Source organism: Gavia stellata, chromosome 31 (assembly GCF_030936135.1).
Source record: "Gavia stellata isolate bGavSte3 chromosome 31, bGavSte3.hap2, whole genome shotgun sequence".
NCBI classification, from domain to species: domain Eukaryota; kingdom Metazoa; phylum Chordata; class Aves; order Gaviiformes; family Gaviidae; genus Gavia; species Gavia stellata.
The window spans coordinates 5,982,633-6,120,287 of NC_082624.1; the positions used below are offsets into that span (position 1 = coordinate 5,982,633).

The 137,655-nt window shown below is 53.4% G+C and overlaps 7 protein-coding genes and 1 pseudogene across 7 annotated transcripts; 7 read left to right on the forward strand and 1 right to left on the reverse strand.

The window, feature by feature from the left end:
- Positions 1–3,802: 3,802 nt before the first annotated feature.
- Positions 3,803–19,062, forward strand: PLEKHA2 (pleckstrin homology domain containing A2). The gene is made up of 11 exons (XM_059831523.1): positions 3,803–3,943; positions 4,943–4,999; positions 7,127–7,175; positions 8,439–8,536; positions 12,420–12,566; positions 15,658–15,804; positions 15,991–16,059; positions 16,234–16,304; positions 17,267–17,330; positions 18,216–18,293; positions 18,717–19,062. The coding sequence occupies exons 1-11, from the start codon at positions 3,803–3,805 to the stop codon at positions 19,059–19,061; spliced, it is 1,266 nt and encodes a 421-aa protein (XP_059687506.1). The 3' UTR covers position 19,062.
- Positions 19,063–24,394: 5,332 nt separating this feature from the next.
- On the reverse strand, positions 24,395–25,984 carry TM2D2 (TM2 domain containing 2). Its single transcript, XM_059831549.1, has 4 exons — positions 25,779–25,984; positions 25,610–25,697; positions 25,403–25,518; positions 24,395–25,203 (listed from the first exon to the last, which is right to left on the reverse strand). The coding sequence occupies exons 1-4, from the start codon at positions 25,982–25,984 to the stop codon at positions 24,990–24,992; spliced, it is 624 nt and encodes a 207-aa protein (XP_059687532.1). The 3' UTR covers positions 24,395–24,989.
- A 5,916-nt stretch (positions 25,985–31,900) lies between these two features.
- On the forward strand, positions 31,901–61,768 carry ADAM9 (ADAM metallopeptidase domain 9; the record flags this gene model as incomplete). Its single annotated transcript, XM_059831424.1, has 22 exons — positions 31,901–31,961; positions 41,759–41,856; positions 43,284–43,348; positions 44,436–44,514; positions 46,459–46,535; positions 47,328–47,517; positions 48,313–48,378; positions 48,825–48,896; positions 49,626–49,795; positions 51,069–51,150; positions 51,808–51,941; positions 52,156–52,327; positions 52,449–52,541; positions 52,775–52,970; positions 53,499–53,604; positions 54,363–54,546; positions 55,220–55,300; positions 56,238–56,343; positions 57,331–57,469; positions 57,959–58,061; positions 58,677–58,804; positions 59,560–61,768. Coding segments are annotated over 22 exons (2,517 nt in total), but the record flags the coding sequence as incomplete, so codon positions are not given.
- Positions 61,769–61,860: 92 nt separating this feature from the next.
- On the forward strand, positions 61,861–71,263 carry LOC132319771 (disintegrin and metalloproteinase domain-containing protein 32-like). Its single transcript, XM_059831410.1, has 20 exons — positions 61,861–61,897; positions 62,010–62,074; positions 62,353–62,414; positions 62,857–62,935; positions 63,087–63,163; positions 63,350–63,504; positions 63,903–63,970; positions 64,222–64,293; positions 65,320–65,486; positions 65,981–66,062; positions 66,220–66,356; positions 66,880–67,066; positions 67,366–67,455; positions 67,806–68,004; positions 68,790–68,898; positions 69,214–69,397; positions 69,722–69,802; positions 70,484–70,601; positions 70,705–70,861; positions 71,134–71,263. The coding sequence occupies exons 1-20, from the start codon at positions 61,861–61,863 to the stop codon at positions 71,261–71,263; spliced, it is 2,256 nt and encodes a 751-aa protein (XP_059687393.1).
- A 72-nt stretch (positions 71,264–71,335) lies between these two features.
- LOC132319772 (disintegrin and metalloproteinase domain-containing protein 18-like) lies at positions 71,336–82,743 on the forward strand (annotated as a pseudogene).
- An 81-nt stretch (positions 82,744–82,824) lies between these two features.
- Positions 82,825–92,379, forward strand: LOC132319773 (disintegrin and metalloproteinase domain-containing protein 2-like). Its single transcript, XM_059831411.1, has 19 exons — positions 82,825–82,926; positions 83,017–83,078; positions 83,220–83,298; positions 83,997–84,073; positions 84,190–84,355; positions 85,108–85,173; positions 85,419–85,490; positions 85,632–85,798; positions 85,886–85,967; positions 86,281–86,417; positions 86,714–86,894; positions 87,828–87,917; positions 88,888–89,086; positions 90,112–90,217; positions 90,594–90,777; positions 91,067–91,147; positions 91,615–91,723; positions 91,901–92,045; positions 92,318–92,379. The coding sequence occupies exons 1-19, from the start codon at positions 82,825–82,827 to the stop codon at positions 92,367–92,369; spliced, it is 2,157 nt and encodes a 718-aa protein (XP_059687394.1). The 3' UTR covers positions 92,370–92,379.
- A 4,676-nt stretch (positions 92,380–97,055) lies between these two features.
- Positions 97,056–105,125, forward strand: LOC104253536 (indoleamine 2,3-dioxygenase 2). The gene is made up of 10 exons (XM_059831445.1): positions 97,056–97,184; positions 98,734–98,829; positions 99,460–99,579; positions 99,775–99,893; positions 100,332–100,346; positions 100,808–100,907; positions 101,165–101,282; positions 101,771–101,822; positions 103,709–103,857; positions 104,634–105,125. The coding sequence occupies exons 1-10, from the start codon at positions 97,056–97,058 to the stop codon at positions 105,002–105,004; spliced, it is 1,269 nt and encodes a 422-aa protein (XP_059687428.1). The 3' UTR covers positions 105,005–105,125.
- Positions 105,126–124,637: 19,512 nt separating this feature from the next.
- Positions 124,638–125,836, forward strand: TCIM (transcriptional and immune response regulator). The gene has a single exon (XM_009813093.2). It carries the CDS (start codon positions 124,674–124,676, stop codon positions 124,992–124,994), a length of 321 nt encoding a protein of 106 aa, XP_009811395.2. The 5' UTR covers positions 124,638–124,673; the 3' UTR covers positions 124,995–125,836.
- Positions 125,837–137,655: the final 11,819 nt, after the last annotated feature.

Below are 137,655 nucleotides of genomic sequence, written 5' to 3' on the forward strand. Positions count from 1 at the left end.
AACAGCACCAGGGCCGCTCGGACAGACAGGCGTGAGAGAGGAGGAGGAGGATGCTGTGGCTGCCTGCAGGTGCAATGGGCTGTGCTGTGGGGCGAGGTGGCTCTGGCCTGCACTGCTGCAATGCTCTGAATGTCAGGTCTCCTCTTGCCTTGGCGTTTTCCACTGCGGGTTTCCGTGGGTCGCGCTCCCGTGGCTGTAGCTGCGCCGGGAGCGCCGGGAGCAGGACAGCAGGGCATGGGCAGCCGTGATGGTGCGGTGAAGCGCTGGCGTCCTGGGGGTGCTTCCTGGAAACTCTGGCTGTGTGGCTGCACACGAGGCCTTTGAGCCAGCGGTGACTGCAGAGAAGGGCTTGGGTGCCATTTGGATGGTGCCCTGCATCTTCTGCCTCCTCCTGGGAAGCACTTACCTGTATCTCGGGAGGCAGGCGGGAGGGTGTTTTTGCTGTAAACCTTCTTCTGTAGCTCAGTTGCTCTTGTCATCTCATTAACTGAGACAGAAAAGGGTTGTCCTTTTTGGTGGGATATTATGTGGGAAGTCAGTTGCTTCAGAGGTAGGGAAGGGTCCTGGAAGTCTCCGATGTGCTTCACTACAAAATGGCATAAATTCATCAACGGGAGCTGGTAATGAGATCCTGAGGGCCTGATTCGGTGCCGTGCTCGGGAAGTTCAAGTCGTCGCTGGATGGCAGATTAGCCTCCGTGAATCAAGTGCGGGCATCATCCATAAATTGCAGTTTCCTGTGCCCAGTGCCAGCACGATGTCCATATCGTTTCCATAATGGATGTCATCTGAAGCTGTAAGGCCTTCAGGGACTCATCCACGCTTTTAAATGACACTGCTTTTCTGTGAGGTCCTTCTCACCTGCCGTCCCTCTTATTCTCCCCCTACAGATTTCATCTTCTGTCCTTCCTACCGCAAACACAGGTTTGGGTCTTGCATAAAAATATGACTTGGAGTTTATGAAGTGATGTATAAATAGTAAATGCTAGTGCAAACTGAGTGTTTTCTGGCCCTCCCGGACTTCCTGAGCAGGGGGGACCAAATACCCACATGCTGGTGGAGCTGGAGATGCTACTTTTATCCTTTTCCTATGGAAAAGTGCAGTTCTCAGTGGCTGCAGGGAGACAGACAGTTTGTGTCCTGCAGGCAGTGGGATGTGAGGGGATGGGAAGCCTGGCTGGCGGGGGGGAGCACGGTCTGGAGGGCAGAGTTTGGAGCAGCTGCAGTCTCCTCTGTCCAAAAGTTTTTGCCTATCCAAGTGCAATCCGAGGTCAGCTTGCACAGAAGGGTTGAGCTGGTTTGTGGGCTCTCAGCTGAGCCCATATTAATTAAGGATGGCAGGGGGGAACGTAGGGGGTCCCAGGGGGTGTCCCGCGGGTCCGGCGCTGCAGCCCCGAGGGGCTGGGGGCTCGTCCCTGCGCTGCCTGCGGCACACCTCGGCTCTTTCTCATCTCTCTCATAAGCAGAAATCTCTGGACTTTTATTAGCAGCAGGAGAAAGATAATTTGTGAGGTCTGGTCTGAACGTGTTGGTACGGTTGAAGGCGCTTGGGACTCTGCTTTCTGTGTGCTTCCCCCTGCCCACAAAAATAACCCCACAAAAAAGCAGTAAAATGTGAAGTGCCCACATAACTCTTGCATCAGGGCAAATATGTTGTTTTAAAACAATCTCTTCTACTGAAGCAGTACGCTTTCCCTCTTAGCAAAGCCCTGATACCCATCTCAGACGCTGGTGATAAACTCAGAGATCCTCGCAACAGGTTGACTTGTTTTCTGCCACCTCTACCTTTGCAGCTGCACCACAACTCTTGCACAACACTTGCCTCTCAGGGCCCCACTCCACTGCAGCTATTCAGCTCAAAAATAGTATTTCCTCCTTTTCTGCATGAGATCTTTTATTTGTGCAGCCTCTACTTCTGGCACCTGCGCGAGTCACCCCTCTTCTACCGGACAAACCACACCAGGTTCAGCCCGCGTTCTTTTGGTAACCGCTGCCTCCATCCCTGCCCGTCCACCTAAGCCGTGGTGAGGGGGCTCTGCCCGGGCGGAGGGATGTGCCCCGCCTGCCCGTGGCTCTCGGTGCTGCTTTCGCTCCCTGTGCGGGGCTAGAAGTGATGGTGCAGAGACCCAGTCCGCTGGGGCAGCCCCATTGCAGGGGGGCTGAGGGGCTCCCCTCCCCGCGGCTCTGCAGCCAGCTCTGCTGCGCAAGGTGGGTGGGAGCTGCTGCCAAATTAAAGCGGTGGCAACGTGCGCCCACTCCCGCTGACTCAAAGCGGCCGCTGCTCTGCGGGGTGACCGAGAGCGATGCTCGGGCTCCCCCACCTCTTGCACCCACGGGGGGACACAAACAAAGCCCATTTACGGGCACTGCGGCTGCCATGCTCTCCAGTCTGGCTGCTCAGGACCATTATACCCGGTGCCCATGGTGTGACTGGCTTGGCACGGGGTTTCTCCCTGCTTCTGCTGAGGGGGTTTGTGCAGCGGCTGCCTGGGAGGTTGGTGTTGCAGCCCAGCTCTGCTCCTCTGCAGCTCCTGCGGCCGAGGTGAGCTCGGAGGTGACCTCCCAGCTTGCCTCGGCTGCAGGGTAGCGCCGGGGAGGGTCCATGCCCACGGCAGACCTGGTGACACGGCTTGGCCCCGCAGAGATGGGTCATTGTTTTCCCTGCTGACTTGGCATCCTGGCTGCGCAGATTTTCTGCTGGAGTTGCAGATTGTTTTCCATTTCCTGGGAGTGTGCTCGGGCTCTCTCTAGTGCGCTGTCTGCTTCGGGATTATTTTTTGTTACGATTCCCAGGGACCTGGTGTCTAACGTCAAATCCTTTGTGGCTACTTTGTCCTCTGTCAGCGGGCTGAGCTGTGGCATGGGGCTGCCCCACGCTGCTGAGCTTTCCGGAGGGCAGCTCGGTGGGACATGGCTGCTGCTGTGACGGGACAGTTTGGGCCCCAGGGCTGCCACTCAGCATCAGTCTGTCACTGCCCCGGGACATCCCCGTGGCCATGGTGCTGCCCTCTGCCATGAGCGGTCTCAGAGCCGGGCTGGTGAGAGCTTGTTCAGCAGCGTGCGGTGACTGAGTCCATGTGCAGCTCCTGGGTTTCCAAAGTCCTGCAGTTCCTCGCTGAGCTATTTTGGTCCTGCTCAGTGGTCTGCTCTGCCCTGCACCGGGGGCTGGCACACTGGCACCCCTCTTGTCACAAAGGCGTGCTGGGTGACGTCTGTGTTTGGCAGCTTCCCCACGGTGCGAAAGCGCGGTGGTTGCAGTTTGACTTTGCTTTTTGTGCGTTAAGCCATGGGCTGTGGAGGCCTGGGAGAGGCAGCAGGAGGTTTGGGCAGGTTGGGAGGACGGACCTGCAGAAAGCTCGGCCACCAGCTGTGGGGCATGATACGGAGGGGGGAGCTGGGTGAGGAGCAAAGCCCCAGACCCTCCTTTGAGCCTTGTGCAGGCTTTCATGCCTTTTGAGCTCCCAGCCGCAGTGGGGTTGGTGGCTTTCGGGGCTGGGGAGCGACGTGCCCCTCCGCAGGGACGAACACATTTATGCAAATGCCTCGTTTTTCAGTGGGGGGGCGGGGGGCAGCCAACGTGCTCATTTGGGTCAGCCCTGGCAGGTTGTTCCTTCCCTCTTCCTCTTGTGAGCTCGGATGGAGGCTGAGCGACTGCGCTGGCATCATGGCACATCTGGCACTGATGGGCTGAGATGGATGTAGGTGCAGGAGCCGCTCCCTGGGGAGTTGGGGCTGCAGGAATAGAGCACCCACCTCTCCCTGCCTGTCCCCCCTCCGCAGGGTGATGCGAGAAGGAGCCCGGCATGCCGTACCTGGATCGACAGAACCGTATCTGCGGGTTCCTGGACATTGAAGAAAATGAGACCTGCGGCAAGTTTCTGCGGAGGTATTTCATCCTGGACACCCAGGCCAACTGCCTCCTGTGGTACATGGACAACCCCCAGGTAGGCTCCCACACTGCTTCACGCTGGGCACGTCCATGGAAGTTGTTAGCGAGTCTTCAGCTGCATCTCAGGCTCCCCGCTGGGTGCCCTGGTCGGGGCGTCTCCTCCGTGTCCCCGAAGGAGGATGCTGTCTGCTGCATCAGTTGTCTGTCGGGGTCTCCCGTGGCTGGGTGTGGCCATGACCAAGCTGCAGCAGAGCAGCCCCCCTGCCACTTCTATGGTTTTCAGGACTGCCCCAGCAGCAGCTCACACTGCCGGGAGCTGTTGATACCCTGGAGGAGCCTATAGAAATGCTGTGCTAATGTGAGGTGTTACATCTCCCTTGTGTCTTAGCGTAGAGACAGTGATAACAAGAAAGAGGAGAGGTTATCCTAGAAATACTTGTCATCTTGGAAGTGGTGTCACTCAGCAAAAGCACTTAGACCAGGAGCCGGGTGGCTGGGGGGATGGAGTCTGTGCATGTCACGCCCGATGCCTCTGGGAGCTGCCCCAGCACTTGCGGCCAAGCTCAAAAGAGCAAGAGCCAAAGCTGAGCTCTAGGAAGACCCTCCTGGAAACCCCACAGTACTTGAGCATGCTTGTAGGCTGGGGAGGCACCTGCCTTCCTGAAGAGCATCTCACAGCAGGTTCTTCACTGCCTTGTTAAAAGGGGAAGGGGAAGAGCCCCCCCGCAGCCTCCTGGCCGGTGTTGGCACAAACTCCTGCTCTCTGGGCCGTGCAAGGTGGGAGTCGGAGCCCGTCTTGCACCTGAGGTGCTGCGGCATGGGGCGGTGAGTGGGACCGAGGAGGACACGGCGCTCGGGTGCAGCACAGCGTGGCCAGCCCCAGCTGCTTGTAGGCTGCGAGATGAACCAGGTGCACAGAGCAGGGAAGCGGCCGAGGCCAGCAGCATGGCTGTTGCTTTTGCTGCCTGACCCCAATGACACTAAATGACAGCCAGACTCGCCTCTTTTGTGTTCTCCCTGTCACTTAACTCCCATTGCTCATTAAATTTTGCAGAACTTGGCCATCGGTGCGGGTGCCGTCGGATCTCTGCAGCTGACCTATATCTCCAAGGTAATGTCGGGGTGGGGTGGAGGGAAAATGAATGCTCCCTGTTGTCGCCTTATCTGTGCAGCTTTCCTGGGAGAGGCGATGGCTCACCCTGGCTGTACCCCAGGCGAGGTCCTGGTCCTGCCCCAGCCCGAGCCATCCTCCCTGGGACGGGAGCCTGAGCGGGTCTGTGGGAAGTGGGGAGCATCCCCGCAGCACGGCCAATCCCAGCGCTGGGACCGGTGTTCGCCTTCACCCGCGGACTGGCACGGGACAGGCTGCGAGGTCGGGGCGCGGGAGGAAGAGGAACTGCTCTGCCATGAGGAAGGATCCGGGGCGGCCGGGGCTGAGTGGGGACGGGAGCATGGTGTGGGTGTGAGCTGGACGCAGACCTGGCAATCAGCACAGTGCTGCTGCTCCAGCACTGGACTGAGCCAGGGTTTGTGCTCGTACCGTGGTGCCCCTCTCACTTTGGCACTCAGTCCCCATAACCCCGGCGCGGTGCCTCTCGCTGCGGGTCCTGCTGCAGCCCAAGGTCTGTGGGAGGGTGCTCGTCAGACCCAGTGAGGATGGGGAGGTAGAGATGGTGGCAAGGTCCCCCTCCCGATGGGTTCGGGGGGACCAGTAGCTCTTCCCTGTGCTTAGAGCGCAGTGCACTGAAGTATGAGACTTTCTGGAAGCTCAGTCTTCTTTGTGTCTTAATGGCATTATCCAGCTTCCACAGGAAGGTGAAAGCAGTGCAGTAAATGACAACTGTTGCAGGGCTCGTGACTGGAACGCGTGGAGCCGTGGCTGCGAGCGCAGCCGCGGGAAGCAGAGCTGCCACCATCCTCCTCCGTCGAGCTGCCCCTCGGCGGCTGCTGCTGGGGGGAGCGGGGGCTCGCGGCTGCTGGGCTCAGCTCCGTACTGAAGCCGGATAAAGAATTGGACAGATCTCTCTGTTCCTGCTGAATCATGATTTATAAATTAAGCACAGATGAAGCAACGCCAGGAGGTTGAGCCTTCCCCATTTCGGAAAGAGCCTCACTTATAAATTATATATGTTTTAGTCTTAAATGAAAATTGCTGTAGGACAGCATTTGGTCACAAACTGCAGGATTGGGTTATGCCAGCGGCTTTAACTACCAACTGTAAATATGCCAGAAAAATGGAGGTTTGCTTGAGAAAACATATTTAAAGCATTATAGAGTGGCTCCGAAGGAGGAAGCCTGTCAGAATAAATACTCCATGAATGCTGTGCTTGGAGCCCCGGGGAGTATTATTCTTATATAAATGATTCCCACTCTTTAGGGAGAAACCACTGCTATTTTCCCTCAATTTTCTTAATTGCTGACAAGAGCGACTGTGTTAGTCCAGCAGAAACTCGCGTTTCAAGGCCTTTGAAAGCTTTCCGTTCTTTGCTTTACAGTGCAGCCAGTGCCAGGGGGGACAGCGGGAGATGAAAGCCCCGTCTCTGCGCTGACCTTCCCCTGGGACCGCGCGTTCGTTGCTGCACGTGGTCTGCGTTACATCCGACGGGGGCCAGTTCCCGAGAGCTCGCGCAGCTGCGCTGCGGCTCCTGGGCTCGCGCCGTGCGTGTCGTCCCCGTGGGCATGGGATGTGCCAGTGCCCCGAGGGCCGCGCTGCCCGCCAGCCCAGCATCCACATCGCGGGGGTCCTGCCTGGCTGTTCCCGGGGGTGGCAGAGCCTGGGGCGGGAGCGGTGCCCCGGGGGCTCCCGCGGTGGCACACAACGGGGCTCCGACCCGGAGGTGCGTGGGGAAGACGTGCTAATTGGGCCCTGCCCACCAGCCGTGTTCGTTTTCCCCTGTCTCGAGCTGGCTGGCTCTCCTCCCCGTTTGCAGACGGGGTAATTGCGGGGCTGGGGAAGGGCAGGCGATGCCTCCCCTCTCCCCAGAGCGGCTGCTGGGCGCAGCATAACGAGGTGTGCGATGTGCCAGCGGCCGGGAGCTTGCTCCTCGGCTCTGTGCTCACACTGAAGTGTCGGTGCTGGACAGGGACTCGGATGAACCGGGAGCGTGGACTGGGTTGGAGCTTGGGGAACACCGGCTTCCCCTCCGTCATGGGTGTGTGAATGGAAACTTCCAGTTCTCGTGCATGCCATTAGTGTGTGCTTTATCTTTAATTTTTTCTTTAATTTGCTCTGTTGCAGGTTAGCATCGCCACCCCAAAACAGAAGCCGAAAACTCCGTTCTGCTTTGGTGAGTGAGGGGGACCCCGGGCCCCGGCGGGGCTCTGCCAGGGAGGACACCCCGCCACGGGAGGCTGTGGCTTAGGTGCCTCCCCTGTGAGCCCTCCCGGCTGCTGCCGGACAGACCTGCGGGACCTGCCTGCAGCATCCTTGCGGTCGGGGAGGGAAGGGGATGCTGCCAGCACCCGGCACGCCGTGCTGTAGGGCCAGCGCAGGGCCCCGTCCCCATGCAGTGGCCCTGTCGCTGTGACCCCCCACGCAAGATGCACGGGCAGAGCCTGGCTGAGGGAGGCAGGACCCTGTGGGTCCCCTCCGTGACGGTCCCCTTCTTTCGCTGCGCTCCTCAGTCCTTTCCGTGTGTCCCGTTGTGCTGCACTATGTTGTGCAATACAGGATTTTCTCCTTTTTAATGCCAGCATAAGCTTCTGTTCCTGTTGGTGCAAGGAAGGGGTGTTTCATATCCAATTCCCCCCACCCCAAATGGCCTCAGCCAGACCCACACTGCCTCAGTGCCTCGTGTGTGAGCCGTGAACTCGGGTTTAAAGCAACAGAAATGACAGCACAAGCACATGCTTGTCCCAAGGGAATGGTGTTGCCTTTGCAATACTTTACTACAAGGGATGTAGCCCAAGACAGACCAGAGCGCACGGCACATCCCCACGCAGGGACGGGGCTGCTCTGGAGGAGCCCAGTGCGGCAGAGCCCGGGGCGCAAGGCTGGTGGGAGTTTCAGCAAAGTCTTGTGCAGTTAAAAATTTCTCCAGCTTTTTGGTGCAGAAATCCTCCCAGAGTTTCCTCTGACCCCTCCGGCTGCTGGCCAGGAGGCAGCGCTCGCTGGGGAGTCTGCAAGGAGCGTGTCCCCGAGGAGCTTCCCAGACCCCGCTTAGGGTTTGCACCGATGTTTTGGCTGAGAGTTAAAACCCAAGTGCTGAGTGAAGGAAGTCCCAAGGGGCCCTCAAACGCCCCGTGCGAGGAGCTAACCTCAGCACTAGATTAAGTCCTGGTTTGGGCCATGCCACAGCCTTGGTTTAAGCCTGGCTTCAGCCCTGCCCTCCCTACACTCTGGTGCAAGGGTGCATCCAGCTGCCACGTCCCCCCTCCACGGCCCTCGGCCGCTTTTCCATGCGAGAGGTTATGAGACTGTTATCTGCAAATCGCTCTGGGACTGGGAGTTGAGAGATGCTGTCTTCTTGATTTATTGTTTAATTTGTTTTCATAATGCTAAGCACTGAATGGGGTTCCCTAACTCTTCTTCTCCTTCCCTTCTTTGATAGTTATCAATGCTTTATCTCAGCGCTATTTCTTACAAGCCAGCGATCAGAAGGACCTGCAGGACTGGGTGGAAGCGCTGAACCGGGCCAGTAAGATCACGGTAGGTTGCTTTATGCTCGTCTCTGGTGTTGCTGTGTCCTGCCTTCACGGGCCTCTCAATAAGCGCCTGGAAGAGCTGTGCTCTCCCTTCTTGCTGTGCTCTCCTCCTCCATTGCCTCCCTGGTCCCACCTGAGCAGCGGTGATGGTGGTGGCTGGGCTGTCCCCGGCCCGGGAGCAGGTCCGTGCCAAACTTGCCAGGCTTTCTTCTGGGTTAGTGCCGAGGCTGCACCGGGGAAGGAGGGAAGTGCAGCTCTCGGCTGGTGGCTGCAGCGTCTCGTCCTTCTGGAGCCAGCTCTGCTTCTGGTGCGTCCCTTGTTTTGCTGTTGAGTGAGCAGCTGTACTACAGGGCTGTAGCTCCCAAAAGCCCCTCGTTCCCAGGAGAGCGTGCCCTGGTCCCCGGACGGCCCCACGGGAGCAGGGCTCTTACACAGACACCCCGGGGCTGTGTGCGGTTCTGCTAGCGTGCGGGGCCAGGCTGGTTTGGATCTGAGGGGGAAGCGCTCCGAGCAGAGGAGGGACGTGCTGGCGATGCAGCCCTTTAGCGTGCAGGGCTGGAGGGCTTCGCTGTGTCCCTTTGCAGGGCCAGAGCTGCGTGGTGACCCCTCGCAGGCGTCTGGCTTCAGACAGGAGACGCTCCCTCCACTGTCCCCAGGGATTCTCCTGGTCAGGATTTACTTTGCTGCTGTTGGCTCGTGCATCTTCGCGCTCCCTGCCCAACTGCTGTAGGGGACGGCACTTGCACCCTGGGGAAGGTCCTGCGGGATCTGTCTCCATCCCCTCCTGCTCCGGGGATATTTCCCTCCTGTCGCTCCTGCTGGCTGGGATACCCGTAACCGAGTCGTCGCTGTGGCTGTCAAAGGGCATCTTTTCTTGCGCTTCGATAATTTATTTACTCGATTTTTATTCTTCCTGGAACATCGGGTCTTGTGACGAGGCGTAGCGAATGCCCTGCGCTGTAGGGCATCGCAGAGCGGGTTGTGCCTGGATCCGAGGGAGTTTGTCTGCCATCTCCTCTCATTTACTGTTGTGTTCATATAACCGTAAATTAATGGTCACTGACCCAGTAACTCGCGGAGTCTGTGCTCCTCCGCTGCCTGGTGCTCCTGGCGATGAGGGATGATGCTGCGCTCCCCCTCTCATGCAGCGGAATAGAAGCACCGTCTGCACGCTGTGTTGGATGCAGTGCCCGTGTGCCGGGGCTCCTGGGTTAGGTGTTCGCAGGACGGCTTCTTCCTGGGATGTGGGGGATCCCTGCAAAAGGGTCGGGGCACTGCAGGCTTCTGTGTAACCGCAGTTAGGGGTATTGCCAATGTTTAATGCTAGCAGGGTTTTACTAGACCATGTGCTGATGCCTGTCGTTCGTGGTTTGTGAACTAAATACAAGGAAAAATCGTGACGAACAGTTTAGGATTGGGTCCTATTGAATAACCTTTTTTCTTTGAGTTTTTTTGTTTAAAATCACTGGAGCGCTGTGTTGTCTCTGTGGGAAACTCATCTACAAGACTGGACCTGGCTTGTCTTTTCTTTTTTTATCTGCAAATACATTAAATGTGACAGCCTCTGCGCCTGAAGCCACCAAACTGACTGCACGGGCTCTGGCTTGTACCTTCTCTTTTATGGGTTTGGGCGATATTGGCCACAAAAAACCCACCTCCAGAACTGGGTAGGAGCTGTAACCAGAGCCTGCCAGCCTCATCTGTCTAGGTGTACCACCGGGGGAGTTTCCTCCGGGGTAGTTGCCTGCGGGCAGCCCGTGTTGCTGATCTGCCAGGCTGGCTGAGGTGGGAGCTGGTGCGACAGTAGGAAGAGACACATCTTCTGTTTCTGCAATAAACCACGGTGATTTTCATGCCCTGATGTTGGCCAGCCCTGCCCGACTCTGGCTGTGTTGCGGCTGGCCGACCGGCTCATCCAGCCCTGCAGGGAGGAGTTCTCACAGGCTGGCTGGGAAACACAGGGCTACCGGGGTGCGGGTGACGCTGCCGCTCTGCCCTGCGTGGGAAATCACTGTCCCCGCTCTGCAGCTTCCCATAGGTCTCCGTTTGTGCCTGGGTTTCCTTGGGCTGCTCCGAGTTGCAGTGGCTTCATCACCTTGGCACGGGTGGAGAGGCACAGAAGGGCCATGGGGACACGTTCTGCCTTTCGGCAGGGTTTTGACCCTTACCAGCCTCTGGCCTTTGAGTGGTCTCCCTCTTCCCCTGGGCTCTGCCGGGCTCCTGGGCGTGGGGAGCATCACTCCAAGTGCACTCATGTGTGCTGTATGTTTGGTGCACGCTGCCGCCGGCCGAGCCACTTGCCGCGGTGGGGCGGGAAGGATGGGGCAGTGGTGCGGGTATTGCTCCTGCTGCAGAGATCCAGGTTCAGCTTCCGCTTTTCATGGAGACTTCTCCTCTGCTCTTGGCAAATCGGTTCCTGTGTTTCCTCACCCTGCATGCTGTCTTTGTAGCCAGGGCCTTGGCGGCTGGAGGCGTGAGGCGTGCCGTGGGCTGGTGTGACCGTGACAAGGGACTCTGCTCAGTTCTGCACGACGCGGCTCGAGCTGGCGGCAGCGCTGCCCCATGCCAGGCACCGAGCCGCACCTTCCCCCCTGCGCTGCTGCCTGCAGAGAGATGCAGCTCCTCTCTGCCCCTGCCCTGCTGCCCGCACACGCAATGTCTCTGCATCTGTGTTGTGAAACCATTTCCTCCGGCCGGGCAGCTTGTGCTGGTCCCCCAGCTTCACCGCGCACCCGCCTCGTGCTCACCCGTGTAGCCGGGACAGGCAGCTGGTGCGTGCTGGTGCCCGCAGGCGCTGCTGCACGGGGCCGTGTCGCACAGGGACCCTGCCATGGTCTGGCCCCTCGCTCTCACGGCAGCAGCGTTTCCGAAACAGGAGGCGATGGCACCTGAACGTGCCGCTGCTGCCTGCCCCGTCAGCCAAGCCTGGCTGCTGGAGAGCACCTGGGGCTCTGCGCAGGCAGCGTGGCTGTGGGGTGACCGGCATCTCGTCCTTGGCCCTTCCTCCTCTCCTGCCAGACCTCTCCTGCCTGCGGGTTTGTGAGGCCTTAGCACAGACCGCTGCCCCCCAGGACTTAAGCCGGGTCTCAGTCCAGCCGCCTGCCTCGGGAGGGACTTTAGAGCAGCTGAGAGCTCTGCTCTGCCCAGCCCGCAGCCGATGCACGGCGCAATTTGCATGGAGAGGACTGTGTGTCGCTCCCTGTGCACTTCGGGGTGGAAGGCAGGAGGGTGGGTTGGAGCCAGAGACCCCCATTAATGGCATTAGAGAAGTGGAAGTGCAGACTCGGTAAGGAAAACTTGGAAACCCGCCTTTCTGTCCAAAGCCGGGTGTCGGAGGGAAGGAGCTGCGAGAGGGAAAGGGAGAACGCCGGCGCTGGGAGCCGGGTCCCCGCGGCGCAGCCTCTGCCTGGGGATGCAAGACCGCTCGCAGCAGAGACGCAGCCTGCCCGGCCGCATGTTGGTGCAGGACGTGCAGGCGTTAGGCGTGTAAAATAGCGCCCGTCCGTCTGCTGCGCCCCTGCAGACGTGCTGCAGCTCAGCCTTGTTAGGCAGATGAAAGCTCATCATTAATTCTAGCTGTAAGTAGAGCGGGGACAATTAAAGGAGCAAGTGTCCCACAAACGCATTGAGCTGCAGAGGCGAATCACAGACTCGTGAGGTGGTGCTTAATTATTCACCACCTCTCATCTCCCATCTCAGTGCCTCCTGCAAACCACCTGGGTGGGGCCCACACCCTCCTTAATTGGGGTGGCTTGTTCCTTTATTATTTTTTAAAGGGTCATTGCTGCATTTAGGCTGGGAGAACAGATATGATAGTGCCTGGTGTAGGCATGGAGCTGCCCGGCACGGTCAAGCCTGTGCGCTTCACCCCTTTGTTTCTCCCATAGGTGCCAAAGGGCGGCAGCGTCCCGCCAGCCACGGAGATCGCGAAGCCTCCGGTGGTGCCCCAGGCCCTGGAGAGGAAGCCGCAGGTGGCCTACAAAACCGAGATCATCGGGGGGGTGGTGGTCCACACGCCCATCTCCATCAACCAGGTGAGCTGGCAGGAGCTATGCACCGTCCCAAATCCTGGGGGTAAAATCCCTGCGACATCAGCACCCCACTTTGGTCTCTGTTCCCCGTGTTTTAAGAGCAGCTCCTAATGCGGATAAGGAGAAAAGGTGGCAGCTTTCTCCATGCATAGCTGGGCGAGAGCATTCCCACCACACCCCGCTTTGATGTTCCTGCACCTCATTGCCGGGGGCCCTTCGGTGCTTGAGCCAGGCTTTGAGGTGCGCGGGGTCCCTGCCCGCTGGGTTTTGTGTCTGGCTCCTGCTGCTGTCGTTGCCCTGCCAGCAAGGGTGTGCTGCCTTCCCAGTCGAGCGGAGGGAGGGTGGCTGGGTCTGCAAATCACCTGTTGAAACGATACTCAGATTTCTGCTTTAGGCAGGGAGAGCGCAGGGAAAGCGAGTGTCGGGGCATTGTTGCTGCTGTAGCATCCTGCTGTGCCCCGCCGGGATTGAGCAGCGCAGTGGGTGGAGAAATACTGTTAATACAGAGCAGCGATGGGCTCTGTTGTTCTCTAACCCCATGTCGGAGCAGCAGAGCTTGCGACGAGGGTCCCCCAGCATGGCGCTGGGCTGGGGCGCGGGGGTCCGGGGGTCTGGGGGAGCTCCGGGGGAGGTCCAGCCGTGTGGCTGGAGGCAGTTGCCGGTTTGGGCTGTTGGGGAGGCTGGTTTGCACTTTCATTTCTGGAAACCAGCTCTGTGCCTGCAAACCCTTCCCACTCAGGGGTGTATAAATAGCTGCACTTAGCACCCTGTAGCACCTCTCCTTTGTCTCTCTCTGAAGTGTGATGAGACGAGGGGGTGTGAGGAGGAGGAGGCTGCGAATCTCCTCGCCTGCCTGGCCATCCCACACCATCCACCCACCCGTCCTGGGTCCGAATTCCTCATGGAGGTGCCCGGGGCAGAGGGACCCCGTGTTGCTGCCCCCATCAAAGCAGCCAAAGGGTCTGACCTGTCCCGGAGGCGGTGGCTGGCACCGCTCGCCGTGGCTCTGCACTGCCCTTCCCTCGGCACGTGGCCGTCAGCGTCTCCCACCTTTGGGCACTCGTCCGGCTCTGGGTCTCACTTCAGCTCTTATCAGTGGCAGCACTAAAAATAGAGCAGAGAATTAGATCACTGCAGCGGTTTTTTGCTGGCAGGCGCTTTTAACGCTTCCCTGGCCGCAGGGTTTGTTGGGGAGTGGGGTGCGGAGGTGTGGGGGGTGTGGAGGCACATGGGATCGGTCAGGCTGGTAGCCGTCCCTTCCTGGGGCTGCTGCCCCGTGGGACACTGCGGGACCCTCAGCCCCGTACGTGGGGTGGGGAAGGGCCGGGAAGGCTGTGCCTTCCCCATGTGCCGTGCAGCCGGGGCAGCCTGGCCGCATGCTTGCAAACAAGCGGCAGCAGACAGCCCTGTGACTTTTCTTTTTTGTTTCAGTGAGCTAAAGCTGCTTTTCCCTCCTGACTCTTGAGTCTGGCTCCCTCTCCCCCCCTCCCACCACCTCCCGAAAGCCGTGAGCTCCATCCTCAGCCCTCGCCCGATTTCTTTCTTTCACAGAGGGGTTTTTTAAAGATGGTGCATCAGCTGCTGGACTCTTTTCTGCACTCTTGCTGCTTGCCCCGTGTGAAATGGCTATTTCTCCGCTGCGGCTTCCTGGGCGCGTCCGTGGTTTCCTGGCTCTGTCCCGGCTGGCTGGTGCTGCCCCGCAGCGGCTCTGGGACTGCAGGGGGGAACCCTGTGCTCTGGCTGCACCCCAGACCAGCCAGCAGCATCGCCCCGGCTCCTGGATGAAACGCTCCCTATTGCAGCAGCATCCCTGTCTCTGGTTTTGGACACGTACATCTGTAATGCTCAGCAGAGCCGGTGCAGCCCAGGCGAGGGGAGCAGGCGGCTTCCCCTTCCCAGCCAAGCGGGAGCTCTGCTCCGCTGCTCTCCGGAGGTGCTGGGCAGCAGTTGGGGGCCAGCCAAGTGGCTGCTTGTCTCTGTCCTGGAGAAACCAAAGCAGCCTCTCGAAGGTGCTGGAAGAAGCAGCGCGGGCAGGTCGCTGGTTAACCGCACCGGCAGTCGCGCTGGCGCGGGTGCCATATAAGGCTGGCGCCGCGAGAGCCACCCCGGCTGCCATGGCAATTCTCAAACCTCAGCGCGGAGCTGGAGGAAGGGGTTGGAGGGATGGGGGAAGGAGGTGAGCGCAGATGTTTCATCTCAACCATCCTCTGCGCTGCCGAGGGGGAAGGGAGGGCACAGCCGGGGTTCGGGGCGGCGCGGGGGAGAGAGGGGGGATGCTGGCAACGGGGCAGGGTCCGGCCCTTGGGATGCGCTGGGAAGTGCTCAGGGTGATCCAGGGGATGGGTGCTGGGCACACAGCCATGTGTGCAGCCCGTCCGCACTCACAGCAGCGAGCGTTGCGCTTGGGGAGAGGCAGCTCAGGGCCAGGGGAAGAGCGATTTTTCTACCTGAACTCCAAACATCACAGTTTCTTTTGGGAGAACTTCACCGTGAAAATGTGGAGCGGAGACTTCACGGCTTTCCTGAACAATTTATTCCCATGATATATTGCCTTCTCCAGTTGGAGAGAGTCCCTCCCTGCTTTCTAACTTGGGTTTGTCTGGCTCCAGCTTCCAGCTCATGGTTTTTGTTCTGCCTCCCTCTGCCAAATGAAAGAGCTCCTCGTACCTTGCGTTTCCCCCTGAGAAGGTCTGTGGTGCAGTCGAGTCACCGAGAGGTGATAAGCCAGGCAGATGAGGTCCTTTAACTCCCCCGCTGCAAGGGATTTTCTTCAGCCCTCAAAATGCTTCCCTGGCTTTTCTGTAGCCTTTCCAATTTCTTAACGTTGTTTTTAACATGTGGGCGCCAAAAGGGCGAATAGCACTCAGGCAGCAGTCTGAAAAGCTGTGTGCAGCAAGGTAAAATCAGCTCTTGACTCTGGTTCATTCCCCTGCTCGTGTCCAGGCATTGCAGTTAGCCCTTGGCATGCAGCGCTGCCATCGGGGCTTGCTTCGAGTAGCTTTTCCTTCCAGCTCAGGTGTCCCGCCTTCTAGCAGGGAATTCCCCTCCCTGCTCTCTCCGCGCTCCCCAGTAACTCTCTGCTCTCCCGTTGCAGAACGGGGGGGACGGAGGGGAAGGCAGCGACGTGGCCGCCCACCCGCTGCTGCGGCGCTCGCAGAGCTACATCCCCACCTCGGCCGCCAAGCCGCCCGCCGGGCCCCCCGTCCTCAAGAGTGGCTACTGCGTGAAGCAGGGGAACGTGGTGAGTGCCGGGGGTCCCCTGTGCCGGGGGTCCTCTGCGCTGCGGGCAGCAGGGCAGCTCAGCCGGGCGGGTGGCTGCTCCCCTGCGGGTCCGGGGTGCTCCGGGGATGCTCTGGATGCTGGACCGTGATGGCATGGGCAGAGCACTGGAGCCCAGCACCGAGCGGTTTCCTCCTCTCTTTTCCAGAGGAAGAGCTGGAAGCGCCGATACTTCGTTCTGGATGAATTTTCCATCAGTTACTACAAGTGTGAGCAGGTGAGCAGCCCCCGCCGCCCCCCTGGCCCCCACCTGGGACCGGCTGCTCCGGAGCAGAGGTCTGGGGCTGCTGCGCTCCCATGCCGGCACGGGGGGCTCTGTGGGAGGCACATCCCAGCGCTGCCAGCCCCGGGGGCCAGCCAAGCCCACCATCGTCTCCTCCTGTCTCCGCAGGACAAGGAGCCCTTACGTTCGATTCTCCTGAAGGATGTCTGCAAGACCCACGAGTGCCTGGTCAAGTCTGGGTAATGCTCCCGTCGTGTTTCCCTGCCGTAGCCCCGGGTTGTGCCGGGGCCGGAGCAGCTAACGGGAGCTCCGGCTGCTCCAGTTGCTGGTGGGAAGCAACTCCCCGAGGAGCTGAACTGGAGGAGGGCAGGAAGGAAACTCAGCTCCCTCCTTCGGGGAGCCCAGAGGGCCCCGAACAGCGGCTGCTGCTGCGAGCGGGGCCAGGCTGGGCTGTGCTGCCGCTCGCCTTTCTTTTACAACCCTGTAACCCAAATGTCGCCTCTTTGTTTTGCTTTTAAGAAATTTCTTCCCCTTCAGCTCCATGAGCAGGTCGGGGAAATGTGGCTGGATGCAGGATATTGTCCATCCTCTGTTCTTCTGGTGCTGATAGGCATCTCTGTTGGGCAGGCTTGCTCCTACAGCTCTCTTATCTCCATAGATTAAGGAGTATGGGGCCCTGCGCAGTAAATAGCATCATATGACAGAAGAACAAAGGTGTTCATAAAACTGCCGAAAGCTGTATATAGGCGTTTTCCTTAAACTAGCACAGGTCGCTACACAATGTCTTGGGAACTATTTATTGCAGCAGATGCTGATAAAATCAAAGTAACTTGAAGACTTGCAGTGGAAAATTAACTAAGAAAACAAACCTCTTTAGCTAAAGTAAAAATATGCTGTATTAATATATCTTTGAATTTTTGTTCTCAATAAGTGATAGAAAGTCCACATTTAAAATGAACTGTTATTGAGATGGATTACAGGTCTGGGGAGGGGCAGGGCTTTGCCTGCAGGCAGCAGAAGCTAGAGGGTTTGTAGCTGAAGGTCTCTGGGGAGCTGGAGTCTTCTCAAAATTCCGATGAGATCCAAGATTTGCCTTCAATACATTCCCCCCCCCCACTTTCTAGAGATGAGGGTGAATATGGATTTTTTTCCATCCGTGATGACTTCTGGGTAGTGACCGTCTCTTTCTCGCTGTTTCTAGTGACCTCCTGATGCGGGACAACCTCTTTGAAATCATAACAAGCTCCAGAACCTTCTACATCCAGGTGAGGCAGCTGAGGCGGGTTCGCTTTTCTGCCCAGTAAGTTTGGCTCTCGACAGCTCGTGCAAGCCACACTCCTGCGGACGGGCTGTTCCCCAGCAGCCTCGCGGCCAGCAAACACAAGCAGATGAGTCCGTAACAGCTTCACCCGGCGTCGGGGCACGGGCGGCGAGGGAGAACTGCTGGGCGGTTTCACTTCTCCCCTTGGGCTTATTTATAATATCGGCTATTTGTGTGAGCAGGAAAAAGCAGAGACAAAAGCACAGGGCGATCCGATGAGCATCCCGAGTGCACAGGGCTGTGTCTGCACCTCCTCTGCCCTGCAGATTTAGCCAGCCCTTCTCTGTCGTGGGGAGGGTTATGAAGTCGGTCTCCCCGTTGCTGGCTGAGCTGGGCGGGGGGAGGCAGCAGATGGGGGATGCTGTCCACGGTGCTCTTGGCATTTGCAGCACCCCTCGGCCCTTGCGAGTCCCCGAAGAGCAGCCAGCGTGCCGTGCCGTGGGTGCGCATCCCCACGCGCGCGGGCAAAAGCCCCGAACCCCACTGTCCGGAGAGCACAGCCCCGGGCGGGCTTGCGGCAAGATGCAGACCAGCAGCCTCTGCCAGTGCAGGGGCAGGGATGGCAACACCCCGACAATTTTTTTTTTCCTTAAATGCTGTATCTATTCCTGATATAAAAATGCTGCAATGTGCGGAGTGGCTCCCCTTCCTCGAGGGGAGATGGGGTGGTGCAGTGATTTTTAAGCAAATGTAAATCAGTAGCAAATACACCAGAACCGTGGTAGCCTGTCCATCTGCGTGTCCACGCTTCGCTGCGGCGGGGATCAACTCTGGCTGCAGCCGGGGCTTGCAGAAGGCAAAGTCTCATTCAGGCTGGTGTGTTTTGCAGGCAGACAGCCCCGAGGACATGTACAGCTGGATCCGAGTAATCACAGGGGCAGTCCAGGCCCTGAAAACCCGCCCGAGGGTAGGTCGTGTCCTTTCTGCTTCATATTCACTGTCAAATGAAGATCATGCCAATGTACAAGATATTTATTTAGAGGCTTGTGCAAGCGCTTGGTTAGCCGGTTTCCAGGATGAATTCCCTGCCCTCTCTGGGTTTCTTTGCCAGTTACTGGAAAACTTTCCATGAAAAAGATTGAAAAGTGAGATTCAGTCATCGAACTGGACCTGTGTGAACCCTGCTCTGCTCCGAGGCACAAGCGAGAGCCTGACCGGTGGCAAAGGGCCATGTAATTCAGACTTTCACTTTGCTTAGGGGTTTTTTTGCCTTTCTGCAGAGCGTGTAAAGGGCCTGGGCCTGGTCCCCACGGCTCTGCAAATTGCTCACAGCAGTTGCACACACAGAAAGCCAACCCAGCCAGCGCTCACTCTGCGTCTGTCCTTGCAGGAAATGTCCTTCATGAGATCCATCTCCATGGTCAAGCCCGGGGGCTCCTCGGCCCCCTCCCAGCAGAGGCAGGCGGCGGAGGAGAGAAGAGCGCTGTGCAAAGCCCCCTCCACCTCCTCCTGGCAGCCCTGGACGCCGGTGCCGCAGGCGGAGGGGAAGCAGCCGGTGCTGGAGGAGACGCCCACGCTGCTGAGAGACTCGGTGTTCTTGCCGGCCTTCACGGAGCGCGATGCTGGAGCCGCGCCAGGCAAGCGTGTGCGGCACAAGTCGGAGCCGCAGCATCTCAAGGAGAAGCCGTTCGCCTTTGACCTGAATGATGAAAGCATCCGGACCTCCGACGTCTGACCGGGCACCGAGCCACCCCCCGGCTCCGTGCACCACCTCTCTGGCTGCTGGGGGTCCCCATGGGGTGGTTCGGGGTGCGCGGCCGCGCCAGGCCCGGGACAGCTGGTCTCCACACCTCTGATCAGCACCTCGGACCGATCTCACCCGTTCGTCTTGGCAGGGGTGAAGTGGCCCCTTCCCTCCACCGCTGCCCTTCCCTGCGATACAGGATCCGGCTGGACCCACATCCCGGCACCCTGCTCTGCCAGGGAGCGGGGTCCCTGCCTGCTCCTGCCTGGGCTTTGCCCCGGGTGCCTCCGTGTTTCAGAAGCTGCCTCCGGGCAGGGCGACCTGCGGGCGCCTCGTCCTGCCGTCGCTCACTGTGCAGGGCGTGAAGCGCTGGTCCCCAGCATGGCCTGGTGCGGGGGCATCCTCTTCTGCAACTGTATAATTTCCCCCAAAAACCAAGCCTGGAGGAAGCGGCAGGAGGTCTCAGAGGCGTGAAGGGGAGTGTGGCCTTTCTTATGTTTGGAGAAACATTTTTCTCCCCTTCCGTGCTGCTCAGCCTTCCCCAGGCAAAGCCGGGGAGACGCCAGCCCGCAGCTGCCTGCACAAGGGACATGCTGCAACTTCCCGTTTTGTTGACTTTTTCCCTCGGAGACCAGCTCTTTACGCTGCCTGACTAGTGGTGTATCAACAAATCTGTTGGCTTTTAATTACGTCTTTTTGTATCTGTGGCCACCGTTAGACCCCGGCACTGGCAGGCTCCCTGCTCAGCCCCTCCAAAAGGCTTCTTGGTACTTGCTGAGCGTGAGCCTGGGCAGGCAGCCGGTGCAACGGTGGCTCCCGGGGATGGGAGGATCCTCAGGTGCGGTGTTGGTTTTGCACCGTCTCCATCTGGGCACCACGAAGCCGTGCCTGGGTGGTGAAGTGCTTTTAGCAAAAAGCCATGAAAGCCAAGGCTGTAAATGAAACTGGGAAGACTTGTCCAGCCAACTCGCCTGCTGCCTGCCTTGAACTGAAAATGAGCAGAAGTTCTTAGAGCAACGTGCACTTGTCATTTCCATAACCAAATCTGCCTCTGTAGGAGGTGTGATAAGTAGCATGTAGAAAATTCAGGTATTCCCTAGGCAGCGAGATCATCTGATATCTTCACATGGAGATGCGTGTGTAATCCTTGGTACCGAGCGAGGACGCACCTCTCCGTCCTTGCTTGCTGTCAGCAGCAGGGTACGTTGGTGTAACTTCGTGAGAGCTGCAGCAAGCCCATCCAGGCATAGGGGCTGCCTCACCCTTCGTTTGAGGGCTCTCGTTGAGGCCTGACGTGCCCAGACCCGAGGTGGCAGAGTGAGGAACGTTGGCTGGGGCGGTGTCTGTGCACCACGGAAAGCAGCGTGTCTTTGGATAGGAAAGCTTTAGTCCAGAATTGCATTAAGCTGAAACGAGAGCAAGTGAAGGCATCCCTTGCGTGAAGCTGCTGCGGTCTGCCGGCGTCCCCAGCCGCGGTGCCCCGTGCATGCCCTGCGGGCAGGAGCAGCGCCCTGCCTGGGTGCCGGAGCTCTGGGCAGGGCTGCGGGAGGTGCCCAGGGCTGTGCGGGGCCCTGCTGATGGGCACGTGGGATCTTTTAAATGCGCTTGCCTTGGCCCAGCTGCACTGCCCTGTCCCGTGTCAGACACGGGCACACTCTTTGCAACCTCAGATATATGCCAGCTGATAAATCTGGGTGGCCAGTGCCAGAATTGCATTGCAAGCTTAGCAACGCATGGAGCGGTCTGGAGTTAACGAGGCTTCCTTTTACTGTGGACTAATTTTCTGTTCTTTTTTTTTTCTTTTTTTTCTTTTTTTTGTGTCGTTACACGTTCTCTGTTGTGCAAAATCAGCTCAACGTGCTCCCCAGGAGTAAAAAATGTGGTTTGTCCCTGCCCTTTCTGGGTCTCCAGCTGTTTGGCAGCTGTGCCTCAGCCTAGCTCAGGCTCAGCCAGGGATCGAGCGGAGCTTTACCAGTTGAGCTCTGAGGCGTTAATTAGCCCAATGGATCTTAACAAGATTAAAATTGCATCTTCCTGCATCGATCCCTCCGGTGTCGGAGGGGCTGCTCCTCCAGCCAGAGCCCGGGGCAGGCGCCGCTGAAGGTGCCTTGGTGCAGCCAGGGGTGGTGATGGGGCCTCCCGATTCGGGGGTAAGGTGGCTCAGAGCAGGCTTGTGGGGAGATGCTGGAGAACACTGAAACTATGAAAACGAGTGGGAATCGATGCAAACGGTACAGGGTGAGTGTTAATATTTGTTATTTAATTGTAGAAACCTAGATCATGCTGTTCCTTTTCCTTCTTGCTTTATTTGCACTAGTGTTTGAAATCTGTTTTTTTAGGGCTGACTTGCTGTTTGGCTCGTAACATGGTGTTTCAGAAATGTTTTAATAGTTTGGTAAGCCTATCAATCATAGAGTCACAACATTTGGCGATAGCGCTCTGGCCTCATTTCTGGAGAACATCAAATGCAGAGGGATGATAGCTACTTTGTGCAAGGCTTCAAAACCATGGAGTACCAAGGTTGGGTTTTTTTGTTGCTTGATAATTGCAAAGTTTCCTCGGGCCTGGGATGGTAAAGCAGAAGCTTGTTGCACAATTAGGGTTAATTATCCAGGAGGGGAAACTACCAGTGGCTCCAGCACTCTTGCGACATTCCTGTTTCTCATTCCCACCCTCCTCGCATCCCCAGGACAGCGTAAAGGCTGACTGTGAGACTGAAACGAGCATGTTCAAAGCTGAGTCGGGCTCCAGACTGATTCGTGAGGCAGGTGGTGGTGTGGGGAGGAATTTCTCTCATCCCCAGGGACCAGGCAGATGCAGCCAGACTTTGGTGGGGCTTTGCAGCATTGCTTTAAAGCAAACTGATGTCCCCTTACCTTTGCGTTTGCCTCCCGGCTGTCCCGTGTGGCGGTGAACACGTGCCCCTGTAGCTGCTCCCTTTTGAAAATGAAGCGTGTGCTGAGTTTCCCCGCTTTCCTAGGGATGCGTGCAGGTTCGAGGTATCTTGTGCGGAAAGAGTGGTGTGAGAGATGGGTTTGCTCTTTTCTATGCAAACTCCCAAACGGTTTCAGCTGTTTCTGCGAGTGCTGGCTGTGGATTTCAAGTGCTCTTAGGGCTGGGGTGCCTTGTCCAGGCGATCTCCATGGCTCCCATGGTGTCGGTTACCCGCCTCCCACCCCTCGCCTGTAAATGCTGCCTGCGTGAGATGCAATGCCCGTTTTTTCCCTGTGTTTGTAAATAAAGAAGGAAATCCCAGTCACTTTTCCAGGCTGTCTGTTGACATTGTGTATTTTGGGTAACAATTGCCAGGGGGTTTGAATGCCGTCCCCGCCGGGGCGGGGGGACAGGGCCCAGCAGCTGGGAGGGGACCACGGGGGCCACTGGCAAGTGCTCCCCCCCTGTGCAAGGGGATCAGCAATCATATGCTGGGGAGCTTCAGGGATGCTGCACGGAGCTGCCAAAGTCCTGCCTGGTGTCTCTTGTGCCACACTTAGGGCTGGAGCCCCTTGGAGGCCCCCACTGCGGAGCTGCAGCCGGCTGGGTTGCCCACCCCACGGTGCCCCACAGCACTCCGTGCCCCACGGCATCCTGCCGGACACCCTGGCCCCCCAGCCAGCTTCAGTCGGGAAGAGTACTGAGGGGCTGGCGAAGGGCCATCGTGGCCTCTGCTTTGAAAAAGTTTCTGATCTTGTTTGTCACTGCTAGAAAATGAGGGGGCAGAGACCAACCGGGCGAGAAGCATCCCTTGCTCCCAGGGCGTGTGTTTGGTAAGGAACATGACAGATTGGAACAGAAACCATCCGTCTCCAGGCGATGTGCATCCTCCCAGCCCGAAGTGCAAGTTTAATTTTATTGCTGATGATGTTAAGACAGCTCCAGCTATTGCTCATCTTGAGCCCTTCCATGGGTAAGTGTGTCCCAATAAAACTCTTGCTTTAAAAACTTTGTTGGGTTTTTTTTTTTTTTTTTTGCTTTCAGTGTCACATTTTCCAGTGAGAACTGGCTGACCACACTTCTTGTGCCCATCTGTGAAGCAGGCACAGACGCTGCTGCCCTGCACACAGGTGGGTTCTGGGTGTGAGAGGGGGTGAGTGCATGGCAGTGGCAGGCAAGTCACGACTATCTTTGCCTTTCTGAGGAGGCGGGCAGGAGGAAAGCTGTCAGACCGATACCCTGGTATTCCTCAGCATAGTCCATGACAGCCTCATACACGGAAAGAATTTGAGGTCCTGCTGTTAGCTGGCAGCTGCTGGGCTGAGGACGTGGGGAGATGTTAATGATGATGGGTTTTTGCACAGGGGATTATTATTTTTTTCTCTCTGGCTCACTGCATAATTTTTTTCCCCACCGTGGGCTTTTCAGCCTTGTTGTTCCACTTGTCCAAACAATGTGGTAGTTTCATGATGAAATCTCCCCCCACCCCAGTGCCCTGAGACCTTCGAAGCTGCCAAATTCAGATTACTTGTGACCTAAATGGGATATAAACCCCGTTCCCCGGAGAGGAGGAGTTGTTGCAATAAACCACAAACCAAGACTGGAATAGGCAGAATTCCCGGCCAGCTTGAACCCCGTTGCAGCTCCATTGGAGGCAGAAGTAATGCAGGCAGAAATTCACCAAATGCGAAGGGCTGGAGGGTCCTTGGTTTGCAGAACTGTGTGAGAACGGAGAGAGTGCGTTTGCTGTATTTTATGTCAAATGTGACCAGACTTTTACATATATGGATTTTGTGTCTGATTCTGGCTGTGACTTAGCGCAGCTTCCTTTTCCCATTTTTATTCAGCTCGGTAAGTTTTCAGAGCGCATCTGGTGGGGCTTCCTCTTTTGGGTGCGAGGTTGCTTGAAGCTCCCACTCATTTCGGTACCGCACATGCCCTGTGCCGTGGGCTGGAGCTGGAGGGGTGACCAGCACATGGACAGGAGCTACCCCTCGGCATTCCCAGCTCTCCAACAGCTCTTGGCTGTTCCCTGCGGCTCCAGGTGGAAACGAGCCCTCTGTCACTAAAGACGCAAGGCTGGTATTTAACAGTTTTGTAAAACAGATGATACTGCCACTGAATTGTCACGGGTTTTAAAGAATACAACTGTCTGGCAGCAGGGGAAGGGAATGCAGCCTGCTGCCACGGGCAACACAACAGAGTGTGCTTTGAAAAGCACGCTTACTTACTTACTATGAAAGGCAGGGGACAGGAGGAGAAACAGTTAATTTCAAGTTAACACATGTACTTTGGAGTGGTTGCAGTGCCCTACAGATGATGTTTCTAGAATACGAGCATGGTAGGGAGAGTTATATCAATGGACACAAGTGCTCCTTTTGAGAGGCCTGCATAGTAACTTTATTTGCTGCGCTGTGGCTTTCCGCGCCTGCAAGAGTGGGAAGTAACATTCTCCAAAGGGTGCAGTTTCTACTACATCTAACCCAGCTTCCCCTGCAGCCAGTGAATTTTAAACAAACAACGTAGAATTAGAGCTCATCACTTTGCCACAGAGTCTCTATAACTTTGTGTTAGGTTACTCAACTGTAAAGGTTTGCAAAGTCCAGCAACACAAAACCCCACGCTAGTGGCCTGCGTCTCTATGTATTCTACTAATATTGAAAGTACGTGGAGTCAGCTCCTCCCAAACTTCATTAAGATTTGTTTGACCACCTGTGTTCGCAAGGTCTGATTTCTTAAACTGTTACGGTCTGGGAGGGGAATCCAGATTCTTTTAAACAAGCAAAATATATACGGAACAATTTTGTGTCCAAGATTTGTACAGAGGAATTAACAAGAATAATTACCCTGCACATTAAGTTACAGCTTTGTAAATCCACGTTTGTGCGAGGCAGGAGCCTGTTCTGACGCTGCGGAACAAGCGGAGGAGTCCGTCTCCAGTCCTGCAGAGACGCTGTTAGCTTCTTTTGGGGCCAGCTCTGCTCCTCAGTACACGGTGCACCAGTTGCTGCCGTCGCTGGGCATCAGCCCGCCGGTGATGAGGAGAATCAGATCCACAAACCACCAGATCCCCAGTCCTCCCAGAGTCAGCAGTTTCCCCACGGCGGTCCCGGTATGGCCCAGGCAGAATCGATCCACTCCAAAGCAACCCAGGAAAAACGAGTAGAGCAGCGTGGTTATAAAATAATGTCCAGTGTACCTGCAAGGGAAGCGTTCGGGGGTGCGTCAGGCGGGGGCTGGGGAGGGGGAGCCGCGCCCGCACCCTCGGGTAAGCGTTCGCGTTCCCCGCCGGCCTCGCCCCGTGCCTTACGGCGGGGCTCCCTCCCGCGGGGGCCGGGGGAGCTGCAGGGCCGGGGGAGAGGAGAGGGGCCCTCCCGCCCGCGGCGAACGCCTCCTACTTGACGCAGGGCCGGCTGCCCCGCAGGAAGGTCCGCGGCTCGGCGCACTCGATGCCGTCCAGCGCTCGGCACTGCACCCGCGTGTGGTCCACCTCGCCGTAGGCCTGTCCGCCGAACTGCAGGCAGCGCGGGCGCGCTCAGCCGCGGGCAGGGCCTGGGGTGGGCCGCCGGCAGCGAGGCCCGGCCCAGCCCCCGCCCGCCCCTCACCTTCACGCAGCCGTGGCCCAGCTCCTGCTGCGCCGTGGCGTTCCCGCCGTGGTCCACCGGCTCCTCGCACTCCACGAACTCGTCGGGGCTGCGGGGAAGGAGGGCAGCGGTGAGGGAGGGCGAGGCGGCCGCTCCCCGCGCGCCCCGGCCCGGCCCCCCCGGCGCTCACAGGTAGGTGCAGAGGACGAGCGGCGCCCGCGGGTCGGTGTAGGCCCAGGCGGCGGCGGGCGGCCCCGGCCCGGGCGCCTCGGGCTCGGTGCCGTTGTGGGGGAGGCCGCGGGAGGCGCCCTGCAGCAGCAGCAGGTTGCCGAGCAGCAGCACGGCCTGCCCGCACAGCAGCGCGTAGCCCACCGGCCCGCCGCGCCGCGGCGCCATGGCGGCGGCCGCTGCTAGGAAACGCCGCGCCCGCCCCGGCCTGCGGGCCGGGCCGCGCCGCCGCCGCCGCGCCGCCGCCAGCCAATGGGCGCCCGGCGCCTCGCCTCGGGGGGCGGGGAACAGCCGCCCGCAGCCAGTCAGAGCGAAGGCGGAAGAAGCAGCTGGGGCGGGCCGCGAGGAGGCGAGGCGGAAGTGCGCGCCGGCCGGGGAGGTGATTGGCTGCCAGGGAAGCCTGCCGGCCTATGGGCGAAGGCAAGGGGGCGGGGCACGGCACCGGTGCTGGGCGTGGCCCTTCCCGGCCGGGGCCTCGCCCCTGGGGCGGGCGGTGAGGGGCGGCTGCCGGCCCTGCCCGGGCCGCGCCCCGCGGAGAGGGGCGGCTGCGCTCCGGGGCTCTCCCCGCGCAGGCTGCCGGCAGAGAGGGGGCTCAGGACGCGCTGCCCCGCTCGGCGTGAGTTGCTGGGGCGCGGTGGGAGCCGTCTGGTGCCGTGAGCCCGCCGCGCGGGAGGGAGCGGCCCGCTGCCGGGAGCGAGGCCTCCCCGCCTCCGGCCTCCCCTCGCCGCCCCGGCGCTCACCCCGCGCCCGTCAGAGGTCGCGGGGTGCCTGTCCCGGTACTCGGGCGCACCCCGCGCCCCCTCCGCGGGGGGAGCCGCCTCTGCGGGGGCCGCCGCCTGCTGTTAGCACCGGGGAGGGCCTCACGTCGGGCTCCGCTCCCGCGTGTCAGTGTTGTACGGTAACAAGCAGAGTGAGCTCAGCCGGAGCAGCGGCAGGGAGAGGCTCCCCGAGCGGCCGGGGCTCGCTGGGGTGTGTTGGGGCTCGCAGCTTCCCTCGAGCCCGGGCTCGGCGCTGAGGCAGCAGCCCGGCACCCGGAGTAGCTCTGGCAGGTACGGAGAGCTGCTTCTCCCCGTGCTTTTGATGGGAGAGGGGGCTTAGGCAAACAGCTCCCCGTAGTATTGGACTGAAAGTCCCCCGTGTGCCTGGTGGAGGGCAGTACCGCCTTCCTGAGGGAACTGTGGCTTTGGCTTGTTCACTGGTGGTCAATGACAGTTGTCCGGCTGGAGAGCTGCATGGTGGTACTGCTAGAGTTGGACTTCCTCTGACCTGCAACAGGAATTGGTTTGTTTGTTGGATGTGATGGCCAGCTGTCCCACTAAGCCCTTCTTTAATGCTTAAGAGGCTTCCAAGTGGCTTTAGAAATAGCTTAAAGATTGCATAGCATGTGGGCTGGGTGGCAATGGATTTCGTTTGCAGCACTAAGGCAGGCAGAGGAAAGCTCACATCGAGTATGTGTTTTACTCAGGTTTTACACCATTCTGTCAGTGTAAAGCATCTTTGAAACAAGTGTAAAGGAAACTCACGCTTTAGGGACTGATGTTTGAGACTTTACCACGTTAATTGCTGGGGGAAAGGTTGTGCCCAAAGGGGCTGGGAACACTGTTGGAGGCGAGAGGCAGCAGCAAGGAAATACCAGCCAGGGCAGTAGCAGGTCACAGTCCGGAGGGAGCTGTACAGCCAAGTGCTGCTTGGAGGAGGCTTAGAGCCAGGATGGGTAAAACTGTGTCTCTGTTCGCTTGAGCTCCCTGAAGTGTGACTCTGGAAGTCTTTTGAAAATAAATGGGACTTGACCCCTTGAGCAAACTTCCCATTAATAGAAAAACAGGGAAGGGATTTCAAGAGTTGTCTAGACCATCTCCCTGCCCAGAGGAGGAACTAGTCCTGCTTGGATAGTCAAGTAGCATAATTTTTTTATCCTAACTGCCCTACCCCTTGTACAAAGTGATTGGCATTGGGAGACCCCTTTGCCTAGTCTTGGCCCTTCTTTGTTATGCTCAGAGAGCTATGGAGATCTACCTCCGAGTGCTTTCTGGATGAGACTCAGTGTCTAATTCAAGGGAACGGCACACTCAGCTATATAAAAGTAGAGGGTTAGAGACTGGGATCCTGCTATTGACCCTCTTCATCTGGACAAGCTGCTGCCTGTTGCCATCACTTTTCTTCTGCCTTGTTTTCTTCTACCTCATTTAATCCCCCCCACAGTGTCTTGAGGTCATTAGATTGGACATGCCAAGCGCAGCTTGAGACAGGTATGTGGCATTCATTAGCTCCAGCTGGAAGCCAGGCAAAACATGTAATTTGATAAGAATGCATTTGGGAAAGAGCCATTGCCAGGATTCATAGGTGCCCATCAGCCAGCGATCACTGGTGTGGTGTTGATGAGTGTGCTTCCTGAGCCAGCTGGACTGTTGTTGGTGATGTCACTGAAGTCCTGACTGCATCCAAAATCCTTAATCTGTCTTATTTACAGTCCTTATAAGCAAACACCATGCACGTGGTACGTGGAGAGGATGTGGGAGTCAGAAGGATCGAGGTTGGAGGGAGAACATGACACATCTGACTTTGCTATTTAAAACTACTGTTACATGTTTAGCCAGTTTAGTTGGAGTCCTTGTACCCTTCAGTCTGGCAAAGGTACATGTTCAGCATTCACAAGAAAAGGGAGTGTAATGGCCAGCCCCATCATATGAGGATTTCTGAGTAATTTCTTTTCTTGCTGATTCTGCAGCTTTGTTACAAAGAATTGTGAAAATAACTGGCAAACAGCAGATGTCGTTTGGGGAATTCATTCTGTATCCTCTCCGCTACCCTCACTGTCTGCCTGAGCACGGTATGGCTCACTAAACCACAGCCTGGCAATGTCTGTTGTCCAGCTCATAAAGTGTCAGTGAGCTCCACGAGTACCCACATGTAGAAGATTTATGCCCTGATACACCAGACCGTACTGCCGCTCATGTTGTACATCAGCCTTGCTCCCTTTAGAAACCGGTCTAAAAACCTTCTAAAGCCTCCAAAGGGGATGGGCAGTGACAAAGCACACAGGAGGCAATGCCTCTTTGCATGGGCTTTCCATACCGCTGCAGAGGAGATGCAAAGGTCCCAGTTATTTGCTGGTTGTTGCATCTCTGGCCTTGCACCATCCCCTTTGCTGCATTTGTTAGGAAATGGGGCTGCTGTCTTGTGGTGCCACCATCAGGCGCAGGCAAGAGGACTGTGTCACTGCTCTGTCAAAGGATGATGGAATGCTTTTCCTTGAAAAACACCAAATTCCTCTCCCTTCCCCAGACATTGCGTGAGGTCCTTTTCAACATCTACCACGTAAGCTTTGTTATCACACTGTATGCTACTTTGTCTTTGGTGTAAATAGTTGGGTTTGCATCTTTTTGGCTCACCAGCCACATCAGCAAGCAATTTCAGCTGGACTGGCTGCTGTATTGCATGGCTTACTCTTGTATTACCAATGTCCTGTGGAAATGAGATGTCCAGCATGCATATTTGGTTTCCATTTGTGTACATTTTTTCTTAGTAAGTTCACTTCTTTGAGCTATTTCCTGTTTCTGCCTTTTATGCCTATTTAAGAGAGTATCACTCCTATTTAAGCCTTTGAAAGAATGAAACATCCTAATTTTAGTATCAAGTAATCTCTAAGGCTCTTGTCTGCAATGGGTTTTCTCACTTTGCCTTATTCTAGTCATAAAGTCTGTGCTGAAGACAACTAACGGCCTGAATCCCAGTGCTTGCCTTTGAGGTTTCATTTGTGACTTAAGACACTGCAGAGCTCCAGGATTTATTGGTTTGTTCCACCCGGTTCTTCTCCAAGAGCATCTTCCACCGTGTCTGAGTGATAGCTCTGCTGATGTGGGTGTTTCAGGTGTGTTTTAACCGGTTGAACAGATGAGCAGTTCTCCAGATTTCTTGTTTCCAAAGTTGGCAGGTTTGCATTTGACCCAAAACATGTGTTCGGAAGCTGTCCTAGCTTTCCTGCCTCATTTCTGGTTTGTTTCTGGAGCTTTGAGGTGTGTTGTCTTCAATTTCTTGTATTGCAAGGCTGCAATAGTGGTGGTGAATGACAGGAGAAGTCAAGGGAGATGGATATGGCTCTTGCTAAATACGGACCTGGAAATCTCATGCCCCTCAGGCAAGAACCATGGGATGATTCACATTTGTGTGTTATTTGTACAGTGGTATCCATATTTGATCCATGATATACATGTATCTTGGGTAACGCCCAGCTTATGGGAAGCACAGGGTATTACCTGAGTCAAAAGCTATGTGCAGCTTCCATAAAGGTTGAGGATATATAACCTCTATGTTGTTTCTAACATCAGGTGGGAACAAAATCCTCTGTCTCACCTCACAGTATTACACAATTTAGCATGCCGGCTTCCTCCGTAGCTTTATGATTTGATCTGTTAGGATACGTAAAAGTGGCTTCATAAAGTCGAGTTGTCACCTCCTTCCAACAGGAAAGGAGGTTTTCTGATTGCTGGAGGCTGCGAGGGGGGAAACCTGAGTCGCAGGTCATCTTCCTACAGCTCCTGCAAAAATGGATGCAGAGTTTTGGAATGTGAAGAGCCAAGTGACTCTTTCCTCTTTAATTGTTCACTGTAGTGACAGCAGTATAAACCTCTTACAAAGTCTGCCAAGACCTCATCATTAAGGAGAGGGGGAAGACTTGTGCCAGTTGCTCAGCCTGTTACGTGTTTATTGATGGCATCTTTTGCATTATGTGCATTCAAAAGCAATTTCTAAAACATTGTAGGTGTGGGTCAGACCCCTGTGAGTGAGAACCTGGGTGTGTATGGATGTTTCTGGCTGATAGCCCTCAAAGGGCACTCACATCTAATTGTCTGCTGTTTGTGCTGATGAGATGTGCGTGGCCTTTGGTGTAGGTCTGGCTCTGCATCCACGGTGAGGTATTTTGCTGTGTGTTTTGTTCAAGAGCAGTGACCTACTAGAGCAAAGAACATGGGGGCTCAAAAAGTAGTGAAGTAGCACACTTGGAAAACCAGGAAAGGTTATCGATATCTGAGAAGTTGTCGGTAAAAATGAATTTTATTTGTCTAGGCTCTTGTATGCTGCTTATCACTATGGCATGAGGGTGCATCCCCATCACCCGCTCAGTAATGGGGCTGATGTGTCACATGTTGTTTATTCCTCCTTCTCCCAGAGGAAGACACCGTGCTCCGTGGAGTGCCTTGGGAGGGTGTTTAACGGGTTGCTGTACGTCGCTCGGAAGCAGGTCAGAGCAGCACGTATGACGCTTGGAGCGGAGGGCCGTAAAGCCCGTGACGGTGTTTCATTCTGGAGAGTTTTTCTCTTACTCACCTGCATCCCCGGGTATTGCGCAGTGGAGTGCTAATGCGAAGTTGCGTTTCCCCGCGCTTCAAATTGGTAGTGGGGTTTTTTTTGGAAGGAAAGGCCAGAAGAGTCATTGTGTCTGTGGTCTGTGCTGACACCAGTTCCCCTCGGGACGCCTTTTCTTCGGGACTCGCTCGCTCTCGGGACCCGTTCACTCTCAGGACGTAGTTGCTTTTTCTCTAAGAAAGTATTGGAAATGTTAACGCTAGATTTCTTCCAGCCTCTGTCAGACGAGGCGGTGTCGGTTGGGTTCTCTCCTGGCACAGCGGGGCTCCTTCTGGAGCGCGGTGTCGCTCCGCGCGGTCGCAGCCAGCCCCGACTCAGCCCCCGTCCCGCGGGGCCCATGAAAGGTCTCGGGTGGGCGCCGGGACGGCTGGCGTTTCGGTGGGTGCCGCTGCCGCGGGTGGCCCGTTGATGTCCTGCATCCGAGGGCCCGCGGTTACCGCCGTCGGCCTCAGCCGCGCGGGGCCCTCAGCCGCGCGGGGCCCTCAGCCGCGCGGGGCCCTCAGCCGCGCGGGGCCCTCAGCCGCGCGGGGCCCTCAGCCGCGGTGCTGCGGGCGGGCGGGGCGGCCCCGCCCCGGGACGGCGGGGGGCGGCGCGGCGCAGGCCCCGGCCCGGCTCCATAAGGCCGCGGGCCGCCGGCCGGACCCAGCGCCCCAGCCGGGAGGGGCGATGCGGACGCGGAGCGCCATGGCCTGGGCCTGGGCCCGGGCCCGGGCCCGGGCGGCGCGCAGCTGCCTCTGCCTCCTGCTGCTGGCCGCGCCCGGGCAGCCGGGCCGCGCGGGTGAGTGCGCCGGGGCGGCGGGGCCTGGGCCTGGGCCTGGGCCTGGGCCTGGGCCTGCTGCCGGCACCCCGCCGCCCTTCGGGCGGGCTCGGGCCGGGCTGGCAGGCGGCCTCCGACCCCTTTCCTGGGCAGCGCGGCCGGGCCCCTTCCCCGTCCCCTCTGTGAGCGCTGGGCCCGCTCCCCGTCGCCCCAGCGCTGCCAGGGCCCGGCCTGGCCCTGGGGCTAGCTGAGGGGGGCTGGCAGCCCCCTTCCCTTCCTCGGGGCTTCAGGGCCGGCCCTGGCCCCGCGGGCTGGCAGGTGGGGTGGGAGACCATCCCCTTCCCTTTGCCGGGGCAGGGGGGGTCCTGCCCAGCTGTCCCCGTCTACCCACCGATGTGTGGGGCTCTGAGGGCAGGGGGGTCTCCCCCTGTGCGGGCAGCCCTGGCAGTACATGGTCACGGCGCGGGGGTCACAGGTGTCTCAAGGACCACGGGGGAGGAGGGTGCTGTGGGTGGTGACACAACCTGGGCCCTGTCCACAACAGCCTCTGCCAGAATGATCCTGGTAAATATTGCGTGTGGTCAGAGATGCTGCGGAGGGGCCGAGAGGACAGCAGGGCCTTTGTCTTAAGCCTGAAATGTAAGGAGGCAATCTCGGCTGGTGAGCTGGCAGGATTCCCTTACACCTGCTTGAGTTTGCAGGTATCTGGGAACACTCACTTTGCTCTCCAGCCCTCCTGTGCCAGGCTAGGCAGTCTGCTCTCCAGGTGCTCTTTGGGCTCTTACTAGGCAGGTGGCAATCCATGTACAAGAAAGCCTGTAAAACATGTAGTGGGGCTGGCAGCCTGTTTGTGGGCCTCCCAGAAATTTGTGTGAGCAGTTCCTGGGTACAACCATGTAATTTCCCTGCCTGGAGGATGTTGCATTTCTTTGTGGAGGTGACAGAACACCCATATTGTTTCCACTGCATTTCAAGGGACACGTGCAGACCTGTGTCTTCCCCCTGTCTGTTTGGGTGGCCTTAGCCATCATGGAGCCAGGGCACTGCCTGCGCTGGCAGAGCTGGGCACGGGGCAGGATCCCGGCCAGTTGCTCTCCCCCAAGGAGGACAGAGGCTGCGTCCTGGGGCAAGAACTTGGGCGCAGCACAGTGCCATCGCTAACGGCAGCAAACGGACACCATGCTCTCTTTATGGGCTTTTAATGAGTTGACGCTGTGCTCTCTTTATGGGCTGTTCATTAATTGAAACTGTTCTGTTTATGGGCTTTTATGATGCTGATTCTGATGTTATATATACATGATAGGCTGAATTGTCTCCTCTGTCGTCATCTTCCTCCTCCTGAAGGGATATATGCACTGTGTCAAACTTAGGTGTTTATCATTAACGCGTAGTTTTATAGTCAGGGCTTCCTAATTGAGGAATCTTCTCTAAAACTAATATCGATGCTTCATGCTGAGAAACAGTGCTCTTGTGGTGGGTATCTCTCCCTGAGGGATTCTGTGCTGCGAATCTCTTGCCTCTCACTTGGTGTGTTGTTACTGGCGGTCGTGAGCAGTGCGCTAGATGAAAGCCAGGCTTTGAAAGGTGCCTGCTGGCTTGTGGTGGAGGTAGCACGGCGTGTTGGAAACTGCCTTGCCAGAGCACCGAGGAGCGAAGTATAAAATGATGCATCTCCTGGATATTGGATGCTTGTGCTTCCAGTGGACTGTTCGGTGTTTTGAGGAGCAATATTTTAGTTCCTACCTGAGGGTGGGAGGAAATGCAGGTCCCTAAGTTACCGATGGTAGATGGCAGTGTTTCTCTCTGCCTTCTGAAGTCTCTGTCCCGGCTAATAATGCCAAATCTGTGATGAAAGATAATGGACCTTCGTTGCCTCAGGTCTGAGTGTGAAGGAGAGGGGAGAAATGAGTCACCTGTTTCAGTTTATCCAGGAACTTCCAACTTTTTTGTTGGAATGTAAGTGTGATGGTTGGACTTGATGATCTTAAAGGTCTTTTCCAACCTTAATGATTCTGTGATTCTGTGCTTTGGACACTCCCCGATAAATAGGGATATGAGGCAGAAATGGGGTGTTACCGGAAACTGCTAATTGAAAATTCCTGAATGAACATAATCATATAGTGATGTGTAGCCTTAAGGGATTTGTATAGTGTAGATTTTCCCCTCCTATTTGTGTCCATATCAGGCCTCAGCGTTTGGCTGTATAAATTCATAAAGAAACCGTCTGGCATTGCCATAGGCAGGGACTGTTTTTGCTACTTGGTCTCTTCCCTGATACTTGGTGTCATACACATACCGGCATGTTCTAGCCACACTTTACCAGTTTTTAAAGGAATTCTTAAAGTGTCTAAACACTTTGGTTTGAATTTTTGGGGAGATGCAATGTTTGGTTAAGATAATTCCTTTGTTCAGCTCATGAAAAACACAGTACTGCCTCACCCATATTTCAACAAATCTGGGACAATCATTCAGCAGAGTAAAGAGGGTTTTTGTGGTTATTTCCTCCATGTGAAGAATAAAAAGAGGAAAGAAATTTCAGTGTAGCTAATGTTGCCTCTTGTAGTGCTTTGTTTTCAGAAAAAGGAAGTTTGAAACATGACTTTGTAGTTTTTTGCATGTCTCGATCATTCTCATTTCTCAAGCTAAAATTAGAAAAAAAAAAGTTTATTTGCTCAACTCTACCAAGTTCTGTGATGATTGAATTTGTATTGCGTGGTTTCCTTTGGTGCCCAACTTTAAAGACAGCAACATCTCCCTGTGTGAAGCGAGCTGACATCTACACAGCTGATGAGACGTGGAGGAAGTGAGTGGGCTCTGTGTGCGAGGAGCTCCTCTCCACAGCTCCAAGGCTGTCACGGATGGAAGGGCAGAGACTCCAGGGCCATTGACCTAGGAAGAAGAGTGTCCCAGTGGGATTAATTGTCTTGCACCAGAGGATAGTGTGACTTTGCTGTTTCTCCTTGTAAGAAGGTTCCAAGGCAGAGAGGATGTTGTTGACAGTACCAGGGAAGAGCGGTAGTCCTTTTTGTGGAACAAGAGGAGCTGTTGTCTTGCAGACAAATTTGTGCAGCTTTAGAAAGGGCAGAAGTAAAAGTCTAGACAGGAAACACTTACAGCATAGGTCAGGATTTCAGCAAGAGGGAGGGAGGAATTTTCTAGGAAATGCTGCTGTAGAAGAGCTCGGTATCCTCATTAATGTCCAACACCCCTAGTAAAACACTAAGAGAAGTTACAATAACCGTTCTTGCCAGCTTTAATGTTAAACAAATATTCCAGGTGAGCAATAAATCAAGTAGATGACTTTGCTTCTCTTGCCATCATAGTAGGTCATCTTTTCCTACCTTCTAAAAAGGCACTGTGACAGAGGGAGACCCACTTGGTCTGAAGACCTAGAGCAAGGGAGGGAGGGGAGGGAAAGAAAAGTCTCAAGGAGGAGTACCCTGTAGAAGAACAGCTGGCCAGATGTTCTCAGGTGCTTTGAGGATGGCACACCACCAAGGCACTCTTTAGCCTTTGAGGTATGGGAGGAACTGAAACTGCTGGCTTCATAGGAAATGTTCCTACTTTTAGCAGAAGATTTGTTAGCTTGGTGTTTTGTATAAATCTCTAAATATTTTTAAGTGGACTTGGATAATATTTACATAGTGAAAGTGAAGGAGATTTTTGCTTCCAGTAATCCAAAGAGTAAATCTTACTACAGCTGTCATCTTAGCAGAAAGGTCAACTGCACCTAAACATGCTTTTCCTAGTATGTAATCAGTTGAAGAAATACACTGAAGAAGTAATCGGTGGTTACATGTCATCCTGGAAAGACATCTGTAAGCCATTTCACAGAAGTTTCTCCTCAAACAGATACTGCTTGGCAAAGTCCTTTGTGATTTTGAAAATGGGATATGGAGAACGCATATTGAGTTTGCAGTTGATACCCTTCCAGTCAGATAACATTCAGGCTCCTTAAAGAAAGGATTAGCAATCCCAATAATGTGGACACGTGAGAGAAATAGCTGGCAGAAAGATGGGGTTCTGAAAGGATGGGTGCAAAGTGTTCCGCTGAGGTGGAAATGATTGTCTGCACAAGTCCGAGAGGGTGAAAAATGGGGTGCAGGAGCACGTTGGCAGGAAAGGAAATGAGCGTTAGAGTAGGTGAAATGACAAGTGAATCAGCTGTGCTGTCTGTTAGGGAAGAAAGATTAACCTGTGGAGATGCATAAACACACAAAGCATGTGAACCTTGGTGCTTGTGAGGCCTCACTGGACGTTTGTGTCCTGTTTTGGATCCTTTTTCAGGATAGGTATGGTCTAACTGGAGAGTAGAGCCTAATATGAACAGTCAGAGACTTAAGAAAATAAGGTCCACAAGGAAATAACTGAATATTGGCCTTTACTTAGTTGAAGGAAAGGAGAGGGGAATGTGACAGCATGCTTTGAAAATCTGAAAATTTGCAGCCAGACAGAAGGGGAGTAAACTGTCCACCTCCTTTGGGATTAGAGATACGGCTTAAAACACGATGAGGGAAATCCATTGGACATTAGGGAAGCTTGTTGGAGATGCCTCGTGTGGAAATGATCCTACCCTGTGACCCAAGGATGGACTAGATGGCTGCATAAAGATTTTGGCACTTCTTCTTGGGAGCAGTGTGCTGCCTAAGTGTTGAATGGCTGGTACAGGTGCCCTTGTCTATTAATTGTAATCAATTATAGCAATGGCTAATTTAGTGAGTTTGTGTATTTAATGCTTTAGCAATGTACATCTTTTGACTCAGACATGCACATAGCTAATAGAAGATTAAAACTCATTGCTGCTAACTGATGTTCTAGGTGTAATATGGTTTTGGTCAAGCCTTTACGTTTAGAGTAAAATGGCTAAAAGTTGCCAGGGTGGATGCAGGCATGGGATAAATCCGAAGAGGACGTTAGCAATATCTTACTTCTGTGAGATGCTGATTTTTTTTTTTTTTTCTCCTATCTCTATTTCCACTCTCACTTAGGGATTGAGTAAATTGAAGTAGGCAAATACAAGTAAATGGTCATACTGGGTGTCCTTTCTGAGTTTCACTGATAGACCGCTGTGAACAAATCTGGGTAGTATCAGAGGAATTTCAGTGTTTTGCTTATTGTACAGAATGATGCTCTTTGGTATCACTTGTGATGCTGAAAGCAGTGGGGGATCTGGAAGGGGTGGTCAGAGCAGAAATGGAGCTCCGCAGCCATTGCTGGCAGTCCCTGTGTGCTGCTGGACCCTGTGATGCTGCAGGCAGGACGGTTTTGAGCCCTGTCTCCGCGAATCCAGTCCCACTCCTCGGTCTGGGAAGGGTGTTTTTTCGCACGTTCCTTGTTAGTGTCTGTCTGCAGCCTGAGCTGCTGAGATGGTCACATGCTGATGAGCTTATTTTTGTGAAATGAGTTCGTTTTGTGGTGTAATAGGCTACAGTCTAAACTTTCAGGGGGTTTTTTGGTTTTTTTTTTTTGCTTCCATTGAAGAACATATCTTTGGCCTCACTTCAGTAGGCTCGGGAAAGAGTTACAGTAAAAGAAGGGTGGCAATTGGGGTGTTCAGTGTGGGTGGATGCAGCTGTGTGCTTTATTTCTGTAACTGAGGCAACTATCTGCAGGCATGCCAAGGTCTATGAAGACAGGAGATGCAGCTTGACTTATGCTGAATATAGATCTTACCTGTCGGGAAGTGAATACCCTAACAGCTTACCTCAGCGTCTGGAGAACCGCAATGGCTATGACATGTTTTTATGGTTTTCAAGCTCCCGCACGCTATGGAACGTGCACGGAATTCCTACTGTGGATTTGGGGCGGGGAGGGGAAGATGATTCACATCTTCCTAGTTGCCTCCGATGCTTGGTAATTAAAGGCAGTCTTTAATGAGACAAGATAAATACAGTGGATGCAATTGTTTTTCTTCTCCTTGGAAATCCAATCTCAGATAGTGTTACACCCAAGAATGAGTGATAAGAAGCATATTCCCAGTGCTGATGTGTAGCACAACTCAGACAACAGCCTTGGCCGGTGGCAGGAAGCACCTGAGTACGAGAAGTCCTGCAAGATACTGAAAAATTTATTGCAAACTACTGTGCTTGAGAACGATACTTGTTGTATTGCGATGAAGTTTCTCAAAAGGGGGTGGAGAAAAAGCTACAAAGAATAGCGTCTCTTAGGAAAACAGAATATAAATATCTTCAGACATCTTACACAGATAACAACTGAGTGTCTGGGTTTGGTTTCTGCTGTCACTTCTGCCTTTCCTTAATTGCTATGAATTAAACCGCCTTTACTTTGTACTGAAATGTATGGATGAATTCACATAGATAGTAACTGTCTTGACTGGAGGGTAGCATCTTAATACCGATGTGGTTGCAGGAACATATCTGATAATGCCTTCAGAGCATGCTGGAACCCAGCGTTTATCAGGACTGCGCGATAGCTGCAAACTGCCTTGTCCTTGCCAGAATTTTGCCTTGTGCTAATTAGGTCAGACTGAGTACTTTTTTCTTCCCTGGGTGAGATAAGGTCTGAGCGTGTCAGTCACTAGAAGGGGCGTTGGGTGCTAGGTGGGACTTGAGGTGGCCAATGTGTTAGTGGATTAAGGACATACCTTTCAAGATTTGTGTTTCTCAGAAGGAGAAAGGCCCGTCCCCTAGTAGCAGCCTTTGTAGGAGGGAGATTTAGGGGCAGGGAGATCTTTTGCATGTTCTAATTTCTGCTTCGTTGCACTTGTCCCTTTCATTGGATTTTTGATTAACTAGTCTGATGCCCTCTTTGAGGGTTCCTGGTGATGCGTGAAATGTTGCATGGGGCAGTCAGCATGGAAATAGGCTCTTTATAAAGTGAGGGTCAATGCCATGGAGATACCTGCCCGAACGGATGCTTTTCTTCTGGGGGGTGGCGGTGAAGGGGTGTGCTGTGCTTTCAGCCACGGCAGAGCGGTTTTGTCCTGGTGAGAATCCCACAGAACAGACTCTTGTCTCTTCTGTACATCAGCAGGCTTGTTGTCAATTTGATCTGTACTGAAACATGGGGAGAGAAAGGATGTTTTTTCCAGAAGAGGAAAGAGAAGTGAAAGTTAATGGGAAGGATACTTGCATTAAGTTGGAACTTTTAATGTGAAGGCTGCTTTTCTCTTTTTAGTTCCACTAGAAAGCAAGGTGGTGCCTTCCTACCCTTATATTTTAGCTTGTTGTAATAGGAAGCACTTTGTTAATCAAGACAAACACACCCTCATCCTCTGATGAATTTTGCCCACAATGAAGGGAAGAATAAGGCATTGTACCTGAAACCAACTCCCAAACTGGTGGTAGTGAAGAGAGGGAAGGAGAGCAGAAAGCAGGAGGAGAACTATCAGAGTATTCAGAGAGTTGAAAATTGTACTCTTTCAGTGCTGTTTCTCTGAGAGGAAGCCTCTCAGAGTTGCACTCTTCCCAGAAATCCCTCCCAGTTTTGCTAGCTTCATATGATGATTCACTCCTATGTCTTCTGCTTCCAAGCTGGTTTTGGGGAGGCATGCTGCTTTCTGAGCGCTGCGAAGATTAAACGTGCCCTGCTGTTTCTGTAGCGGGTGTCCTAAGAGAATCTCCAAAACTCTGTCCAATGTCACAGTGTCACATCCCCCGCTAATAAAGGCACTTCTGAACGGCAGTGGGGAAGTAACAAGTGCAGAGGAGCAACGTGCAAGAGCTCGGGACCGGATACGAGTAAAATGTGTGGTTGGAAATGATAAATGTAGAGAAGTGATTTGCCCCAGTATGTACTTCTGGCGGTTCATCCCAGGGAAGGAAGCAGCCCTTCCCTCCCCTATTTTTGGGCCAAGGAGGTATTGACACTGTACTTTCTGTAGCATGTGAACGTAAGGGCTATTTTCAGGAAATTTTATCTCTGCTTTTTTTAGACCTTTTTTTCCAACAATCACTGTAATTAAGGAAACTTCTGCTGCGGTATGTGTACTATGTTATTTCTTGAGAAACGAGATAGCTCTGCCTGTGCTTGTGTGACAAAAATGCTGTATTACAAATAGATGCACGGCAGTGCATCTGTGTTCCCCAAAGGGACATACTTATGTGCTGTAACGTGAGAGAAGTTGAAAGCAATCTAACTGCTTTTGCTTCCTCTTTGGAAATATTGGTGGAAAGAGTGTAGAGAGGTGGATGTGCTTTTCACTTGGGCAGTCACTTACTGGGATGCCCATTTGAAATGCTGACCCAAGGTGATGTTTGTAGTGTGGAGGTTGCATGGGTGCAAAAGCATCTGCAGGAGTCTGAAGGTCACTGCAGCTTGACGGTGCTGGCTCAGGGAGGCTTTCAGGGGAACCCCTGGCATTTAAAGCCTGCGTGGGGGCTCCTGCCATTTCCCAAACGATGGAGCAGGCCTCCCGTGGAGGCCTTGAGCACACAGTGCCTTCGTGTGACCTGAGAAGGCACAGACGCCTTTGGAGTTACAGTGTGAGTTTTGGTGTGCTCAAAGTGGCAGGTTCTTAAATGAATGCAGTATCTTGGTCCCACTTGGAGAGTTTTTGGAGGATCTCGGAAACTAAACATCTCCTCACCATCCCCCAGATGTGTGGCGATGATTTCTGGAGAGAAACGGTGACAAGATTAACTGTTCCCTTCCCCCTACCTTTGGGTCGGGAAGCTCAGGCTCCTCTGATGAGCTCACTGATTCCATTGCCATGAGCTAGTAAAACTGTTGCTCTTAATCCTGCCTGCAGTCCTGGGCGACCAACCTCCCGCTTCCCCGGGGAGCGACTCCCGAGCCAGGCACAGGCAGACTGTTGATGGGAAAAGTAATTTACATGTGCAATTTATTATTGTTTACACAGTTGATACAGAACAGTTGCTTGCAAAAACTGATGCCTTATAAAGGAAACTTGGACCGTAGACTTTTATTTGCTTCAGAGGATGTCTGATGTTGCATATGCAAATCATTTATAAAGTGATCTGCAAAAGGCTGCTTTGTTGCATGCATTTGTTTCACCTCGCTTGTTTTTATAAGGTCCTTAAGAGCTCTCTAAGAACATAATGAGTAGTACTGGCCTTGTGTCAGAAGTTTGGCTGTGATGTGCAGAGTGAGGATGTAACACTGAGCTCTGCCAGGCTGGCTTTGTGCTGCCGTGCCATTAGGAAGCGCAGGAACTGCTGGAGCCCCTGGGAGCTAATCTAGAGAGGCTGCATGGTCGAGCTGGTGCAGTTCTGCAGCTTTGCAGCACAGGACACTGGTTTTGACGCTTTCTGTGTGTCCTTGAACAAGTTCTCCCTGTGCTGACCTGCTTTGTTAAATGCTCTGATTCCTGCTGGTGAAAGGTGGTGGTGTATGAGATAGGTAGTTGTAAGACAGTAATTGGAATGTGAAGCTTTCAATTTGAAACCTCCTGGAAAGTTTGGTGTCTTCTCTGCTCTGTGTGTGTTGTTTTCTTTGCCCTTTTACAAGGCAATCCAAGTGTGCCTTGCTCTGAGATTTGCTCTGTGCTCTCCTGTGCGCATCAGGGCCTTTGGCTTTTTCTGTTTGGGTTACAGCTCTCTAAACGCGTGTGGTGCCTTGGCAATGTGGTGCTATGTTGTTTCTTAAAAGTAGAGCTTGTAAGTATGTGATAAGAAATGATGCCAGTTTAGTGGCAGAGAGTCTGCCCATGCAGCGCTGCAGACCTGTACTGAGCAGCCCAGTTTCAGGGGTTTGTGGTGAGTTGGAGACCTGAACTGGAATCACAGGCTGCCACCTTCCTACTGAAGGGGCTTTTCCTGAAATAGTGTTTTCTTCCTTGTGCTTTATCCTTCTGATCGCTTTGTTTCTTTAGCCAGTGTTTCTGTTCTGCTTTCTAGGTTTCCAGCAGGTTTCTCTGTTGTCTTCCTATGAAGTTGTAATCCCGCAGAGGTTAGGAAGAGAACGGCGAGAGGCTTCCAATGTCTCCTCAGTACAGGTACTGGGCAGTCTTAAAAGTGCCTTCAGTTTAGTATCTACTTCCTAATGAGGCCCACCGAAAACTGACCTTAAATTCTCACAAAACACTATCGGACTCATCTAGCAGCGAACAAGTATCCATCCTTACGAAAGGTATTACATCTAGCATTGCCTTTAGCTGAGTTATGGTAAATACGTTCCTGCTCCAGTGGTTACAAGTTGCCGCAATGGATTTTTGATCTGGGTGTAAAAATTGCATAATGAGCGTTGTTAAGCACTGGAATGAGTTTTGGGGAGGTGGTGAAATCATTAACCTGGGAGATGCTCAAAATCTGACTGGAGGAGGCCCTGAGCAGCCTGGGCCAACTCTGTAGCTGGCCTTGCTTTGAGCAAGGGGTCGGATTAGACAACCTCCAGCGGTACTTTCCAGCCTGTATTATTCTGCTGTAGCCACGTAACTGAAGACTGCACACTTCAAAGTACTTGTGAATAAACACAGTTGGTCTAATCCAAATCTTCTAAACATTGGCTGAATTTAATATTAACAAAAATGCCTTGCAGTTTATTGCAGTTGTTGACTAGTACTCCTGCTGTGATATTTAATGTAGTGGTCAGGCGATTCAGCTTATCCACTTAATATTTAAGGACCCTAGTTGCTCTGTGTAGCACTTGGCTAGCGCAAGGCTGTGGAGGTACTGGCTCGCTCTGAATGTTCAGTAATAAAACTGCATTGTCCTTCTCCAGCTGTAACTAAGAGTTTTTCTGTGGAAGTCTTAGAAATAAGGAATAAGAAAACCACAAAACTATTTTGAAATAGCTTCCTTCATGTGACTTTTCCTCAGTTACACAGGAAGGGATGCCAGGTTCCAGAGGTAGGGACAATTATAAAATCGGTTTCAGGCTCGCCCACACGTGGTTATTCCTGGTCTGGTGCAACCAGCAAGATTTAAGAAGGAAAGTTTATTAGCTCAGTATCTGGCAATTTCAACGTGTGGACATGGCAGTCATTTTGTCTGCTGGATGGCAGGGAACCAGAGCAAATCTTGATGGCGGTGGTCAGCTTCTCACTGCGAAGTCTTGTGGGCTCAGCAAAGTCGGCTAGGGGCACAAGGAACACCCGCTCCCCTGACCAGCATTGGGGTACCAGCAAGAAGCGTGATGGGAGAGGCAGCTCAGATCAACAGAGTTCTGCACCCCTCTAGAAGGTGATTTAAATTTTGTTGGTATCAGCTGCATCTCCAGCAGGCTCTTTGCTGCTACAGCTGTATCTGAAAAGGCTAAGAGTACAGATGAGTCCCAAGTTACGGAAGGTGACAGTAGTGATTTGAATGCTATAGTTGTAGCAGTAATGGAGCTCGCAGAGGCTGTTTTCTGCCAAACTTTTGTTGATTTCAAAGAATGTTTTATTCATTAACATGAGTAAAATGCAACTTTTTTTATATTCAGGACAAAGTGTCGTATGCTATTGAGATAGAGGGAAAAGAATACACGATTCATCTAGAAAAGAACAAGTAAGTGATGATTTTCTTTAGATTATTAAATTCCATCTATTGTGTCCAAATAATGACCTGTCAGGTAGCATGCAAGTTCTGATTCTTGAGGTTCTTCATGAGAAGTGCAGTTACATGCTAGGTCTGCGAAATCTGCAGAAAGGCAGTGAAAGTGGATTGAGTCACACAGTCTTGGCTATCAGCCAGAAATTTTGTTGAACTCCGGCAACCCTGGTGATCCCCTTTCAGTGAAGGAAGCGGTACTTTGCTCAAAGGTGATCTGGGGAATCGTTGAAATTACTATCTCCATTCACATCTAAAAATAAACAAACTGAAGTATATTTCAAGTAAATATTTTCGCTTTCTTCTGGGTTTTGTTTATTGTTTCAGGGTTTTTTTCCTGTCTCAGTAGCACAAGAATACTAATAAAAGAGGAAGCTGACTTTATATCCAAGGCCTTAATATCCATAACTTACAGACAATATAGATGATGTCTGTCTTGAGTTTAATTTTTAAAGGGCTACTTGCAGCAACAGCAAGTGACCATTTATCAGGCTATTGCTTCTTAAAACTGCCCTCATAATAGACAGAAGAGACAGAACTATTTAAACATACAAGCCCCTGGGGATCTCTGCCACTTGCCAAGCCCCCGACCCTCAGAAACATGGGAATTCAGCTATGCCGCATCAAGGGATTTACCAGTATGGGTCAGCAGTCTTAATCGTGGGAGACTTTCCCAATGTACTTCCTTCCAAAACTGGGAAAGAGAAGTCATATGCAGCAGACTGAGTGCTGTGTTTTTTTGGTTTGGTTTTTTTCTGCATGAAAGCAACCTTTTAGCACAATTTAATGGGTTTTGATGCTTGTTTTACTTACCCAGAGTGAGGTAGTTGATTTGATTTCATTAACGGTTCCGCCATTCTGATATCTTGGATTCTGCTGTGGAATGCACAACTTCTTAGTTAATTTTGGGATGTATTCCTTTTGAATGTTTCCTTATTTAATTGCAGTTTACGTATTTGTCATAATTTTGATTGGGATCATCTTACTGCCCTCCATAGTAATTTCATGAAATTCCTCTTGTATTCCTTCTCCCCTTTCCTTACAGAGAACTGCTGCCCAAAGACTTCACAGTTTATACCTATAATAAGGAGGGGAAGTTGCAATCTGAATACCCAGATGTCCAGGTAGGATTTCTTTCTTTTTATACCCTTACTGAAAGTGACCTGAACACTGAGCATCTACAGGATGAGGGAGTCATGTATTACAAAATAATAGTTGTGTTTTTCGCTAGGCCAGGTTCTAATCCCATGCATGCGCTGCCCTCTTCCTGGAGAGAATCCTTGATTTTGGATGAGGATCTAGCCTGGAGCTTGTAATAGACCTGTATTTTCTTGCGTGGAGGTGATTGCTGTCTAATTAAAAGCTACTCTTCTCTAAAATCGAAATGCTCTTCTTAGCTGTCAGGTATCTCGTTACCTGAGAGTGCTGTCCTTGTCGTACAGCACAGTGCAGTGTTAGTATCGCTTCTGGACACAGGCCTTGCTTCTCACGGGGACCAGAACACATGGAGCAGAATTGGGGTGGTCTAGTGACTGAATATGTAGCTTTTACTTTTACACACAATGGTCTTCCAGATTGGCCCACAAGTCAAAATGAACGGTCAGCTGCTGACCCATCTTTTCAGTTGTGCGAGGTTGTCTGTTAGTGACTCTAAGAATTTTTGAGGGTTGACAGGCTATCCGTTAGTCCAGAAGTTTGGGAACTACTAGAAGGGATGGACGAGATTGAGTCTGGAGGACCTTTGAGAAGGATGTTACCTGTGAAGCATTGGAGTTTATTCCACTGAAAAAGCAGTTGCAGCCCTCTTTTTCTGTAAGAGCAGGCTGCCTGATAGGTTGCCTTTGAAAATTTAATTGCTTCTGTAGAATAAGAGTAAAGAGCAGCTCGTGTGATACAAAAAGCATGAGAGTATTTCTAATGACTTCACTCTTTTTATGTATCAACGTTGTTCCTTTAAAAGGGAAGTGTTAGTCATATATGATTCATAGGATCTGTTTTTTGAAAATAGAGCACCTGTGTCAACTGAGTATTTACTTCCTAGTTAAAAGTGATTGACTAAGAGGAAAAATGCTTTTTCTGCATGAGGTCGTGGAAGTCACAGTGGCCCTGAAGGATTAGCACATGCCTTCAGTGCTTTCTGCGTTCGTTGCTGAAACAGCAGGCAACATAATCTACTTGACCCCTATAATGACGTTCAAAAGTGCACTTGCCAGAGAAAATGGAGTGTATTTGCCACATAGTACCACCTTGTCTAGTTTCCAAAATGTGTATATACAGAGGACAAAATGGAAGTATTCTGTCTCATCAGGGCTGTGGAGGGATGTACTGCGCAACCAAAAAGTTCCGGTGGCACAGCGCCTGTTGGCGAGTATAGCAGGTGTTGGCCCTCTTCTTGCTGGAGAGAGGTTACGTACAAGTCAAGCGTTTTGCAGGACTGTTTTCTAGAAGACTGAATGGTGATTTGGCCCAAATCTGTAGGGAGGGGCTGGCCTCGAAATATTTGAGGCAGGGTGGAGGACAGAAGTTAAGAGTAGGATGGCTTATGGTCAAGTTAAGAAATCCAGTTGCTAGATAATGCTTCTGAGCCCTGCTTGCCTGGTATTTATAACATGTTGGCAGCGCCAGCTCTGAATCTGCTTCAGGTAGAGTGACTAAGTGGGCGAGTGCGATTTTAAACTGAAATCTGTAATGAACTGCTGGCCCCATCAAGTTGTGAAGAGCATCTGCTTTACAGGGTAGGGAGGTAGGGATCCAGCTGGAGTGCTGTACCCCTGGCATCTTGATTAGCTTCGTATAAGTCCTTGTGGCACTGAGGCAGGTGAGGAAATTCTTAAATGTAAGTTAGTGAAGGAAATGCTGTTATACTGTGGTAGAGCTAGAGGCATGTTTGAAGCTATACACTGTAGATAAAAGGCATGTGGTAAATTTTAACTTAGAGCATATTATGCTCTCAAGTTGTAACTACTGCCAGTCAGTGGCAGGCATAGCAATTACGTGATCAGACAGCACACTGGGTGTGCAGGTATGCGTGGAATATATGTGTAACGCGCCCTTGTTTTCCCATGTAGGATCACTGCCATTATCAGGGATACGTGGAGGGGACCCTGGATTCTGTGGTTGCTGTCAGCACTTGCTCGGGGCTCAGGTAGCACAACTCGTCCTTTGTGTCCCTGTTGTCACGTGAGTCTCGCGGCTCACTGAACATGAAACAAAATTCTTGCTCTGTTTTTAACTACTGTTCAGCCAGGCGGGGATTCATTGACCAAAGCCAAGCTGCAATAGTGTGTGCCTTTCTGCAGTCTTTCTGTGGTATCTTTTATTTACGTAGTTAACAGATAATTTGCAATACCATTAAATAAGTTGATTAATGCAGTTCGTTATCAGAGTACAGTAAGTTGTTCTTTGGCACAAATTTTGGCTTATTTTCTAATTTGGATAGATGGTCACTAGAGAGAACTGTACATAGTGCAAAATGGAAAGTCGAATACTAGTCTGCAAATTTTACAAGATTGGCCCTAAAGCTCATGCACATCAAATTTGATTGGAAATTTTTTCTGCTTTGAGCTGATTTCCATATGTTTTTGGACATTGATTTTTTTGTTTGTTTGTTTTTTGTTTTTGTTTTTGCAGTGCCATGTCAGACACCAGAGTGGCAATAGTGTATTTGAACTAAAGCATTTCTGCTTAAGTTTTGTGATTTAATTTCTGGGGCATTGCAGACTCTTAGAAAAATGTTTTATTTACTGTATTTGTGAAGGCTCTATACAGTGAAAGGCTGCTTTCAGGCTTGAAATGAAGCATGCTGTTTTGCAAGGACTGAGAGATATAGGCATGCCTTTATTTATCAAAGAATAACTGTTCCTTTGTTTTACTGTAAAAATCTGGGTAACTATCCTGTGCTTAATGCAAGAATTTCTTACACACTACTGTAATTTAGGGGTTTGGTGACAATAGGAAACATCACCTATGGAATTGAGCCCATGGATTCCTCTTCTGGCTCTAAACACATTTTATATCGATTGGATAATGTGAAGAAAGAGCCCACGATGTGTGGAGTAACCACCAAAGACCATGAAAGGGAACACACAGAGGAAAATCACCATCCCAGTATGACTCAGCTACTGCGAGTAAGTGCTCCACTGTTTTCTCCACAGGCCCCTATAATGCGTTTTGTGAGTGTTCAGCTAAGGATATGGAAGCTGCTTATCAGATTTTCCTGGATTTAACACATACCTTAAGGTTTCTGATTCAGAGGGCTTTCTACGCTGCTGAAGAACTCAGTTGCTTCAACAAAGCAGTTGCAATCTCCTGCTTCTGCACACAGCAGTGAGAGTCGAGTGGCTGGTTAGATTATTCATGGGTAGAGCTTTTTGGGGCTTTTAAGGGCAGGAACACTACCCTCATTGGAGAGGCTCGTTAACAAAGTATTGCATCAGAAGCCAGGAGAATATTGTGGTGTTTATTCCATTCTCCTAACCATCAGAATAATGGTTTGGTGTGAAGGTCCCCCTTATTGTTTAAAGACTGGCTATACAGGAACAGTAAACCAGGAGTATCAAAACCGCTGTGTTTGACTTCAAGGTTGTTGGCATTTGTTTGTTAGTATCTTTCTGCTCCTTTATAAAAGTGTATGCTGTCTTTCCAAAGAAACCTGTGTGAAAAGTAAAAAGGTCCCCTGCTTTTGAAACACAGGAAATTTTTGTGCAGCTAAATTTTAGTGTAAAACACTTACAGAGAAATTGTCATTGCATTGGATTATGCTTCTTGGTTTTGGCTTGTTATCCTTTTGGCACAGTGTGCTCTTTGGGTGTGTCTCTCACACCATTAGTTGTATCAATTGAAATATGACAATGTCATGATTTTTTTTTGTTGTTTACACTTGAATTCATAAAATTGAAGTTTTCTAAAACTTTTTTCTGCAGAGAAGGAGGGCCGTCCTACATCAAACAAGATATGTGGAGCTGTTCATAGTTGTGGATAAAGAAAAGGTAGGGATTGTGTGTTGCTTCCCCTTCCTTCTCCCCAGGAGATGGCTTGAAAAGCCCTCAGTTTTCATTACTCTCAAATGGATTGTTGAAAGACGCTGACGCTTTAGCCAAGGTTATGCAAATATGCTAACCTAAAACTGAATAAACATGTTCTATGCAGTACTCTTCAGGAAAAGAGTAAACTGTCAGACACGGACAGTTTCTCTTGGCAAGGAATTTAATAATGTAAGGAAAACACATGGCAAAAACTGCCTTTGCTGTTTTCTCTTGGATATTGAGCTGTGAGCAATAGCAAAGAAGATGCTGCTATCTTGATTAGCATCTTCTTGACAGGAGATTTGGAGCCAGGCAAAAATGTTTTTCGTGTTACTAGTCTTAAAATGTTTTGTTCCTTTTTCTAACTCTTGTCTCTTTTCTCTTCATGACTAAGTTTCTTTATCTTGCAGTTTGAAGATTTTGGGAAGAGTGAAACAGAAGTAAGAGAACACATGGTGCAACTGGCAAACTTCCTTGACAGTGTAAGTTAAAGCTACTCTGAGCATAAGTGGGAGTGATGCTCTGTGCAGCAGCCCTGCAGCTCTCTTTACTTTTGTAACCTTCCACCTTAAGGTCTATTCTCTTACCACTTTGGTGAGAATGAAATAAAGGTTTTTATCAAGCCAGGAGCTAAACCTGTTCCCTCAACCGTGATGTTGAAGACTGATAGAACTCAGAGTTGTGCCTGAGCATTGCGCTGAAGGAGTGGCAGAGGAGCAGGGGCTGCAAAGTGATGGCAGTATTTATTGACAGTGGGCTTTGGTGAATGCATCCCTATGAAAGCTTTTCCACATCTAAATTAATCTGCATTCGTCATACTTGAGAATTAATTTAGGGAACTCTTTCAACCTGCGCTATGTACAGTGAGAGACAGAACAGATTGTTGCAATTATTGCAATTCTTAAGTATTTGTCAAGGTTATAGCAAAAGCATGTCTTCCAACTTGACTATTTCAGACGAAGCTATTTGTCAGGATTGTGACTCCTTTTTATTTCTGTTTTGGATTTTCTCATTGATCCTGTAGCTAATGGAAGTCTGAATCTGAAATGCATTCTGGTGATTTTAATTGTGTAGTAAATTAAAAAACAAAAACAAAACCCAAAAAACACAAACAGAAAAAGCAGCTTCTTGCAATAAAATACATAACACCAGACCACTTGTTCTTATCTGAAGGTCTTCAGAAATATTTCTCCTTTTTTTTTCTTCTCCAGATGTACATCATGTTGAACATCCGTATTGTGCTGGTTGGTCTAGAGATCTGGAAGTATGAAAACATAATTAGCACAGATGGAGGTGCTGGTGATGTGCTGGCAAATTTTGTACAATGGCGAGAGAAAAATCTTGTTTTGCGACGGAGACATGACAGTGCTCAGTTTGTTCTGTGAGTTGCAGTTTCTTCCTTTGACTCTTAAGAAGCTTATACTATTCCTGTCTGCTCAGCCGTGCTTTACTATCAAAAGTAGCTGTAGTATTTCAGCAGAGAATGCAGTTCAATCTGCTGTGGTTTATATACTTGTGAAAACATTCCAAGTTAAATTAAGCATTTTTAAGAAGGTTTCTGTGGTCCTTGAATTCAGTGTCCTCTCTGACAGGTATATTGCTAAATAACATTTTTTTTTTTTTCCTGTCCCGCATGTCCTGCAATGTTATATGTTGTATTGTATAAAGCTTCCATTCAGGTAATCCTTTGTCAGGTTGTACACCGGTTAGACTTGTAATTTAGGGCTTTTTCCACTTGAAAATGAACATAAACCTGGTGCAGAGCATTGCATTTTAATGGAGAAAAGTTGTTTCTGCAGTTGGTATCCAGAAGCTAGCTACGTGGTTTGAGCTTTGACACGTGATGTTAATCTGTCCATCCCTACTGCCTTAAACTAGCACAGAGCTTCCTGAGCTGTCGTCGCTGCCCCGCTTCCAGGACGTGTGCCCCTGTGCACTTCCTGCTCCCGCAGATAGCGCAGTCCGTAGGAAGTTGCTGCCCAAAGCAGAGAAAGGGCAGAGGTGAGAGCACGCTTCGCGCGGGGCAGCAGCCCAGCCTGCCCTTGTGCAAAGCTGTAGCTCCCCTTCCTGCAGGAGCTGGGAGCCTCTTCTCCTCTGAGGCAGAACAGCACTGCTCGGGCAATGAGGGTGAAATGGCTGAAAAAATACTAATTTTTAAAATTCTTTTATATGAAGTAAAATGTGGTGCATTGTGCTGTTGCGCTTAAGCTTTAAGAACTGTGTAGAAAAAAAATAAGACTAATGAAAAGGAAGTTGACAAGGAAAGAAATCAATGAAGTTTGGCAATTGTAGAAAGGCAGCTAACAGCCAATTAAAACAAATTATTTTAAGGGTGGACCATTTAGCTCTTTGTATTTAGACGGAAGATGTGGAAGAGGATAACTTTCTCTGCAAACTCTTGTCTTAAGTTAAAAGAATGAAAGAACCATGAACAGAAAGATAAAGCTAAACTGGTACATTTGCACCTGCAGTCAATAGTAGTGCTCCTAGCAGTGCTCCTTTGTTAGCGCTGGAAAGCTGGAAAAGCAGTATTTTGTGCCCCACAAGCAGAGGCGATGCATTGCGTGGCTGTGCGGATGGGCTGTACTGTTGGCAGTATCATGTGTCTGTACAGTTGGGTTGATTGTCTTTCCTTTTTCTTCCCGTGACTGTAGGAAGAAGGGATTTGGTGGCACAGCTGGAATGGCCTATGTTGGAACAGTGTGCTCTAAGAGCCACGCAGGAGGCATTAATGTGGTGAGGTATCTTTAGTGGTATTGTGAATGTGATCAAGATAAGAGTTTTGCACTCCAGAAGTCTTCCTGGAAGTGCAGAATCTCTAATAACAAAGCTGAAGTGGCTTAGTGGGGGCTTTTATGTGGTCCCCAACCATTTCTGGCACTTCCATGATATCTGGATTGTAACTTTTCTGTAGTCTTCTGCAGCCTCTGCTCAGCCTTCCCTCTTGTCAGTGTGCAGCACTCATGAAAAAGGGACAAGATTTCTTTGCTGATATTTTAAGCACCCCTGCCTTAGAATTATGTGGGACCTGTGGGTGTTTTCAAATCTGTCCTCTGGTGTCTGCTTGACCTGCACAGTCGTGAACTCCTAGCCGGTTGACTGCCCTCTTCACGTGAAGTTGGAGAGCGTTAATGAACTGAGTGGCAATCCCAGCAATCTTGTTTTCCTGGACTAGTGACGGAAGTACTGGAATTGGAGTTTGCGTATTTAAGGAGATTTGGACTGGTGTGGTGCAAATGACTTGCACTTGGTTGGGAAGCAGGCACAGTTGGTCTGAGAATCCAGTTAATGTAGAGACAGAATGACAAAAGTGTCTTTTTGGCACGTAAGTAAACACTGACTTTCTCAATTTAAGCTGTCCTCTAATTTTGTTTCTGTTTCGCTCTTGTGCAGTTTGGAAGAATCAGTATACAGATGTTTGCATCAATTATGGCTCATGAACTGGGACATAACCTGGGGATGAACCATGATGATGAACGTGTCTGTCACTGCGGAGCAAGCAGTTGCATTATGAGCTCTGGAGCATCGTAAGTAACTGGCAAAAGGGAAATAATTTTCTGAGGGTCAAAACTCCCCACCCATGTGCTTAGTTTTTACTGGTTGCTTTCATCTTCAAAGTACTCCTGCAAAGAGGCATGTCACGCTTGCAGGTCGTGGGGAAAGCAAATGTTACCATTGTTCTACAAACTGAGGGAATGCTTATGGGTTGACTTAAAGATAAGCTCATGTTCTCTGTTGCAGGGGATCGAGGAACTTCAGCAGCTGCAGTGCAGAAGACTTTGAGAAGCTAACTCTCAACAAAGGTGGAAGCTGCCTGCTCAATGTTCCCAAGCCTGATGAAACCTATAGCGTCCCGTACTGTGGGAACAGGCTGGTAGATGCTGGGGAGGAGTGTGACTGTGGTTCACCAAAGGTTAGTAGCGTGTGCGTTTTACAAATGCTGCCAGGGTAGCCTTGCCTGCCCCTCGCTGGAGAGGGGGCTGTGCATGGCAGAGGGTGCGATTTATTGACATTCACAGCACTTCTATTTTCAGGAATGTGAAAGTGATCCTTGCTGTGAACCAGGTACTTGCAGACTCCGATCCGGTGCTGAATGTGCTTATGGCGACTGCTGTAAAAACTGCCAGGTGAGAGACTCAAAGGTAATACTTAGAAGTGTTCTTCAGTGGTTGAGAAAAGGAGAGCATTAGCCTAGCCAGTGCATCTGTGAGAGGGAATTGTCATGCATGTACACAGCACCCACCGAGGGCTTCAGATCGATGCCCTTTTTTGGAGGACGCTTTGTAGGTCAGGTGCAGTGTTCGTCTCTGCTGTAAGGCTTCTATTTTCTGATGGAGTTTCCCCCTCCCTCTCTCTTTAGCTCCTTCCTGGAGGAACTGAGTGTCGGGCGAGTAACAATGAGTGCGACCTTCCAGAGTACTGCAACGGCACGTCCCAGTTCTGCCAGCCGGACTTCACCGTTCAGAACGGTCACCCGTGCCACAACGAGGAAGCCTACTGTTACAATGGTGTTTGCCAGTACTACGATGCACAGTGTCAGGATATCTTTGGCTCAAGTAAGGAAGAGCACAGTGTTACAATTTTTCTAGAAGATGTAGCTAAAAGAATACACTAAGTTTATTTAAACTATATTTACTTGTTTTCCTGTAACAAAGACCAGCTGGCTTTGGCAAAGGATTTGAAACAGTGGTATTTATGGCTTAGCCTTCACACGTTCTTCCTTTGTTACATTTAATGCTGTGCTGGTGATTCAGGTAGTAATTATCTTGCACTGATCATTCCTATTACAGTAGGGCTTCTGGTGTATAGGGCTGTAAAGAAGCAATGAAGAAATACCAAATGGTATAACTGACTCAGTGTTAAGTGACTATTTTTCTCTCTCTCTTTTCAAACTTGGAACCTTGTAGTGCTGACATTTTCACCTCTTTACTGTTTTGATCAAGTTCTTAAGCTATCTGTGCTGCATGGAAAATACTAGGTGTATCAGGATAATTGCTCTGGGTAAAGGAGACATGATAATGCGATGTGTTCCTGTCCCTGTTTAACTTGGTTCCTCTGTCTGGGGGATGGGCTGTTGTTTGCAGAAGCCAAAGCAGCCCCCAATATTTGTTTTGCTGAAGTGAATTCCAAGGGCGACAGATTTGGCAACTGTGGTTTCCATGGTCATGACTACAAGAAATGTTCCAGCTGGTGAGTTGAGCGCAGTGGATCAAGTAGTTCCTAAATGTATCGCTGAGAATCCTTATTCGGGTGCTGTAGCATTAGTTTGGGGTGCTTTAGCAGGTACACTGGGGAGAGACATGTTATCCCATAATCTAACCTTATTGACAGGTATGTTTCATTCTGAAACCACAGTGAGATGGCTTAGAAAAGATGTGTTTTATCCTGATTTCTGAAGCTGTTATTAGCACTTAAACCCCCCGCACTTAACGCAGTTTTAAGTTTTGTTGGCTTTTGTTTTAGATTGTCTGGCTTTAACTCTTGCACATAATAGCTGAAATGAGTCTGAATGTTCAGGCAATTCTTCCGTAGCTGGGTTTGAAGCTTTCGAGTTCATGCTGCAGTTTCCCTGTGCGTGTGGTGCTCTGTGGCCTCAGGGGATCTGTGTGTCACATATTCAGACACGGGGCTGTGGCAAGGAGAGTGTGTTCCATATCTCCCATCATTGATTGTTCTTTTCCTAAGGTGTTCACATACGGAAAAACAAGTAGCAGATGGTCGTGTTTTCTTTAATGTAAAGTTCCCAACAGCTTACAGAAAGAAGGGATAAATCCATACTCTTGCAGCACTGAAATGAGGCCCAGCTCAATTTTGTTTGGCGAGTTGCCTCAATTTAATTTTCAAGTAGAGTCTTCCAGTAGAAAGAAAAGATCGTATCAAATGCATGATAGTCTTTTTCTCAAAAGAAATTCAAGTGTCACTACAGTATTCGTATGTTGATGTTATAGGAATGCCATGTGTGGGAAGCTGCAATGTGAAAATGTGAAAACTATGCCTGTTTTTGGAATTAAGCCTGCTATTATCCAAACTCCCATTAGAGGCACCACGTGCTGGGGTGTAGATTTCCAGCTAGGCTCTGATGTCCCGGACCCTGGAATGGTGAATGAAGGCACCAAATGTGATACTGGGAAGGTAATTAACAATTAAAAAGTGATTTCTTAAAGTAATAATTCAGGGGATTCATGTGAATAAAATTTTCAGTTGCATTGTTTCATTAATATTTATGGCCATTAATTTTTTTGATGCCTGTAGTTAATGCGAAACATAGCGAGTCCATTGGTTCCCTGCACCGCCTAGTACTGCAGTGCACGTGCATAAAAAAATGTAATGAGTCTTTCATTTATAGATGAAGCAAAAGAAATTAAGTTTAAGAGCCAGAATCTTTGCTCTGTCGATGAGCCAGGAAGAGCTAGGTGCACACAAATGCCTTTAAGACAACTTGCAATTAAAATCCAAGTAAAGTAAAAAGCCTAGAAGCTTGGCCCCAGCAGAGGAATGTGCGTTCCGCATAACCTTACTGTGCACAGTTTAATTGCTATTCCCTTACATTCAGACTAGAGACAAAAGACGTCCAGTTACAGTTCAGACCCCACACTGAGAAGCCTTTTGTAGAACAGACGTGTTTCTGTAGAGTTGGGGTTTATCACATAAGAGTATGAGGCTTGCATTGTGGTCAGTGAGCACGGAGTGGCTGCAGAGCCGTGTGCTATGGAGCAGGCAGCCGGGGAATGCGGGAGGGGGAAGAAGGGGTGGGTCAGTGAAATGCCATCTTCCTTCATTTGTGCGCATCTCTCGATTCTCCTAGATCTGTAGGCACTTCCAGTGTGTGAGTGCCTCTGTTCTGAACTACGACTGTGACGTGGAGAGGCAGTGTCACGGACATGGGGTAAGCAGAGCATGAGCCTCCGTTCCTACTGATAGTCCACTTACAACGAACATTATGTCCATAACTTTTGCTATAACTGGCAGTATTTCTATAAGGTCTTCTGACATCTTTGTTACAAGAACATTAGATTTTTAGACCCCAACGACTGTGTAAATTTATAAACAGGCTTTTTTTATCAAAGGTCCCAGTTTGAGCCAGGTACACTGTAATTGTGCTTAATCAATAGTGTCTATATACTAGTCTTCTTTGCACTTAGGAAGTCTTTTTCCCTTTTCTGTTTAAAGCTATAACTAATGTGGAATAAAGTAATCATGATGCTAGATGCAGCGATTAAAAAAGATCTGTGGGGTTCTTGAGGATGGGTTTTGCTATGAAAAGCTGCTTTCTGGTACTGTTAATGAGAAAAGTGCCTTTAGCAGTCAGCAAAAATTGGACTGAAGTTACCTAAGTTGAGCAGGTTTTAAAATGGTGGATAGTAACTTAATTTTTCTGTTTTGTTTAACTGTAAAACTCTCTATAAAATGTCTCTGGGCAAGAAAGCCTGTAACAGCATCAAAAATCTTTGACAAAAGCTCTTAAGATGGTATTTTTTTGCCAGACAAGAAGAATTCCCAATTCCAGTATTACTAATGTAATTTGAAACTCTGCATCTCACAAAAAAAAAAGAAAAAGCCATGCTTTTTAAGCCGTTGGGATAGCTAATCTTTGGAAGCTCATCCTGAACAGTGCTGTGCTTGCTCAGTCATGTGAAATCTTGAGGCGCCTGGCCAAGGACTATTTAGAATTGATGTGGGAGTTACCAGTTAAAGTTCTCCTGTCTGAGTGATATGGAAGGGACAGAATAGATGGTCATGGCTACTGCATACTGCTTTTAAATATATGGAAACTTAAGTGACTAAATAGACCTTATTGTGGTGTTTGTGTTGTTTAAATACAGGTGTGCAATAACAACAGGAACTGTCACTGTGAAGCAGGCTGGGCCCCTCCTTACTGTGATACTACAGGCTACGGAGGAAGTCTAGACAGCGGACCTCCTTACAATGGCAAGTAGTCGTAAGGCAACTCCAGAGCTGTGGGCCTGTCGGGCTAAGGGTGCTGCTGGGCCGAGTGCGGAGTGCCTGATCGCTCCGAAGCAGCTGATTTCTGGTGGCTGAAGTGCTGGTGGTTGGCTTTTCACCAGGTTTCATCTCCAAAACAATTCTAGTTAAGGCTTTGGGCTCGAGGTGTTGCACTTCTCTCTTCTGGGATGCTAGAGATCTGTAAAGAAACTGAGCTGGCTTAATTGCCTTCAGGTGATTTCTGCCACCTTGGACCAAGATCCTCTTGGACTTCTCTGTATCCAAGCTGGGAACTGAAGCCCCTTGCATTCTTAGATCCAAACAAAACGTGAAATTTGGCTGAGGATGTGGGTTCAAATCCATGGATGTTTTTCATAAGGTGGTGTGGGTTTTGGGGGAAGCTACACACTATGTTGATGCAGTAACAGACTGGAGAGTCATCTTGGAGCATGGACAGATGCCTCAAATCACCAGACAAAAAAGGGAAAGGCTTTTCTTGTACAGCCTGCAGTGGAGAAATCTGCTGCATATAAAAATGTAGAGATTGTTAAGAACCTGAGTTCTTTGCCTAGAGCAAACAATGGTAGGAGAAGAGGAAGGTTTAGGATCCAACCAAAGAGATGAGGCTCTGTTTTCCTCTTTTTCAGTTGAGCTTATAAGGTCTTCACAGTAATGTAGTGGAAGAAAGACTAGGTACTGGTCTAGTAATTCAATATGCTGTTATAGCCCAGGGTGTCATGGCATGTACAGTTCTTTCATCTTTGACCAGGCAATCCCTGTGAAAAGATAATCAGAAAAGAATATATTTGGGCATATATCTTGCAGTCTTACTAGATTCTTTAGTTTTTTCTTCTATGAAAAATGGAAAATAGCATAGAACCAATCCTACCAAATATTCACTGCTCGAATGAGTCAAGTGGTGGTAATGCCACGTAATACGTTTTTTCTTCTCCGTTGTTTTGTCCCCATCAGACAAAGACACCTCACTGAGAAATGGGCTGCTGGTATTTTTTTTCCTGGTCCTCCCACTCCTTATAGCTGCTGCTCTGGCATTTGCAAAAAGAGACAGGCTGAAGCAATGCTGTAGAAGATTAATGTCACGCTGCCATTCGTAAGTATAGTCTTCTTTTTACCTTCTCCTCTGCCCTTTTGAAGTAGTCCACAGACACTTGTTTACACAAAGCAATGCCAAAGTATGGAGGCATATTGCAGTCCCAAGATGGCAGGCAAAGGCCCCTGCATCAAAGGACGCATGTAGCTTGCCCTGGGCAATGACAGAAGAGATAAATTCATCTTAAGTTGAGGGAGCAGAGAACTTTCTTTTCACCATTATGTTTGTTGTTGTGCATTAGTGATGAGTTTTATATTTTTGGGCCCCATCTGTGGTATAAAGTGGTGAAATGAAGCTGTCATAGTCCTAAACGGAAAAAGGGTTATGTTCTTTATTAGATATGTGGCAAATACTATCTTCCTGACATTTGATATGTGCTAAGATAGTATAAATCCATCTAACGGGTTCAAAGTGCTTGGATTGCACTTGCCTGCATAGTCATTCTGTCAAGGTTATATGCTCACACAGTCCATACCAATTGGATTTCAGGTCACTTCAGTCACCACCTCCTAGAACAGAAACCGAACCAAGAGACTACCACCACAGAGGCTTTTCACACGGCATGCCTTATGCTCCAAGAGGTGTTCCCATGGTAGGAGTGATCCACTCTTCATTACTTTATTTGCTATCTGTTACTCTACAGTAACAGATGAAAGCAGTTTACATAATTTTTGCCCTAATAAAAGCTTCAAAGTTACTTTTATTTTTCATTTCTGCAAATTGGGTTTTCTCTTTGCTGAGAGGCGAAGAGAAGAGTTCTTTCCTAAGGTGTGTGGGGGGAACTCCTCAGTTTCCCACTGTTTAACCTTTTTTTTTGGGCTGTGCTTGGCTTGGCAAGCAGTTTACCTGCTTTGCTACCCCCTTTCCCTTACACTGGAACCCCCCGCCCCACCTGAGGAGGGGAGCAATCCTTGCCAGCTCCCTAGCCCCGCTCTTTTGCAGACCAGTTATCTCTCTGAATGCAGTAACTAGCCAAAGCACACTTGCAGAACAAATCAAATGCTTTTCATGGCTGGCCTTTCTGGTTTTTTCCAAAGTATAGTACTTTTCAGACTGCTGTTGCTTCTTTCTACTGAGTTTCTCAGAAGGAAGAAGCAACTCTGACATTTCCAGGTTTGTTTGCAAGTGGTCTTAAATGTCACTTAACCAATGAAACAAATACTCTAAGTGCAAATTTGTGAACATTCTCGTTATGTTTCCTTTGTAGGCTATGGAACCAAATACTTTTCCTGTTCCATCTTACCCAGTTAACCAGCATCCTCAGCAGGCTTACCACCAGTCTTACTACCCATCTCCGCAATACCGGGCACCACAGCCACAGAAGCTGCCGTCAAGGTTCGTTGAGTTATTGCAAATAACTATTGGTCATTGCGCTGATGTATATGGATTGTCATTGCCTTCATCTTTGTAAGTATTAGGGTATTTCATCACATGTTATATGCAAACAGGACTGACCTTTTATTGAAAGAAGTTTCTTCTTCCTTTCACGCTGTGGAACTGAAGTGCTATTACCCACAGCATTCATTTTACACGCTGTCATGGCTATACTTTGATTAACAGGTTTCAGAATGCTTTTCTGGGGCCAGATTAGCCCTGCGTACAGGTGAATAAAATGCCTCTCAAACATGCAGTTTAAAAAGAAATTACTCAAAAATCTGGCATTTTGCTGATTCGCGAATGTTATTGCCAAGTACAGGATCATTTCTTATTAACTTTGAACAGAAAGTTTTACTTTTTAATTGTATTTCTAAGATGTGATGCCTATGCCACAAAACGTGCATATCCAGAAAGCGCAAGGTGTCACGAGGGAGTACTTCAAAATAGCTTGTGTTGGTGAGAAACTCGTGGGGGTCTTTCAGCTATTTTGCAAAAAATAGTGTGTGACAAAGTGGGGCTGCCTGAGGATTTCAGGCAATGGAAAGCAGAGTCTGACCATGGCGTGTTCGAAACGAGTCTCCAGCGTGGAAGCTGAGATTGCGAGAAGCAGTGTAGCTGGCTGGGGGGGGAGTCCCTGCCAGGCGCGTGGGAGCGGGACGTGCGTGTTGGATTTGGTCACCTGGACTGACGACGGCTTCTCTGTCCCCTTGTAGGCCGCCGCCTCCACAACAGAAGTGTGCACCTCAGGGACCTCCTCCACCGCAGCAAAAATGTTTACCTCAGGGACAGTATTTTCCTTCTCGACCGGCACCTTTGCCTCCCAAATAGCTTTGGGCTGCTTTGGGGCCTTCACGTGAGCTGACCTGTTCACTGAGACACAGCTGAAATTGCAGTTATCCTTCTTGCATTGAGTGGCCCATGGTAATCCTGGAAAGCCTTCCTTCTGCAGCCTGGGATGAGGCAAATGAGATATTGAAACGAGGAATGTAAAACTTTAAACTAAATACCTCTACCAAAGCTACAGGAACTGAAAACATCTAACCCGTTCGTAGAGCTGTCTGAGTATTGTGGCTTTGTCAACTGCAGCAGGGCTGGCCAGCTGGAAGTGGAGCAGCCTGCAGTTAAATAGTCTTTACAGCAATTGGGAGTTGCTTTTGGTTTCCCCATTTCTGCAATGAGCCCTAATAATGAAATTGTCCAATTTGTTGTTGTCTTTCCAAACGTACAGTGAAGAATTGAAGTAACCCATACCATTTTCAAAACGAGGAGATCTGGCCAATTAATTGAAAATTATTTTGCATGGACTGGAAAATGTTATCCATTTACACATTAATGGCACAAGTGAAATAAGGTATCAGTGTACTTTTTCAGAGGAAGATAAATATATTGTAAACATGTTTATGCATGTATATATGTTTATTGATGTGTAGTAATGCACTTAAATTCTTACTTTCATGCTGACTGACACTAAGCGGTGCTATATGAGCACTAAGTTTAATGTTTTTAAATTAGTAATTGTGAATTGCTAAATGAGAATCCTGTACTAATTTCCACTAATACCATGAGCAGGCAATGAAAATAAAGGTACGAAAAGACACGGCCAAATTTTGGTTTTAAAAAGTGGGGTGCTCTTAGGTTTTAATTTGGGTCTAAAGGCTGAGTAGCAGTCCCTGCAGAACACTGAGAAGCGAGAAATGCCTCTGTCTAGACCACCGGAGCTGCTCTGAGCACTTTAAACAGGAACCTGTTGACTAATGCAGCATTTTCACCTAATCCTCAAACCTTTTTAGTGTCAGTCAGGATGCTTACAGGCTAACTTGCGTTAGATTGGACTGCCATCCGTTTCTACACCACTGACTAAGCTAGATTTTAAAACTCTTTCTGAAAAGGAGTGTTTGGCATTTGGTGTGCTGGCCGAGGAGAGGAAATCTGTTAATCGTGGTACCGTTGTGCAGTGGGTAGAAACCGGATGCTGGTGGTCACAAATAGAAATCTGTTGCAAAAACTTGCCAAAAGTGAAATAAGTACTGAAAAGAGTGCTTGGCTTTTTCACTTTGTGCTAGCCACCGAGTACAAACTCAATCTGTAAAATCCCCCATAATATTGCCAAAAAAAAAAACTTTTCCTCTGTATATACATATATAAAAATATATATATATAGTGTTTGCATTTGCAGTAATAAAATACTTGAACTCCTGTGGTTTCCCATAAACTTAGACTAAGATTTGTAACACTATTAATATCTGTAAAACATCACCTAGAATATCGCCAGACGTATTTGCGGGGGTCCTCTGTTTGTTCCAAGATAATCACTTCCTGATTTTTGTTGTATTCTACTCAGTTTGGGCTGTCTGTCTGTCTGTAGTGATCAGCTTTGCGGCTGAATGGGGCAGATGTCCGTGGGAGCCTCTCCGGGCAGTTCACGGCTGGAGTGGGCCCGCTTCCGAGGGTGGGGATGAGGGGAGGGAATCCAGGGAATGAAGTCATCCGAGAGAGAGACGTACTTAATTGTATTTGAAGCTGTATGTGTGAACTAAAACTATGCCGAAAATGGTGCCTTTTAATAGATAAAAGAGTTTTGATACTTCCAGTGTGCACGTTAGCAATATTTGCAGGGTGGTGGTGTGGGGCAGTGAACGTGCGGTTTTTAGAAGCGATCCTATGGAAAAGAAATAGCTCAAATTTTACACGTGTTGAATATTGAAGATGACTACTGACTTTCTTTTTTAAAGCGTACGCTTATCCCCGTCCCCCGGGTAGGTCTGGAGAAAGCGGAGGCGACGTCCCTGTCCGACGCGCGTTTCAGCCCTTGCACTCCGCACAACCCTCTCCGTGCGGCGAGGTGCGTCGCTCCTGTACCGTCGGGGTCTGACGAAAGGGCTGTTACCGACCCCCTTTGTAAGAAACAAACGAGCAATAAAGATGCCGCTTTTGTACAAGGCGCTCTCCTCCGCCTCTGCTTTCCCGGGCGGGCGGGGCCCAACCGGCGCGGCGGGGCCGTTACCGGCCGGGCGATGGGGCCGCGCCGGGCGCTGCTGCTGCTGCTGCTGCGTGAGTCCGGGCCGGGTCCCCCCGGTTCCCCCGCGCCCTCGGGGCCGCCCCGCACCGCCGGGGGCCGGGCTGGGGCCGGGCTCGGCACCGCGCGGGTCTCTCTCCCCTCCAGGCTCGCAGGTGCTGTCCCAGATCACGGTCCCGCTGCGGCTGCCGGCAAACGCGACGGGAGAGACGGTACCTCCGCAGGCGCAGTGCTTCGGGGGGCTGCGGGCGGGGCTGCGGGGGAGCCCGGGGGCTCCAGCTGCAGAGGGGGGGCCGGCGGCAGAGATGCGCTGGCAGCTGTAACGGAGGCACCGCACCGGTGCTGCCAGCACTGCAAAGGCTGTGCCTGCTCCTTGAGGAAGCACCGAGCTCTTGCGCTTGCCCTCGGCGTTTCTGGTTGCCCTCAGAGCATGCTTTTCTGAAGCCGGTGTTCCTAATTCTCCCTTTCTCTGCTTTTCCACATGCACAAGGACGCGGTGTCCTACGTCCTCAGGATCGAGGGGCGGCCGTACACCATTCACCTGCAGCAGCAGTAAGTCGGCCCTGGCGTTGCCTCGTCTGACTGTGCTGTCCTGTTCCCCGGTGGCTGCTGGGCCGCGTGCTCTGCCCCTGGCACGGGACAGTGCTGGTCTGCGGGGCGATCCCCGCCTGCGGGCATTCACGCTGGCGCTGCTCCCTCGGGCTGTTTCCAGCCTCTGCAGCTGCCGGGATCGTGCCCCGCTGCAGGCGCTTCCCAAAGCCCACAGGGGCCGTACACATGTGCCACGCGCCCGAGTGCCGAGGGGTGGCAGAGGGCTGGAGGAGGGTTTGAGGGATGTTTGTGCCTGTGGGCCCTGATGGCAGCGGGTTCTGGATCTGCCAGAAGCTCTGGCATCGCCAGTGCGACAGTGCAGGCTGCAGGACCTGCAATCAGCTTGAGAAACTGGGTATGAGATGCCATTTTAAGCACTTCGCTTTACGTCTTTCTTTTGCAGTGTCTTTTTATCTGATGATTTCAGGATTTACATGTCTAACGAGAAGGGATCTTTGCACTCTGATTCAACCCGTATCAAGGTAAGCTTGGATTGCTCTGGGGTTTTTGTACTCCTAAGTGTTGCAGTGCAGAGATGCTGTCCTGTATGTGCAGCTCAGCTGTTTGGGTGACCGGTGGGGGAATTGCCTTCATGGCCATGGAAGGGGCTCCTGGTCCTCTGTCGTGATGTAGGGAGGCTGCCACTACCGGGGGTACATCGAGGGCTTCCCCAGCTCGGCAGTGACCCTCAGCACCTGCTCGGGGCTCAGGTAACAAACTGCCACCTCCCCGCACTGCCCTGCCCGTTAGTGCCGGCGGGCACTGCCGAGCCTTTGCCGCGGGCGAGCCCAGGGACACCCCGGCAGCCTCGCTCGAAGGCGGCTGGGGCTGGGGCAGCCTCTCCAACGCGGCTGCCAGCGCCCGGTGGCAAATGGCCGGTGCTGTCACGTTGGCAGGGGCTTGCTGCAGTTTGAGAACGTCAGCTACGGGATTGAGCCCCTGGGTTATTCTCCTGCGTTCGAGCACTTTGTGTATCGAATGAGTGATGAGAACACGGTAGGTTCCCTCTTTGCCAACAGCCACCCGAAGAAGGGGCCAGGCGGGCTGACAGCAGAGGAGATGATCTTGACATTCACATACCTTGAAGTGAGTGGGTGCCTGTTCTCGTGGTGGTGCTGATGTCCCCATCACGCGAGGAGGGGTCCGATGCCATAGCTTTGTCCGGTGTCAGCTGGACGGACAGAGATGGGGGGGCATTTATGAGTGCCAGTGCTTGCGATGGGGTGTTGCCTGGATCGTTACTCATCTAGTGCCTACAAGAAGCATTAGAACGGCTTCTGAAAAAAGTCAGAAATGGCTTAAGTTGTACTGGGGTCTTCCCTTATGCTAATCTGAAGACAACATTGAAGTATCGCTTTTGAACGGACACTTGAGTAGTGCAGCAAGCCTCAGGAATAAGGTGACTACAGAACACAGAAATAAATAGCATTGGAGACTATTTTCTTTTTCAGCCACTATCAGCTGCAGCACAATCTGCCAAATACTTCAAAGTGTATGTAGTTTTGGACAAGGCTTTGGTAAGTCCGTGCCAGTCACTTTCTTCTTGTGTTTGCCTGACTTCTGTGAGCATAGAAGTGGTGCCAGTTCCCAGCTTTTCTATGTATTTGTTTTCCCTTTTGAAAAGTTACGTGTATTGTGGATTTTGTAGGAAAGAAAGAATGAAAATTCATAGCTCACGTTTACGTGATTGGATGTTGGCAATCATTTCAGCAACATTGTTCTGCTTTATTATGGTAAATGCCTTATGTCCTCTTGGGCTATTTTTCAGTACAACTATATGGGTTCAGACACGAATGCTGCAACGCAGAAGATAATCCAGGTCTTCAATTTAGTCAACAATGTAAGTTGTAAAGTCTGGTTTGTATTGCAGTAAGATGATGGGGGGTTCGATGTTAGTAATGGCTACCTATTTCTTAGCTGCTTTTGGTTTTAGGAGGAGGTTATGTAAACTTAAATTGCAGGACTCGGCTGGCGATGTCCTGGCTGTGGTGGCTGGGCATGGCCTGACAGGAGCTCGTAGCTTCTCGGGAGCCTGGTCCAGACTTGATCAGAGGTGGGCGAGGGCTTTAGTCCCAGTGGGCTCATGCAGCAGTTTGGCTTAGCAACTGTGAAAATACGCTCTTTTAAAGCTGTCACAGCACTAGCAGTATGGCCCATGCTAGAGTTACGGTTAGCTGCTTGGGGTGAGTCTTCAACTGTGACAAGTCGATATCGAGGAAAGTTCTGTTTAGCAGAACGGAGCAGGAATTCGCGGGACCTGGGCACTGCCCCCCCTTTCCATTCCGCACTGCGACTGCACCAGGACCGTGGAGTAAGCTGTCTGGCATTCATAGCCTGTAAAGTGGTTCCCGAGGAGGTTTTCTCTAGACACGTCTATCTGCTGCAAATTAACATCCTTCCATATGTGTGTGTGGCAATGTCTCAAGCAGATGAACAAAAATGCACGCAGTTTGCCTTAAAGCAGCTGAAGTGCAACATTTTGAGGCTTCCTAGATTGTTCCCTTCCCTGTGCTGCAGCTCTTGTTTCACTGATCAGACGTACAATTAATCTGTTTCCACTCAGGTGCTTATAAGCAATTTCTAATCCTGTTCTTCACTCCACTGGTGCTGTTATGATTCATGTGTATAATGACCGGTTATTCACAAAAACCCTAAAACCTTTGTATGAAGTTATTAGGCTTCGTTCTCATGCCTCTTGGCGTATCTTTTTATTTTTTAGGTTTGTTCATTGTATTTGTCATACAGATGTCATTCAGTGACTGACAATAGCAATTGGCTTTTCCTACGAGATTTATCGTGTATAGAGCTCTAACTCTGCTCAGAAGGAAAGGTATGTGAGCAGGCCTTTCCTCTGTTATGCTTTCAGATGTTTAATCCTCTTAATGTTACTGTTGTGCTGTCCTCCCTGGAGCTGTGGACACAGGAGAATAAAATATCAACAGCAGGGGAAGCAGAGGACCTTCTACAGCGATTTTTACAGTGGGAACAGTCATATCTCGCTCTGCAGTCGTATGACACAGCTTATCTATTGGTGTAAGATAAAGGTTTCGTTACTCATTAAAGGTTACATGGTAGAAATCAGTCAAACTAATGTAGGTTGAACTATAAAGGTTCCCATGAAAAACGTTTTTTTAAAAAGAAACATATTTCTTACATATTTCCTAATTCCTTAACATTCTGAAAGTATTTTCTTCAAGACATACCTTCTAGCCTGCTATTCTGTGGCGATGTAGCGTACGCGATTGTGCCACCCATCCCGGCAGCCCGTGGCTGAGGAGAAGCTCCGCTCCCGCCCTGGCACAGGGACGGCTGCAGCCCCGGACACTGCCTGGAACTCGGCACAGGCGCCGGCTGCCAGACAGACCCTGTCAGCGGCTCCCCTGGGCTGGCAGAGGACACCAGGGGACAGCTGAGCAGCCCGGGGGGACCGAGGGGGACCTGGGCTGTACAGACCCAGGATCCCCCACCTACCTGCAGCGACCGCGGCATCCTGGGCTGGACGGCCGGTGAGCACACGTGTGTTTCAGGTACAGGGACCGAGCAGCGTTCGTGGGTGCAACGGCTCCAGGAAAGGCGTGTCAGAGAGACGCTGCTGGCGCAGTGGCCGTGGTACGGGTGCTGCTTGTCCCCCACCAGCCCCCGTGTCCGTGAAGCTGGAGCTCACCCATGGGCAGCAGGGACAGGGATGGGCAGGAGCATCCGTGGCTGGAGCTGGGGTCGGCAGGGAAAGCACAGCCATGGCAGCCCTGCTCTTTCTTCCCTCCAGTACCAAGGGGCCGTGACGCTGGAGTCTTTCTCCGTCCTCCTGGCCCAGTTGCTGGGACGCAGCCTGGGCATGAGCTATGACAACTCCCGAGACTGCCGCTGCCCCGGGCGCATCTGCCTCATGAGCCCGGAGGCGCTGTGAGTCGCTCGGGTCCCGTCCGTGCCTGGGGGGTTGCCCGCGCGCGGTGGGGGCTGTGGTGGCCGGGGCAGATGAGGCGGGTGGGCAGGACGCGCTGGGGGAGATCGGGGTCCCCGGCAGCTGCTAGGTTGGTGCCGTGGTTGCGTGGCGGGGAATGATTGCAGGGTGTCCTCTCATCAGAAGTGTCTTGGGCGAATCATTCTCTTGCAAAAATTACAACAAATCAGAAACACCTGCTATTATTGCTTTAGGAAGGAAAAAAAGAAAAATTAGTGATTCAGTGCGTAATTTGAAAAAAGAGACCTTTTCTCTCCAAAAGCAAGATATTTCTGAATGCTTCTCAATCTCTCTTAATAATGCGTTGTAAAATCTGGTTTGACAAGGGAACTGGAAGACTCCCAGTGGACCGTTGCACTTTGTGCCAGCGTCTGAACGAGTCCTTGAGTTGCACAGAGATTTTCAGAGAGTGAACGGTGGTAGATGTGTTAATACAAACAAATATGGATAATTGCTTTATTTTAGACATTTCAGTGGGGCAAAAGCCTTTAGCAGCTGCAGCATCAGGGACTTTGAAACCTTCCTGAAGCACGATGGAGGCGCGTGCCTTTTCCATAGACCCCACTTGACCGGACTGTCCTACCGGAGAGCGGCCATCTGCGGCAATGGCATCGTGGAGCCTGGCGAGCAGTGCGACTGCGGGGCAGCAGGGGTGGGTGCCATGGGAATTATGGCTAAATATGTACATTTGTACTGTTTGTACGTTTAGAATAATGAACCCTTGGACTAAGGGCACAGCTGAAGTAGAGGCCAGCCCAAGAAGGATTATGTTGGGTCTTAGATCATTTCTATGATGGCATCGATCTAATGGTAGCTTTGCCCACTTTCTTCTGCTCGATCTTGCCCAAGTGTAGCATTTTGGGCATAAGAAGGAAGGGGACAACCTCAGACAGTAAAAAGCTCCGGGGGAATGAAAAAGTAGAATAACGTGGTTTTGTGATGTGTCCCCAGGCATGCTTGAAGGATAAATGCTGTACTAAAACATGTCAGTTTAAGCCAGGAGTGAAATGTTCCTCTGGATTATGTTGTAATGAGTGTCAGGTAAGGCACGTTTTTATAATTACCCCAAGACCATTATTTATTTTTGGAGAAATAGTATGTTGCCATGCTGAAGGATGGAGCCAAACTTCCTGCTGTGCAATGGGAGAGGTTCCCGGGGTAGGGCTTTCCAGCTCAGCTCCCTGAAACCCCCGGGAGGAATGTTACTGGGGGCAGACTGTCTTGGGCAGCGTAGCATGCGTGTGGTGAGCCGTGTGCCTCCGAGGTGGTCCCGAGGGACCGGGGCTGTGTCTCAGGAGAGCGTCGGGAGGGGCTGTGTGGGGCCTGAGAGGGGACCACGCTGGTGGGTGTGGAAGGATGGAGAGAAGAGTCCTTTCTGCCTCCTCTGCCAGTTCAAGCAGAAAAACTCGCAGTGCCGCCCCCCCGCCGACGCGCAGTGTGACCTGGCCGAGTTCTGCAACGGGTCCTCCGCGTCCTGCCCCCCCGACCTGTACGTGCAGGACGGGCACGGCTGTGAGCGCGGCACCGGCTACTGCTACAAGGGACGCTGCCAGTCTCCAGATCTGCAGTGCCAGGCGCTTTATGGGAAAGGTAACAGGCTGCTCTGGTTGCACTGGTGCTGCCCAGGTGCAGGAGGTGGCCGCAGTAGTAACGATGCTCAGTTTGTGTCTTTGCTCTCTAATGCACCGATCTCAGGTTGGTCTCATTGTGTCTTCTTAGCCTGGTTTTGGTGGAAATGAGGGTTTGTGGTTGGTTGGTAACTTGTTTGTGATACTTCCCCCTTCAGTCCAAAGCCAATTTCAAGCACCTGTTGAAGCGGGAGGGTTTGTAGGGACTGCACTTGTGCGGATCTGGTACAAGCCATGAGGCACAGTGCTCCGGGCAAGACTTGCGCCTGGTGTCCCCCCTTCTCCTTGTGCGTGTAGTTAGGGGGCAGGAGGGAGAGCAGAGACTGTGGTGCCTGGGAAGGGTGGGTGCGGTACCTGAAAGGAGGGCAGAGGGGTGGAGTGGGGCACCCGAGGAGGGAAGGACACAGCTTTAGGAAAGCATTTCAACCTCAGTTTTGCATCTGGTTAATGTGTACTTCAGTAGCATAAAGCGCTCTAAATTCTTCAGAGGTAACAACAAAAAAAGAAAATTATTATCTGTGAGCGAACTTAATCAGTGAACTAACCTACTGTTTGCTAATCCTGTGTTTCTGGGGTTCAGGACTGCTGAGGGTTTGGCAGTTTGGGGCCAGGTATTATATTTTCTCTAATTAATGAATAGCATCTATGTTCTGCTCTGGACACGATGAAAAATTAAGTTATTAGATACCATAATAAGTCCCTTTGAGTTCCTTTAAATTGTAATAAATATTATTGCTAAACTTGTAGGTTCAAAAAACGCTCCTGTGGCATGTTACGAGGAACTGAATAGTCAGCGGGACAGGTTTGGACACTGCGGGTTCCAGCCCAGGCAAGGCTATAAGTCCTGCGCTTGGAGGTACGCTCTATGGAGAGGACACTTCCTCTGCTAAAAATACGTATTTAGTTGGGACTTTACAGACAAGGGCAGTGTCAAGACTCCAGTTGATCGTAAGGTTTGTGAAGCAATAAACAGACAGGTGTGTGTTCTCCTTGCGGGTAATATGGCATCTCTCCCTACGTCACAGATCGTCTCTTGGACTTCCCAGTCCTGCTTATTTTTGCTTATCATGCAGATTTGTGTTGTGTTGTTTAATGTTTCTAGTGTTTCATCAGGTAGCATACAAATATATATGTATGTGTGATAGACATCCTGTGCAAATTGATTTTATAGGAATCTCAGATGTGGAAAGTTAATCTGCACATACCCGTACAGCACTCCATTTCCGTCAGATGCTGCTGCCGTTCTTTACGTCCAAGTGCGCGAGCATTTATGTGTATCTTTGGATTATTTGAATGCACCGGCAAGGCTGGATCCTCTTCTGGTTCCGCCAGGTACAAAGTGTGGTTCTGGAAAGGTGAGAAAACATTCTATAATCGTCTAAAATGCCAGATATAAACTAAATGTAAACAAGGTTTTGGAAATACTCGCTCCTTTGCAGCGTAAGCATACTTGATATTTACAAACACTGTAAAAACAAGCCAACATTACATTAAAGGTTTGGCGTGGTGTAAGCATTAGGCAGAACCCAACCCCAGGACAGTAACTGTAGCTTTTTAAAAGCGCTCTTGTTGGTTTTTTAGAAGTAGTATATTTTCACTCCCTTTTGGGACATAAGACTGATGGGCCGAGTGCTGCGATGGTAAAGCAGTGCTGAACTGGAACTGTTGTGGTTTCCCAGGTGTGTATAAACAGCACTTGTCACCCACATTCGGTCCTGGGATATGACTGTGACAGCGCAGTGAAGTGCCATGGCCACGGCGTAAGTGACTCCACGCAGCGCGCGCAGAGGGCAGGTGACTTTGTCGTACAGATTTGCTGTGGCTTGTATGGGAAGTGGTCAAAGATCGGGTTTAGGCTGATACTCTACAAAATCGTGACCATGTCAGCTAGTACACGGAGTGAAACCATTTAAACTATTGGTCCTAAAACCGTATCAAAATATAATGACAGTTTTTATTCACCGAAATGGAGAATTTGATGGCGTGTTTGGTTTATGGAGGGGAAAAAAAGAAAGCAGAATTGAGGGAACATGGAATTGAGAGCAATGGAGCCTGTGTAGATAAAAAATGTTGCGTGGTCGTAGGCAGTGGGAGAGCTGCATTGCGATGCACGGAGGGCTGCTGGGCTCTCCGGACCCTGCCTGGCTCTGGAGTGCTGGTAGCTGGGGCAAGCTGCTCCTGCTTTCCGCTTAGACGGAAACGCACGCGGGCTTTGCAGAAGGGTGACGTTTTATGCTTGTACAATGTCTCAAGGCTATTAGAGTCTGCACTTCATGGTGTGTTCCTTGTCTGATACGCTTCCTAAATCGCCAGAGTGCTGATAAGCGCGCGTAGCCTTGTCCCAACCCAACCGGTGGCAGCGAGACTGATGCTGGTCTGGGCAGGAGAGTCCGTTGCATGAATTCATTGCAAACTTTTACTGCTCGCCCCGGGGATTTCAGGTGTGCAATAATAAGAAACACTGCCACTGCCACCCTGGCTGGAAGCCCCCCGACTGCCAGCGGAAGGGATCCCGCTTGGGGGGCAGCGTCGACAGTGGCCTCCAGGTGACGGACGGTGGTTAGTACCCGCAGCGGAGGTGGGGACAGGTGCCGGGCTGGGGTCCCTGGCACAGGCGGGGTGGCGGTCCCACACCCCTGCCCGCTGGGCTGTCTCCTGGCAGGCCTCTCCCTGCGGCGAGCGCTGGAGGACGCGACGCTGGCCTGGCTCGTGCTGGGCTCCTGCCTCTTCCTCCTCATCCTCGCCAGGGCCGCATGCCTCGTCCTCCGGCGGCAGGTGCTGGGCCGGCGCTGCGGGCAGCAGCCCCCAGGCTCGGAGGGGTGAGCGGGGCCCTCCCTGCCACAGCATCCCTGGGGGGGACAGCGGGTGCGGGATGGGGCCACGGTGTTCCCTCAGGGGGGTGAGGTGGTCCCCAGGGGAGGGTGGGAGCTGAGGTGATTCCCTCGGGGGGGAATGGGGTGATTCCCTCGGGGGGGTATGGGGTGATTCCCTCGGGGGGTAGGGGGTGATTCCCGGGGGGATTATGAGGTGATTCCCCAGGGCTGAGGTGGTCCCCGGGGGGGCTGAGGCACTGCTTCGTGTCTCCGCACAGCTCCGCCGCCGCGGAGGGCAGCGACCGCTCGGAGCTGGAGCCGGACCCGGAGCTGGAGCCGGACCCGGAGCTGGCGCTTGACCCCGAGCCCGAGCCCGGCCCGCAGCCGCGGCCGCGGCGCGGGCGCTAATAAAGGCGTTGGACGGAGCCGCGTGCCCGTGCCTGTGTGCGGGGCCGGTACGGGCCGGTACGGGCCGGCAGGATGGGGCCGCGCCTGGCGCTGCTGGCCGCGCTGCTGCCCGCGCTGCGTGAGTGAGAGCCCGCCCCGGGGAGCCCCCGCTGCCCCCACGGCCGGGCCGGGCCCCGGGCCACCCCCTGGGGCACCCGCTGGCGGAAGGGCCCCCCCCGACCCCGCCTGCGGCGCGGCCCCGAAGGGGCCGAACCCCGCCAACCTCCCCAGCCGCGCTCCCGGGGCCCTCCCGGCCGCGGGACCGACCCGCGCGGGAAACCGACCCCACAGCCTGGCGGTGGTGTCGCAGCCCGGAACCTGACCTCTGTGCTGGAGACTGCCATCACGGCCCGGCAGCTGCCCTCAGGCCAGCGGCAGCTCCCCCCGCGGCCTCGCTCCCCCCGCGGCCTCGCTCCCCCCGCGCCCTCGCTCCCCCCGCGGCCACGCTCCCCCCGCGCCCTCGCTCCCCCCGCGGCCTCGCTCCCCCCGCGGCCTCGCCCTGCCAGGCCCGCAGCCCCGGCCGGCGGCAGGGTGCCGTGGCTGGTGACGACCCCAGGGAAGGGCTGCCGCGGCCCGGGGTGAGGTTTCCCGGCACGGGAGCCCCACTGTCCCCGGGCTGGCGTTGGGCCGGGGGGGAATTGTTCCTCCTGGCTGCTTGGCAGGGATATGCGGGGATGATTTTGTCCCCCCAGCACGGCACCCCATCCAGCAGGAGGAATCCGTGGAAGGGGTTTATGCTTGTTTAGTTCGTGCTTTTTGACACGTGTTAAATCCCGCTCTCGGGGGCCGAGGGGCTGCAGCCGTTGCCAGCACCCTTTTTCTCTGCGGGCACGTTGTGGCGGTTGGGTTTTGACAACCTGCTACGTGTGTGAAGCCGCGTGACGTTGGCAACTGTACAGTCAGTGGGGACAGTGATGCTCGTGGGGACGCAGCAGGTGCTGTGGCTCCTTCTGAAGTGGACGTTTCTTGCGTGGCTGTGGATGTGTGTGGGTGACCAGCCTCTCTGAGCCCATTTCAGTTCCTGATGTAAGGTGGGTTTGTTCAGCTGGAGCTTGCTCTTCTGCTCCCGTTATACCGTGTTTATATTCCTGGGCCCTGATCCAGCAGTAGTAAGTGCACGTAATTTTGCTTTTTCTATGCAAGTGCCTAGATACCTTAAAATAAAGTGTGGGTGAATGATTGCAAGGTAGAAAGTAGAGCTGGTGAACCTCTCCAGGTGGAGACCGCGTCTGTCCATGTGGCTATAAAGGTGTCTGTCACAGGTGTACGCAATTCTGACTGTGGCTGATGGGCACAACCACGGTGATACTGATCTGTGATTAGAACTGAAACAAACTCTTTCTCTAGGTTCGCAAATGCTGCTGCACATCACAGTTCCCCAGAGGCTGCTCTCAAAAACAGCTGGAGAGACGGTACCCAAGTAACCAAATCATATCGTGCTTGTGTGTGTGTGCGAGTGGATATATGTGCACAGGGATGCGATGTGCAACAGCCGAGGTTTGACTGGTAGAGGGACAGTTTTAGGAAACTGTCTGTGCCGGTGATGGGGGGGGGCATGCTCTGCTGAGCTCTTGCGCTTGCCCTCAGCATTTCTGGTTGCCCTCAGAGCATGCTTTTCTGAAGCCGGTGTTCCTAATTCTCCCTTTCTCTGCTTTTCCACATGCACAAGGACGCGGTGTCCTACGTCCTCAGGATCGAGGGGCGGCCGTACACCATTCACCTGCAGCAGCAGTAAGTCGGCCCTGGCGTTGCCTCGTCTGACCGTGCTGTCCTGTTCCCCGGTGGCTGCTGGGCCGCGTGCTCTGCCCCTGGCACGGGACAGTGCTGGTCTGCGGGGCGATCCCCGCCTGCGGGCATTCAAGCTGGCGCTGCTCCCTCGGGCTGTTTCCAGCCTCTGCAGCTGCCGGGATCGTGCCCCACTGCAGGCGCTTCCCAAAGCCCACAGGGGCCGTACACGTGTGCCACGCGCCCGAGTGCCGAGGGGTGGCAGAGGGCTGGAGGAGGGTTTGAGGGATGTTTGTGCCTGTGGGCCCTGATGGCAGCGGGTTCTGGATCTGCCAGAAGCTCTGGCATCGCTGGTGCGACAGTGCAGGCTGCAGGACCTGCAATAAGCTCGAGAAACTGGGTAAGAACAGTTCAGAGCATTTTCAGAGGATTTTACTGTTTTTATGTTCTAGATTCTTTTTATCTGATGATTTCAGGATTTACACATACAATGGGAAGGGATCTTTGCGCTCTGACTCGCCCCGTATCAAGGTAATGGAGACCTGCTTGGTGTTTCTGTTGCAGTGTTGTTCCAGGGTAGCCTCACTGTTCGGTATTTTGGGGGATGTCGCTAGTTACTGCAGGGGAGCAGTGCTTCCCCTCTTTCTCCACACTTTTGCTTCCTAATCATGGCAGGAGGTGCTGGGGTGAAACAAAAATTTTTTCTTGCAAATGCATGTTCAGATTTATGTTTGTAAAGGTTTTTGGAGTTGCTCAGTTTGCTTGGTTCAAAGCTTATAATCCTGACCATGGCTACCGTTCCTTATGGAGAGACCGGGAGAAGAGTCCCCACACCCAGCAGTGTGGCTCAGCACTGGGCGGGGCGGCTCCTTATCATGAGGGTGCCACACCCTCACATTAGGCTTTGGTTTTAATTACTCGAGCCAAAGAGAGATTGTCCACAGAATCCTTGTTGTGCCATCACCTGCCGGGGTTACCTTCACGGCCACGGAAGGGGCTCCTGGTCCTCTGTCGTGATGTAGGGAGGCTGCCACTACCGGGGGTACATCGAGGGCTTCCCCAGCTCGGCAGTGACCCTCAGCACCTGCTCGGGGCTCAGGTAATGAACCGCCACCTCCCCGCACTGCCCTGCCCGTTAGTGCCGGCGGGCACTGCCGAGCCTTTGCCGCGGGCGAGCCCAGGGATGCCCCGGCAGCCTCGCTCGAAGGCGGCTGGGGCTGGGGCAGCCTCTCCGACGCGGCTGCCAGCGCCCGGTGGCAAATGGCCGGTGCTGTCACGTTGGCAGGGGCTTGCTGCAGTTTGAGAACGTCAGCTACGGGATTGAGCCCCTGGGTTATTCTCCTGCGTTCGAGCACTTTGTGTATCGAGTGAGTGACGAGAAGGCGGCAGGTTCCCTCTTGGCCAGCAGCCACACTGAGAAGGGGCCAGGTGGGCTGACAGCAGAGGAGACGTCATACAAAGCACACGGAGATGACGCTGTGAGTGTTCTCTGTTCTCGTGGTGGTGCTGATGTCCCCATCACACAAGGAGGGCTCTGATCCCGCAGGAAGCTTTGTCTGGTGTTGTCTGGACGGACAGAGATGAGAGGCTCGTGTTTATGAGTGCCAGTGCTTGCAACGGAGTGTCGCCTGGATCGTTACTCATCTGGTGCCTATGAGAGGCATCGCCAAGGGGTGCAAGATTTATTGATGGATTTGTAAAAGCTGGGGTATGTCTCCGTCCAGTTTGCAGGCGGCTGGCAGCGATGTGCTGGCTACTTTGGCCACAGGGTTCATGTGAGTGTCCCAGGGCCCTGATGTTCATCTTGGCCAAGAGCCAACGTTATTAGCGAAAGACTCAGCATTGTTCTAGGTGTTAATACACGGCTTTTGCTTTCTGCCCTGAAAACAAGGTCAGTAGATGGCGATGCCGTGTGGAAGGTTTGGTGTCTCAGTCCCTCAGACAAGTCAGCATTTCTTATGCCTCATGACTGAAATGGAGAAATGAATTATTAACAGTAAAGAATTTTTTTTTCCAGTCAGTGTCCAAATACCAGAGAGAGATGGCACTCCACGTAGTTTTGGAAAGGGCTCTGGTAAGTCTGTGTCAGTCAGTGTCTTTTCTGTGTTTATCTTCTTTGCCCTTGCTCGAGCTGTGATAAAGCTCTGCTGTGGTGATCTACTTGGTCCTGCCTGGCTCTGTACGGTCTGTGCCTTGTGGCCATGTGTCAGTGGTAGAAGCCACTCTGAAAAAGATCATGATAACCCTGTGTGCTTCAGCCTGGCAAATAACCTAGATATAATCTCATGTCATTTTTCAGTACGACTACCTGGGCGCAGACGAGTCTGTTGTGACACATAAGATAGTTCAGGTCGCCAGCTTGCTCAGCAGTGTGAGTTTTTCCTGGTTTATGTGTACTGAGATGGAAATTTTGATGGCTTATTTCAGCCAACTAACGGCTAGGTATTGGTAGGATTTGTCTAATTTTGGAGAAGATAATTATTAAACGTGCTTTCTGGAAATATGGAGTCTCAGCTTGTTAGCTTCTGACTTCTTGGTTTAGTCTGTCAGAGCTCCAAGTTTGTGTAGGACTTGTCCACACTGGGGTGGGAGGTGTGGAGGGGATTTTACCCCTCTCTGTCCAACACAAACATGTGCACTAAATCAGTGCTGCGCTGGACTCCAGCAGTGCCTGTTCCTAAAACCTCTGCGGTAAGACGCTGTCCCACGGTAGGTGCTGCACCGAGGGGCTGTCGTGCACTCAGGCAGGTGCCAGCAGCCACTGCTGCTTGTTTCCATCTCTCTGTCTGTCTTAGGGGAGTGATTTTATTGTTTTCCTGCCTGCGTAGTACACAGCTGGGTGAGCGTTTGACTTGAAATCACAGGGAATATTGTGTTTCTTCCTGTAAACCTAAAAAATGCAGACAAGGACAAGTTTGTGTATCCTGTATGTTTAATTATTTAATATCTCTATTCAAGCTTAGGTTGTCTTTGGGTTTATTAGATCCTGCTTACTGAACTAATTTTTTATGCTCTTTTGGACACACTTCTGTGTCTTTCCATTTCATATTTCCTACACCCTTTTCATGACACACGTACAAAGCAGTCATCGGTTGCCAACTGCTCCCGTCTGTTTTCCTGAAGCAGCGTGGCTGCTAATAAGAACAAACATTTAGACAGCACTTGAAATGAAACGTATGGGAGCAGCCATTTCTCTTGTTAACCTTTCAGATGTTCAGGTCTCTTCATCTAGCAGTTACGCTATCCTCCATGGAGGTCTGGATGGACAACAGTACATTTAAGACAACGGGGGATGGAGAAGAAGTGCTGGCACGGCTGTTGGAGTGGAAGTGGACCAGCCCTGTTATGCAGCCCCATGAAGTGCCGTATCTACTCCTGTAAGAATAAATTATTGTCATTATTTAAGAGCAGACAGTAACAACCTGCTGAATGCACGTACTTTTGAACAATAGACTTTGCTATGACTGTGATGCCTCTTGTGAAAATTAAGTGAGAATGCGGTGAGGTATTGCAAACACAAAGTGAGCCCTACCCGAGCTTGGCATGATGAGCCAGCTCTGGCCAGGGCTGGCAGCGACAAGGTGTCCCGGGCTGGATGGCCAGTCAGCACACATGTGTTTCAGGTACAGGGACCAAGCAGCGTTCGTGGGTGCAACGGCTCCGGGAAAGGCGTGTCAGAGAGACGCTGCTGGCGCAGTGGCCGTGGTACGGTGCTGCCTGTCCCCCGCCAGCCCCCGTGTCCGTGAAGCCAGAGCTCCCCCACGGGCAGCACGGATAGGGGTGGGCAGGAGCATCCGTGGCCGGAGCTGGGGTCGGCAGGGAAAGCACAGCCATGGCAGCCCTGCTCTCTCTTCCCTCCAGTACCAAGGGGCCGTGACGCTGGAGTCTTTCTCCGTCCTCCTGGCCCAGTTGCTGGGACGCAGCCTGGGCATGAGCTACGACGACTCACGAGACTGCCGCTGCCCCGGGCGCATCTGCCTCATGAGCCCGGAGGCGCTGTGAGTCGGTCGGGTCCCGTCCGTGCCTGGGGGGTTGCCCGCGCGCGGTGGGGGCTGTGGTGGCCGGGGCAGATGAGGCGGGTGGGCAGGACGCGCTGGGGGAGATCGGGGTCCCCGGCAGCTGCTAGGTCAGTCCCGCGGCCAGCACCCATGTGGCTCGTGCAGCCGTGTGTCACCCGCCACCTGGCCAAGTGTGCGCAGCGCCGCGGTTGCGTGTTGGGGATGATCACGGGGTGTCCCCTCATCAGAGGTGTCTGCGGCACGTTTTACTTCGGCCTGGCAAGAATCCATTCCTTTTTTGAGTTTTAACGTTTAGAAATTGAAGGTCTGGAAACCTGAATTAATTTCTAGTTACTGTAAATGTGATAAGGGTTAGTTTTGCAAGCAAGCGTTGCCTGCGAACTGACCGCACGGTGGCTGTGTACCTCAGATGCTTTTGGTCTTTGAGAGTGCAGGGGTAAGTGGTCAGTGCAGCCGAGCCGAGTCTGCTTACACGGGGAAACATTCCCTCCGACACCTGAGGAGCTGTTTTTCTATACGTGTGTGTGAGTGTACATGTGTGAATACGTATACGTATATGTATAATGGTATATATGTGTAGATACCAACATTAAGAGAACAGTCAATCTAATATTTTGCAAGGAAAAAAATTAGCAGTTCAGATTTGATTTTGTTAGTACTAGGAAAAGAATAGCCAATGAGAAAATAGGAGTGAAAGTAGAAATATGTTTTAATTACTAGAAATCCTGAGATATTTTGGCCTGCCATTTTATTATCTCAGCCATAAAAAATGCAATGTTTGTGTTAGTGAATATTTTTGAGAAGTAGTAGTTTTATTTGCTTTAAACAGGAGAGCGTGCTCTTCCAGCTCTTCTGCCTGTGTTATTAGTCATACATGATTTGAATCAAGTTTTACAAAATAATTGCATGTCCATAGTGATATCCTAAAAGGAACCTGAAACATTGTGAGAAAAAAAAGGAGTTGTTCTTACTATAGGAATGATAAAGTATAAAGTGGTGATTTGACTTGAGAAACAGACACTTTTTGTTTCAAAAGCAATATGTTTCTGAATACTTCTCAATGTCTGTTAATAATGCGTTGTAAAATCTGGTTTGACAAGGGAACTGGAAGACTCCCAGGGGACCGTTGCGCCTTGTGCCAGCGTCTGAACGAGTTCTTGAATTGCACAGAGATTTTGAGAGAGTGAACGGTGGTAGATGTGTTAACATAGAAATGGATAATTGCTTTTAGACATTTCAGCGGAGCAAAAGCCTTTAGCAGCTGCAGCATCAGGGACTTTGAAACCTTCCTGAAGCAGAACAGGGACTGCCCTTTCATCAGGCCCGCTCTGCGTCAGCCTTCCTACCGCGCGGCCGTCTGCGGCAACGGCGTAGTGGAGCCCGGCGAGCAGTGCGACTGCGGGGCGGCAGAGGTGGGTGCCGCGCTCTGGAGGAGGGCTGTGCTTTCTGCTGGTCCTGAGAGCGGGTGTCAGCTGGAAGTGGTCTCAGGGGGTGTGTAAAGCATTTCTGCGGTAACACGCAGAAGTGCAGCGTTCCTGCTCTTCCCTCGGCTCCTCTGAGGTACGCTGTTTGTTGGAGGATGGGGCTCAGGGCAAGCAGTCATCCTGCAGATGGGGAAATTTGCAGCAAATAATGATTTCTGGTGTGTTTGCAGGCCTGTGCGTTAGACAAATGTTGTACTCCCCAGTGTAACTTCAAACCGGGAATGAAGTGCTCCTTGGGATTATGCTGTGAAAATTGCCAGGTAAGGTGTGTACATAATTGGCAGAAGTTAAGGCCTTTTTTAAACTTTGGAGCAGTAGTAGTTTCTATAGGAGCACTGTCAGCCAGGTTTCTGGCCATCTCCAAAAAACCATAGCAATATTTGTGCTGCATTTTGCCTCCTCTGGATTATGTTGTAATGAGTGTCAGGTAAGGCACGTTTTTATAATTACCCCAAGACCTTTATTTATTTTTGGAGAAATAGTATGTTGCCATGCTGAAGGATGGAGCCAAACTTCCTGCTGTGCAATGGGAGAGGTTCCCGGGGTAGGGCTTTCCAGCTCAGCTCCCTGAAACCCCCAGGAGGAATATTACCGGGGGCAGACTGTCTTGGGCAGCGTAGCATGCGTGTGGTGAGCCGCGTGCCTCCGAGGTGGTCCCGAGGGACCGGGGCTGTGTCTCAGGAGAGCGTCGGGAGGGGCTGTGTGGGGCCTGAGAGGGGACCACGCTGGTGGGTGTGGAAGGATGGAGAGAAGAGTCCTTTCTGCCTCCTCTGCCAGTTCAAGCAGAAAAACTCGCAGTGCCGCCCCCCCGCTGACGCGCAGTGTGACCTGGCCGAGTTCTGCAACGGGTCCTCCGCGTCCTGCCCCCCCGACCTGTACGTGCAGGACGGGCACGGCTGTGAGCGCGGCACCGGCTACTGCTACAAGGGACGCTGCCAGTCTCCAGACCTGCAGTGCCAGCGGCTCTATGGGAAAGGTAACAGGCTGCTCTGTCGTCAGTGGTACTAACGTCGAGCTCCAGGGCTGGTCTAGGGCAGAAGGCGGCATCCGAGCACGATGGATGCCTACCCTCTCTCTTTCATGAAGCTGGGGACTGCTGGGAGGATGCAGTGAAGGGAAGGGCAGAGGAGACTGCAGGACGGATCTCCCACACTTGCGGAGAGGGGAAGGGAACGGGCCATCAGAAGGGGGTGACGATTTCCATGGGGATTTCAGGCTGAGCGTGGACACAGCCAGTCATGCACGCCTCACTGCCTCTCAGAGAGGAGAATGAGCCAGAAACATACCCTGATGCTGTTGTGGAAGGTGTTTTGGACCGGTCAGGCCATTCCACCGTCTGTACGGTCTGTCCCACAACCCGAACAGAGGCGGCTAGCGATGGGACTGGAATGGTAGCCAAGTACTCCTCTGTCAGCGGCCAGAACTGATGAGTGTTAGAGGCAACAGAAGTGTCTTGGTCTGTATTACCCTCAGTGGTAATCAGTATTATTTCTAAACTTCCAGGTGCAAAAAATGCTCCTTTGGCCTGTTACGAAGAAGTCAACAGTCAGCAGGATAGGTTTGGACACTGTGGCAACCACCCGAAGGATGGCTATCAGCCCTGTTCCTGGCTGTAGGTTTCCAGGGAATGCAAAGTGTTGAACTGGGAATATGTATTTAATTTGTGCTTCCCTTTACTGTCCATGCAAAGCAGTAATCTCTGGGAAGGTTGCCTTCGGTATGTTTTTCTTTTGCTGGGCGGAATTGACTTGTAGTATTAGCTCTCGGCGTTCTTTAGAGAAACGGTGGTGTAGAGAAACTGGAGATTCTGAAGGCAACTTCAGCACACACCTAATTGTGTGAGCATGTGATGTTCTGACGGTTCATAGGACGGCTTCTCCCCTGGTATCAAGGATTCAACCCTTCTGAAACATCACGTGCTTGTATTTTCATTTTGTGTAAATCCCCCTCCCCGAGTTGTGCACCACAGCATCTCCAGCACTGTGATCAATCAGATGCTGCATGTACTGTTCTAATTTATTGTGCTAACGAATTTTTTAGGAATCTGCGATGTGGAAAGTTAGTGTGTACATATCCGAATCGTATTCCCTTCACAAAAGTCAAGGGTGCCATGATTTATGCTTACGTGCAAGAGCATCTGTGCGTGTCTTTTGATTTTATGCACGGACCCACAGCGCTAGATCCTCTCCTGGTGAAAGAAGGCACAAAATGTGGTCCCAGAAAGGTAAGAAATATTGCACGAGCATCTGGAAATGGCATATTGTTATCACGACCGTAACAGTTTTGGAAATAGTGCCATTTTGCAGTATGGGTTAAAGGTGGTTTATGTTTTTAGTAATTATTACCTGTGCTATTGACTTTTGATCATTCTTTAGGGCTAGGAATTCTTTTTAGAGTTATGGCAAGCGTGGTAAAGGGTGATGACAAAGTGCCCGGCAGGATTTTTTTCCTTTTGGCCTTTCAGGTTTGTGTGAATGGCACATGCCACCCACATTCAGTCCTGAAGTATGACTGCAATGTGCAGAAAAAATGCCACGGGCATGGAGTAAGTAACAGCAACGCAAGTAAGTTAGTGTTACTGGTTTGACGAATGTTGCTGAAGAAGAGAGAGCGGTTCTGGTAAAATGCCCACTGGGGCTTGTCTGTGAATTGCCTAGACCTGTGTTTTGGGCGAACGCTTGTTCTCTGAAATCATCCCACAGTAACGAGTTATTGTGGGAGAAATTAAGTGAGACTACCTAACTTACATTCCATCCCAAGCAAAAGATAATTGAGATAAAGGAGTGTGAAGTATTTGCTTGCCTAGATTAGCAGAAAACTGGAAAAAGAGTATTTAGAGAGGATTTAACTGCACGTAATTGAAATAGCGTTGGAAACGGTCAGCATAGCTGTGCGAGGCGAGAGGCAGTGTGGTGAATGGCGGAGTGGGAACACAGGGGAGGGCCAAGCAGGGCTCTTGCACAGCGCTGTTGCGGGGTGCTGGCAGGCCGGTTGTGACTGCAGCACGGGAGCAGGGTGTGTAGCGGTGTGCGGAGGAGAGCAGGGGCGGGTAGGGAAGCAGCAATCCTGGTGGAGATGGAGCACTGTTCCTCAGGAGGGCTCTTACAATGAGGGATGTTTTCTGCCCACCCCGGTGTTTGCAGGTGTGCAATAACAAGAAGAACTGCCACTGTGATCCGGGCTGGAACCCCCCGCAGTGCAAGACTCGAGGATCCTCTATAGGCGGCAGCATTGACAGCGCGCTGGGCCCTGGTGAGTGCCATGACCGGGCTCTGGGTGCCCTGTGGTTTTACCGGGTGCAACAGCAGCTCTCATAGCCCCGCAAGTGGCCTTGTTGGGCTCGCAGCTGAGCAGATGGCTTGTAGCATCGCCCGGCCCTTCCCTGCAGCTGTATCTTTGCTTCTCTCCCTAGATCATGTCACAAAAAGCTCTGCCCTGGCTGTGCTGAAGAACTGGCTGCTGCTGAGCTTTGGCATCGTCCTCCTTGCCCTGGTCTGTGGCACCGTTGTGATTACGAAGTGGAGCCGGCTGAAAAGATTCTGTGCAAGGAGGGGATCGCAAATGGATGGGTAAGTTGATAGTAGTTACTTAATGCAAATTGTCTGTTCTGGGTGTAGGAGATGGGCAGAGATTTGTGGGAGCACGGAATTACTGGAAAAGCCGGCGAGTGGGATTTACAGCCTGGGCAGAGCAGGGAAAGTGGCGCTTGGGAAACAGTAACTATTTGTTGGTAAACTGGGAACTGTTTGTTGCTCATCAAGGAAAGAAACTAGCAAACAGATGTCTAAAATACACAAATGTAGGAGAAGCAAAACTAAGGGTGGATTTCCTGGCACCAAGCATGGCATCCGTGTGCAAGAGCTGGAGGAAATAGGTTTTCCGTTTGCTAATTCCTGGGGAGAGCAAACCATAAAAGGGGAAAAGTGGGGTGCAGGAGAAGCTGCAGGTCTAGTAAAAATGGAGAGCGGGAGCTCACTCCGACGTGGAGGAGGCGCGCAGGCGAGCGGGGCAGCAGGGCTGGGTCAGGACACGGGGGGCACCAGGGCTGGCGGGGCCGGGGCTGAGGCACCGCTCGGGGTCTCTGTGCAGCCCCGCCGCCGAGGAGAGCAGCGACGACCGGGACCGGGACCGGGACCGGGACCCCCAGCAGGAGCGGGACCCCGAGCAGGAGCCGCAGCAGGAGCCGGGGCCGCGGCCGCGGCGCGGGCGCTAATAAAGGCGTTGGGCGGAGCCGCGTGTCCGCGCCTGTGTGCGGGGGCGGGGGGCCGGTACCGGCCGGGCCGTCGGCGGGGCGATGCGGGCGGCGCTGGCGCTGGGGCTGGGGTTGGGGCTGGGGCTGGGGCTGGCGCTGCTGGCCGCGCTGGGCTGGCGGGCGGCGGCGGGCGGCGCCCCGCAGGTAGGTGTGGAGCCCGGCACCCCCGGCCCCCCCGGCCCCGCTCCCCCTCCGCCGCTCCGCCGGCCCTAACGCTCCTCTCCCCGCGGGCAGCGCGCCCGGAGCTACGTCATCCCCGTCGAGGGGACCCCCCGCACCCTGCGCCTGCGGCAGCAGTAAGTGGGGCGCAGCGGGCAGGCAGCACGGCCCCCGGGGCTGCGCAGGGTCGCGGCTGGGGACCGGGGAGGGCCGCTGCCTCGTGCGGTGGCCACCGCGTGTGGCCGACTGCGAGGGTGCCATCTCTGTTCTGCACGTAGAGTGTTTTTGCCGGAGGATTTCCGGATCTATACCGATGGCCGAGGGGGGCTTGCAAAATCCGAACTGGCACATATTGAGGTAATAGTCACACCCTGCGTGCTGTACCCGGGAGGAACGTGCAGAGGAGATTCCCCTCTGCAGCAGTGCTCTGTAGAGCCCTGACACGGTGTTAGCAGGAACTTTCTCAAGGCACCAAACCCATTCCCTGGAACCGCAGGTAACCAAGCCAGCGGCGTTCAAATGTCGACATGGTTGGTACCGCATGGTTGGAGCAAGGTGGGCAGCAGCCAGCCAGCGGTCTTGCAGAGGGGCAGGGGTGTGGGCTCAGCCTCCAGCTGATGCAGCGATGCAAGCAATCCCACTTCCCGTGGCAGAGCCTGTCCTGCAGCATGTGGGCTCGGGCTCTCTGGGGGGCTGCAGCTGCTGCCAGGCGAATGGCCGTGTCACCCAGCCAGCACGGCGTTTGGGAGGATGGCCACACTGAGGGCGTGCATTGGCTCACACCCCACCGCAGCGAGGGCTGACACGGGGGTGTAACCGGTTGCCTGAGGACAGTAGGGAGCTGAGAAGGGGACAAAGACCAACCAGGGGTCAGTGCAGGTGTCCGTTCCCAGAGGAGGCCACAGTGCTCTGCTTCTCCCCACACGCGTTGTGTGCCTGTCCTCTGCGGGGACGGGGACCACAACGCAGGCAATAGCAAGGTCTGGTGCCTCGCACGCTGCAGCGCTCCCCAGGTCTCTGGGGAGAAGGCACCGATATGGCTTTACTCCTTCCAGCGCGACTGCTTCTACGAAGGCTATGTCGAGGGTTTCCCCATTTCGCTCGTGGCACTTAGCGTCTGCTCCGGCCTGAGGTAAAGCAGTTGCCTTTGTGTGGGGGACAGGCATCAGTGAGAGCGCTGGGCGGTGTTGGTGTCGTCCCGAGGTGGCGGAGGAGCCATTCCTGCCGCTCCATGTCTTTGCTTTCCAGCGGGATCGTGCAGCTCGCAAATGCCAGCTACGGGATCAAGCCTCTGGAGGCTGTGGCTGGGTATCGGCATCTCGTGTACCCAATGTGGAATGAAAACATAGAGACTCGGCTGTTCGTCGAAAACAGCTCTGGGGAGGTGTCACCGAAGCTGGAGGACGCAATAGCAGTGAGTGCACCTCCTGGCCAGCTGGTCTTTAGTGGGATGGTAGCCGTAGGCATGGAAAATTTGTAGCCGAATGCTGCCTCAATTTGTGCGATAGTGTGCTGTTTCTGAGTTGTTTTGGTACAGCAGATGCTGAAGGGCTTCATAACTTGTCTGTGCAAAGGATGACGTCTCTGCCTGGGATGGGTGGGAGCTGTGAGGGTGGTCCAAGGCTGAGTGAGCAGGACGGGGATTTCTCTGCGGCAGTTATCGCGCAAGAGTCGACCCTGCCTGCTTATTAATGGGGCGGAAGAGAGCCAGGCAAGCGGGGAGGGCATGTTTCTTCTGGAACTTACCTGTTGGGCCAAAGCCACCAGCAGTGTGCTGTGCCGGGACAGCAGCGGTCCCGGCAGGCGGCTGGTGTGCGGTACTGCTGGGTGGCTGGGTTGTGAATAGGCAGGAGTCAATGCTTGCCTCTGCTCGCTGTTGTAAGTTGCCTTTTTTCCATTGGTCTGTGGCCTTGCCAAAATGTCTGTGTTGTAAACAGGGCTGGAATATGTGGCTGAGGATGTCATGTTGCAGATGATGTAAGGACTGTTTTTCTGGGAGTCTGGGGCTGTTTGTCCTACGGCTCCAAATGGCCGTGAAGTGCAGTAACTGGCAGTGGACCTAGAGGTTTCCTTTGCAGAGCTGCTGTGAGCTGCAGAAGCTCTGCACTAATGTGTGCATGGAGTTTTTTTGTTGTTTAGTTTGTTTTGTATTTGATTTTCCTAAAGAGTGAGCAAGCTGTCAGTAGATCCCCTCGGTATCTGGAAATGCATGCCGTTTTGGACAAGGCTCTGGTAAGTCTTTGCATCCTCTCTGCTGTAAATTGTTGCCCCTAGGAAAAACTTTTGTGTGCAGCAAGTCTGTAGCTACTCAAGAATGTCAAGGGAGATTTGCACAAGGCTTGAGAGTCTCCACGCAATGGGAATTAACTCCCTTGGGCATGGATGAGAATACGTTGTGGCAGGGACCACAGCCAGCGCTCTTGGAGAGTTTGCCTTGCACGGTGCCCTGACATGCTCTTGTGTTTGTCGCCTTTCAGTATGACTATATGGGAGCAGACAAGGATGCTGTGACGGCCAAGATAGTGCAGCTTTTCAGCTATGTGAACAGTGTAAGTTGCTTTTGGTCGCAGCCTGAACGCGCATGGGAAACGTGCAGTAGTGGTATGGATAAGGCCCCGTAGCTGAAGCAAGTGGGAGGCCGCAGAGCAGCAGGGCTCTGCGGACCAGCCGTGGTGTCTGTCTGCCTCCAGATGTTTGCTCGCCTCAACCTGACAATAGTACTGTCTTCTCTGGAGTTTTGGACAGAAAAGAACAAAATCCCAACCATGGGAGATGCCGAGGAGTTGCTGCAGAGATTTTTGCAGTGGAAAAATGTGCATCGTGTGTTGCGGCTGCAGGACATAATGTTCCTATTTGTGTAAGACGAGGATGGCTGTGTGGAAATGAAAGGAAGAGGAAGATGCTGTTACACCGTGTGTCGGACTGAGTCTGGTCTGTTCTCCAGTTACAGGGAGCAGTCCCGTTATGTGGGGGCGTCTTCTGCGGGGAAGCTGTGTCTCAGAAACCGTGCTGGAGGGGTTGCCTTGGTACAGTACCGCTGAGCTGTCTGTCCGTCCCCATAACCTCCTGTGCCTGTAGGTAAGGTGGCGAGCGGTGCCTCAGGAGCTAAGCCCCACGCGCAGCCCGAGGCCAAGGAGCCCCCGGGCAGCAGAGGCTCCTCCGGGTGGGAGCGGAGCCCCACCAGCGAGGCAGCAGAGGTGCCGGAGGGGCGCAGACTGGGTGCCCCCCAGGCTGTCGGTGCAGGAGCCCTCGTGCCTGGCAGCCCGCTGGAGCCCCGAGGGAAGGCACTGGGGTGGAGCAGCGGCGGCGGGCTGAGGCCAGTCCTTGTCCCCCCTGCAGTACCGCAGAGCTATGACGCTGGAGGCGTTCGCAGTCGTTGTGGCCCAGCTGCTGGGGCTCAGCCTGGGGATGGCGTACGAAGATTCCGGGAGCTGTCACTGCGCGGGAGCTGCCTGCATAATGCAGGCCAGCTCGGTGTAAGGCTCCCCCTGCCCCCTTGGTGCATGGGGTGGGTTCGGTGTGATGGCACAAGGGGGGTGTGCTCCCGCCGGGTGTGCGTGGTGCCCGTCTGTGCAACGCCACCCGCGAGGGGCAGAGCAGGGGATGTGTCCAGGAGCGTGCAGGGGCGGAGGGGCAGACAGCGGGCAGCTTCTGGGGGCAACCGCAGCGGAGAGCAGCCGCCCCACGTTACCGACCTCTTCTGTGAGCAGGAGGGGCCACACAGCCCCAAACACAGACTGTGTTAACAGCAGCCCTGTCCTCTGACTTGCAGACACTTGGCTGGCGTGAAAGTCTTCAGCAACTGCAGTGCAAGAGACTTTCAGCGTTTTCTCGCTGCTGGAGAAGGGCAGTGTCTGCTGAACAGGCCGGCTATGGATGCAGCATACAAAGCTCCCGTGTGTGGCAACAAAGTGGTGGAGCCGGGAGAGGCTTGTGACTGCGGTTCAGCAGAGGTTAGTTGTTGAGCCTTGGTTCAGTTGGAAGGAGCCAAGCCATGAGTCCCCGGGGGGAATGAACTGTCCCAGGAGAGGTTTGAATTGCTCCTGTACCCTCCAGACCTCTGTGCAGGGCAGAGAGGGCCCAAGGCTTTATGAAACCCTAAAGCAGCGCCAGCGCCATGCAGATGCTTGGCTGTGGTTGCCAGCACATCCAAAGCAGCCATCGTATGGTGTTGGTAATGGATGGATGGAAGGAGCTTGTAAGTGGTTGCAGCTGTAATGAGGGGCTGCCCCCAGCCCCCCGCTGCAGGGCACAGCCTGAAATGGTGCTGGGAGGATTACGCTAGGGACCTGCCAAGATGTCCAGCTACTGATACCACTTGGGAAGCAGTTTTGCACACCAGAGTGGCATGTAGTGATGTTGCGGGGAGAAACTCTGACCGCAGCCTGCCAAAAAGGCAGGGGTGCTGCAGCGGTTGTGTGGTTTGCTGGCAGGGCATAGGCAGAGGTGGAGGCAGCGGGGAAGGTCTGGTAGAGGAGCAGTACTCCTGTTGCAGAGAACTGGCGAGCAGTGGATGAACTCCTCTGTCTTGCTAAAAGCCCCCCAGTTTTGTGCCCACCTGGGTGCAACCGTGCGCACACATCTGCAAGTGATCTCTGTCCCCGCAAGTGCTGCCAGCCCCGGTGATGGCTCCCCCGCAGCCTCAAGCATGTATGGTCATGAGGACAGAAAATACGGTCTTGCCATGGGAGTGTGGATGGCTGGGGGCAACCAGCATGGCAGAGGGGCTCTGCCCAGGGACCCTGGGTGCTACTGGAGAGCCTGGGACATGGCTGCCTGGGGTGACAGGGGCTGCCGGAGGGAAAGGCCAAGGTCTCTGGCTTGTTCCCTTGTCGTCCTTGGGAGAGGTGGAACCTCGCCTGACTGTCCCCACTGGTCACCTCCAGGAATGTCGGCGTGACCCGTGCTGCACCGTTGGCTGCAAGATGAGGAGAGGGGTGCAGTGCCAGTCGGGACCGTGCTGCCGGAAATGCCAGGTAAGCCGTGTGCAGGGGCGGGGACACTGCATTCCCTAGGGATAGCCCCCGTGCTGGCATGCCTCGCTTACACACCTAATGTGAAGCAGGAATATAGCAGGACCCAAGGGGTAAACGGGCACTGTGCCTCCAGCCGACAGTACTGGCTAGTGCGCTGATGCGGAGGGTCAGCGAGTGTTGGGAAGTGAAGTGAGCTCTGTGAAGTGCTGGTGCCAGTTAGGTTTCTGTGGCCCGGGAAGGTATTTTTAGGATGCAGGCACTGTGCCTGCTCCCAAAGTACCAAGGTGAAGGAGATATGCTGACTTTATGGCTGCATGGGAGGCTTATAGTGGTGTCCTCCCAGCTGGGCAGTGCAGGCTGCACGGGGCCAGGTGACTCCAGTCAGTGGTGGCATGTCTGTCCTCTCGCCAAGAGCCACGCAGGCTGCAGGGGAGGGTGGCGGGGCAGAGGAGTGAGCCGGGGTCGCAGCAGCTGGAGCAAAGGCAGGGTGAGCAGAAATCGGCACACAAGAGTCGCGCCGTGTCAGGCTGTGCGGGTGCCAACTGTCTTCTGATGTGAGGAGTTTGTGGGGGGGTGGGTGCTGCAGCTGGAACTGGGGCTCCAAAGTACCGGCAGCTTTGGTCTTGCAAATGTACGGAGAAGAAAGGGTGCAGTGTGGTCAGGAGCCAGAGGAGCTGAGACTTCTCTTTCTGGGGGAGAGCCACTGTGGTGTCTGGAAGGTATTTACTCTGCATGTTGTGCAGATCAGGCCAGCCGGTGTTACCATGGGAGAAGCTTTGGGGGTCCTTTTGTTTGTGTCACTGGTTGATGAAGCAGTTGAAAATGGCAGATAGAGTGGTTGGTCTGAAATCTCTCCCTTATGATTCCCGTCTCCCTTCTCCCTTCTCCCCTAATTCTGTTGTAATCTGTTCTATTGAAATTGCATTCTACTGAAATTCTATTCTAATCTAATCTATTTTCTTGCCTCTAGTTTGTGAAAAGAGGCACGTTATGTAGAAGCAGCTCCGAGGACGAGTGCGAGTTGAAGGAATATTGCAACGGCACCTCTGGGGAGTGCACACCCGACCTCTGGGTCATGGACGGGCATCCCTGCAGCAGGAACACTGCCTTCTGCTACCGGGGAGTCTGTCAGACAGCCGACAAGCAGTGTCAGAAGGTCTTTGGCCAAGGTAGGGGCGACGGATTGCAGGAGGGGGGCTGGCTGTTGTGTGGGAAATGCGAAGGCCTGGAAGGGAAGCATTGAAGTGGGAAACCCTGGCAGCCCAACTAGTGTGTGCGGGCGAAAAGGGACAGGAGGCGCAGAGGAAAGGGAGGAAGCGTGTTGGCTGTCTGTCCATGGGCGTGCTGCTGCAGTGTGGGTTGTTCTGTGGGTTTGTAAGGGACCAAGTCCCCGTAGCCAGAGTGGAGGTCTCAGTGAGAGAAGAGATCTCGTGGAAGTTGATCCAAGCTGGATGAAAGAGGAAGTGGCCGAGGGACTGATGGAAAAGCCTGTGAGTGCACCACAGGAGGGGTGTCCAGGGACAAGGGTGGGCAGCTGGCCTGGCTGTGACTGGAGTAACTGAAGTTGGGGTGGCACAACACATCTGCCAGAAGACACAGGGCTGCTTTGGCGGCGCACTATCGGGTATGATGCACTCGTGAATGTCCTGGGCACCTGGAGAAATGGCTTGCAATAAGCATCTGCCTCTTGACCGCAGGGCGAGATGTGCACGTGATGTGTTGCAGCACTGATGCTGTTCCAGGGAGGCTGGCAATGAAGGAGCAGCGTGTAGGCTGAAGCGTTGGTGGGAGCAGTTGGTGGGGGACACTGCTGTGCAGGAGGGGGCTAGCTAGCTGCAAGTGCTGTCCTTTCCAGCCAGGTGGATGGTCTCATTCTCTGGGATGTGACTCCCAGAAGTGTCCCTGAAGGTCTTGCGGCTGTTCCGGGGGGAGCCTGGCGTGGAGCCGATGGGCGCGCAGGGGTGTGGAAGGGAGGCAGCTGGAGCATCCCACCGCAGCAGGCTGTAGGGAGCATGAAAGCGAGCAGGCTGGGTCTGGGCTCCCACACAGCCACGGCTCCAAATGCCTGTAAGAGTGCAGGCGGCCCCAGGCATCACCGAGTAGCAGGTGTGGTGTGTGCCCGAAGTGGTGATGCCCAACCCCAAGGCGGAGAGAGGCTGTTGGACAGACCACGAGTGTTGTTATGCATTTGCAGGTGCCAAGAACGGGCCCTTGGCCTGCTATGAAGAAATCAACAGCCAAAGAGACAGAATGGGACACTGTGGCTCCAATCACCGCGGTTACCAGCGTTGTGCATGGAAGTAAGTGCCGTAGCAAGGGTGCCGGGGTGCTCTGGCCGCAGCATGGTGTGCCGCGGAGCGGGGAGCCCGGCTCCACGATGGGGAAGAGGCAGAGTGCAGACAGGCTCCCCAAGCTCAGCCGCCCATCAGTGGAGAGAAACGTGCCGTCCCGGGCCTGGGCGGGCAGGGCACTGGATGTGCCTGTGCAAAGCTGGTGAGCGCACAGGCTGGGAGGGGGGGATGTGGAAGGGGCTCGTGGTGGACATAAGCGTCCATGTGCTGGGAATCGGGCATTCGGGGTCCATTCTCCAAGCACTCACTTGGTGTTGGCAGCTGAGCTGAAATGGAAGGATGAAGGTGGCTATTGTCAAGTCCTTTGCTCGCAATGCCTTTGCAGGGATCTCCGATGTGGGAAGCTCGTGTGTGAATATCCGGGCTCCAAGCCCTTTCTCAAGGAGAAGGCTGCGGTGATTTACGCTCGGGTGCAGAATACGCTGTGTGTAACGTTAGATTACATGAAGCCTCCCATGGAGAGGGACCCCATGCTGGTGAACGATGGCACCGTCTGCGATGACCACAAGGTAAGGGATCCCCTGACGTGTAGCAGCTCCCTTGGGAGAAGAAGGACTTGTAGAAAGTACCGCTGCGGTGGTGGCATCAGGGCTGCGAGGGCAGTGGCTTTTCTGTTGCCTCCATCCTGAAGGAGTCGGGATGGAGATATGGGCGGCATGACCCCCTCAGACGGGGTCCAGCATGAAGTCTGATGCTCCCTTGTGGGTTCCTGAAAGATCTGCAGCTCTCCCAAGTTGGAGCTGGGTGCGTAACCGCCCAGCTGGCTGACCCAGGGTTGCCTGTGTGCTTGTGCTGTAGATCTGCCTGAACCAGCAGTGTGTGCCTGCCACTGTCCTGAACTATAAATGTGAGGTGAAGACAAAGTGCCACAGTCACGGTGTAAGTCACAGTGCTGCGCATTGTTCTTTGTGGTTTGTTCAACTTTCTAGAGATGTGGCTCACAAAAGTGGCGTCTCGGGTCATATTTGTGGGGAAGAACAGCCGAGGGGGTCTTGGCAGTGGAAGTGCCGGACCATCTCTCGAGGCTGCATGCATAGCGCCTCCAGCAGAATTCCCTCGTGGAGCCAAGTGGCTCCTCTTTGTAAATCAAACGGAAAGGGTCTGAGCATGCTGGGAGGATGGAAGAAGCGGTAAAGGTGGGGAGAAGGCAGTGCCCCGGGAGGTGACAGCCAGCATTGACCGAGGCAAAGGGCGTCTGTGTGAGCCCCGGGCAAGTTGCGTGCAGGGAGGCTTTGCCTGGTGTGAGGCGCTCTGACATCTGTGCCCAGTGTCTGGCATGTAAAGACGTGTGGGCATGATCCTCTGCAGCTGGCTATAAATCCTGTCTCTCCCTGTCTGTCATGCAGGTCTGCAATAACCAAGGGAGCTGCCATTGCCATCCTGGCTGGAAACCACCAACTTGCTGGGAGAAAGCAGGGGCGATGGGCGGGAGTGGCAGCAGCCCATCTGGAGATGGTGAGGGCTGAGGGTTCTTGGGGTGAGGGTTCTCACGGGAAGAGATGGTTCCAGGGCCTGGGCAACAGATTCCCGTTCTGGCAGTGGCTTGCCATATAGGCAAGTGTCTGGGTCCTGTGGTGTGTCCCAGGATGGGCTCAAGGAGGTTGTTTTGTTTCCTGTGCCTAAATGAAGCAGACATTGGGAGCGAGGGCTTGCCGAAGCTGTGGCTGCTTCTGACCTTCTGCCTCTTCATGCCTGTCGCCGTCGGGCTCATCCTCATGGCGCTAAGGAGAAGCGGCCCAAGGCGCTGTCTCACCACAGAGGAGCTGGATGAAGACAAGTGAGTCTGTTCTCTGCACCAAAGGGTGTTGAGTTGATGGTGTGTAGGTGGCACGGAGGTGGCCATAGGCAGCAGAAAAGCTGGAGCCTGGACAAGGACTCTTGCTGTGCAGCACGCCCGATGTGGGAATAGGAAGCGGGAGCGACGGACGATGAAGGGACGAGGTGGTGCCAGAGTGGGGCCGGCGGCAATGCTGGGAGGAGGGGTTTTGCTCCTTGCAGCTCTAGGTGGCTTTGCGACTGACAGGAGCTGCCTTCCTGACCCCACTCTAGGTTGGAAGACAAAGACTGTGTGGATGAGGAAAGGAGTGTGTCAGATGTGTAGTGGTGCAGCAGGGAAGGATGTTGAAATGTAAGTCATTGCCTAAGTGGCTGATTGGTTTTTTATGCTGGGCTTGTGTGGGGGTGGCAGTGGAGCTGGCAGTGGAAATAGGGGAGAGGGAGCCACTGTGTGTGCCTTGACGTTGGCAGGGAAGCAGTCTTAGTGGGAGCGCTGGCAGCATGGTTGTTGGAGTCACGGGTGGGCGGCAGCAGGGTTTCTGTGGCACATCAGCTCCCGGGTGCCTGCAGATTGGAACAGGCTGCCCAGGGAAGCAGTGGAGTCACGATCCCTGGAGGTATTTAAAAGAAACGTAGAGGTGCCACTTAGAGACCTGGTTTATGTTGGACTTGGCAGTGTTAAGTTAATGGTTGGACTTGATGATCTTAAGGGTCTTTTCCAACCTCAATGATCTTACGGGTGGGTGGTTTGTCAGGGGGATAGGGGAGGACTGTGGTGGCAGCGAGCGTTGTCCAGGTTGGGGAGTTGTTGGTCTTAGTGCTCATGCAGGGGCGGGTGGCAGTGACGCATGTTTGGCGAGGATGTGGGCAGGGGTGGCCCTGGGGGATGCGGGGTGCCGAGCGGCCCTGTGTGTGGAGGTGCCGGCCCGTGCAAGCAGACTTGGTGGAGAATTGGACCGAGTGTCACTTGGGTGAGGTGCTGAGGGCTGTCCCTGTGATGGGCTCGGCCCCCAGATGGGGTCCGTGTCTCTCAGCACGTGAGCCCGGAGAGTGGTGGCAGCATGCGTGGCAGGCTGCCGGGGCCGTCCCGTGTGAAGCAGCCCTTGGGTGGGCAGGGACCTTGGAGTGGAGGTGGCTGGAGGTGGCTGCTGCCCAGAAATAAGTCGTGCCTCTGTGGCGTTTCCCCTCTGTCAGTGTCTGGGGCCTGGCGGCATCTGGCAGCGGGTGTCAGAGCGCAGTGCGTAGAGAGGACTGCACGGAGGATGCTGCGGTGCGGCACAGTGGAGGAGATGCTCACGGCCCCGGGCTTGGGAGCGAAGTGGCCCGCAGCCTGTGTAGTGCGCCTCTTGTTGTAGTGTTTGTTGTTCAATAAAAGGTGTCCACAATCTCTGAGGAGTTGGGTGATCCCTGCAGAGCAGCACCGTGTGCCAGAACCATGCCAGGACTAGGAGGCCCCTAAGTGAGTGGAGGAACCCCGGCTGTGTGCTGTGATGGTGTTGGGAAGGGCTCCTGCCTGGAACACAGCCAGGAGATGTGGCCAGCCCTGACTGGTATGTGCCCAGTGTGATGCCAGTGGCGGATTGACTGAGTGAGAGGTGCCTGCCAGCTCTGGCCCTCCTTGGACTTAGCGCTGGCAAGGCAGGAGGGGAGCAGGCCCGGCCATGTGTCAGTCAAGCAGTGGAGCAACCACACAGCCCCGGAGAGCCTGTGCCACCCTCTGTGCCTGAGGAGCACCCGTGCTGCGAGCCTGCACCCTTACATCAGTTGCCATGGATTTCATTGTGGAGGAGCTGCTCCTCACCTCCCACTATGTCCTCCAGGACCCGATGCGACATTGCCTGCCCCATGCCCACCCTGCTCTCCCCTCGGATGCTGCCGCTCGGCACCCAGGACCTGGGCGGGCATGGGGAGCTGCCCCCACGTGCCTGGCTCTGGCCTTTATCCAGCTAGGATACATGGGGCAGGGGGAGAGCAAGGACGTGGCGCAGCTTGGCACTCCTCTGCTCCACTCCTGCACTGCCCCGGCTACCCTGTCCCCATGCAGGGCAGGACGGGGACGCAGTGACGCAGCACGGCAAACACTGGGCTGCGCTCTGCCAGCCCTGCCCCTGCACACAGAGCCCCCGGACAGACACAAGGACACTCACTCCTGTCCTGACCCTGCAGCCACGGCTGGTCCATAGAAGCAGGGTCTCATGCTGTGCTGCACACTAAGAGCATCTCAGCAGAGCTGGAAAATTGCTAGTGCGATCCCAGAGGCACCGCAGCACATCACCTACCTGACCCCGGGGACACAGTTTAGTCCCGCAGGGACCTGGATGCCCTCCTCTCCTTCCCCGGTGGGGACAGCAGCACGCACTGCTTCCTCCGGTCCCTGCTGGTGGGGCAGCAGCGGTGGCTGGAGCTGAGGTGTGGGGCACCAGCAGCAGCACTGAGCAAGAGACGTTTTCTGCCCAGCACATCTACCCTGGGACCATGGCTTTGCTTGGAGCATTCAGGGATGCAAGGACTGGCAATGGATTTGCCTGTCTGGCACCTCTGCCAGCTGGGATGGGGGCACATCTCATACCATCACGTCAAAACTGCCTGGGGCAAAACACATCTCCACTCCAGAAGCCAAGCACTCTCTAGGCTGAGGTTACAGGGAGAATATTAGTCGTACAGACAGGCAACACAGCCCTACACTTCAGAGCACCCTGCACAGGGAGGGTCCCAGGGTCTGCTACCAGTGCACCACTGTGCTCTGCCAGCACCAGCCATCACAGATGCGTCCCCGTCCCCAGGCAGTGAGGACCAGCCAGCAGCCCTGGAAGAGGGGCTGCCTGACACCCCCCGGTGCAGCCGACTGCCCTGGTGCAGCACAGCATGGCCACCTTAGCCTGTGGGCCAGGACATCGCTGACCTCCACCCCTGGGCTGGCGAGGGGGCACCCGCATTTCCTGCAGTGCTCTCAGACCTGCACCCCACAGAGATGCTTGTCTTGCTGTCTGTGCCCTGACTAATACAGCCCTTCGCTTTCCAGGCACCCATGGCATCTCCAGCCCTGGCCCCCGGCACGGGCAGCTTTCTGTGCAGGCAGCACTCACGGGTCGGTTTCCCCTGGGAAACCACTGTTTCGGCAGGCCCTCCTCAGAGCATCCTGCCAAGCCCCCCTCGGTGGGGAGGACCCGCCGGGCTGCCCCAGTGACCCTCAGCCACAGGGACCCTGCCCTGCCAGGCGCCGGGCTGGGGCAGCTCTCAGTGGTGCTGGGGGTCTCACGCCATCGCGGCCGACGCACAGGAAGAGCGCAGGGCGGATGTGCGGTCCCCGCCGTGGCTGCAGGCTCCTTCCCGCTGGCGTGGGGCCAGCGGGAGGGTGGGCTGGGGCGGCGGCAGTGGAGGAAGCCTGATTCATCAGAGCAGGCGTCATGCCAGGAAGCCCCCACCCCGTGCTGGCAGCCCCCTCCCCACTCTGGCTGCAGCTCATGTCCCTGCGCAGGCAAACCGCAGCACTCACCCTCACACTTGGGTGGGCTCGGGGTGCCCTGCCTAGCACTGGCAAACCCAGGCACACAAAACCCCTTCAGCCTTTTCAAGAGAAAGACCTGTGCAGTTGTGTCCCCACCTCGTGTCCCCACGGTCCTGAGGTGCAGAGAGCAAACAGCACCAGCACTGGCACCGCATCGCTGCAGCCCTGCGCTTTCCCATGCTGCAATGGCAGCAGCACCGGCTGCAAGGAAGGGACCGATCTGCTGGGGGACAAAGGCAGCACTGCACTGAAATGCAGGGAAACAGCAGCGTCTGCCGCGAGGTCCCTTTCAGCCTCGTTTCATTCGTCTCTGGCCAGACATGAGCCTTGCTGACATTAACCACCCAACAGGGAGTTTTGCTCCTGTGCATCGCAATTGAGTGAGAAGCCTGCAGACCCTCATTACAAAGGGATCTAATTACCCTCTGTGTATCACCATCTACTCTGCCTCCCTGGGAGTGGGTGCATGCAGCCGCAGGGAGAGCCTAGCCGGTGCTCCAGTGTGGGCACACTACCAGCACGCCATTCACTACTGCCGATTAAAACCGTCATTATGGTCTTGCACTTTGTTTGGTACTGGGAATTTAATGACAATGTCAGCTCATGTTCAGCCATTAGGCAGTTCGCTGGAAACGCAGATAAACCCTTAAGTGACATGAATGTGGATTAGGGAGTTTCACTCCCTGCCACACAGTGCTTCCTTCTGCGGCAGCTGCTTTGGATGTGGCTCCCGTTAATTTATTTTGGCTGTGGTGGGCATATTGTTAGTGCATACAGCAGCAGCACCTCGTGCAAGCATGGGGCTGAGGATACAGTTCGTGCCTGATGGCGCGTATATCGCTCCTGCAGGGAGAAAGGTCCCCTGGCACCTGGGGGTGTCACACGCAGCCTGACGAGAACCGCAGGCAGTTCCTAGCGCCACACATTTGCTGTGCTGGGGCCATACTTGGTGCCTGTGGTGGCTGCGGGTCCATGCTGCAGTGCAGGGTCTGTGCTGTGCTCATGGTGTGCCCGGGCTCTGCAGCCTCCAGCGAGACATGGAGCTCTTGCACGGTTCCTGCAGACCAAGCACAGCACACAGACATGAGTTGGGCATTGCCACGATCCTGGGGAAACCCAGCTGCAGAGACAGCGTCCCTGAGCTGCTGTCAGACTAAAGCACCCTGCACCGCTTCGATGCAGCCTCCCATGGGAGCCTGGAGCATCCCTGCAGCTCTGAGGGGAGGTCCTGGGGGGAGACAGTTCACAGCCCCTACCCGCGGCGAGGGAGCTTCCCTGAGACTTCCCCATAGGTGGACGCCTGCAGGGACGGAGATCAATGCTCGCTCCACAATAACGCCTTATCGGCAACCTTTAACCATGTTTGCTCGGACCCTCTGGCCATTGGGCAGCCGAGCCCTGGCTCCCCCCGGGACAAGGTACGCTCCTGCGGCCGGGGTGTGTGGTGCTGGCTCAGCACATACTGGGAGCGGGGCAGCTGGTGCCTCTCTGTCGAGCCAGAGCATGTCCCAATCCTGCGGCCAGCGCCCGGTGATGGAGACCAGCGACTGCACGGAGGAGACCCCGCTGCCTCTGGCGCTGACCAGGTTTCAGCTCTCCGAGGAGTATGGCTTCCTTCTTCCTGATCCTCTGGTAGGAGACGGCTGTGCCACCGTATCTGCGTGCTACAAGAGACAGAGAACAGAAAAATAGTGGGGTTGGTGAGCGGCTTTCTGGTTGGGTTTCAATTTAACGCTACTCTATAACAGTTTATGAAAAGCAATGGGGAATGCATGAGATGAGATAACTTTGGCTTAGGCAGTTTCGTAGGACAAGCCCCTCACTTTAATAATGATTAAACTGGCTGCAGCAAGTGCCACAGGGGAGAGGAGAAGGAGCTTTGTAATTCACACGTTGGCCTTGGCTTTACAGGATTTCAGGGAGTATGAGGAGAGCAGTCAGGCTGCACATCTCCCGTGCTGAAAGCGGTGCCATTTATCACTGGGCTCACTTCACAGTGGGAGTGCTCAGGAACAGGCAGATACTTGTTTATCATCCATTAATTTGCGATTATGCAGGCTGGTATTACAAGAGGGGGAACTGGACACAAACCATTAGCCACAATGTGCAAGGCTGGATGGATGCTGGGAGCCTGGGCTGGCGGCGTCCGCCCCCCCTCCCTTCCCCGCAGGCACCAGCGCAGCCCTGCCAGAGCCCCAGGAAAACCTCTGCAAATGCAGCGGCGTGGGATGGCAAAGGGCCCCCGGGCCCCTCTGGCCAGGCAGTGTCTGGCACAGCCCTCTCCAGGGCTGCCCAGCCCCAGCAGCGAGCCACAGCCCTGCTCTGGCCCCTACGTGCGTCCCCCGGCTGCCATTGCTCCCCCAATTACCTATTCTCCCCAGAACCTACAGCTCTTCTGCGTTACAGCCAGAGCAGGGACCGGAGCAGGAGAGTTTGGACATTGTCTCTCAGCCGGCCTCAACTCCGAAGAGTTTACCCAGGGCTGGGCTTATCTCCAAGCCCTCTGTTCCCTCCTGCTCCTGCCCAGCAGCCCCGTACCCCAGCATGGGGTCACCCTCCCCACCCTGGGACAGGCAGGCTCTGGTCACCTTTGCAGTGTCTCCCTGAGGGTCGTGCTGGTCCGCAGAGCTGCACTGGTGCAGGACTGCTTTGGCCATCCTGCTGCACCCCACCCATGGGTGCGCAGGGGACACGCTCCCTGCCCCTGCCAAAGCCTGGCGTCCAGGGGCCAGGGCAGCCAGCCCGGCTCTCTCAACCGACTCATCACCTCCAAGCCCCGTGACTTCTTCCCAGGGCTGGCGCGGCAGTGCCATGTTCGCTGGGACCTGCTCCCCTTCAGCTGCCACTGGCCCACGCCGGGATACTCTGGGTCCCGTTTCTCACAACCTCTCGCTGTTTCGCGAAGGACGGTGGTGGCAGCATGTCCCCCTGGCCCAGCACAGCCCTGAAGCTTCCCTTTTAGGGGAGGGGGCTTCACTCTCACCCTAACCTGTCCCTGCTTCTTGCACAGCTCCATGGCCAGCTCTGCTGATCCCAGATTTAATCCCTGGACACATCTTCTCCTGCTTCTGTGCTGAGCTGCTCAGGAACTGGGGGGGAGACAAGAGATGCAGCTTTGTGACACCGTGTGCTGCCAGTCTCTGTGCATTAACAGTCCTCCCTCTCACCTCTCTCCACCAAGACAGAGCTGCCGGCGCCCTACGGTCCCTGGATGGAGATTGCCCATGACCTGCCTCAGCTGATTGCGAGCCATCGCCTCCGCTCACAAGTTCACCAGGTACCTGTCTTACCTCTCCTGGTTTGAGTGCTCTCAGACCTTGGTCTGACACAGCAGTGTCAGCTGAACGCATGGAAAAGCAAACCACCAGCAACACCGTGTCCTCAGCAAGGACTCACGCAGACAGGACCGATACCATGCAAAAGCAAAGCCTTACCCTTGACACAGAAATAACTCCTACAGCAGATCCTGGGTCGCACCCGCCAGCCGAGGCAGCGAGGGCTGGAGCGCGGCGTGCGGTGGCAGGGGAAACCCTCTAGATGTCACGAGAGCCGCGGCTTGTCCCAGCCACGTTCCCCACTGAGGAGCCTGGGCGCTCCGCGAGCCCCCCAGCATGGCTGGACCCCACTGTCATGGGGGGATCAGCCAGTCCTGCGTGCATCCCAGCACAAGGGAGAGGGATGCCTTTTTGAGTAAAATCCCGCGGTTTACTGTCCATGCTCATGAGCCAGCAATAGCAAATCAGTAGCAAATCCTGCAGGGGTGGGAGGGACCGGAGGTTTTCAGGGAGAGGGCAAGGGCAGAGAGGCACTCAGAGGGTCTCTCCCCAGCTGGCAGGGCAGCCCCCCAATGCAGGGGGCCTTTGGCATCGCCTGCGGTGCCCCTTGCTCCCAAGGGTCTCCCTGGCAGATGCCGCAGCTGAGCCCCCGGCACCTCCGAGGGCGCGAGGAGCTGCACTTGGCGCATCTGGTGCTCAGCTTCATCACGATGGGCTACCTCTGGCAGGAGGGTGAGGAGGGCACCGTGAAGGTAAAAGCAATGTGGAACAAGTTCACCTGCTCCTTAGGATGTGGGGGGCTGATGCTGCTCCCCTGGGACTCATCCCATGGGAGCAAAGCCCCTTTCTTGAGGCGGCAGCAGGAGCATGACGCCTCCTGCCTGGCCCGGGCACCTTTCACCAGCCTGACAGGGTCTCCGTCTTCTCCTGTGCTTTGTGCCCTTCAGGTCCTGCCCCGAAATCTCGCTGTCCCCTTCTGGGAGGTCTCGCAGGCCCTCGGCCTCCCGCCCATCCTCAGCCACGCAGACTTTGTGTTGGCCAACTGGAGGAGGAAGAACCCCAATGGGTAAATGGGCAAATGCCGGCAGACCGAGCATGGCTCTTCTCGTGGTCAGGGCAACAGTGATGAGCCCCAGCAGGTCCTGTCCAGCACAACGGGGACGAACGGTTCCCAAACCCCTCCTGTCCTGCCAAAAACCATTGAAAACCCGCCATCACTGGGGGCCTGTCTTACGGAGAAGGTCTGGGGAAGGGTCTTGCCAGGCAGGGGGGAGCAGTGGTCTCTGGCTGCTGCTGGCGTGCTGCAGCCATGGGCACAGCCACGGGCACCCAGTGGGAACCGGGTACCTCTGGGAGCATCCCCCAGGGGTGACGGCACTTCCCGCGGGCCAGCGAGCTCATTTGTATCCCACTGAGCACAGTCTGTTGCTGAAACGATTTATAACGTCTCTCTTTCCGTCTCCTTTTCTTGTGCATTTGTTGGCAATAACCGAAATGCCTTCAGGCCTCTGGAAATTGAGTAAGTATTTAAGATGCTTATTTATTTTCTAACAGTATTAGTTTTGTCTGAATTGGCTTAGCGCTCCAATACTGCAGGGCTCTGCTTAGGTTGAACCTATCTCTTGATCTATGAGCCCAACAAAACCAGCTCAGTCTTGGGCATGCAAATGCCACTGCAACAACAGCAAAGCGCCGTGACCGCAGCTGAACTGTGGGCTGCTCTAGTCCACGCAGAGCCTGGCCGTCATGGGCAGGCTTTTAGCCCAGCAAGTGCATGGGAAGGGTCACGGATCCCTCAAAACCAGAGCAGCCCCCATCCCCATTTGCTCTGTGCCAACTTGTCTCTGCCTGGGGTGCAGGTAAGAGGCTCTGCAGCCAGGAGGATTTTGCTCCAACGGGTCTCGGGGGGTGTGTGGAAATCCCAAGCAAGCGCCCTCCTAACCCCTGTGTGCTCGGCCTCTCTGCCGGTTGCCCCTGCAGGAACCTGGACACCATCATCTTGCTGCCCGGGGGAGAGAGCCTGCGAGGCTTCATCCTCGTCACCCTCCTGGTCGAGAAGGCGGCCGTGCCTGGGATTAAGGTAGGCTGCTGCTGCATGAGACAGCTGGGATGCGTGTGCCTTCCCTCCTGCTGTGTCCCGTAGCATTCTCCTCACCTGGAAAGCGCCCGCAGGCGTGCACCCACAAGGTGCACCCATCCCCTGCACGCTTGTTCGCACGCTGGGGAAAGGGGCAGAGCTGGTGTGGGCGGCAGCGGGTATCCAGAGCCACAGTACACAGCCATTGCAGCCTCCTCACACTTTGTGCTCTCCCTCCCTCCTCTCCTCTCCTCTGGCAGGCAATCGTTCGGGCCGTTCGTGCCATCCTGCAGCTCGATGAGGAGACCCTGCGCAAAGCCCTGCAGGAGCTGGCAGAGGCCATCGGGGACATGAGCGAAGCTTTGAAAAGGATGCACGGTAACAGCAGCCTTCAGCTGGAGGGCAGCTCGTGTCCTCACATCGCTGCGCACACTCTAGCTCATCGGATGCATTATCATAAATGTGATTGCACTTGGCCCATAAAGCATCTCCGGAGAGATGGAGTGGGAGGAGGCGGGAGAGATCTGGGAGAAGCTCAGTGCTCCCAGGATGATACATGGTGTTCGAGCACCCAGATGGGCCTGGGGTGAAACCATGGGGTGTTTTTGGGCTGAGCAGCGCTGAGCGCTGATGCTGTGCTGTGCACAGCGGTGCCCCGAGGAGCCCGGCTAGGGGAAGCTCACCGCGGGGAGGGGGCACCAGCACCGTGCAACACGCCGGCCCCTCCTGCTGAGTCCTTCTTGAAGCACAGATTTGGGTCGCTTCGGCTGCAGTGACAGGTACCACTGCCACATGGGAAACGCGGATGCAGAGGGAACTAATTGCCTTTTGCCTGCAGTAACATCTATGATCTGATTTCCTCCTAGACTATGTGGATCCAGCAGTATTTTACTCTGTGATCCGGATCTTTCTCTCTGGGTAAGTGCCGTGCCTTTCCCTCCAAAATGACCGAGTCGGCAGCTCCCGGGGCCAGGGGGAGCAGGGGATGCACTGGGAAGGGGCAGCCCAGGCTGGGGCACGGGGTCCCCCGGGGCGGGGAAGGAACCTGCACTGTGTCCGGCAGTGGTGGCCCCGAGGGTGACACAGTCCTGATGCCCTCGAGGGAGGGAGTTCCCAGGCGCTTGATGCGCCGGCGTGGAGCCAGAGCTGCTGGGCAAGGACCATGGCAGAAGGGCTGGGCTCTGCCCCCCTACCCACTTCTCTCCATCCCGCACTTCAGCTTAGCCCCTGGCATGGTCTCTGCGCTGCAACAGCCGTGATGTGCAGAAATGAAACATTTCTGCTCTTGGCCTGAATAGTTTTGACAGGAAAAGACTAATTTCTCTTTACTTCGCACGCTGTACACACAAAGCTACAAAGCTGAGTGGGGTCTCTTCCCCCTGTGTGTTAAGGAAACATCTATAACAAGCCTCTTGCTGTTGCTCCATTACAAATCTGTTAATTAAAAAAAAATAATCCCCCCAAATACTGAAAAAAGTAATTTGGGCAAGGCAGAAACACAGCCATGAGAGCCCAGCGCTGTGGGTTTGCCATCCCTCATGTTCCCTGCGGGGCTTTGAGCATCCCCAACTGCTCCGTTCCTGGGCTTCTCAGGGGGTTTCTATTTTTATTTCTCTTCAGCATATTTCAGCATTCCTAAGTCAAAAGGCTCCATGCATCCTGATTAGGTTTCTCTCATTTTTTATCCAAGCTGACCTTGTCTTGATGGTCATAGCCTGGAAAAACATGCCTTTTAAATTCCCTTCTGCTTATAAGAACTTCCCACTAGTAAAGGTTACTATAAATACATCCCTGGGAGAGCTAAAAATATTATGGTATTTGATAATGAATCTATTTTCTCTGCATTTTGTGCAAAATCTGCTCCAGCAGTCAAACAGCATAACAGCCAGCACCAAAAGCTTCATGAAATGGTGCATTCTTCAGAAGGTCAAGAGATACTTTTGTGCCAGGCACATTATCTGTCTGAAATTATCACTCCTCTTTCCATTCGTGAGCGAGCATTTATCCATTTTTGCACAACAGGCGCATAAAGCTGGATGACAGGGGCTGTGAGTTAATGGTGTATGGCGGGGGAGGCACCAACGCTGCCTGGTTCCTGGGCTTGCCGAGGACGAGCAGCTTTATGAGAGGGAGGAAATCACGTTACAGGCTTGTTCTCTGCTGAAATAAATAAAGGCAGGCTGTCCTGCACTGTCTTTAAAGACATCATCTCAAGAATAACAAGAACAGAGAAAAATCCAAAGTACAAACTTCAAGGGCTCGGAAGAGCTTTTGGGAGACTCTATCTGCTGCAGAGGCAACCTGGCTTCTCCTAACAGCCACCGGGATTCCACGGAATTAATGTCAAGTGCCACTATCGCCCAGACAAGTGCCCCCTCCCCTCTTGCACACCCAAAGCAGCTCTGCGTGTGCAAACCACCACGTGGCACCTGCCCGAGGCAGGACCCGAGTTGGAGAGGGAGGTGCAGCCATGGCGCAGGGCAGCTTGTCCCAGGACCACGCCGTGGGATGCTCACCGGTGCGCGGCTATCCCATAGAATGATCCCTAGCTCATATGCAAAGGATAATTAAGCATTTGTCCCTACAACCATGACCTTGTCATGTGCCTCGACACAGTGTTTGATTTCCAAGTTTATCTCGTGTTTGAGGACAGCTGACAAGGCTGAGCGAGGAGGGGGAGATCCATGGGCCGGGTCAGGAAGGTTTCGCTCAGTCTTGCCAGCCCAGGGTCCCTTCTCGCAGCCCCACAGTTATCAGCTGCCCTGCGGCTGCTCCCTGCCTGACTGCCATGTCTTCCCGCTCAGCTGGAAAGATAACCCCGCCATGCCGGACGGGCTGATATACGAAGGTGTATCTGACGAGCCCATGGCATACTCGGGAGGGAGCGCAGCACAGAGCACCGTCCTTCACGCTTTTGACGAGCTCCTGGGGATTCGCCACAGCGAGGAGAGCAGTAAGTCACACAGTTTTCCTTTCTCCTGAGCAAATAAGGGGCAGGGGAAGCACCGAGCCAGAGCACTTCCCACAGCTGTGCCCAGCTCTGCCAGTCAACAGGACATGCGCCCATCTCACCCTCGTAAAACCCTCGTGGAGCCCGGCTGGATGAGGCTCTGCCCAGTTTGTTAGGGAGGAAGTCTATAAACGAGGCTCTGGCAGGCACTTCCTCGCTGCTATAAATTCCCAGATGGACGGACTTTGCTTCTTGCATGTCAACTTTTTACTGAGGTTATATATGGGACCAGAGATGAGGGAGCAGAGCACGCCAGCATCCTGCCAGTAATTTAGCTCATCCATTCACATAGCTTCACATTAGTCCAGCCCATGACAGCATATATTTATGAGAAATTAGCAAAACCACTCTACTAGCAAAAAAAGCCCCAAACAACCCGAAACCAAAAGGCTGAGAACAAGGGCTAAAACCTGCCTTTTAGGGTTAAGACCAACCCTAACAGAGCATTGACCTAATATGGGGTTTCTTTCTCAATTAACTGGAGGCACCGAGACAGAAGAGAGGAGGGCAGGAGGCTGCGCAGGCTGCTGGTACCACAAGGCACAGCTCAGTGTCAGGGATAGAGGCGGGGGGCGGACAGGGGTCACCAGCCCCCGGGAAGGATGCTTTGGGGCTTCATGCTCCCAGTGTCGCAGAAGGGAAACCTCCCCGGTAGTTTCCTACCACTGACCCAGTTGAGGACACCACAACTTATTTCTTCCTTTGCTGGTGTCTTGCAGCTGCCTTCCTGCACAGGATGAGGGACTACATGCCCCCGCCCCACAGAGCCTTTGTGGAGGAGATCCACTGTGCCCCCTCCCTGAAGCAGCACGTGCTCTCCTCCGGAGACGCACAGCTCTGCACGGCTTTCAACCAGTGTGTCTCTGCGCTGGCAGAGTTCAGGTCCTGCCACATCACCATCGTCACCAAGTACATCACTGTCGCAGCAGCCAAAGCCAAGGCCGAGCAAGCAGAGCCAGGCAACAGGGCTGGCGCCTCCGCGGGGAAGCCCCCGTCCGCGCTGGAGGCCAAAGGGACCGGTGGGTCCCCCATCTTCAGCTTCCTGAAGAGCGTCAGGGACACCACCAGGGAAGGGATGATAAGTGCCTGACTTGCCCTGAGGGTTTGCAAGGCACTGCTCAGAGCGGCTGCAGGAGGCCAAATAGCTCTGGTGAGCGTCTGCAGCCCACGAACCAAAATCCGACTGCAGCAACCTTCACCGAAAACCTCCTCTCAGCAACCCCATTCCTGCTCGTACACATCTGGGACATGGGGAATGTGCTCTGGGCTGTCAAGGGAGGAGAGCACTGCTGCTGACAACCCCCAAAAGGCTCGCAGTGAGCGCAGCATCCTTCCACGGCAGCAGGATGGGCGCAGCACCCTTCCACGGCAGCGGGATGGGTGCAGCATCCTTCCACAACACCCAGATGGGTGCATCACCCTTCCACGCAGTGGGATGGGTGCAGCACCCTTCCACGCAGTGGGATGGGCGCAGTATCCTTCCACAACACCCAGATGGGTGCAGCACCCTTCCACGGCAGCGGGATGGGTGCAGCACCCTTCCACGGCAGTGGGATGGGCGCAGCATCCTTCCACGGCAGCGGGATGGGCACAGCATCCTTCCACAACACCCAGATGGGTGCAGCACCCTTCCACGGCAGCGGGATGGGTGCAGCACCCTTCCACGGCAGCGGGATGGGTGCAGCATCCTTCCACGGCAGCGGGATGGGTGCATCACCCTTCCACGGCAGTGGGATGGGCGCAGCATCCTTCCACAACACCCAGATGGGTGCATCACCCTTCCACGCAGTGGGATGGGTGCAGCACCCTTCCACGCAGTGGGATGGGCGCAGTATCCTTCCACAACACCCAGATGGGTGCAGCACCCTTCCACGGCAGCGGGATGGGTGCAGCACCCTTCCACGGCAGTGGGATGGGCGCAGCATCCTTCCACGGCAGCGGGATGGGCGCAGCATCCTTCCACAACACCCAGATGGGTGCAGCACCCTTCCACGACAGTGGGATGGGCGCAGCACCCTTCCACGGCAGCGGGATGGGTGCAGCACCCTTCCACAACACCCAGATGGGTGCAGCACCCTTCCACGGCAGCGGGATGGGTGCAGCACCCTTCCACGGCAGCGGGATGGGTGCAGCATCCTTCCACGGCAGCGGGATGGGCGCAGCATCCTTCCACAACACCCAGATGGGTGCAGCACCCTTCCACGGCAGCGGGATGGGCGCAGCACCCTTCCACGGCACTGGGAAGAGCCGTGGCCGTCCCCCCCCGCCCGCCGCGCTCCCCCGACACCCGGGGCCGGGGCTGCAGGCGCGGCTGGGCACGGGCTAATAAAGCAGCGATTGCCGGACCCCGCCGCACCGCCGGGCCTGTGTCCGTCGCGAAGCCGCGTCCCCGCTCGGCCCATCGCGACATCCCCGCGCGCCTCCAGCGCGAGGTGGCGGCAGAAACCCGCTCTCGGCTCCGCCGCAGCAGAGGAACGGGCGGGGCGGGTAAAACAAACACCAGTGGGGATTTGGGAGGGCTGCGGCGAGTGCCGGGGGCTGCGGGGGCAGCCGGGCGCAAGACGGGGCTTCCCGCTGCCTTTGGCACCCAGACACAGCTCCTCTCCCCCCCGCAGCCAGCCCTGTCCTTGTAACGCCCGGGCAGGACGCGTTCCTTATGTGCCCCAGGCTGTGAGGCCCCGGTGGGTCCCCAGCCACCAAGGCTGTCTCAAGACAGCAATTCTCATCAAACCTTTCAGCCTGATCCCTATACTTGGGCTGGTAACGACAAGCAGTCCGGTCTAAAAGTCAGACCCTCGATTGCCCGGCATTTCACAATGTCTTGTTTCTGTACAAGACAGACAGTTCTGTCTGCTGAAATGCCAGCTCGCTCTTTGAATAATAGGCAGAGATCTTACATAGCTGGTGCGTCCGCAGCGGGACCACAATTACTCACAGGGGAAGTCTGCTGACGAAGACCAACTCTGCAGTCATGGGAATGATGCCGAGAGGGGAAAGTGGATGAGAGAAGTGAGGAGAGCCTGTGGGGTGTCAAGGAGGCTGGTGTTCACTTGGAGATGCTGCATTTAGGCATAAGCTTTTACTCTCCATGGCCAACTTCATTACAGCTCCTGATTTATTAAGGACTCAGGACATTATTGGGGCAAAGCTGCAACATTTGGCATATGCGGGATTCACTCTCTTCAGTCTCAATGAGCAACACTGTGCTGTGGCAGGGGATGTGGGGACATACGGTTTCCTCGAGGGGCCGGCAAGGGAAAAACCCCTCAGACAAACCCATGGTTCTCACCAGGTATCATCTGCAGCGGACCAACACCCAGCCTGATGCCAGGTTCAGCCCAGGCCCTAATATACAAGCTCCTACCACACAGACACCACAGCAGATGAAGCAAGACCAGCAAACAACCCTGCAGCTCGGCACGGCTGCCAGCCTCCCGACTGCTCCCCTGCGCGTCCCTCCCTGGCCCGAGGCTGCAGGACTGGGCTCGCCTCACCCCAGCTGGAGAGGGGTGGGCAGATCTTTGTGCCAAGAGCAGTGCTAAAGCTTTTTTCACAATGCCAGGTGCCCAGGATGCCCTTTTACAGGAAGCGGGCACCCCCAAATTCCTTGGAATCAGCATCTTTAGGGAAATCAGGCCATATGCCTCCATGTTTTGCCTGTCCAGGTTTTGCTGGCACAGCCACCAGAGACAGGTTTCACACCCAATCAGTGTCTTGGTGCAAAAATAGCTCTGGCAGTGCCACTTCTCCTGCACTATCAGAAGAGAGTCAAGGTCCTTTGAAATGAGGCTTCGTTCCCATAAGGGCAACAAAAAGCACACGGCAACTTGAATTATTAAAGCTCCTTGCTAAATTTTATTTTGTGCCCTCTTTTGAAAGGCAGTCTTAAAACTGGGGCTTAGGAGAAGATATCTTTGGTAAACAACCTATGGGAACATGTCAGCACCTTTAAATCTTTGCCTGGCAGCCCTCATTCCACTCGATCTTCATTTCTGAATAGGTGCTGCATATTTTATGTAGGAAATATTTCATTCTGATGATTGTCTTGGTCTATTACATTTCAGACCATTTCAAGAAAACAGCAAACTTAGAGGGGAAAAAAAAATCACTCCAGCTAAATGAAAAATACAATCAGGACTCGCAGGGAGCTGGCACAGGCTGGCACCGCAGGGGGGACGCATGGGCTCCGCACGTGCTGTGAAGTGCCCGAACCCATGCTGGTCAGCAGCGATGCCAGGAAGGGGCAAAGGGCCCCCGGGGGGATTTTGTTCCTGCTGCAAACCCTTGTGAAGCCCCAGGGCCCAGCCCTGCACTCGATGCCCCTGCCCCAGGCAGAATCACAGCACTGCTCCAACTCAGGAGGAAGGAGGACGGATTTGTGCCACCTTGGAAGAGAAAAGGGGAGCTGGGAAACCAGAGGAGAGATGCTGGAGGGCTCTGGAGAGCCGAGAGGGTACCCTGCACCAGTGAGCACGCTCACCTTCAACAGATGACTTTTGGGGGATGAGGAAGGTGCCTAAAAACTGCACAGAAAAAGAGTCAGAGCGCGGCGTTCCCAGGTCAGCAAACTACGTAACAAGGGCTCACCACATTTGAGTTCACTTTACCAAGTGCTTTGTGCAAGACACATCCAGCGACAGCACATGCATTAATCAGATTCAGCTCCTTTCAAGTCAGAGCCAGGGAGGATCCTGCCGCACTCGCAGCACCCAGACAGTGATGCACAGTGATGCACAGACCCTTCCCGTCTTTTCTCCTGGTAGGCTGGGACAGCTGCTTCGTGAGAGCTTTGATTTCTCTCTGTTTCCAAACCACCGCTGTCTAATATTGATCACAAGATGCAGACATCTAAGGTCTCAGGTGCATTACGACTGGAAGCACATTGCAGTTAAATAATTTACGCCTATGCCTAAAAAATGCCACAATATGTTTGAGAATAACACGGTGCTTGGCATTCATTTTGCATGCCATCACCAGGAACCGCACTTCGATGGACTGCCCACAGCCACGCAGCGAGACGAGGTCCCTGCCCTGAGGGATTTGTTTTGGCAGGCGCTGGGGGAGCCCGGGACACATGGGACAAGCGCAGCCACAGCTTTCCATCACCTTTACAGAGCCACAGGTGTAGCAGCAATGTTCAGTCTCTGCTGCTCTGGTCCACTGCGCCCTGTTTGGAGCCCACAGCCTTTCCCCAGCCAGCACCCAGCCCTCGTGGGGTGGCGTGGCCCTTCTGCCCCCGAGCGCGATACAAAGAGCAAAGGAAATTCAGAAAGAGCTGTGCCATGGTCACAGCCCAGACCCCAGCTGGGACAACCTGAGCCCATGGGACACCTGAGATACCCCACACTGCTGCCTGCAATGGGACGGACAGGGTTAGCCCATTTCTGCAGCTCTTTAATAAAGTAAATGTTTTTTCAGCAAGGGGAAAGCAGCAAAAGAGCAGACACACACACACCCCCACCCCCACCCCCCCGCTTTCAGAGCTGCTGTCCCCCAGTCCTCAGCTCCCAGAGGCACTTCTCCACATTTAGGCTGGGACGGCACTATCTGCCCAGGCTCCACATGGATGAGAACAGGATTTTGCACAACCTCCCCAAAGCCGGCAGCATCTGCTGGGTCAGCCAGGACAGACACCTGCCAGGGAGCTGATGCAAAACGAAGAGGGATGTCACAGCCTGCAGCCACAACCAGAACAGCAGCTACAGACCCAAATTAGCACCACCCACACAGAAAACTATCTTATCACTGCAAACAGAGGCCCGGCCCCTGCAGCGCTGATGCACACGTTTCCATTGCGAATCTGCAGCTCGGGAGCCGCCCGGCAGCCCCGGCACGGCACTCCCAGCCCCGTTCTGGGGGTGTCCACCTTCTTCTTGACTCCTCATTAGCCTGTTTTATTAAGCAGAGATTTCCCCCATGATGTCTGACAGTCGGACCCGTGTGATGGAGAAGGAAGCCAGTGCACACCTGAGGTGGGAGGAGGAGACGTTGCCTGGGCACACCTTCGATGCCACCAAACCTCACGAGAGTCCCGGACCTGCCGGCAGTAGGGCAGCCAGCCCTGCCCGCCGGGCTCCTCTCCGCTCCCTGTGCCATGCCCAGCCTGGTGGCCGCCATCCCACCCCCACTGCTTGCTCAGACTTTCCACCCTTCTCCTCAATCGCTTTGGCCTCTGGTTCCCTCCTCGCCTTGCCCAGGTCTCACCCAGGTCACCTTCTGCTGTGGCAAATCTGTGCAAAAGTTCCTGAGATGCCTCTGGGCACTCGCAGCCACCTTCCCGGTGGCCGGCCCCTCTCCCCAGAGTAGACACAGCCAAGCGCTTTGCTGTGACTCCTGCTACCGCTTTTGTCCCTGTGAGTATTTGAAATCGAACAAGAATACAAACATTTGGATTCTAGACACTTCCCAACCCCGACCTTATTTATCATACTTGGCTCTGCTCCGGGAACCAGGGCCAGAAGAGGCTCCGAACGATTTAGATTATTTAATATGCTGTGCATAGATCAATCTCACTCTCCCCTCTAGCCGCAGGTTTCCCTTTGTGGTTTGCTGCACACTTCTTATGTTCATCAATATCCAAGTAATTAAAATCCCCCATTATCAGGATCCTGGCTGCCTTGCGAGCTCCTCATAAGCTATAAAACATTGCATGATCAGCCTTCCTTAAGTGCCCGGGAGGTCTGCAGCCCCATCTCAGGATCCCCTGGCTGCTGTTACAGCTCTGAAGGTCCCATTGAAACCGCTGCCTCCTCCAGCCCAAAGTCTGTCTGCCGTTCCTCTCCGTGCATTCTCGTTCTGTGCCAGCATTGCTCATTTTTATCCCTGTCTTTCTCTATTATCTGCTGGCAAGCTTATCTCAGAGCACACACACCCCCCCCCCACCCCGAACGCCCGCTTAGCTCGCACGGCCAGAGGTGAGTACCGGACCTGCTGCATTGCTGGGAGCACCCGCAGGCTGCAGGGCTCTGGATGGCCACATCCCAAATTTTGCCCTGCTGCACCACCGCTCACCGTACCCTGGAAAAGCAGCGAGCCCCCAAAGCTGTCCCACCTGCAGCCATGGCTGTCCCTGCATCGTGGTCAGGGACCGTCCCGGCGCTCTTCTGGAGAGACACTGGCCCGGGCGGCTGCTCATGCTTCCCCTGAGGCCGGCACTCAAACCACCCACAGCCCACCAGCAGGTCTCTGTGGAAGTGGCCGCCGGCTGTCCCGGCTTGTCATGTTGCTCTGGGCATGGACGTTACGGCATGCCGGGCAAGGTGAACGGCACACACATCCCTGACGGCACATCTGTGATGGATGCGTACCCACGGTGACAACATCTCTACGGACAAGTACTTTGTCTCCTAGTGGGGCTCTCCTCTCCTGCACGGCTGAGCCACAGGTCTCAAAGCAATTTATTAATAACAACCAAGTTTGCTTTGCATTTCCCCCTTGGGAGGGATGGGAGGGCACAGAAAATAACTGCCTTCACCTTCTTTCTGGCGCTGCCACTTGCCTGAGAGCAGATGCTGCATTGGGTGCATGCCCTGAGCACCGTATCCCTCTGAACACTCGACCTGGCAAGAACACAAGAAATGCAGAGGGCTTTATCTCTGCCTGGGGAATTACTCACCTTGGCAGGAGTGACTGCAGTCCAGATATGATTAAAGGACATCATGACTCAAGCCAAAAAGTGCTAATTACGGTACAGAAGGAGGAGGAGAGAGGAGCTGCTAAATGACACCTAATATGGAAGGGGAGTTAGGCACAGATTGAAAAGCCATCGCTGCAGAGATGATGAACACAGGGCTGTCCCAGCCCAGGGCCACTGGCACCGCTGGGCTGGGGACACACCAGATGAAGCGCCCCAAGGCAGCCACAGACCTCTTGCCAACATTGGGTTTGTTCTGCAGTTTGCATCATCCTGTTTTACTTGCTCTGTCATGCGATTTTGTACACTCTTTCCCAAGTGTCCTGGGACCTGCCACCCCAAGCCCAACAGCAGCCTATGAACAAGCCTCGGAGGAACCCTCTGTCAGGGAAGAAATGGGATTGTTTAAGCTCTCTGTGTGACCTCCAGTAAATCTCTGAGTTTCTGCTGTGTTTTAGCACTTACCAGGCAGGCAAGAGTCTCTAGCCCGTCTGCTAATGGCACAGGATCCCTCTCCCGCTCTGCTCCGCTCCATCCGTGCGGGCTGCATTCACGCTCTGCATCACCTCCTGTAGCTGCCTCCGTTTGCTGAAGCCTAACGCTTTCCTCTCTTTTGCTGGCTCGTCACTGCAGCGTGGATATGTACAGATGCCGTGTCAGCGCTGCAGTGGCATTAGGGCAAAGCGAGAAGGGACACGTGCCTGGGGCTGTCACACACAGCCACACGCTCACTCGGCTGCAGCTCCTGGCACATTACGTTTCTGCCTGCTGGGAAGCTAAAAGGACAGCGTGGTCGGTGTCAGACAAATGCTGGTCATGTTTTCCCATGGACAGTCGGTGCTGGGAAACGGTATCGGTGTAAAGCAAGTCACCAGGTGGAAGGATACCCAGAGGGACTTTTGGGAAAGGGCTTTATTTCAAACCCTGAAGGTCCCCAATGTACGGCCAGCATTTATAAACCATTGAGCTGTTAATGCTGTTTTGAAATAAAAGGAACCAGAGACCAAAACATTAGCATTAGAATAAAAATAGCTTTGCATGGGGCAAGCACAGTTTGGAAACAAGCCAAAGACAGGCCTTGACAAAGGTCTTTGACCTCCTTTTAGGATTACGAACATCACAGTAACCACATGCTGCTGCTGCAGCCCCATTGCCTGCAGCCCTGCACCGAGCTCTCCGCTAGCATCTCGAGTGTCTCAGTTGGCAGCCAGGGTTTTATGGGTTTCTGGGACACAGCAAAAATCACTTTCCTGTTCATAAAACGTACAGCAGAAATATAGTGCCTGGCAGGATACAGGACTGGGTTAGCAGCCTCGTCTTTAGGACACAGGCACCTGCATGAGAGGGGTCTGGCATGCACCTTCCCCTCCTCCACAGACTGGGGGAGCATTAAAAATACATCACGACTGCGCCCAAGAAACATCTTGTGTGTTTGGGGACAAGAAAGCAGCAGTGATGGCTTAATTCCCCCTTCCGGGCATCCTTTCGTCTACAGCAAAGTAGGGAAGGAGATGGGGGTCCCTGCGTGCCCGGGGGCAGTAAGGGGCTCCCTGGAAGAGGGGGCAGCCGGGGCTCCCTCTGCTCCAGCTGCAGACACCAGCTCCCCCATCCCGGCACGTCCCCCCCGGCCGGCTCGGCTCTCCCGGCCATGCATGGATGTGCGCCCGCTGCCGGAGCAGCTCCTGGGCTGGTCACAGCTGAGAGGGGAGGTGATAAAATCCACAGGCTTTGAGTGCAAGCTCTCCGAGGCTGGGGATGTCTCTTTCTGTATTTACTCAGAGGCGAGCACAGCGGGTTCCTGGTTTATGACAATGTGCTAGAGTAATGTGAATAATAAATACCATGAAGAAAGTGCATTATTATGAAATACAGCTTTTTCCAATAAATAAATCTTGGCCATTATTTGCTGTATAATACCAAGAGAATGTATCTAGGAGAGTTGGTGCTGGCTGGAGCGTCTGAAACGAAGATTTGCAACAAACCAACATCCCCTTCCTTTAGCTCGCCTCTTACTGCAGCTCCACTGGGTTTGCATTTTAGGATTCGAGGGGGTGACGCTGTTGGGGCAGACCCCATTTCTGCAAGCCTTTCCTCACGTGGAAAGCTGTGCCACGTTTGCTGTGTGGACCCGTTGGGCAGTGGTGCAGAGGTGCCGTCCCCAAGGGCCTGACGCAAGCCCCGGCCATGGGCACACGCTCGGTCTAATGAGGGGAAAGCGGGCGGACGGCTGGGAACGATTTCTCTGATGCTTGGAGTGGCTGTTCACGCCAGGAGCCGGGGTTTAATCACCACCTGCGTGGTGGCATGTTGCCGATGCCATGCGGAGGAAGCGCCGTGTCTGCCCCAACGCCTGTTTGCAGAGTTAGTCACGGCAGCCCGCGGTTGCTAGAGCCGGTAAACAAGGGCAAACAAAGGCGCTGGCGTTCCAGGCAGGCACGGTGAGCCCGTGAGGCAATCCTTACCCAGCTTCCCAAGAGGTCTGTCATACCGATTTCTAGAAAAAAGAAAAAAAAGGAAAAAAAGACAAGGCACTGCTATTATTGCAGTAAGAGGCTGTCTCATGCTGGGCTCTGCCGCTAAATATATTCTGTGTTTACCGTACGCAAGAACAGTAGGAAGCCTCCCGAAACGGCACCGGGGTTGCTCCGATTTTTTTCGGCAATCAATCACGCCTGGCTTGAGCCATTTTTATCCTGACGCAAATGGAAAATATTTTCCTGGTTTAATTTCTACTGATCAAAGACATTTCCTCAACAGAGAGGAGCCCCGTGGCCCTGGTGGGAGAAGTCCCCGAGGAAACTATTTCACTGAGGAGACGCAGGGCACAGCTCGCTCGCAGTGGGATGCCCCGCAAGCAGACGGGGCGAGTCAGGACATGATCCCTGCGAGGCCAAGAGCGGTTAGCAAGGCTATTAATCCTTTTTCTTCCCAATTAATTTGCTGAACAAGAGACTTGGTGTTTACCTGTGTGCTGGCCAAACACAGTGCCTGAGAATATCTCGAGGCCGCTGCTGCTGCATGCAGGCGGCAGCGGCGATGCCGGGGCGCGTTTGCTCGTGGGGAGCAGACCCTGGCGCTGCGGGGGGTGGACGGCGGCACGTGGACGAGGGGCGGTGGTGCACACAAGTGCAGGGGCACGGGTCTCCCCCCCGAGCACCCTCCCTTGGGGCAGCTCCCACCCGCCCCATCCCGTCCCCCGCAGGCAGCTGCCCCGAGGTTTGCGGGTGCAGCCCTGCCTGCGAGGGGGGCAAGCGCCGTCCCCTCTGCTGCACCAGGATCCCCTCTTCCCCAGCTGCTGCTGTGATGAGAAAGGCCTGCAGAGAGGCAGGGTTTTGGGGTCAGATATCTGCTGGATTTCGTTTACTTTCTCCGTAAGATTTCCCTAAACAGTGTTGGGAAGCGCTCCTTCCACAAACCTCATAGTGGCCGGAACTGACTCAGCTTTCTGCACGGAGAGGGTCCTGGAGACGAGCTCGCTGGCCTTATTAACCTGACGTCATGCTCGGCACTGTTTACTGATATACAGTGTATTTTGTTTTCATTTGCGCCTCACGTCAGAGCGTCATGCGTGGAGCTCCCGACGTGTCCCCGCCAGCCCTGCAGCATCCTCGGCCCCCGCAGCCCCTCCTGCACGAACCTGCCTAAAGCACGGCCGCTCGCGGGGTCAGCGTGCACCATTCAAACAGCAACGTGTGATTTAAGTGCAGCAGTGACCACTCACACACATGATAATACCCGAACCTTGAATTTCCCTTTCCCCTTTTCCTTGCCCACTGCAGGACCTGCACTGTCCTTCCAGACCTCACCTGCGCTGCTCCCGAAAACACAGGGCATTGCTCAGCTTTTCCTCCTTGATGCTTCTGTGGAGCAAAAGTGAGCAGCTGAGTAATCCAGATCAGCAGCGGACAACCCACACGAGAGCTGTTTTACCCGGAGCTCTCCATCTAAATGGCCCTTTTGTGTATTATGGAAAAAGCACGCAGCTCCACGCTGGTGTTTTGGCACATTAATTACACGCTGCAGCTGTCAGCCACTGTGGTGGGGGCCGTGGAAGTTCATGTCACGCACGGCTCCGGTTCCAGGCCGGGCAGGACGTCAGCAAGATTGAAAACGCCTGTTCTGACCCATTTGTCCTTCAGGGTTTCTTATGTAAGACAGAAAAGAGGGACAAGGGACACAGCTGGAAGCAGCATCAGGGCTCTCCCATCCACCTCTAAACCACTTTGCGTGCTGACGAGCCTGCTCGGTGTGCTGATCCGGCCCACACCAAGGCCACAAAGCAGCGACTCTGAATGCAGAGAAGTTAACAGCCTCCGAGTGAGCCCAGCGCTGCCACGTCAGCAGCCCCGGCACTCCAGCCCCGGTAAGAAACCAGTCGCCATGCTTGTCTGCGTGATTGGGACCAGGCTTTGCAGCTCCGTGACCTGCAGTAAGGACTCTCCAGTGTATGTACAACAATTTCACCTATTAAATATAGAGTGTAACCTACACGAAGATTTGTAGCTAAGCGGTCAGTCTTGTAAGACCTAATGCACAGCTGGGAGGCCTTTCTCTCCCCAGACATCTTCCCCAAGCCAGAGGGGCGGCTGGTATTGGTGCTGCCTCCCACTTCACTCAGTGAGTCTCAGACAGACCCTTGTGATGGATGGATTTCTCTCCCAAAGGCAGGCATAGAGACAAATCTGAACGAAACTTGTCGTTCTAAAACTGCTCTTTTTTGTTTGAACTGCCTGCATAAATAACCCGATGCTGACAGACCGAAATACCCATAAACAAGACTGACACTTGACAGGGATTCAAGGGCAGATCTCGAGAACAAAGACAAGGCTCCCTTGTAAACAAGGCATCAGTCACTTAGATTATAACAATTAGGCAACGTGATTGTTGGGGAACATCTAGAAGGCATCACTGCAAGAGCTAAACAAGTCTGATTGCTGAGACTATCAATGGGCTGCTGCTCGGAAAGCCTCCGGAGGTTTCCCGCTCTGCGGCTGTACTGAGCAGGTCCGTGCCCCGCTGCACTCTCAATGATTCAGGGATCACAGGAGTCCTCCCGGCCCTGGCTCTGCCTGGCACAGACCTCAGCTGGGGCAGGCGACGCCAGCCCGGTCCCCGAAACTGCCAGCCTCACCTCCGTCCTGGAGATAGGCTTTACAGCCCTGCTATTGCTCTTCGGAGCGGGAGCTGACGTGCACTGCCGATTGCAATTTACTGGGGAAAACAACCACTGGCAGAAGTTCAGTACCCTGCCAGAAACAGCCACAACGGTCCTGGGGACAGCCCGAACCCGGCTCCAGTGGCTGCATGGGTCTCAAACCCGTGTGACCCCCGTGTGGCACAGCTCTTGCCCCCCCAAAGCGGCAGGGGCACGGCCAGCCCCGGGTGCGCCCCGGGGGGATCTGCGGCAGGGCCTCAGCAAGCAAAAAACAACCCCCAAAAACCTGTGTGCGACCACCAGCCCCTGCGATTCGTCCGGCCGCTGCCGTTGCTGCCATAGGCAGTGTAAAGGCAGGGCCCTGCAGAGGATCCGGGCTGCAGTGCTGCCCTGGTGCCGGCAGCGGTGACAGGAGGAGGATCACAGAAATTGCTTTTCTAGCAGCTACAAAGCGAAAGCTGTCAGGCCACAGGAGAGGGTGACGGGAGGCAAACACTATCTGTTTTCTCCGAGGAACTCTTTTGTTACTGGAGGAATGAACTACAAGGCTGATAACACCACAATTTCGAGCTAATCTCCCACACGATTTCCATATCGGTTGATTTCCTGATAAATCTCCGTAGGCGCAGGCTGGGTGTTTCCCTCAGCTCTGATTATCAGTTTTCTTCCCTCAGCGTTACTCGGATACATGTCCCCAAGCCTCGACTGCATGCTCCTGCCAGATACGTGCTGCTCTTCCCCAAACGCAGCCAGGGCAGGAGCTACCTCTGCCACGTGCCTGTTTGGCTTTGCCGTAAGATAAGGAACTGAAAACTAAACTTGCAGGTTTTCTGCTAGCGAAGCCTGTCCCTCTCAACAAGGACCTGGCTCAGCTCCCTCTGCACAAAGCGGGTGCTTATTTCCTTACCGGGGAAAATGGTCTTTAATTTGCTTCTGGGTGGATCACAAACCAGTGCTGCATTTTGCAAATCAGAACTGAAAGCTGCCTCAAAAGTGGTGAGGGGTCAGTCACTGCCCATGCCCCAGAGCTGGGAAATAGCTTTATTGCTACCCAGCAATTCACTCAAAGCAGGCAAATAAGCAGCAGATACAGATCAAAACCTGATTTCACGCTGATCGCGCTGGAGTGAAGGTGCCTTGCCATTTTAACTAGCGCTCCTGCATCCCGGCACGGTGCCTCTGTTGGTTCCCCAGCCATGCTGGGCTGATCGCAGCATTGCGCAGAGGTCACCCAGGCTTTCCCTGTGTCATGGTCCCAGGCAGACCACCAGCCCTGAGCCTTTGGTGAAGCGCTGCCAAGCCCAGAACCTCCTCTGCATGGCCACAGCCCTTACCAGGTACTGCAGATCAGCAGCTTAACACCCTCCTAGACCCCAATGTGACTGCACATTGCCACCGTTCTGCCTCCATCCCGATCGCTTTAGGAGCTCGCTTCCCGAGCCCCGCGGCAGGCTGCACCATGCCATTTTGCACATCTGGCTCCCGATCCAGTGCCGACCCCTGTACACAGGCCTGGGCTGCAGCCGCTGTGGCTCCGGGAGCGATGGGGGGCACCGAGGGCCCCCAGGAGCAGGAGCACTACAAAGGCACGCATCCTGTCTGCCAGCCCTTTTGCAGCAGAGGAAGCAGCTCGGCAGAGATTAGAGCCCTGATGAGTGGGGCACTTGAGTGCTGGTACGTGTGTCTGGTACTGTCGCCCGTGGGCTGGGCTGCAACAATGACCCGAGCCAGCCCCATGTCCCAGCCCCAAGGCAGGATTTCCCGTGAGCCCATCCCCTCGGCACCAGACAATGAGCTGTCTGACAACTGCAGACGGCTCTGCCTTCACCCTTCTCTAGTGAGGGGTACTTGGGGACCTTCAGGAAGATCAAACAGGAAATTCAGCAGAGAAAGAAAAAGGTTGTTCGTGCTTGAAAGTCTAAAATTTCATTGCCATGCTCAGTCTTCCTGACCCGGGAGGAAGATGCTGAAGTCAGGATATTAAAATACTTTCCCTGGCTCCCATGGGAATAGCAGGACATGGTGAGCTGGTCTGCCAACGCGATGGGTAGGTGCCATTTCGGGATGCTGGTCCTGCCAGCACGCAGCACCCACCTGACGGAGCAGCCCTGCTGCTCGCCGCAGAAGCTGCCCAGCTGTGGGGTCACCCCAGCCCCCTCCAGCGACCCGCTGGGCCCCCAGCAAACCCACTCGCTTCTACCCTGCCCACGTGTTCTGAGTGCATTGTTTTCCTGCTGCTGCCTGCATCGCCGCTAGACATGGCTTTTGGGTTTTCAACAAGGCTTTCAGCTGTACTCTATGCTCTGGCTGGCAATCTGCCACCAGCCTCTCTATTAATTATCTCCCACTACAAGTGGGGAGCACCACAGCTTGAGTTTCCCTTTCCAAGACGGCTTTGGGAAGCCCCAAGCAACAGGAGAAGCCACCCGTGGCTCCCTTAGCCAGGCAGCCTCTCCTCCCCATCGCCAGCCTCTCCAGCCCTCCATGATGGCAAGCATTTCATGCCAGAAGTCAATGTGTCCTCAGCTCAGCTCTGCTGAATGCAGGGCTTCTTTAAAAGGGTACTGGCTTTTAAAAGTGCCAGAAGTTTCTGTTTCTGCTCTGTTTCCTAACAGGCATGATTTACTTACTGTAACTGGCTATTCATTATGTCCTGCACTGCATTATTAACTCAGTGATCGTACATTTAGCAGAGAATTTATGAGAAATGAGGAGACATTCATTATCAGTAATACCACAAACTTTACTCTTATATGGTCTCCCTGCACAGAGCGATGCTCGGCTCCCGCGGCTGAGCGGCAGCGTTCACACAGCCAGGCAGCTTCAGCGCGTTCCTCGGGCCTGTGCAGGACAGCACCGTTCTGCAAAGCTCTGTTTTCCTCTTCCCAGAGGCCACAGTCCCGCTCGCTCAAGCCAGTCCAACCTGCACCCTTGGTGTCACCGACCAGGGACAGACCTGCCCGCAGGGACACCACTGCCGGAAAGCCGCAGCAGGATCAGCGAGGGGCAAGGCTGTGTTCTCACTTTGCACCCCTGACACTTCTTACCAACTCCTCTCACTGCATTGACACTGAAAATTTGTTATTTTCTTAACTCACCAACAGCCTGTGCTGCCCTTAAAGCAGCAAGCTTCACACCAGCTATAGGACCAGCCCGGCTGTTGCTGGCTGCTGCCAGTTTTCCCACGTGCCAACAGAACGGATGCGCAGGTTGCTGGAGAAGGAGATGAGGCACAGGGCGGAGGGAGCCCTACGAAGAGATGCTGAGAACTGCCGGCTGCATCTGAGTGACAGACATTAATAAAAAATACTCTCGCTTGCCTTGGCTGCGGGAGGCTGGAGCGCAGAATTAATGCTGTGCAGACTATGCCTGATATAACAACACCTGTCTCAGCGGCCCAGAAGCCAGCATCTAATTTAGTTTTCATAGGTAGGATAAAGAAAAGTATTAAATAGACACAGTGCAATTTTTTTTCCCTATTAAAAACTTTTCCGATGGAATTTAACCAGCTTAATCATGTCTTCTGCTGTGTGAAAACCAATAGCTTTTTTTTCTGTTTTTTTTAGGCAGGCAGCTGTGTGAGCAGGATTGTCTGAGAAATGTCTTTACTTCCCAGCAACTGAGCTGCAGCAGAACTGCCATTAAAACACATCCCACTGTACTGCACATCTGAATTGGGGACCACAGGACAGGTCACACGGAACACACATGGTCAAGTTAAGCTCTCGGGTTTTGTAAGCAAAGGGCACAGCGTCCTGCCGTGAGATCCAGGACAAGCGTTGCCAGATGCTCTGCTGAAGAAACAACAACCGCAGAAAAACCCAACCAACAACCAAACAAACAGAAAAACCCAGGTGGAGTGTGTGCTGGAAGAAGCCGTAGGTTGGGAGGTTGGAGAGCCGGGGCAGGCACTGCTATTTGCATGACCTGGGTGTCTGACAGACTCCCAGGAATTTGGATTCCACGAGGAACACGATGAACCCATTCCTCTGTGACCTTACAGCCATCCCACAGCTGTGTCTGCTGCAGAGCACTCCATCTCAGATACATTTCCCAGCAAAGAGCAAACATAAGAAGCAGCATTTATGGCTCCTGAGAAGCAATTGGCAGTGTACATATATATATTTTTAAGGCAATCATTTCACTTTCCTCTCCTGCCCCAAAGCCTTCTAGGTGCCTTTCCAAAGGCTCAGTTTCTGGCTATTTTGCATATAGCTGGGAGGATCTCTGCAGCAGCAATGCTCTCCTAAGGAACTGCTGCATCTTTCAATGCCACCGCGGTACTACAAGCCGTGCAGGCTTAGGCAGGCTAGTGAAAGGAAAGCTATGCAAAACATGCCCTAGCAAAATGCAAAGGCATCCCAGATTACCTTCTTTGGAGTCATTTTGGATGGTTACATAAATGCAGACTAAGTTCTCTGCAAGAGTTTGCGGGAAAGGCACCGGCTGGTCCAGCTACCCCTGCCGCCAAGGGCAGCCCTGGCCCTCCCTCTGCCTCCTGCTCTCGGGGCTGCCGGCTCCTTGCAGGGGCCGGGGGCTTTCCCCCTTTCCCTGCTTTACCTGCCCCTCTCCTACAAGGGTGCAACTGGGGCAGGCGGGATCCTCCGGCAATTCTCAGTTCTGAGCCGGAGATGCCTCCAGGTCTATTTAAACACGCTTTGCATTGGCAGCAGAGCGCAGACCTGGCCTCTGAATCACCATCCTTCCCGAATCCTTCCCTCTGGCAACCACCTGCTCTGTCTGCGAGACCTGGAGGCTTGCTTTAGCCTACAATAAATCGTAAGCGCTTCAGCTTCAAAACCTTCATGGCCACGACCTGGGACGAGATGCCTGTGGGGCACTTGGCAAGCTGCGCTGCCGGGTGCCGCAGAAGGGCCCCCCGCACCCTAAAGCTTGGCACAAACCTGCCCGTCCCCCCAACAGAAGAGCCCTCGCAGCAGGAGGACTCCAAACCCATCACATCGTGAGAAGCAGAGCACAATTAGGGATGTGGCTGAGCTGTTCTGCAGAGATGGTGGGGATAGGAATTAATCCTCCCATTAATGTGTGAAACAGAGCGTTTGCATTTCACGAAGCAATTAGACAATAATAGCAGAAGAGCTATGATAGAAATCGCATCTTGTCTGAAGTTTTGCTCCAATTCAACACATGAGTAATTCCTCCTAGGCATTAATGGGAAAGCAGTATTAAAAGACCAATATAAACAAAAATTACTGGAAAAAACAGATGAGGCATGCTTCATCTCTCAGTCAGAGTTGAATGCAACTAAATTTATACAAAGTGGGCAGAGAAGCTTGAAGGGGCAAAGACATTTGTTACTGCTCAGTGCAAGAGGAGCTTACAAGAAAACACATGCTTCATCTTGGCAGCTTTCTGATGTCTTACTCCTAAAGCATCAGCTTTATTCTCGGTTTCCATGGCAGATACTTTTCTGAGCTTGTATCTTCCACAAATATTGCTAATTTATTCTCTCAGCCATGTCTCTGCAAATACCTGCAGAATGATTCCATGTGCAATAAGAGCGGTGAAAACCAGGCATATGTTAACATGCCTCAGCTCTTGTTCTCGACTAGGGGAAACCGTGCCTTGCAAAAGAAGGGCTCGTTTTCTACAGCCACAAGATCATGGCCAATCTTCTGGCACTATTTTTTGTCCTAAGTACTCTGAAACTCTATTATCTGTCCAGTGAAGTGAAGTACATTTAACATTCCGGCCAGGCATTTTTCACAGGCAGGTTTTCCCCCAGACAGCGCTCCAGGCAGCACCTTCCATCTGCGCAGGAGGGGACCAGGGATGAGCCTGGTCCCTGTTCCTGCTGCTCCCACCTTGTATTTCCTGTTAACGGGAGTCTATAAAACATGCGGATCTTTCACAGGCAGAGACCCAGGAGCCAGCCGCATCAAAAAGATCCTATTTTCAGGGTGGATTTACCGGCCCCGCAGATGTTGAGCAAACAGTGGCTGATGTGTAATGCTCACAAATTCGGCGAGACTACAGCAAAGTGAGAGGCTTTTAAGTCTTTCTGGCAGAAGAAGAATCACAAGCTTTTGTAAAGTAGTTGTTTATACACTAAAGCACATAACAGCTAGCACATACAAAAGACAATCAGACAAGCTTGTAAAAAGTAACCCGCACAATGACAGTGATGCAGAACAGGCGGAAAAAATGGCAGGTATGTGCAGGGAGAGCTTGTGCCAGTAACAACGGCACGGACCAAAGTCCCGGCAGCGTGGGGACCCACTCCCTCTCCTAAAGATAAAAGCCTGGCAAGTCCCGGCCAGCTGGAAGTTCCCGAGAGCCTGGATGGAGCTGGGACTGCCAGTCGTCCTGGGGCCAAGCAGCAGCCTGCCCCACTCTGCGCAGCGCCTGGTGAGCAACGGCTCACAATCAATCCTGTTCTGTGCCGGCACAAACATCTGGCACATGGACTTGAGGTGCTCTTACCTCTCCCGTGGCTCCCTGGCCACAGGAGAGGGGGTTTGCAGGGGCTGCGCTCAGACACATCCCCCCACTCTGTCCGAAGGAACACAAGTTTTAAAGGGAATGTGGGAAGACAAGCAACTGGGCACTGTTGCTTTGGATCTGCTCATCACTGGGGTCAGAGATCACCCCCACAGCCCTCTGGTAAATAAGGGAAACCCCCTGGGGCCATTGGCCAAACTGGCATGGGGACAGAGGCTGCTTCTGGCCGTTTTCGTAAGGATGAGTAATAGGGGTCATCCACACAACCAGTAAACAAGCCACTGATCTTCCAAACAGTGCCTCTGCAGCATCCGGCCGCTTTCAAGCTGTTAACCAAAATACACTTATTTCTGGCTCCCTGGCCTCAAGTAACTTTTGAACCCACTGCCATTCTGGGCCAGATTTAGTTGTGCTCAGTAATTCCAGATTTCTAAGCCCAGCAGGACCGCTCCAGCGGTCGGAGCTGGCCCCTCGCAGGCAGCCGTTCCCAGTCCACGTCCTCAGTGAGAGGGAGTCACAGAATCATAGAATATCTCGAGTTGGAAGGGATCCATAAGGATCATCAAGTCCCACTCCCTGCTCCTCGCAGGACTATCTAAAACTAATCCATATGACTAAGAGCGAGTCCTCCCAGCCCAAGGGCTTGGTGTTGGCTGAGGGTGGGGTGGAGAGCACAAACTCTTCTGGAGCAGAGCAACTGCACCGGTGAGCTGGAAATTAAAGAAAAAGGACACTCAAGACTGCTCAGTGCTGCTGCTGCAGCGTGGCGTGCGTGGTGGGGCAGAGAGATTTTACCTGCTGCCCTGGTGAGAGCGCTGCCGCGTGCGGCTGGGCAGCTCTGGGGTGTAGCATCCCGGGGAAGTCACATCAGAGGACGTTATGGATCAGCTTCCTTTGGTAAACCACTTGCCACTTTTAGAAAATACAGCTTGGTGAGTGCTAAACAGGACCTGTATCATCTGGGAAGCAGCAGAAAGCATCCCATGCCCAGACCTGAGCAGGTTTTGCTGCGTTGCTGTACTTCTGTCTGACCGAGACATAGACAAGTGCACGGCCGCATGCACAGGCTCGCAGCTAGCACCTCTTGCTCGTATTGCGATAGTTCTCCCCTGGAGTTTTAACTGTTTATTATAGTATATATTCTGAATGTAGCACTTTTCTGCATGCAACAAAAGCCCAGGAGCAGGGTTTGAGCTGTATTAGCTCAAAGTCCCACAGCGATGCCTGAAGTTGCGTGAAGCCTGTTCTGCAGCGGGCCACAGAAAAACCATCCCCATCACAGAAACACAGAAAACTTTTCGACTTGGCTGCATGGCAGAGGAAAGTTGGCAACTTAACTGTTAAATTCGCCTGTGACTATTCAGTGTTGACTTCAGCGTGATCTCATCACTGTAACTTGAGCCCTCCGGCTTTTTTTCCAGACTGCCTTTAAATACCCGTCCTGGGAGTCAGCACAGCACCGATCCCTCTGACTGGACCCGAGGGCAAACCCGGCAGCACCCCACATAGATGAAAGCAAAGAGAAGCTACAAAACTCCAGCCATGTCCACATCCCTTCGAGTGAGCCCCTCGGTCCACGGCTACCGCTTTGACACAGCCCTGCGCAAGAAAGCCGTGGCCAACATCTTTGAAAGCATCAACGAAGAGTCCCTACAGAAACTCTTCAAAAACTCCGGGGACAAGAAGGCGGAGGAAAGAGCCAAGATAATCCTCGCCACCGACCAGGACTTGGAGGAGAAAACGAGAGCGCTAATGGCGCTAAAGCAGAGGCGAAAAGACAAGCTGCTCCAGTTCCTGACATTTCGGAAATACTCCATTAAAGTTCACTGAACTGGTGAAGGGAGCAAAAATGGAGGAGAACATTTCGGGACGGGACTGACTGTGACCTCCGACCACACACGGCATGCTCCACTGCCCCACGAGCTGCTGGCGGGACGGGGGACCTGACAGACCTCCCACAGGGCTTCAGCCCCACTGCGCATCGGTGCGGATGGCAGCATCGGTGCGGACGGCAGCATCGGTGCGGACGGCAGCGTGGCGGCCAGAGGCTCCCAGAGGGAGGGCAGCTCCCAGCGGGAGGCAGCCGGGCTCCCCTGGGCGGCCGTGGGACTGAGCCGTGGGGGTCCCCACCCCTGGAAGCGACTAGAGACGTGATGGACTCAGTGTTTACTGACTTCACCTGTGTGCTTTGCCTTTTCAAACTTGTTTCCTTAAAGTCTGAGCCCTTGCTAAGCCTTGCTGTTGTTGGCCAGGAGGGAGGTTCTAGAGACTGATCAGCTACTGATCATGGATCACTTTGCATTTATTAAAATGCATGTAAGTGCACCGTATGGGTGCAGTAAGCTCAACCTTCAGGGAATGCATTTGCTCTAGAGACACACTACACAACTGTACCTTTTCTTTCTCAAGCTCTATGTGTGCAGTATAAATTGTTTGCACAGAAGCAATAATAATGACATATTTCCCTGAATTTACTGTGAAGTTCCTTAATATTTTGTTCACTTCCCATTAACACTAAAAATCTAAATATCATAACTACAGTTCTTATTCGTATAGATTACAATAGCTATTAGACGAGTACTTCATGGTAATATTTTATGACAACGTTATTATTATATCGACTATAATTTATTGCATATGGTGATTTGAAATTTAATAAATTATGAAGTAAATATAAATTCTCTTGTCTGAAGTGCTCAATTCTCCTGGAGGAGTGGGGTTATACTTTTTCTGGTCATTTCATATAGATTCTGTTTTAAGAGCAGACTACCTGCACCTCTCCTTAATTCCCGACTGTCGATTCGGCAGCCTGTTGTTAGCGTCTGCAGCAGCCCCTGGCTTCCCTACAGTCCTGCCATCCAGTCCAGCAGCACCAGAGTTTGACCCACGGTTGCTGTGGTGACTCTGGCATCCCCAGAAAGACTCACCAAATGTAATTGTAGATCAGACTCAGCTGTTAGTTTCCCCTATATAATAAAGGAGAATTATATGTTTTGCAACAGTGCAACCAGAAAAATCAGTTTAGAAATGGCCAGTTCCAAGCGGTGCGGTTCTTCGGCCTCTCGCCATTCTTGCAAAGCAGACTGAGAACTCAGACTTGGCTCCCCATCGACCAAAGAAACAGAAATGAGTTATGAATGCTTTGGCAGCAGAATTGGATGCAGCTTTTCTGCAGGTTATGCCATGCCATCATGATAGAGTATGTTCAAAATACTTAAAAATAGCCAAGACTAGTTATTTATAAGTATGTCCTCTAATAACCTGCTAGAAAAAAACATTCCCATGACTCTGCTTACAGCAACAAAGATAAAACAATTCAGAAGAATGATAGACCAGCTACAGGTTTTTTGCCTACAGTAAAAACTCCAAATTGCCTATAAGTCAGGGAGACTAGAAATAATCCTTTAAATGACTTAATAGAATGGTTAATTGTAATTATTTATAGTGCGATGAAGTATAGCCAAGCATTCCCTGAGAGCACCAGGTTGGGGAATGCAATGCCCAGCATGCGGAGCAGCACCGGCTCCCCCGAGCATCCCTGGCACCGTCCTCCCAAAAGCAGGAGGTGGGAGAGGTGTCTTCAGCCTTCACCACAGCCCGGAGGGTGAGAGGCTGGAGAGCACCTCTGGGCACCACTGCCCTGTGCTCCCCTCACTCCCACGCTCAGCTTCGGCTACAGAGACCTCGCTGGGGCAGGGGAGGGGTGATGGATGGCGGTCCCTCCTCCTGGGAAGACTAGAGAGAGCTGTGGGGTCCCACCTGGTTCGGGATGGACCTTTTTGAAAGGACCTCCGAAGGCTTTTCAGAGCTGCCCTTGCTCAGAAAAATGTTGCCAGTTTTCCGGCATTCGGCCCATTCCAAAGCAGCGTCCCACACTCAGCTGCAGCTGTTTCACCCACTCATGACACATCCCCACAAAACCATCCGTAGTGACACAAACTGCCTCAAACGGGCTGTCTCCAAAAAAGGCCAAACAGGGCTGCTGAGCAGCCGCCCGCGGCCCAGGACACTGCTGCGCCGCCCCTCCCGCTGCCTCCACCCTGCCGCTCCAGGCTTTTGGGATGCAGTGTCTTTCCTCCCGCTCCGGTGGGTTTTCCCATCAGAGCCATTTCTCATGTGACAAACACTCAAAATAGAAACCAGCGGGGCGATGCAGCCACCAAATCCATCTGCCTCTGGGGCATGTTATGTGACAGCAGCCCGACAACCCTGCTGCAAGACGATGCTCTCAGAAACCCCCTGTGGGTACCACATTAGCTTTATGCTGTCCTGCTGCCTTCCGCTTCCCTGACTGCGCTGCTGGGCTTTGCTCGCCCCCCTCTCCCCTGCCCCGGGCCGCCGAGCTTTCCACAACGCACCTCCTGTGCCAGGGCCAGCTGTGGGTTTGTCACAGCCTCGCCACCCTCTTGGCCCCCAACACCAAACCACACGCCCAGCTCCGAATGGGCCGAGGCGTGCCAAGGGAAGGACTGAGGCTTTGGCTCCCCGTGCGGTTTGGGGAGAGGGGGCTGATGGCAGGACACGCACAAGGGTGCTGGCGCTGCGAGACACGGGCAGAGCCTCTGCCGGGCGCAGCGCACAGCCTGCTGCGGGGGCTGGCGAGGCAGCTGGGCTCTCAGCCCTTGCCGTGCGCACCGGGACCCCCGGCCCCTCACACTGATAACCACAATCAAAACGCGCATCCAGAACCTGCCCACCACGAGGCACAGGTCTGCACAGGGGGTGACAGTCCTGCTCAGGGCTGCAGCCACCCATTTCCCCTGGATGGTGACGTGCCCGTGCCTGGACTGCAGCACGAGCCCGTGTCAGGACAGCAGCACCCTGACTCGTGCTATGGTCCCTCCGATTCCCTGTATCCACCCCTAGCCCAATGCTACCAACAATCAGGGGAGCCCAATGCATCATCTGCCAACTTTCTTTCCTTGTAGAAAGCGAATCTGAAGGAAGGCACGATTGCGGCAGACTGAAAGCGACACCGATTGAAACGGTTGCCCAGACATTCCTGCTCACAAGCATTTGCATAACACGATCGATAAGATCCCGTGACTTAGGGACTTTATAGTCCCTCTTATCTCACTACAATTATTGGCCCAAGTGGCATCCCTGATAAATAAAGGCCACTTACAAAAAAGTTACATGTTTATTGGATTTTTACAGTGGAAAAAGGCAATTTTCCTTGGTGGCAGCCTGTATGCTGTTTTGGCAGGTTTGTGCTTCATGAGCAGCAGCACATCTTGCAGTGGGCTCAGGATAAATTGCAATTAATTGTTTTGAAACGCTTGTCACCCAGAGTTTGAGGTACAAACATCCAGCCATTGCAGGCTGGCTCCTCACCCTCATGGGGCTGCCTTCGCTGCTGCTGCTCTCCAGGGCTGCACAACGGACGGCTCAGAGCACCCAGACCCAACCCCAGCGATCTGGCGCTCACGGCAGCCCCTGTGCTCGCAGGGCCACAGCTGAGCAAAGCACTGCGGGTACCGGTGCCCGCCCTGTGCTTTGTTCCGCGATCCTGCCATGATCCGTGCAGCAGAGGTGCAGGAGGGCAGGTCACCCGCATTGTGCCGGGTCCTTCCTGAGCGCTCGGTGCCGCAGACTCGGTGTCTGTCGCTGCGCGCGTGCTGCATTCATGAGACAGCCCGTCAGCGCTGCTGCTAGACGCAGAGCCCATTGTCAGCATCCCCACGCAACAAACAGAGGAAAAGGCTGTTCAAGGTATTTCCTCCCTCCAGGAGCCGGGCGTTTCCATTAATTCTTCTCCGTGAGTCAAACTGGCTGTACTGGGTGTCCCTCTGTCCCCGCATCCTGAGGAACATGCGTCCGAATAGCTAATTTTATCTAGCTTTTCTAATGCTCTGCCATAGAGAGGAGTACAGTGGAGGGGCGGCTGTGCACCCCCAGCTCAAGCGGCTGTGCCCAGGAGCGTGCCGGTGGGCTCCCCGCTGCAGGCAGCTGGGGAGAAGCCATGGAAAGCCGGGACAGAAAACAAGGAGAAGCTTTTTTGTACAAGCTCTGGTTTGACAGACTGGGGAAGGTGGGGAGCAGCTTGCAGGGTGCTGGAAAGAAACAGCCCAGAGCAAAGGGGGGTCAGTTACAGCAGACAGCGCAGAGGTCCCACGATCTCTCCCCCCATCAAAAAGCCATCCCCACCTCTCCAAAAAACTACTCTTGCAACCGTCCTGATGATGGGAAGATGGGGTTGGAACAAGTCAACAGTGCAGCTCAGCCTGTCCACTGTGTTCAGAAGGAGGTGGGGACGTTCCCCAGGGTCTGAACACCCAGTACTGTGGCCTTCTAATTTCTGGTGAAATCAAATACACACGGCATGAGCAGAGTCCACAACGGAGCTGGGACAGACCTCACACAGCAGTGTTTGTGTGCGGAGGGACAGGGTGCTCCGGTCAATGGCAACACCTCCCGGGCAAGTTTCCCTTCCGCGCCACTGAGCAATGGGGCAAGTTAAAAATTGACTGTTCAGCTGAACTGCATGGCTGTTTTGCCCGGAGGTACAGACTCTCCTTGGCAAACAGGAGGTTCAGCACCCTGGGTGTACCCGGGGAAGCCGGCACTCTGCTCGGGAGTGACTGGCGGTGAGCAGGAAGAAAAAAGACTTTTCTTCTCGCATGGCTAAACTTCACCAAGAGTGATGCCTAGCCGGTGCCAGACCCGACTGGCTGCAGTGCAGTACCACGGCACACCGCCCACCCTTGAAGGGCTCGGGGAAAGCTCTCCCTCCCATCAGAGCCTGGAAAGGCACAGGGGTAGAGAGCGGCTGGGATGGAGGTGGCCCAGCCTCGCTCTGCGGGCAGCTGGACCCGGCCAGCCTTACCCAGACAAGGAGGAGTGCAAGTGCAGTGCTGCCCGGGCGGGCAAACCCGGCTCAGCGCCAGAGGGTACAGCGCAGGGTGGGACCACGGGCTCGTAGAAAAGCAAAAGGATAACATCCGCTATAAAGCATGTTAAATGTGAGTGAAGAGCTGTAAAGTGGTGAGATTTATAGTTGGGTTAGTATGGTTTTCACGGAAAAGATCTGGTCTGGGGTTTCAAAGTATGAATGCCTCACATGCAGCAAAATGATGGTACAGTGTCACTTTGAAGTGACAGACAAGGCTATTTACGTGAAGAAAACCCTCTGAAATACTGTAGCCAACAGGAGATGGCACAGTTGCCATGCATCTTTGCTAAAAAATAAAAGTTAGGCTATGACCAGACTCTTAATACACAGTGCTGAAAAACCCCTCATATTTACATTGAGCTGTACACCAGATTAGTTAGTGCACATCGCACGGCATGACGATGCTCTCTGCTGTGGTAAGCAGTGAAGTCATCCCTATCCAACAGTAAGCACTTCAGAAGCCACCGCTTACAAGGGATATCAAAGTACCGAGACGTTTCTAAAGCATCAAAACCTAAATACCATCTCTTACAGCATTAGTTACTCCATGATGTTTATCTGCACCTCTGCTCTACACAGGGGACTCACGAGGGCTCTCCAGGACAGCTCAGAGGGGCTCGGAGCCGGGAGGGCTGGCACAGAGGCAGCCTGTGGGCTTCCTTGCATGCCAGGAGGTTTTTATGGTGCATGCCTCCCCGGCAGGCAGGACGGGGCGGGGGGGTCCAGGCGGTGAATCAGAGCTGAGACAGCAAGCCGTCACCTCCTGGACTCCTGCTCCTCCAGGCGCCCACGCACAGGGAGCATCATCGGCGCAAGTGGAGGCTCTGGTAACCGAGCAACAGTTGGGACTCAGCACCGCATCCTCCTCCATGGAAAACCCGCTTCCTCCCAATGACCGAGCACGGGCCCAGGGCTGCGGGGGCTCACTGACTCACGCTAAAGCGACCAGTTCCCAAAACGCCCCGGTGGAAACAACACGGAGCAGCTCCTCCTCCTGTGCTGGTCCTGCCGAGCCCTGCCTGCTGCCTCCCTCCCACGGGGCGCCACGCGGACGGACCAAGCCAGGGTCTGTCCCTGGGGCCAGGATCCCGTTGCTCCATGGGGAAGATATTCCCCATGGTATCAAGAAGCTATGTGAGTGCTCGGAGAGGGCTGAGAGAATGCAGCAGTGAAGCTTTTCAGGGGGGGCGTGGGGCCTGAAAGGTCCCCTAGCCTGCCCACCGCAAGGCAGAGCCCTTTCCAGGAGCTGCCCCGAGGGTGGGGGGGTTCAGCGCTGCTTGGGGTCCCTCGGCTGCCCCAGCCCCACACCGACCAGTCTACCCTGATCCCAGTGGTCAGAGATGTCCCACATGCCTGGGGTAGCAGAGAAGCACCTGGCTCTTCTCCGGGGAGGGGATGTCCCTTTTGCAGGCACCAGCCACGCTACGGCTTGGTGCTCCAGCACCAAGGAGCAGGAGCAGGTCCTGGCACCGTGGGTCACGGGCTGGCTTTTGTGGCACTGCGGTCCGGGCAGGGCTCCAGCCTCCCGGGGCACACGGCACCCTCCCGGGAAACGCACCCGACCAGGAGGCTGTACCAGTTTCTCCTGCTCAGTTCCTGCTGCTCTCCCACAACATCGGGGAACAATTCCATTTTTTTAAATGCCCATGCAGAAGAAAAAGTGGATTTCCATTGTCTTTGCAAAGTAAAGGTGCTTTTATGCCTCAAGGAAGTAGGCAAAAACTGGCATATAAACATCTCACAATGCCTTGACACAACCCAAGGGACTTTCCCCACCTGCTAATGTTTCTGCTTTGACATTGCATAATCGAAAGGAAAGAGAAAATTGTCAAATTATGCTTCCCAGATTGGATGCATTCTCCAACTGGGTTTCTATTTAAAATTCACCTGCCATCCTGAATGGCAAAAAAGTTCTAATCCAGACGCCTTTTTTTCACTCCTTCTCTCTGACCTGTAAAGTACAAGACACGATTTATCATTTCACAAATGTGCTAGTGAGCCATCAGACCCTTTGCCTCTGCCAAACTTTTTGGGAGGCTCTGACTTACATTCAACCACCCTCGCCCGAGTGTCATTTTCTGAGCCAATTTTTGTAGAATGACTGCACAGGGCTGCCAGAGAGTTCAAGGGCAAACCTACAATTCAAAGGGATATCAAAATCTTGACCCAAGTGAAGTCCATGGAAAAAAATCCAGGGGACTTGAAGGATTTTGTACAGAAGTAAAAACCTTGGATATATTCTGCAGAAAGTGCTGCCAAACATAGGCTGTTTTTATCCTGATTCAAACAACAAGGCTCTTCCTAAATACTGAGTGCTTTAGCTGCAATAAAAAGTATGCAAAGATGCATTATGATGGTGGAGAGACATTTATCAAAGTCAAGGACCAGGTTTTCCCTGGCTAACTGGCCAAAAAATAAAATAGGGTTTTTTAAAAAAAGTGGATAAAACATTATCTGCCTTCTGAAATTAATTATCTGCAGGTCAGATAGAAAAAAAGACCCGTGTTACCTTGAACCAACCCCCCCGAGCTCCTTACAGACCAAACAGTACAGCTACATTCCTGCTCGCTGCGGCACTGCAGGCCCCCTCCCTGGCTCGCTCTCTGTTGCTGGGTGCCACCCATCAACAGCCATTCCAACCACACTCGCTTGCGGCAATACAGTGTCACCGCTGGCTTGATCCCTGCAGAAAGGGTGTCCTCGTGAAGCAACATGCATCCAAGCAATTATTACTCAGATTGGGACATTTTAACAGCCTGTTCCCGTCTGCCTGCATGAACTGATACATATTTATTTCCTGTCCACTAAAGCTAAACCTTTCACATTCTTTTCCCCCTATATTTTTCTTAGAGCAATTCGTATCAGTCATATATTCAGCCATATGATATGCCCTGCAAAACCATGTACGAGATAAAGAAAAGCGAGCATGCAATGGAGTGAAACTCAAGACCACGCTGCCTTTCAGGCGCACGGCAGCCGCACTGCAGATGCGGGAGCCTGCACGGCGTGGCGTCGGTATGACGGGACGCAGAAGGTTTATTCTGCTTCAGAGAGGCCATGCCTGCAGCCAGGCTTTGCGTGGGCATGCACCACGCAGCCCCAGGGCTCGGCTCTCAGAGCTCACGCCCGATTACAGCCAGTTTCGCTGGCCACTGATCACTGACGGGGGACAGCCAGTGCCTCTGACTTTTAGGCAGGCCACCAGCAGCCAGGCACGAGCGTGGGGACGGCTTTGGAGGGCTGAGGGGGGGCTCAGCGAGCTCCTTCCTCCCACAGCACGGGTGGGAGCCGGTGAGCCTAAGGTGGTGAAACTCCGCAGCACGCAGGAGCGGAAGGCAAGCTGCCCGCTGCTCGTCTGCCCCGCTGAGGCTGCACGGAGGGGCTGTGCTGTTTCGGTGTCTGCAGCTGGGAGACCCCGGTTTTACAGCGGTTAATCCCTGTCTGTGCCCCCCCTCGGACCGAGCCTCAGTAAACCCCTCCCGGCGCACTGCCAGGCACGTCCCCTCGCTCCCAGTAGTGCTTGTGTTATAAACCTTTACACGCTTGATTGCGGGGCTTACAGTTTGCCATAAGTAAATAAATTAGGTATAATTTAATATTTGATTGTAAGATTTACTGTTCTATTCTTTACGGCTTCTCAGGTGGATGCCCAGTAATTGAGCTAAATGAAGAGTCCCATTAATTCCCGGCAGCGTGGAGTGGCTCCGGGTGCCGGCTGCGGCAGGCAGCGTGCGGCAGCACCGGCTTGGGAAACCTTCCACCACCTCCAGCCTGATCCAGTCCCCCAGGGTGGGGGACGAGGAAGCCGCTCTTCCTGGCTTTAAGGGGGGAATTATTGCTCTTTGCCTGTGATGAATGCACCGAGCCCCATGCACCCGCCCTGTCACAGGGCAGAGCAGAGTCCAGAGTCGCCTCACAGAAACCCAGGTTATTTCGGCACAAAACCCAGGGGTGATCTGAGGTCAGCTCTTACAGACCAAAAATTAGCTCTGCTGTTACTTTTGAGACCCTTTCATTTTGAATAATGTAAGCTGTTTTGTATAAGGTATTAAAGCTAAGTCAAGTACTTGAACAGTACCCTAACATTTTAATAGCTTCCCAGTGCTGAATCATGTTGCGTACCTGCGAAGGTGGCTTATGGGCTGGGTTTAACCTCCTTTCTGCTTTCAGCTATGCATAGCAGGTTTTGCTTGCGACAAAATTAAAAATGTCATCCTTTTGTGTACTATTTTAGGTCAAGTGCTCCTCTCAGTTCTCTAATCTTGTTAATCTTTGTTGCAACACTATTCTCTGCAATCCCTTGTGTAACCGGCCTGTTTGGGTCCTTCTTCAGAAACAGTTCAAACACAGGCCTTTAAACTGATTACTCAAAGTACCATCCTATGGGAACCATATTTACAGCATGATCTCTTCCCACGCAGCTACAGGTGAAAGTCCACAGGTATCAATGCCAGGGGAAAGCTAATAAAATAATTCCAGTTTGGACTTGCTTTTTCAGGGTTTGGCTAGTTCAGTTTATCGAGTCCCAAATGCACGCCCCTTGTTGCTTTATGCCAACTCTTAGTTCTTGCTCTGGAGGACAGAGAGGGATGGGCTGGAGCCCCCGTGCCCTGCAGACGCCTCCCACCCTCCCGTGCCCGTGCGAGTCCCTGGCCCCGGGAGAGGCAGGGCTGGGCAGCCGGGGCTCTGCTGCTCTCCTCGTGCAACGGCCACGCTTCCACGGGCACGGGCGTTCTTCACCTCGCCGCTGCAACCCCCGTGACTGAGCTGTTGCAGGTGTCTTTCTCAGAAACATCTCATTTAAACCAACCAAACAAGCCTTGGAAGATAATGCCCTTGCTTTGTTGCTGACTGAGCTTTGCCTAGGCAAACCAAAATTATCTTTAGCTGAGGAAAACATCACTGAATCTGTACTGGCCTGGACTTCCCCTTACACACCCCTTACACAGGCAAAGTCCCATTTACCTGAGCAGGAATTCAGGTTAAACATCAGCTGAGTACTGAGAGCTGCAGGGCACAACAGCACCTGGCCAGCGATTCCACGTTTTCGTATCGTTTCTGTCATTTACCGTTTACACTGTTAACGTAAAGCTGGAGCACTGCACGTGAATGCCTCTAAGCCCATCCTGTGGGCTCCTCTGCCGCTGCTGGGGCATCCTCAAGCCCCTGCCCACCACCTCCTCCGCCACAAGAGCTGCACCACGGAGTAATCCACTGCCAGAGAGCAAGATCCAGCTTCGCAAACCCCCGGGATCTCCACACCCACACTGCACTAGTTTTCTCTCTCAATTATTTTTCAAGCTGCTGTAAACACACAACCGAAACAGCCCGCAATTTAAACCTTTCCCCCTCCACAAGAGACATTTAAAACTGAAAATACTTTTTGCATATGAATAGTGCGTTAAGCCAGAGCGTCCCAAGTCCCCCACAGTACACTTTGACCATGGAAAGGTCCCAGAAATAGCTGCCCCTACATCCCATTGGCTTTCCAGCCCCTTCAGCCTTCAGAGGAAACAGCTCTCTCTTCTGCTAGATCACTTCATGGGGTTTGACCTTCCTTTGATACTCAAAAACTGATTTAGCGGGATAAATCTTGGTTTGAAAACTAATTAACATTTTCCCCTGGAAGTCATACTCCTAACGCAGCCCACGCAGCCTGCTGAGGAGGGGAAAGGCTGCGAGCGTCTCCTGCTTTGCTGCTGGGGACCGCTCTGCCAGTAAAGTGAAGTCACCTTGGGATACCCCGGTAAACCTCTGCATCGGGCTCATCCCTGGTTCCACAGCCCCTGCAGGGAAGTGTTAGTATTGTAAGAGGGGATCAGCTGTGGATGCTCTGCTGTTACAAGCTGTGGTGCTAGTACAGACAACTTGCTGTTTGCACACTGACTATCAGGTTGTGAATGCCATCGCTGTCCCGCTCCGTGTGCTTTCGGGGCTGCCCAAAGGGGCTGCTCGGGTTTGCTGGAGGTCCCCTCTATTGCAGTTTGGGGGAACACCTACAGCTCTACCTGCCTCACACCCTCCCGTTGGAGTTTGTAATTAGAGTTTTGGGCATGGGACCAAGCCTAAATCCAGGATCAGATTCTGAGGTTTTGCTGGCCCTTACCTAACAAATTCCCAATAATAGTAATTTTAGATTTTAACCCTTGAGCATGGGTAGTCCCACATTTCTCCGTAGGACTGGTGGAAGTCCTGGGTGTCTGGAAGCGAGGCCAAAGGAGACAGATAACAGACTCCGGCAAGAGACTCCCATGGGCACAACAGAGGAGGGAACGTGAAAGCAGTAGCCTTTCTAGACCAAAAGTGCCATTTGAAGGTATTCACCACCACACAACTGTGTGGTGTCTGGGTCAGTGTGGCCAGTCTCCGGGTGCTGTAACACCAACAGCCCCCACTGCAGCTCTGCAGGGCCCCGAGTCTGCAGCAGGGTGCCCTGCACCCCTGCACGTTGCGGGTCAGGGGGATCCAGCACAGCAGCGTTCCCCATGGTACAGCCCCATGCACAACCTCCCCCCGCACTCCCGTGTGCTGCAGGCACCCACCACCCGCGTTCGTCCTGCTGCCGGGGTCTCCCGACACCCCGGCTCTGCCGTGCCTGTCCGCAGCAGCCGCGTCTGGCCACCTTGCTTAGCCCAAAGGCAGCTGAGCATGTTCAGCTCATTTAAGAACCAGTGAATTCCCTGCTCTCCGCTGCCTGCTTGGCGGTATTACTGGGCTCAGCGGCTCATGCCGGCACTGTGAAACTCTCCGGAGCCACCCCGAATGCGGCAGCAGAAGCTGGGCAGTGGGGCCAAAAGGGATCCGCTGGGTTGGGCGATGCTTTTCAGAAGCGTGGGCTGTGTAAAGCAGCCTGTCTATGCATCCTGAGTACCGTGGACGGGTGTTTGAGGATTCCCCCCTTTCTTCCTGTTAAGCAGTTTTATTTTCTAACAAACCCAGTCGTTTGGGCAAGCTGGAAACAGCATTTTCACAGCTCGCGGCGGTGCCGCCCTCCTGTGGCTGGAGAACTGCTCGAGTTGGAATAAAAACAGCTTGAAAATCTGATGTTGTAACACAACCAAGTAACTAAAACCTGCAGTTACTGCCCTGCCTTTGGTCTGGCAGGGCTAAATACTTCAGCTTGGCATCTGAAGCCACAGCAACTCAGCAGTAATGTGAGAAAGAGGCTTACAAGCTGAAGGGGGCTGTAACCTGGAGATGAGCTGTACTCCCAGCGCTGCCTCACTCTGCCTTCCCAAGACACTCCGCACCCCAGCGACTGCCTCCAGGTCCCTTCTGGGGACACGGCGGGGTCTGCAGGGCTGGACGCAGCAGGATGCCACAGGTGCCCGTCTCCTTATCGTACACCGTGCTATACCAGGCAGGGCTGAGCACCCTCCCCGTGCCTTCAGCTCTCCGGGTAAATGCAGAGCCTGGAGGAGGCATCTCCTGACAGGCAAACCCTCCTCCTACCATCGGGGCTTGCACCAGAGTTGCAGGCAGGATTGAGGGATGAGAGAAATTCCTCTGCCCCCTGCTTCAGCGTGTCTGCCTAGCAAAAGCACCAGCTGCAGTTGCAGCCAGTGTTTGAAAAACACAGCCATGTCCTCAGGAGGAAAG

Bases quoted from the DNA above. Each gene is read 5' to 3' on its own strand.
- LOC132319773 (XM_059831411.1), top strand. From the start codon at position 82,825: ATGCGGGCGGCGCTGGCGCTGGGGCTGGGGTTGGGGCTGGGGCTGGGG. The intron at 90,778-91,066 runs GTAAGGGATCCC...CTTGTGCTGTAG, and splicing joins CCGTCTGCGATGACCACAAG to ATCTGCCTGAACCAGCAGTG. The intron at 92,046-92,317 runs GTGAGTCTGTTC...ACCCCACTCTAG, and splicing joins GAGGAGCTGGATGAAGACAA to GTTGGAAGACAAAGACTGTG.
- PLEKHA2 (XM_059831523.1), top strand. From the start codon at position 3,803: ATGCCGTACCTGGATCGACAGAACCGTATCTGCGGGTTCCTGGACATT. The intron at 15,805-15,990 runs GTGAGTGCCGGG...TCTCTTTTCCAG, and splicing joins GCGTGAAGCAGGGGAACGTG to AGGAAGAGCTGGAAGCGCCG. The intron at 17,331-18,215 runs GTGAGGCAGCTG...TGTGTTTTGCAG, and splicing joins CCAGAACCTTCTACATCCAG to GCAGACAGCCCCGAGGACAT.
- LOC104253536 (XM_059831445.1), top strand. From the start codon at position 97,056: ATGTCCCAATCCTGCGGCCAGCGCCCGGTGATGGAGACCAGCGACTGC. The intron at 99,580-99,774 runs GTAAAAGCAATG...TGTGCCCTTCAG, and splicing joins GTGAGGAGGGCACCGTGAAG to GTCCTGCCCCGAAATCTCGC. The intron at 100,908-101,164 runs GTAGGCTGCTGC...CTCCTCTGGCAG, and splicing joins CGGCCGTGCCTGGGATTAAG to GCAATCGTTCGGGCCGTTCG.
- TM2D2 (XM_059831549.1), bottom strand. From the start codon at position 25,984: ATGGCGCCGCGGCGCGGCGGGCCGGTGGGCTACGCGCTGCTGTGCGGG. The intron at 25,698-25,778 runs GTGAGCGCCGGG...CCTTCCCCGCAG, and splicing joins CTCGTCCTCTGCACCTACCT to CCCCGACGAGTTCGTGGAGT. The intron at 25,204-25,402 runs GTAGGAGGCGTT...CTTCCCTTGCAG, and splicing joins GGCAGCCGGCCCTGCGTCAA to GTACACTGGACATTATTTTA.
- TCIM (XM_009813093.2), top strand. From the start codon at position 124,674: ATGAAAGCAAAGAGAAGCTACAAAACTCCAGCCATGTCCACATCCCTT.
- LOC132319771 (XM_059831410.1), top strand. From the start codon at position 61,861: ATGGGGCCGCGCCGGGCGCTGCTGCTGCTGCTGCTGC. The intron at 62,075-62,352 runs GTACCTCCGCAG...CACATGCACAAG, and splicing joins CAAACGCGACGGGAGAGACG to GACGCGGTGTCCTACGTCCT. The intron at 62,415-62,856 runs GTAAGTCGGCCC...TTTCTTTTGCAG, and splicing joins ACCATTCACCTGCAGCAGCA to TGTCTTTTTATCTGATGATT.